Source organism: Ochotona curzoniae, unplaced genomic scaffold (genome assembly GCF_017591425.1).
Source record: "Ochotona curzoniae isolate NIBS_2020 unplaced genomic scaffold, NIBS_Ocur_1.0 contig_291, whole genome shotgun sequence".
Taxonomy (NCBI): Eukaryota; Metazoa; Chordata; class Mammalia; order Lagomorpha; family Ochotonidae; genus Ochotona; species Ochotona curzoniae.
Window position 1 is genome coordinate 11,908,275 of NW_024465649.1, and position 112,639 is coordinate 12,020,913.

A 112,639-nucleotide genomic window follows, 5' to 3' on the forward strand; every position below is an offset into this window, starting at 1 on the left:
CAGCCACAGTGCCCAGATATTTGCTTAAACTTTGTTCTGGGTGTTTCTGTGAGGGTATTTTTAGGGGGTGTAATTAACATTTAAATCCATGGATATGGAGTGAGGGAGACGGCTCCTCTAGTGTGGGCCAGCTTCATTCAGTCTGAATACCAGGAAGGCTGACCTATCCCAAGCAAGAAGGTGTTTGGACTTGAACTGTGACTTTGGTTCTTCCCCAGCTCTCTGCAGACTCTGGCCTTCCAGCCACACCATTATATGAGCCAACTGTTTAAAGCACACAGATCCTTTTATACACACACACAGAAATGTGTGCAAACATACATATACCCATATACGCATACACGCATACACAGACATAAACACACAGTGCACACATACATACACATATACACAAAATGCATACACACATAATGTGCAAATATACAAATGCACATAACAAACTATAACAATACATACCTACAGATGCATGCACATACATGAACACACATAAACATATATACCCACATGTGTGAACACACAAACGTATGCATATATACATGTATACCTACACACGTGAACACATGAACATGTATACATACACACATGAACACATAAATGTATGCATATATACATTTAACATTGAGCATATACACACATGCATTGCATGATACAAAGACACATATGCACACACAGCATATACACAAATACACACATATACACACATTCTATGGTTCTGTTCTCCCAGACAACTAAAAAATACAGACCCTTTGAAATCCTGTCTTACCCAACAGGAGTTGTGGCCACAGCACTCTTTTTTGTGCTTCTAATATGATATAGGAACTAATAGGAAGGAATACGTGTCTCTTGAGTACCTGTTGTGTGTCAGGCACCATACTGATGGCTTGTGCTCATCAAATCATTTATCTACTAGTTAATTCACTCAGTGAATATTTACAAGGTGTCCCGCAATAGTCTGGGCTCACCAGCCATATTTAGCTCTCTTCCCGTTTTTTGAAAGTTTTATGGAAACATAGCCCTGTTCAGTTAACTGCATATGTCTACATCAACTTTTGCTTGACAATGACAGAACTGAATCACTCTGACAAAGACCCTTGTGTCCGACCAAGCCTAAAATATTTACTGTCTGGTCCCACTGGAAACTGCAGTGACAAAAGCAGATGAAAGTCCGCGCCCTTGTGGCGACTGCATTCCACTGAGATGAGCAATGGAGTGCTGAGGATGCGAGGGCAGGGCTGGGTTACTGTGAGAAGACAGGGTGGCAGACAGTGCCATGAACAAAGGAGACACTCAGCACAGACTTGAAAGAGGAGAAGAAGTGAGGAGTTGTGTGGGCTGGGCAGGTATATGCGTATGCTGGGTGGAAGCCACTGGATAGAGAAACTGCAGACACCAGGCCGTTGTGTGGTTCAAACACCAACAAATGTCACATTGAGCACAAGGTGGCAGCGTCCTTCAAGTCTTTTTTAAAAAAGATTTATTTATTTTCTATTAGAAAGTCAGATTTACAGACAAGAGAGACAGAAAGATCTTAGACCCGGGGCAATAGCATAGCAGCTAAAGTTCTCACCTTACACACACCAGGATCCTATATAGGCACTGGTTCTAATCCGGGCGGCCCCACTTCCCATTCAGCTCCCTGCTTGTGGCCTGGGATAGCGATGAAGGACAGCCCAAAGCCTTAGGACCCTGCACCCACGTGGGAGACCCAGGGGAGGCTCTTGGCTCCTGGCTTTGGATCGGCTCAGCTCCAACTGTTGTAGGTGCTTGGGAAGTGAACCAACAGATGGAGGGTCTTCCTCTCTGTCTCTCCTTCTCTCTGCATATATCTGACTTTCCAATACAAAAAAATAAAAAATAAAAAACTTCTCTCTGCTGGTTTGCTTCCCAAATGGCCACAATGGCCAGAGTTGAGACAATCTGAAGCCAGGAACTAGGAGCTTTTCCTGGTTTCTCATGCACAGGTCCCAAGGCTATGGATCATCCTCTGCTTCTTTCCCAGGCCATAAGCAAGGAGCTGGGTGGTACATGGAGCACCTGGGACACAAACTGGCATCCATATGGGATGCTGGCGCTTGGAGGTGGAGGATTAGCCAGTACAGCTATCACACCAGCCCCACCTTTCAAGTCTTTACATACATCCTCTGACATCATTACTTACCAGTGCTTATCTCATTGCACATTTAGTTTTCCAAAGGCATGGTCTAAGAACATTTCTGTCACTTGCATTCATACAGCACTGCCAGCTGACTATTTTTAAAATGTTGTTTGCTTGATCGCTAATACTTTAAGCAAAGGTTGTGTGGCACAACCAAGGGCTAGAGAGGTCTAGTCACATTCTCCAAATCACTTGGCCACTGAGAGCTGGAACTGGTGTGTCTGGATGCAGACAGCTTCGCAAGGTGTGGACTCCATGTCTTATTCATCTCCCCCATGTACACCTGAACCAAATCGTTCACCAGAGGACAAGTTTGTTGGAAAGAACTGAGTTTCCATCAGTCATCCAGCTGATAGCTACTGGGTCGGCTTCTGTAATCACACCCAGAGCAATGCCCTGCACCCTGGCTGTGCCCAGCGCTTTGCAGAGTCAACCCATAGCAGGTGCTGGAAAGGTCATCCTTGGCTGCAAGAGTAACTTCATTACTACAAGGTCATTACTACGAAGTGATGGAATTAGTTACCAATTCATCAACTCAGCAACTTTGTTCTGGAGAGTCACAGCATGCAGAATGCAGCCCCAGAGCTGCACATGTACATGGTTGGCCCTGCCCTCTAAGCGCCCCAGTGTAGTGAGGACAAAGAGGTGATCTTTTGTTGCTTGTATTTGGCGCATGACCTGACCAGCCAGGAACACTATCCTGAATGTCAATACTAATCATAATGGCAATCATCATTGAATCAGCATTACTTGCAAAACACTGTGGGAAGTCTTTTCCATGAACTAGCCCATGTCATCTTTGTCAGTTTTCTGAAACAAATGTTACTACTATTTTAAAGGCATGGGATCTGAAATAATTCAGAGAGACTGAGGATCTCACCCATGAGTATGCAGGAGGTGAGAAATAAAGGGAAGATTTGCACAGAGATCTGTTTGTTCCATCAGAGACACAGCTGTGACAGGAGGGTCCCTGCCAGAGGGAGCTTCAAGGAAAAGCTCCTGAAGAGGTTGCTATTGAGGAGCCAGTGCTACGGTGCAGTGAGTAAAGCCACTACCTGTGATACTGGCATCCCAACTGGGGCTAGACTGGAGGCCCACTCCTCCCAGTGGTCTCAGTGGGGGGATGAAGAGCCAGTACAGCAGGCCCTGCTGCTTCCAGCTGGGCTGTCTCCCCACCTGTGCTTTCATGCTGCCTGGGGGTGCTCTGGGCTCTGGTCAGAACTCTGCCAGCCTTCTTCCTTCTGACCCTCTCACCACAAGTCCTCTCTGTCCTCCTTGCAGCCCTGGGAAGCTCCTCCCTAGCGTTGGAGTCCAAGCCTCCTCCTGGGGATGAACTTGACCTTCCCACACTCTGCTTTTCCCTCTTCACAGCTTCTTGCCATTGAACAGCATGTCCACACATTTGAGAGACAGCCTCTCTGTGAGGCCAGGGAGTGAGTCGTTTGCATATTCACCCCACACTCCTCTGGGAGTCCCTCTAGGGGCCAGGTGATGGGCTCAGGGGCTGGGATGGCTCTGACCTTGGAGGAGCGGGAGGCAGACAAAACCATCGCTCTCGGATTGGCTGATGCAGCAGACCAGAAGCCAAATACAAGGAAGGCCCTTTGCTGAGGCCCAGCATTAAGCCGTGTGTCTTCTGCTCTGGGCTGAGGATACTGGAAGAAGCAGGATCTGGGACAGCCCCAAGGGAGTGCTTAGGCTGGCCCATGGAGACCACCAATGCCTGCTGTGTCCCCAGGACTGTGGACACCAAGATGTGTGGGATCTTTCTTTTTGTTTTCCTTTCCTTTTCTCCAATTCTCTTTTCTTTTTTTCTTTTTTTGTTTCATTCCTTCTTAGATTCACTTATTTGAAAGGCAGAATGAGACAGAGAGAGAGAAAGATCTTTCACCCATTGATTCACTCCCCAAATGTCCACAACAGTCAGAGCTGGGCCCAAAACTACCTGGATATTTCCCAAGTGGGCCCAAGGGCCCCAGCACATGGGCCATTTCCTGCTCCTTTCTCTGGGACATCATCCAGGAAGTAGATTGGAAGCAGGGCCATGATGGGTACCCTGGCTCTCCAACAGGGATGTAGACATCCCAAGTGTTTGTTTTTAGGCACACTTAAGTTTTTACGCAGAGCTAATTTCCCGCAGCCACGTCCTCTTTTCATGATAAGTTTACCGCAAGCCAAAAAGCCAGATGCAGCGAGGTGCTTAGGAGGTCCTTTATTCCAACATGGTAAGAACAGGAGTGAGGGCGGAGGGGGAGAGAACAAGAAGGGAAATGTCTCCTGCCACAGTGGCAGAGCTGCCAGGGCAGGGAAAGGGGCAAAATGGAAGAGCATGTGGGGGAGAGCCAAGTAAAACGGGGAAAACAGCACATGTGGAGGTTCATTTCATACAAACCAGGTGGGCCTGGAAGGCGTTGGGGGCAAGGGGATTGGTTTGGTTGGGAGGGGTTGTGGGCAGGTCCCAGGGATTGGTGACTGAGATTGTCACAGGAGACTAAATTGGCAGGGATTAGGGGAGGGGCCGAGAGATTGGCGGTGGGGTTCATAAGGTTACATCTCATTGGTAGATAATCTGAACTGGGCGAAAGTAATGGTAGAGTCAAAATGACTGAAGCCTTCAGGGCCCATGTTCCAGTCACTCCCCACACCAAGCAATGTACCAAACACCAATTCTCGTTTTCTTCTTGATGGTGAATAAGTGAACGATTGAATTTTTCTGTTATTTGTTTTGTTTTTTGCTTCTCTTTTTTTTTCCTTCCTTCCTTGTTTCCTTCCTTCCTTCCTTCCATCCTTGCTCCCTTCTGTCCTTCCTTCCTTTATTTCTGAGACTCATAGGGACTTAACTCTGTGAATTCAAGCATCTGATCAATTACTGCTTGGTAGAGCCATTGAAAGATTGCACAGGAAGTGGCTAGCAGCCACAGTGCTAGATCCCACACCTTTACAACCCTGGGGTCTCCATCTCCTTGGACATGCTCAATGGGAAGCAAATACACTATGACCATAACTCCTGGATGGGCCTGGGACTCCAGGCTGCAGAGCTTCCTTCCTGCAAACTCACAACAAAATGCAGCCAGGGGTGATTCTTAGCCTCCTCTGGGCCAGGAGCATGAATCAGTTACTGCTAGTAAGGGCTCTGAAGATAAGTGTGCAAACACTGCTAGTCATTAGGTCTGTTCACACCACACTGCCCAGCCACAGCTGAGAAATAATTAACACCTTGGGGGTGCAGGGACACTATCTGGTTTACCCAGGTTGGGAAAGGATTCAATACATGCTCAGGGAACAGGGAGGAAGAAAAATCTATTTTGGCTACATGGGTCCTGGGAATTCGGGAGACTCTGTCCTGGGCCCATAGAGGGTAAGGTAGGTATATTTGCCTGGGGAACCTTCTGGAACTGGCCCCCTGGAGCAAAGCTCTTGCCACCATGCTGGCTATGTGGGACTAGCCAGGCTCTGGAACAGAGGGTTCCACTACTGTTGTCCACCCAAGCTTTGCTCAGATAGGCAGATGCCAACTGCATGCTGTACCCGAGAACAGTATTACCATGTCCTGGAACCATCCTCCCCCGGGTGTCAGGTGCCTTCCCTGGGGCCAGCCACAGAACTCAAGGTGTACATTAGAGTCATTCTAGGAGCCACATCATACACTGAGGCTTGGGCCCAGCTTGGGACCCGGTAAGAACAGGGTGTCCGTGGTAAATCATTGCAGTCAAGGTCAAGAACCCCTAGCCTGGCCTGTGTTAGAAGCTGTAGCAAATGTGGATTTCAGCCCCACCCCCTACCTCCAGACCAACCACTCTGTGTCGCACAGTGACCATTGGTTCCCCAGATCATTCCCTCCCCGAAGTACATTCTTGATCCCATGTCACACCATCTCTCTTATGGATCCTGTCTTTATTTAAGATGCTTTCAATTCTTTTCAGTGCTAACTATCCATATCCATGGGATACCAGGTGATCAATCAATACCCTGTGTATACTGTGTAATGATCAAATCAGATCAGTTAGCATTTCCATGTCCTTTACTTTAAAAAAAATTTTAGATGAATAGTAATCATACATATTGGGGAGGTACAGTATGACTCTGCAATAAATGGGCACCATGTATGGGACAGGCACAGCATTTAAGCCCCTCTTGGATGCCCACACTGCATATTGAGAGCCTGGGTTTGCGTCCCACCTTTGGTCCCCATTCTACCTATCTGATGCACGCCCTGGAAGGCAGCAGGTGATGGCTCAAACTCTTGAGTCTGCATGGCAGACCCAGACAGCCTAGCCCTATTTCAGGCATTTGAAGAGTGAACCAGTGAATGGAAGAGCCCTCTCTGCCCTCCAAATATAACAAAAATGTTATTTGGGATCTGCTGCTCACAGGTTCTTGTCTTTGCACAAGAAACATGTTCAGACAGGGGACAGTGAGGAGTGGTACAAGTGAGACAGTAATGTTTAATGAAGATAACAGAAAGATTGAACCTGGCCCATCCAGTGGGAATCTCAGTAAAGAAACCACAGCCCTGTCCGTGGTCAGACTTTTTTTCTTTTAATAATATTTTTATTTATTTATACTAGAAAGCAGATTTACAGAGAGAGGGAGAGACAGAAAGATCATTAATCTGCTGATTCACTCTCTAAAGGGCCGCAACAGCTAGAGCTGAGCTAATCCAAAGCCAGGAGCTAGGAGCCTCTTCTGGGTCTCCCACGTGGGTGCAGGGTCCCAAGGCTTTGGGCCGTCCTCTGCTGCTTTCCCAGGTCATAGGCATGGAGCTGGACCAGAAGTAGAACAGTTGGGACTAGAACCACACGCATATGGGATGCCTGCATTGCAGGCAGCAGCTTTACCTGCTAAGCCCCAACGCCCTACCCCGAAATAAATCTTAGAATAAGTAATTGTATTACAACAGTATTCATATTGATCATTGAATTCTTTAAACCCCGCCCCACTTAAAGAGTTTACTGGCTGTTTCCTCTCTAGAATGCGATACTGAATGCCACGATTTGTCTTTCTGGTCATTATTCAGTGTCTACAACAGCGATTTATACCTGAAATGCACTCAGCTCAACAAATATTTTGTGAATCAAGTTTGAGTCTTGCTTTAAATATGTCTTGGGCATGGCAAGAAAGTTCTTTTTCCCACATACATCAAAGTGTAGTGAATAAAGCTGTGGCCTGCAGCCATATGAGCACCAGTTCAAGTCCTAGCAGCTCCATTTTCTATTCAGCTCCCTGCTAATGCTCCTGGGAAAGCAGCTGAAGATGGCCCAAGTGCTTCCGCTCCTGTACTCACACAGGAGTCCCTGAAGAAGCTCCTGGCTCCCAGCTTTGGAGAGCTACGGGGCAGACCGTACACGTCCAGAATGGGTACAGTCAATTCAGAATCTGGGGAGTCCTTATTAGCCAGCTGGCAACTGCCCCCATTCAGAACACGTTTGAGGGGGACAGCCATGAGCTGCCAGGGCAATGAGCTTGCCTTTATGCTGGCAAGCTACAGTAAGCAGGTTAGAGCCAAAATGAGCAATTCTATAGTTGTAGTTACAGTTTAACTTCTTGGAAATTGGTTCCATTTTTCATGGGTCTCAGTTGCCAGGACCTGCTTCTCCTTAGAGAAGGGGGGTCAATCTAACCCTACTGGAGACCAGTGGATACACTCACTGTGTAATTTTTCACCCTGACACTGGAGGACCCGCCCCTGGCCTTCGTGGTCATCTGGAAGGAAACCAGTAGACAGAAGACCCCGCTATGTAACTTTTAAAAATAAAATAAATAGGGCCTGGTGCGATAACGTAGCAGTTAAAGTCCTCGCCTTGAACACGCTGGGATCCCAGTGGGTGCTGGTTCTTACCCCGGCAGCCCTGCTTCCCATCCAGCTCCCTGCCTGTGGCCTGGGAAAGCAGTTGAGGATGGCCCAAAGCTTTGGGACCCTGACACCCGTGTGGGAGAACCAGGAGAGCTCCTGGCTCCCGGCTTCGGACTGGTGCAGCACAGGCCGTTGCGGCCACTTGGGGCGTGAATCAGCTGATGGAAGATATTCCTCTCTGTCTCTCCTCCTCTCTGTATATCTGCCTTTCCAATAAAAATAAATAAGTCTAGAAAAAATTTTAAATAAATAAATATTTTAGGCCTTTTTCCAACTATATCACAACTTGAAAGTTGTTTTTACTGGAAGTCTGTAACACTAGAGTGTCCGAGCCCTTCCCCCTCCCGAAGGCTCACCTCCAGAGCGGTCAGCTTTACCACAGAGTTACACCTCCCTGGGTCCTAGAAGGCACTTCCGGAACGGTGACTGGCGCGCTATCTATCTTGGCGAAACTTCCGGAATCCTCTGGGCGGATTTAAAGTGGGGGCGGGCCACAGTGCCCCGCCCACGTCGCTGGGAATGCGGCTTGGGATTGGCGGAAGGGGCAGGGGGTGGGGCTTGGAGGCGCCTGGCGCAGGCGCGCTGGGCCGGTCGCGGCCACCCTTGGTGAGCTGGGTCAACGTGGGTGAGCGTGGGTTCCCCCGAGGCGAACGAGCCGGGCAGGTGGCGGCGGGAAGGGATGCGGCGTTCTAAGGGTGCGGCGGCCGGGGCAGCCCGGTGCGCGTCGCTGGCTTCAGCTGAGCCGAGCTGTCGGCCACTTAAACACTTGCGGAGTATTCGTCTGGTTTCCTGGACTGTACCACGAGGGCAGCCCTTCCGCCTGGCCGACCTGCGGGTGGCTGGGGTCTCGGAGCAGCTAGAGGCGCCGGCCCTGGAAGCGGCCTCGGGATCCGCAGGTGCCGCGGTCCGGAGAGGGACGTGCCTGGACCAGCGTCTGGCAAGCAGCTAGGCCCGAGGGTTCCATTGCTGTCGGACTCTGTGCGGGTCCGGGAGGGGGGACGTGGTTTACAGGTGTGCCACTGCCCGCCTCTTGCCAAAGGTGACTTCACCTGTCAGAGCCGCCCTCTGTGCCTTGGGCATCGTAACACTAGCAAGCAGCTTAAGGCATTTCAGGCGTGGCTTCGTGTGCAGCTTTGCTGGTGGGCCTGAGGGGCACCTGCGAATCAGAGGATCTCGACAAAAACGCTGGGCTTGGAGAGGTGACTGGCTGGCACGGAGTAGGCACTTTTTGTTAGCGATTGGATGTCTTCGAGCCCCTCTGGCAGAGCCTAAAACCCGGGACGCTTTTGTTACTGTGGTAGCTGTGTGTTCTGTGGCCAACGTTGATAAACTGCAGTGATGCTGTTGATGTGTGGGCTGAGGAGACTGGAAACGGGCAGCCATCTGCAGGGGAGAGGGTTTAAAGCTCTTAAATTATTCCAATAATCGTATCATTGGCAGTCATTGATTTTGCTCTTCAGGAAACACACGAATGCCGGTCACAGATATGGTGCCAATTCCTGAAGTGGAACAAATGTGCCAGACTCATAGATGGGTGGAGAGCTTAGAGGGGTGGAGAGCTAAGATGGGAGACAGTCACTCCCAATGCCTGGCACACACACGGTTTTCTACTGTGTCAGGGTTGATCAGAAAACCTGTTCCAGTGCAGGCTGCCTTCAGGGTGTGTGTGTGGTGGGAGTGTGGAGGGACAGCTGTGAGGGGTGGAGAAAGCTGGGAAGAAGGGAAATGTAAGTGGTAAGTTCAGGTGCCTGGTACTGGGGAAGGCTGGCCCATGCCTGCAGTGGGGAGCTGTCTGAGGCTGTGGCAGGATCGGAACATGGAAGAACTGTGTTTGGATCAAAGAATGAATCGTTTTGGTGCTTGGTGGGGCCATTAGTGGAGGATGTGCAGGTCAGTGTTGGAAGCACTGTGCAGCTGGGATACAGAGTGGCAATGAAGGGGCCCTGTCCGGAGCTTAGCCAAAAGTTGTTTCCCGCTTGACTTTTTTTTTTAAAGACTTGTGTATTTATTTTTATTGAGAAGATACACAGAGAGGAAGAGGAGAGAGAAAGATCTTCTATCCACTAATTTACTTCCCAAGTGGCCTACCTGCCAGAACTGAGCTGATCTGAAGCCAGGAGCCAGGAGCTTCTTCCTAGTCTTCCACATGGGTGCAGGGTCCCAAGGCTTTGGGCCATCCTTGACTGCTTTCCCAGGCCACAGGCAGGGAGCTGGCTGGGAAGCGGGGCTGCCACAACACAAACCAGTGCCCAAAGGCATCCATCCATATGGGATCCCAGGGGGTGCAAGGCTAGGAGTTTAGCCATTGTACTACCACAGCCAGCCCTTCCCCCTGATTTTTAGGCAATGAATTTATCTTCATTTTGTATCTAAAGACAGAGAGACAAAGAGTTCTCTCATTCTGGCTCACTCCCCAAATGTCTGCAACAGTTGGATGCTGAGGCAGTCCAAAGCTTGGAGTTCCAAACTCCATCTCAGCCTTCCAGGTAACTGGCAGATGCCTGAGCCATTACCCTGCTGCCCACCCCAAGTTTTTCTGATCACTACAGTAGCAAAGATTGCATGAGTTCAGAGTTAAGTCCCAGGTCATGTTCTAAGAACTTGTCCCCTCTCTTCCAAATTCCCGCAGTAAACCTGGAAGGCAGGAGCCACCTTTGTGACCGTTTTACTCATGTCCTAGACCACTCCGGGGGACAGCCAGAGGGAAGCCTCACTGGAACCCAGGCTGCCTGATTCCAGAGCCTGAGCAGTCACCGCATAATGACATCTCTCCACACTATGCTACGTGTTCTTTCTTTTTAGACTCTATTTGGCAGAGTGATACAGAAGGAAAAGGGAGATCTTCCATCTGCTGGCTTATACTCCGCAAGTGCTCACAGCAGCTGGAGCTTGTCCAGGTTGAAATCAGGATTCAGGAACTCCATTCTGGACCCAAGCACTTGGACCATCTTGTGCTGGTATTCTAGACCCATTCTCAGGCAGTTAAATCAGAAGCAGAGTAACCCATACTTGAACTGGCTCTTCCAGATGGGGTGCAGGCATCCCAGGCAACAGCTTAACATGCTGCACCACAGCGCTCATCCCTTCTTAGATGTTTAATTTTTTAAAAATGTAGTGGGACTGTTGTTGAGGTGTGCAGGTTAAGCTGATGCCTGTGGTGCCAGTATCCGTATTGGCACCAGTTCAAGTCCCAGCTGCCCCACTTCTGATCCAGCTTCCTGCTGGTGCACCTGGGAAAGCAGCAGAAGATAGCCCAAGTACTTGGGCCCCTGCTAACTATGGGAGACCTGGAAGAAGCTGCTGGTTTCCAGTTTTGGCCCAGCCCAAGTCTCAGCCATGATGACCATTTGCAGAGTGACCTGGCAAATGGATGATTCTCTGACTTTCAAATAAAATGAATCTTTTTTTAAAAAGTGTTTTTGTTTGTTTGTTTTTAAGAATTGTGTTTGTTTATTTGAAGATAGACTTGGAGAGAGGGTGGGAAGAAGTCAAAGAGAGGGAGAGAAATTTTCCATCTACTTTTTCAGTTCCCAGTTTGCCAGTTGGCCACAACAGCCAAAGCTGGTCCAGGCATAAGCCAGGGGCTTAGAACTCTATCCATGTCTCCCACATGAGCACAGTGGCCTAAGCACGAGGGCCTTCTTCACCTGCTTTGCTAGGCATGTGAGTGGAGATCTGAGTAAGTGGAGTACCAGGACTTGAACTGGTGGTCATATGAGATACCGGCATCATAGACAACGTATAGCCTAACTGGTTGTGTACATGTTGGCTGCCTGTTAGATTTTTATAATCAGAAAAATACTAAGTTTTGTTTGAAAGGAATTCGGAGGTACTGAGAAGTAAAACTGTGATCTAATAGGATATTGGAAATTGGAAATGGGAACATTTTCATCTGTGAATCAGTAGCTGTGTTGGAAGTGTGCTGGTGGCAACACTGAGCCGACGCCTTCAGGGTGTTGGAAAACAAACTTGCATTTATTTCCACAGGGCTGTTTTGCTCCAGGTGCGGTTCCTCTCCAGCTGAGCTCCCATGGAAGGGCTGCTAGCAAGATGCAGAGCATTGTCCGTCCTCGCTGCCGGCAGCCGCCAGCTGCAGGGACATGTTCCCTGCAGGTCTCACCACAGTGCCCCAGGGAAGGGACAGCGCTTGCTCCTTTCTCGCATCTTCCAGCCACAGAACCTGCGCGAAGACCAGGTGCTCTCCCAGGAGGGCAGATCTGGCGAGCTGACTTGTAAGAGCCACCGGCTGATGCTGCAGGTGGGCCTGATCGCCCCAGCCAGCCCTGGCTGTTACCACCTCCTGCCGTACACCGTCCGTGCCCTGGAGAAGCTTGTGCGGGTGATAGACCAGGAGATGCAGGCCATTGGGGGACAGAAGGTCGACCTGCCCAGCCTCAGCCCGGCGGAGCTCTGGCAAGCTACCCAGCGGTGGGACTTGATGGACAAAGAGCTGCTACGACTTAGAGACAGACATGGCAAGGAGTACTGCCTCGGGCCCACTCATGAGGAAGTCATCACAGCCCTGGTTGCCTCCCAGAAGAATCTGTCCTACAAGCAGCTTCCATTCCTGCTGTACCAGGTGACAAGGAAGTTTCGGGATGAGCCCCGGCCCCGCTTTGGGCTTCTACGGGGCCGGGAGTTCTACATGAAGGATATGTACACCTTTGACTCCTCTGCGGAGGCTGCGCAGCACACCTATGGCCTAGTGTGTGACGCCTACCACAGCCTCTTCCACAGGCTGGGGCTAAGGGTCGTGCAGGCCCAGGCGGACGTAGGCAGCATCGGGGGCACGATGTCACACGAGTTCCAGCTGCTGGTGGACATCGGGGAGGACCGGCTGGTGGTCTGTCCCAGCTGCAGCTTCTCGGCCAACACAGAAACGCTGGACTCTTCCCAGACAAACTGCCCCAAGTGCCAGGGCCCACTAACCAAAACCAAGGGCATTGAGGTGGGGCACACATTTTACCTGGGTACCAAGTATTCCTCTATTTTCCAAGCCCAGTTCACCAATGCTGAGGGCAAGCCATGCCTGGCTGAAATGGGGTGCTACGGCCTGGGTGTGACCAGGATCTTGGCTGCTGCCATTGAAGCTCTAGCTACAGAAGACAGTGTACGCTGGCCCCATCTCCTGGCCCCGTACCAAGTGTGCCTCATCCCACCTAAGAAGGGCAGCAAGGAGGCAGCAGCTGCGGAGCTCACGGGGCACCTGTATAATCGCATTGTGGAGGCAGTGCCCCAGCTCCGCGGTGAGGTCGTGCTGGACGACCGGACCCACCTGACCATCGGAAACAGGCTAAAGGATGCCAACAAGCTGGGCTACCCCTTTGTGGTGATTGCTGGCAAGCGGGCCTTGGAGGAGCCTGCCCGCTTGGAGGTTTGGTGCCAGAATACCGGGGAGTCGCTCTTCCTCTCTGAGGAGGGAGTCTTGGACTTACTGGCCCAAGTGCAGGTTGTCTAGCCACCCACCATGCAGCCCTGACTGCATCACAGCACTGCGTGCTCGCACACTCCTTGCCTGGGCTGGTCTCTCCAGACCTGGGGCCGCTCGTGGACCGTCAGCCCTTGTTGGGGAAGCTGATTTGTAGCCCATTATTATGTCACATCATTTGTATTTAAAGTCCTTAATTCAGTCCCTCTTTCTGGACTGGCCAGGCTGCCATGTCCACTCCTTTTTTAGGCCTCTGCTGAGAGGCTGAGAGCTTCCCAGGTGTTGGATGGCCAGGACTGGTGGCCAAAGGGACACCCCCACACACATACACACAATCTGATCATGGGCTGTCGGCTGTACTGTGTCTGGGGAGCAGACCCTCCAGGGCCCCACTACTGCAAAGCTGAGCTGAGAGTGTAGGGCAGGAAGCAGTGAGGTGACTGCCGCCCTGCCTGGTGACTTGGACGTGGTCCCTCGCCGCCTCAGTTGCCCCATCTGTAGCCTGAGAAAATAACCAGATCTGGTCTTCACATTTGTCACTGGGGACGTCTGGCTATCTGTCACCTGGGCCTCCCACAGGGTTGAAAGTGCTGGCTGCTGTCGCCAAAGCCACCTGCAGAGCCTGACCCTGCTGAGGCAGCACAAGCACTGAGACCATACCCTGCTGAGCCAATAAAGTCAGACAGTGAGAGCGCGCCTGGCATGTTCACTTGCAGCAAGGGTAACGTGACACCTGCTATTTAAAGTTTTCCAGGTGATTCTAGAGTGTGTCAAAATCCAGAGACACTCCTTTTTCTGCTCTGTGCTGCCTTCACCCACCTCTTCCCCCCGCAAAAAAAAAAAAAAAAGAGGGTGATTGGGAAGATGTGTTTTTAAAAGTCTCTTCCCACTGGGAGAGCAGCAGGCTTCTGTAGCTGTGGGATCTGGCCCTGGGTGCATTCAGATCTCAGCCATGATGGGGAGAGTGTTTCCACTCTAGAATCCCATGGAAAACTGGGAGTGGACTGGAGCGACCATGGCAAGCCACCACCCAGTCCCATTGCTCGTCCACAGTCACTTGGGCAGGGCTAGCTTTTCCATCTTTGACCCTGTAAGGTCATTATGTATCCAAGTCTAACAAGAATCTGGCAAGGTCAGACATAAGAACTACCAGCTTCCGGTCACCTGCTCCACAGCCCCAGGGCATGGATTTTCCCTCTGCCTCCCTCCTGGGGTCCCAGTAGGTCCTTGTTTTGTCCATGGGCTGCCCACTGAATGCTGGGCCAGGAGCTTGAGCTGTTTCCTTGTGCACCCTGCTCTCTGGCTGACTCCTGTTAAGCAGCTTCCTGGAGACCTACTATTGTGGATGTAAGCCCACCCCCAAGCACACAGTCATGTTTCCCAATGCAGATTCCTGGGTCCAGGGATCCCCTGCAGTATTGCAGATTTTCAGGCTAGGAGAAGCAGCTGAGAGTGAACCTAGAGTGACAAGGAGAAGGCTCCTCCCCTGGCTACACACTGCACCAGCCTCCCACCCCCTGGTACCTCCATGAGGTCCTGACTAGAGTAGCACAGCCAGGGCACTGGAAGCAGACAGTTCTCTGGGGGACTGCAGAGTGGCTTTCTCCAGGTCTCCTGGAAACTGGGCAGTTGCAGAGGAAATGAACCATGGTCCTGTAATGTGTGGAGGGCCTGCACAGGCCCATGCTATGAGGCACACTTAAATACAGTTTCCAGATCTTGGAACTGAGGCGCCCTTTAAGCAGTTTACTGAAGGACACACAGCTGTTAAGGCTTGGAGCTGGCGGTCAGATTTTTAACTAAGTTCTTGCTCCATAAGCGTGTGTATTTATGGAAGGCCAGCTTAATGGTTCCTGAAGCTGGAATGAGCTGCCCCATGCTAAGTGGGGAACCCTGGTGAGGCCCAGCATCACATCCCCTCAGGAGACTAGCTGCGTCAGACTTTGAGCACATGGGGGGGATGAACTGGAAGAAGACAGCAACTTGCCCAAGGTCACAGAGTCCTGATCACTAACCCAGCGCTGTTTCTACTAGTCAGGGGCGGCATGATGGGGGAGATCAGAGCCACGAAGAGACAGTCCTGGACTCAGCACTTCCCAGGGACATGGCCTGAGACGAACGGCCTGCTCTCTGTGTGGCACATTTGTACCTGCTGAGATGCTCCTGGCACCTGCTTTGCAGGGCAGCCTGTGGTTACTGAGCTCTCATGTAGGACAGGTTTGGCTCTTGGTCTGCATTTGACAAACTCCCCTTGCTGGAGCAACTCAGGACAGCCTGCCATGTGAGCACAGATCCTGCTGTTTGTTATCTCAAGACCTGGATCTTGTTGCCCAGGGAGAATGCTTTAGCTGCCTCCTTGGGGAAAGCCACAAGCAAAATTTGGTGAGGCGTGTGCTGTGTTGTCATTCCTTCGAGAAAAAAACATACATGCATACTGTGTAGCTCCCTTGCTGCTGATCTCACCGCAGGTACCTTTTGCCCTGTAACCTGAAGCATTGAGGATCCTGGCACATCAGCAGGTGCAGGCCATTTTCACTGCTCATCCCTTGGGGAGATGAAGAAGCAGTCTCAGCTGTGAACTGTTTGAAGGAATTAACACTCAGGGACAAAGGCTGGTGTGCAGCAAGACCACAGTATAAATCAGGCTTAGGATATAAATCAAGGCTCCAATAATATTCCATGTTAATGGAGGAAACACCTGAACTATCAATAAAGGAGCTTTACAGAAACCTGCCAAAAATTGCCATTTCCTTAACTGCTTCAATGCCAGGTCTCCAAGGAGTTTCTCCAACATGTTTCCTGCCAAGATGGCAGAGTGCTTTTGGAATGGATTGTTACACAGCCATGACTGCAGATGCCTTTGTTTTAGAGCTGCCAAAAGGACTTAAGAAAAATTCCAGGTAGAAAATGGGGAAACATTTATGGCAAGTTTAAATAACATTAGGAAAGCCAACAAAGTATGTTCCTTAATTTTAAGAGAATGACGGTGACCCAGATGAGATTGGAGTTAGCCTGCCTGGGCCAGTTAACAGCTGCACAATCTTGTGCACCTCAGTGTCCTCGTCTGTGAAATGGGGACCATTGCAGCCAGTCTATAGTAGTGCCTGGGAAGTGGCAGCCATTCATATCCTAAGGGATACTCGACACAGAGGAAAGGCTGGTGTTCTGGGAGCCAGCAGAACGGGGGGCGTCAGTTAGGCTCCATGTTCGTGCAGGTGACCCAAGGTTGCTAATGAGCTGCACTGTTGAAGCTTAATGGTCCTTTACTAATTGACTGTGGGACCAGGAGAAAGAACAGGAGGCACTCAGTAGTTAGAACTGAGGATGCCCGGTGCAAGAGCCGCACTTGGCTGCAAAGACTCACAAAGCCCCTTGGCTGACTGGAAGCCTGAGGGAGTGCGGGGACTCTGTTGGGGTTTGTGCAGGTCGCAGGTCCTTATCACTGGGTTGGGGACATTGCCTGACTCCGTGGGCATCAGGACTTTGCAGGGCTGCAATGGGCAGGGCAAGGGTGCCTGAGTCTGTTGCAGCATCCTCAGAGGCTGGGGCTGGTCTTGCCGTCTCCTGAAGGGTTTAGCAGAGTCCTGAATTCAAGTCCTGACTCTGCTTTCCACTAGCTAGCTCACCATGAGTGGATTACCTAACCTCGCCGCCAAGTGCCCAGCAGTAGAATGCAAGTAGAATGGTGCTGCAGAACCAACTGCTGGGGCTGGGGTTCTGGGGGTGGTGTCATGGGTGAGCCCACCCACATGAAGTCCCAGGGCTTGGCCATGGCCACTGTGGTCACGGCCAGGCCAGCACGCCACACCCCGCGGTATGCATGTGCAAGGCTTCTTCCTCACCGGGCACTTCCTCCCCAGTTCTTTCTTGAATGTCACTACCCCTGGACGTTCAGAATAACCCACTTCTTCGTCTTGCCGCCCACCAATACCTATTGTATACCACCCAGGTGCTGAGCAAGTGTGGTGCTAGGTAGGCCCTGGCAGTATAAGCACACGGCTCAGGGTTCTTGGCTCAGTTGGTACAGAAGTATGGGAGACGTGTCCCATGATGAGAATAGTGATGGTACTGGTGCCAAGGGGAGGCGTAGGGCAAGCAGGAAGGGCTTCCTGGAGGAGGCAGTAGAACTAGATTGAAAAGTAGGTGTTACATAGTGACAGGAAAACATTTGGGAATGGAGAGAGAGCAGAAATTGGGAGGAAGAATGGTCCAGGCAGAAGAAAGAATGTGCAAAGACCCAATGTGACAAGCTGGGAAAAGAAAAACTAAGAGTCATTGATCAAACACTTCGTGTGGGGGATTCCCTTGGTTCACATCACTCACTCCAGCTCCTTGGCAGCTGCAGGGGAAGGCAGTTAGCCTGCTCACACTGCAGGCCAGGAGACAGGCACAGGAGCCTCCACCACGTGCCCAGGGCCTGCGGCTGGTGAGCCGGAGCTGGGGTTGGAGTGCAGGCACTCGGCCACTTTACCCTCCTGCCCCACAGCTGATCACATCCAGGGTGGTTGGCCTCAGTCGGCTGGAGAGGTGGTGAGGGCTCAGGTCCTGAATGACCCTGAATGACACACCCAGGACACAGATGAGGGAAAGGGGCTGTTAGGGCTCAGAGAAGGGCAAGGACATGGTGTGGTTGTTTTCTTGGGAACAGGTCCCATTCAATAATGTGACACTGAAGGCACTGATGGCTGGTCTGTGACAGGTGCAGGATAAATGTTCCCAAGGAAACAGACTAAGGGCACACTAGAGAGGAGGAATGAATGAGGTTCTGGCTCTGACACCCACTAGTGGAGTGACTGTGTGCCCCTACCTTCTGTATAAAATTGAGGTCATGGACTCGAGAGGGTGGCTGCTACATTTAAAGAGCACCCATGTGTGGCGGTGGACACAGTGCCGGGATTCTGAGTGAGTGCTGGCCAGAATCTACCCCTTCCTAGCTTGTGCACCTGCTGGCAGTGGGTTCATAGGGCTTTTTGGTGCCAGTTCTCCAGACAGAAGTTAGGCGGCCCTACCTCCTTCAGGGAGGGGTCCTGAGGGTGGAGGGTGCAGATGCTCTGCCCTCCATCTAGGGGTGTGGATACAGGAGCAGATGTCTTGTCCTCCTTCACCTCCACCACCACAAACGAGGCTTCTCTGGCCTAAGTCCTTGCGCAGGCTACTGGAGCCCAAGACATGGGCACAGTGGGACAAGGGTTAGCCCCACCTCCCATGTAAGAAGCAGGGTCTTGCTGGTCCCCTGCAGTGCACCCAGAGCCCTGGCATGCACTCAGTCCTCTGTCCTGGCTCCTGAAGACCTGCTGCAGCTGCAGGGCCTCTGGGCTGAGGCTCTGGTGCTGTGGACCCGACGAGGCACACTCACTAAGCAGGATGGGCTGGGTACGGCGCAGACTTGGTCCTAGTCAAGTTCTAGTCCTTCCTTCTGCAGGTCAGAGGCTGCAAGGCCCAGCCCTGAGAAAGCTCAGGGTGGAGGGAGGCCTTGCACTCTGAGCATGCAAACACCAGAATGCCAGGTGCACCCTAGCCACCCTGTGCTCCCTCAGCCTCCATGTGCTGGCAACCAGAAAGGACAACAGGATCTAGAGGAGGCAATGCCTGTGGGCCTGGCAGGTGAGCAGCTATCCTGGAAGTGTAGGGTGGCTGTGGGGGGTTTCAGTCTGGGAATGCTGTTGCTGATGCTTGTGTGAGCAAGTGGCGGTCCAGGATCAGGACAGTGCTTTATTCTTCCATTCATTAAATGCTTCATTTGTTCACCCATCCACCCACTCAGTGCACTGGCCAGCACATACACATACACACAACTCCCACTGTGTCAGGTGCTGGGCACTGAGATGAATACCCATTTTACTTGCTGGGGTTTGGGGTGCGCAGACACCTGAGTGCAGGGCAATGCTCCAGGGGCCAGGACAGGTGTCTGGAGGGTGAGGATGGAGCTGGGCATGGGGCAGGGGCCAGCTCAGCTGGCAGCAGGGAAGTTTGCGGCAGGTGCAGTAGGCAGACAGAATTGGGCACAGGCACAGGGACTGCAGCAGTATGGTGTATGAGAACCATGGTCCAGCTGGTGAGGGCAGTGGGGAGGAGGAAGCCAGCAGAGGTCAGGATTGAGTGGAGCCAGCATATATGGGTACACAGGACTGCCCTTCAACTTGAAGGCTGAGGGTTCAGCTTGGCCTCTCCCTGTACCCTTTAAGCACCAGCTGGTACAGACCTCTGGAGAAACTGCCTGAGGGGATGCCAAGGTCATGGGCAGGAGCCCTGGGGCCACCTCAGGGTCCTGCTCCCAGCCTTCCTCGCCTCCCTCTGGGGCATGCACCAGGGCAACATTCATTTCAGGTGTGTCTCAGGAAGGGATGGGATTATCTCATGCCTCTGCTAGGTTCCTAGGGTTGCTGAGTGCTTGGGGTATGCTGGGCAGCAGGTTATGGTATTGACCATCCTGCGTCCCATGGTGCTCCTGATCCCCCAGGTTTGGTGGCGTTTTTGCCTCAACTTAGATGGTCAGATTGGGGCTGAGAGTGGTGACTTGCACACAGCCTTCCATGGCAGAGATAATCCATATTAGTGCCTGTGGGATATCAAGAACGAGGCCGAGTGCTGGCTGAACATGATCTTGCAGGTGGGGACTCACATTTCATGCTGCTTACATAAACAATGCACCTTACAGGGACGTGCTGCTTTCCTAACATATTGTCCCCATTTCTTAGATGGAAAACGTGAGGCCCAGACATGACAGGAACTTGGTAGTAAATTTCCAGGCACTGGGCTTTCTACCCAGGACTCTAAGCCAGGGCTCTTTTCAGGCTGGCTTCATCTCTGGGAGCCAGACAACTCCTGAGGGGTGGGCCTCTGGTGGAGAGGCCCATCCTAGAGCCTGGGAGGTCCCTTAGCCAGGCAGAGGACATCGCTAAAGAGCACGTGCTGGCCACAGACTAGTGCTACCTGAACACTAACCAGTGCCTAGGGCCAGCCCTTTAATCCTCTGAACCCATAATGTTGCTGACACTCCCTATGGATCTGGAAACTGAGGCACAGGAGCTCAAGGGGAGTGCCCAGCATCACACAACTGGTAGGTGGCACAGCTGAGCTTGGAGGCCTGCCGTGCTGGCTCAGAGTCTACATATTTCACCACTTCGCCTGGGCTGCAGGGAGTGTCAGCATCCACAGAGCTTGGATGCAGATGGGCCCTGGGTTACTGCCAGCCTTAGGGCTGCGCCCACCATGTCCAACAGGCCTGGCCACAGTCAGCGCCTCCGGGCTTCACTTGGAATGGCCTCTTCCCTCCCACGTCATGTTACTCTCAGTGCTCCTGCATCCCAGGACTCCTTGCCGTGAAGCTCCAGGGAGAGCACCTCAAGAGGATGTGGCTGCTGGCATCACTAGGTGTCAGGTTTGCTGCGGTGGGCGTCTGGCAAAGCCGGAGGGCCTGGGTTCAGGCTTCAGCTCTGTGCCCAAGCCCAGGTTCCCCTAATGTGCCCCGGCAGGTGGGGTGGCGGGAGGCAGCGAGTACTTGGAAGGCATCCCCAGCTGCAGGCTCCAGCTTGGCCAAGCCCTAGCCCTAGTCAGCCTCCATGGGCATTCAGGAAGTGAGTCAGCAGCTGGGAACTCCTCTTAGAAAAGATGTACTTACTTGAAAGGCAGACAGAGTTATGGGGGTCAGGACAAGGGAGAGAGATCTTCCTTCTGTGGTTCACTGCCAAATGGCCACAATGGCTGGAACTGAGCCAGGCAGAAACCAGAAGCCTGGAACTCCATCCAGGATTCCCACATGAGTGCAGGGGCCCAAGGACTAGGGCCATCCTCCTCTGCTTTCCCAGGTGCATGAGCAGGGAGCTGGGTCAGAAGTGGAGCAGTCAGGACTTGAATCAGTGCTCCAGTATAGGATTCTAGCATCCAGCATTGTAGGCAGTGCCTTAATATGCTCCTTCCTGTGTCCCTCTCAATTAACTAAATAAAAGTTAGGCCCTTTACACAGAGTTCTGACCAATGGGCGAGGAGTCCCTAACCAGGCAATAAGACAGAAAGGTCTAACTGTGGCCAAAAGCAGGCTCAGAGCGGCTGGCCTGGCATGGCCTGTACCTTCAGGCAAGCTGCCTGATTCCCAGTCAATACTCCACAGGCAGTTTCTCTTCCCCAAACAACAGTGCACACAACACAAACCTGCTAATTAGCCCATCTTGAGGCCAGCAGCTGGTTTGAGTTTAATGATGTATTAGTCAGATTTGCTATAGAGACAAACAACCCTCAAATCTCAGTGCTTATTAAGATCTCTTTTGTAGAATAATCAGGGGGCTGCAGGCCAGCTGCTGCGGCTCAGCTCCACTGGGCACCCGAGTGGAGGAGGAGCCCTTCGCGGGAAATGTGTTCTCACTGCAGAGGGAAAGGAGCGTACGCCCACCATAACAGCCCTTAAGCTGGTGTGGAAGAGGCTTCCCCCTGGTGGAGGGAGTGGGCACTGCAGGGAGCCCTCTGCTGCTACAGGAAGTAAAATCCCCCAGTTATGGAGGTATAATAGCTGCAGATGGAAACGCAACCATGCCCCACAGGCAAAAGGAGAAAGGGATTATAGCTGAAAAAACAAAATCATAAACAGTAAAAACTGAATGGGAACTCAGAGGCCAATGCCTGACCGAGTCTGTCCCAGTTCTCAGTGCAAAGGTGAGGGGAATCAACAAACTTTCCAGTACCAAATGTCCCAGTCTAAAACTCCAGAAATGCACAGATGGTGTGGCCCCATCTCAGCCCAAGGCTTCCACAGGGCCTCTAAACAGTGCCCTCCCACCGTACCCCAGTGCTCAGGAAACGCTGGAGTCAGGGCTCGCAGCCGCTAGGTCTCAGTGAGAACAGTTCCTGCTGCGTGCACTCGAGGGGTGGCAGCCCTGTGGCGTCATGGCACCTGAGCACTGAATCCCGAGGCAGCCTCTGCAGCTGGCAGATTATGGGCTGGCTGCTGGGACCCCGCTGTGGAGCCCCCTCAGAGATGGCGTCCATGGACGCCAGGACAAGGCACAGAGGTCTGTCAGTTTGTAAGCAGTTGGGCCAGAGAAACTGTGGCTCAGAGAAGCCTGCAGCTCGTCTCCTCATGATGCCTCAGGCCGTGTGTCCAGCAGGTTCCAGGTAGAGGCAGGTGAGGGACAAGATCCAGTGGGGCCTGGCTCCCATTGCCAGGCTGCGTCACTTCACCTGATGTACCTTCTTGCCCCGGAGGTAATTCTTGCAAAACGGAGAGGATCCGACACACACCAGAAATGCTGGGGTCAGGGCTTTGATGAAGTACCTGTGGACGCAACACAAGAGAGGGGCTTGTCTGTGTTACAACCTTCACCATCCACGGCTCCCACAACACTCAAGGTGGGCTGCTGGACGCGAGTGGCCATTTAAAGGCAGGTGCAGCAGGTTTGGCTGCTTATAAACCTGGCAAATGAGCATGACCTGCTCCCTGACAACTTAGCCAGTTCCCCGAGGAAGGCTTCCAGCACAGGGTGTGTTTGTGGCCACACCCAAACCTGCTTTCACTTGCTCATTCAGCATTCAGTGAGTGCTCAGGACAAGCCATGCTCTAACCTGAAAACACGGAGACTAAAACAAAACATGAGAACCACTGCCCTTGCTCTCAAGGAAAATAGGGCAGGAAAATAGACAGCCAGGGAAGGACAGCAAGGCACAGCTGCTCCGCCCCACCCCTCTGCGGGGAAGGGAATCAGGAAAGCACTTCTGGAAGATGCCAGCTCTGCACTGGGCTTTCACTTGGAGGAGGGGGAGGGGGGCTAAAGCCAAGAGATGCAGTTTGCTGCTGCCATAGTAAGGCAGAAGGGCCGCGGCCTCCAGGAGCGCCCAGTGGGCCTGTTTGCTGACTCCATTCTGTTTAGGGTCTACAGCCACCAGGAACTGGCCCTGGAGAGCCTGTCTGGGTTAGTAACTTAAAGGCAAGTGATCATTTCTGTCCGCCGGCTTTCTGTTTAGATTTCTCTTTTAGTTTTGGAGATGGGGTAGAATGAACCTCAGGTCTTGATAGGATTCCTAGTACTTTGCTTACAATGGAGAAAGTGAACAGCTAAAAGAAATGACCATAAACTAGGGGAAGGAAGATGAAGAACCAGAGAAAAATGCCACCTAGGGAGGTACTGATTGGATCTGAGAAATCTCCTTTGGTTGCCTACTGAGCAGGACACCCCGCAAGTCCTGGTGCCTCACCTGTCCCAGCCACACTGTCCTGCCCCTCTGACTTCAGGCTTGCTGTGAGCTTCTGATCCCCACACTATTCTGCACGTTTGACCTTAGCCCCCTGTGACCCCACATAGGCCTGTGAGGATGAGTTTCGAGTTCCTGTGCTCTCAAACAGGGAGAAGCAGGTGGGCCAGAGCCATCAGCACCAGCCCTAGCCCCGCAGGCCTGCCCACCAGCGCCAACACCCTTGCATTCTTCACCCTAAGGGCACAAAGCTACAAGGAGGAAGGGGGACACATCCAGCTGTCTCAGACACAAAGCCAGGCAGCTCTTCTCTCCATTCACTTTGCCTGGTGGTGGCTGGGGGTAGCTGGGCTGTCATCAAGCTGCAGCCTGGCTACCCAATGGCCCAGATGTGTCTCTCTGGTTGCTGTCTGTCCCAGGGCAGAAGGGAGGGCACACAGGACATAATGAGGAGCTGGTAGATGCCTGGGATGGAGCCTGAGCATCTTCTTGGGTCTCCCCAGCCCCGAGGTCACTCACCTGGGATGCTGCAGCACCTGCAGCAGGGTACTAGTGGGAGGTACCCGGTAGAGCTCTGCCCTGTCTTCATCCTCAAAGTAGATCTGCAAGATGAGCACAGGAGCATGAATAACACAGCCAGGGGCTTCAGCAGCCAAGGGTCCTTCAAACAGCTGCATGTGTGTGAGCCGAATGCCCTTCGCACAGCCCCCTGCTGTGCATGCAGTCCCTCCCAGGACACTATAAGAAGGATGCCATCCACTCTCAGAGGAGAGCTGAGGTGGCGCGAAGAGGGTCTGTGCATGCCAGAGGGTCTCTGTGCACGGGGCTGTGAGGAGCAGGGATTGTCGGCACAGCAACAGCACAGCACACCAGCCAGTGCTGGGAGTGGCCAGCCCAAGCAGTGTGAGAGCCCAAGAAGGATGATGAGGCTAATCATGCCTGGGGAACAGCCAGGATGGGGGTCCAAACCCCACTCAACTGAGAAGGCAACAGGGTGAGGATGTTCCTATTGGGTGGCTGAGCGGTGCGGGATGCCGGAGTCAGCTAGGCTGAGGAAGGCACAAGGCTAGGCCGTCCTAATGTGGGGAACCAGAGTGCAAAAGGGGTGAGGGAGGTGCCAGGGGAGGCGCTACTGAGCAAGCACACAGAGATATCAAGAATCAAGGCACTGTTACAGATAAAGAGTGACAAAAAACCCTACACTATTAGATTAAAATCAGAGATGCTGGGGTGGGCATCTGTTCTAACAGTTATAATACCAGTCGGGTCACCCGCTTTGCATATCACTGCCTGGGTTTGAGTCCTGGTTCTGCTCTCCATTCCAGTTTCCTGCTAATGCAGGTGACAGCTCAAGTCGTTGGGACCTTGCCATCCATACAGGAGACCTAGACTGAGCTCCTGGCCGCAGCCGTGGCTGTTGCTGACGCCTGGGCCATGAACCAGTGGAGAGGTGATCTCTCCCAGGCTGTCTCTCCTGGGCTGTCAGACGCATTTTTTTTAAAAAAGAACTGGAGATGACAGTGAGACCCCAGGTGTTTACACACACACTCATCCTCACTGTCTCTACCCCTGAGCTGCCGGCACTGGGAAGGCATTCGAGCAGTCACAAATTCTGAAAGGGAAGGAGCCCCAACATTGTGCAGCTTGACAGCCCCGCCACCCTGGGTGGCCAGAGTGCTATCACCATTATGGGACACATGGAAATCCTGCACCACCTGACTCTCTGTGGTATTCCAGCCAAACACAGACCTAATCAGTCACACGGAGACGAGAGGTCAGTCCACAGTCAATCGGCTGCAGCCTTCAAAGGGGAGTTGAGGAGCGTGAGGAACTCTTCCACACCAAAGGTGCCCAGAGGGCCGTGGTCACTCACACTATGAGCCATTCTGAGTGGGTTCTTTTGCAACAGGATCATTTCTGAAATCTTACTGGAGTCTGAGGCCTTAAGGGTTAGAGTATCAGTGTTTCCTATCCGTAAGGGCCATTTGAGGATGATGAAGGAAAATGCCCTTGCTATAAGGATACAGGATGAAGTATTCAGGGATGATGGGCATCAGCTAGCATCCTACTCCCCAGTGACTACAGAACGACAAGTGCTTTATACTGTGAGTTATGCAGAGGTGTTTTGCATTCTAACAGGGAAACAGCATTTCACTTTAGAAAGAAAATCTAGGACCCAGCGCGGTGGTCTAGTGGCTAAAGTTCTCGCCTTGAACACACCAGCATCCCATATGGGTGGCCAGTTATAATCCCAGCAGCTCCACTTCCCTTCCAGCTCTTTGCTTGTGGCCTGGGAAAGCAGTCAAGGATGGCTCAAAGCCTTGGGACCCTGCACCCACATGGGAGACTCAGAAGAGCTCCTGGCTTCGGATTGACTCAGCTCCAGCCATTGTAGCTGCTCTGGGAGTGAATCATCAGATGGAAGATCTTCCTCTCTGTCTCTCCGACTTTCCAATAAAAATAAAATAAATAAAAAAGAAAGAAAGAAAATCTAAGCACACTACAGTATATGTGAACCTTGAAGACCCTACGATAAGTAAACAAATCAAACAAAAAGACAAATACTGCCTGGTTCTACTCTTACAAGGATGGGACCTTGAAGAATCAAATTCAGGGTGACAGAAAGTGACGGCTACCATGGTGGCCGGAGAAGGGCGGAGTGTCTTCCTCCAACTAAACCTGGAACGGATGGTGGAATTCTGGCAGGCCCCTCAGGCAGTGAGACCACCGTTCACCAAAGAGGGGCACAGACCCATATCCCTCTCCCACACCAATAAGGGCCAAAGTGACCCCGTCTCAGCTTCCGTGTCAAGGAGAGTATAAAAAGCCCCTTCCCCATCTCTTCCTCGCTCTTCTTCCTCTGCAGCCCAATCCTTCACGTCTGTCTTTCTGCTGCACGGGGAAGAGAAGCCCGTGACTGTGGTTCCCTGAAATAAAGGCCATCTAAATTCTTTTTATATATTTGGCTGAACTATTCTTTCGTTGGTGGCCGACGAATCTAACAGAAAGCAGAACACTGGTTGGCAAGACTGGGTTGGGGAAGCTAAGGAGCTTCTGTTGTTGTTTTTTTTTTAAAGATTTATTTTTATTGGAAAGGCATATGTACAGAGAGAAGGAGACACAGAAAGATCTTGCATTCATTGGTTCACTCCCCAAATGGCCACAATGGCTAGAGATCAACTGACCTGAAGCCGGGAGCCTGAATCTCCTCTGGTTCTCCCACGTGAATGCAGGGTCCCAAGGCTTTGGGCCATCCTCTACTGCTTTCCCAGGCCACAAACAGGGAGCTGGATGGGAGGCAGAGCGGCCGGGACACAAACCAGCATCTAAATGGGATGCCAGCACTTGCAGGTGAAGGATTAGCCTGTTGAGCCAGTGTACCAACCCCAGATTTTCTGTTTTATGAGCACAAAGTTCTAGTTCAGAAAGATGACTTACCTCCAAATTATCAGGGCGGTATTTTTGCTCCGAGTCCCAAGAGGGAGTCTCACCAAACATCACCATCAGATGATCAATAAACCTAAGAATACAAAAGGTTTCAATGACTCACCATCTGTTTTCCCACATCAGTACCCAGACAGCAATTCACAAAGAAGACAAGAACATGCAACGTGACATGCAGGCTTCACCTCTTCTGACAGCAGTGCCCAAGGAAGTACCTGGTGTCCTCGTGGAAAGCTGAGATGAAGTCTGACTGGGCGTACTCGGGGTACAGGAGGAGCACAGGCCAGCTCAACCTGCCCTGGTCATCCAGACTCAGTCGGGCTCCGCAGATGTTATCAGAGCTGAGTCCATGCAGGAAAAGCTCCCCACCACCTGCTGGGGCCAAGTCCTCATCCTGGTTCACAGCGTCAGAAACAAGCCTAATGTTCCTAGCCTGGGTTAAAGACAAACACATACATACCCCGTATATATGAGGGTACTGCAAACTCATTGCTGAAACTGGGAAAGTCAAACAACGTGAGCTCCCCGGGGCCAGCTCTATACACGGTTCCCCCTCGTTATCCCTGAGGCCAGGCACACAGGAGGCACCACTTGTTTAACTCACCCACACCAAGATGTCTACCTTGCACCAGACCCTGTGTCACAGAGATGAACTGTGTGCCCACCCTCAAGCCCCCAGGCAGCCACACTAATGGGAATGACAGCTATGGAAATAATTATGTAAAGCAAGGAGTTAAACTGCAGAGCTGCGGACAATAGAATATTTAGTTCAACCTGGGGGCTGGGGGTAACTGGAAAATGCTAGACCTTGAACAAAGACCTTAACAAAGCAGAGAGCTGGGAGGGTCATGCAGAGCATTCTACCACAAGCTGCAGCACGTGCAAGGGCACCGAGGACATCAAGAGCATGGCTATGCAGAAATGCTAGACGTTTCAATTCAGCTCAGACATGGAATATCACATTGATTTAAGTCTGAATGTCTTACAAAAATGAGATAAACCAAAGATCTGACGAGCAGGGTCACCTTTTCCGTGTGAGCATGGGACTTCCTAAGGTAACACATGAAGGGGAATCATGAACCACAATTACCTCTGAGCAGGTCCCTCAATCACGGACAGGCAAATGTTTCCTAAAGACAGGCCAAATGGTCTGTTGAAATTAACTAATTAACTCTGCCACAGTTGTGTGAAAACAACAACAGGGAAGACATAAATAGACAAGGCTGTGTTGACAAGGTTTGCTATCTGTGTCTTCACTCATCAGCAAAAACACAGCTTGCATGTATGGCTTAGTACACTGTTGACAGAAATCCTAACGTAAAGTTTAAGATGAAGGGTTGGATTCAAGGAGAGAACTAAAAACTAACAATAGTAAATAATAATAAAAAATTAAGTCTATATGCAAATGTCTGGGCATTCCAATATTCTTAAGAAAATCACCAAATCCCTCACAGTGAATGAGGATTAGAGGGAAGTCTGCAGTCCTGTGCTGTTCAAGTTCTTGCTACAGGGTTCAGGTTAAGACTGTGCATCCTGGGGAAGGGCTAATGGAGCCTCTTTCATTACTGTTTAGTCCTCAGAGTCAACAAGTGACTTAAATGGGTGCATAATTTCACTGAACAAAGTGAAATCAAACACTTACTGCACAACCTCCTGGCAGGTATTAGCCCACTGTGAAGAGCAGCCAAGTTAAATGGGTGACTTGCTCAGCTCAAGGTTATAGCAGGCCTTGGGTCAGATCACAATCATTTCAAACTACAGGGAAGAGAGGGAAGGGAGAGTGGGGTTTTGATGTCACAGTCTGAAGAGCCACTTCGTCAAAATCTCACACTCTCAGGAGTAACAGAGCGTGGTGAGGAGCAAGGACCTAGGCTGACACACATTGGCGGCAGGGTGCTTCCTCACTTCTCAGATCCTAAAGCATCATCTAGGAGGGCAGGAGCAAGACCTCGCTCAGGCAGCTGCACCACACGTAATAAGGTAAGGCTTCCCTCAGAGCAAGCTTTCAGGATGTTCCTGAGACGGCAAATGCGCACAGTGGAGGAGGCCACTGACCTCGGGGGGGTACGACACTGGGCCTTTGTCACTCTGCTGCATGGAAGTAGGAGGACAACAGACACATCCCCTAAGGGAACGCATCCCAGCAGAGCTTCCCAACAGGCTTGGTAGGAGTTGCAGAAGGGTCCACATGACAATGAGGGGCTCAAGGATTGAGAACTCACCTTGACAGCCTCCAGTAGAGCCTCATTCTGATTCTGCTCCTTCTGTTCTTTCAGCTTGGCTTTCCTCAGATCCCTTTGTTGAGTGCGCTGAAAGAGATTCAACCTATCAGCTCCAGGGAACAGACTTCCTCTTGGTACCCCCACCTGTTCCCAGCTTACTACCTCTGGTCTCCAGCCAACCCACGCTACTATGTCAAGGGATGCCAATGGCCAGAGTCAGCTCAACAAACATTTACAAAGCACACCCTAGATATCAGGTCTGGAGGCAGTGAGAATTTATACCTAGTCCTTGGAGCCAAGGAGCTCCGAAATCTACTGAGGGTTATAGACAAGTGAAGAGGTGTGTCCCATGCTGCTTTGCCGGTGTGAACAGAGTGCAGGTCACAGAGCAACAGCATGCCCCTGGGAGGTTTGTCTCCAGGGTACATGAGCACCCTATGGTGAACCACAACTTCTCTGGCTGGAGCTAGACAATGACAATGCACTGCAAAACCCAGAGGCTCGGCCTTTTGTGCAATGATGATCCCTGAGAGAGAGGGACCATCCATCTACTCAACCTGTCAGAAATGCAACTGATCCTGCTCTTACTCTCAGAATGGTAGGTTAAGAGGAATCAGCAAACATTTTCTTCTACATAGGGTTAGATCATAAATATTTTAGGCTTTTTGGGTTGCATATAGTCTTTGTGGCAGGTTATCTGGTTGTGCCTGTTTGCAATCCTTTTATAAGTGTGAAAAACATATCTAGCTCACGGAATGTATAAAAACAGCTGGATTTAGTTGGTGGCCCCATTCTTGACACTTGCTCTAACAAATGGCCTGAATTATCCCTTGTTTTCTCCCCAAGAGCCAACAGAGCTCCTTTACTGTAAGTCTACGCTTTCAGGAACACAAGTTAATAATCCTTGGCCACTCCCTCTCCGGCCTCGTCTGCCAAGGGAGAGCTGTGCAAATCCTCCCAAGGCCAGGGAGTTTGATCACACTGCTGAGGGTGGCTCTCTGTAAGAACCTTGTACGTCTATGTCCAATTCTGCCTCCCAGTTGGACCAGACCTGCCCACAGTGTCTGCTCTACATCAGAGAATGATTCAGACAGGTCTGGACTCTGTGTCAGGTTGTTTTCACTCTGATGAATAGGGTGCAAGGGAGGGTGCAAAGCAGGATGTAAGGCTGCCTGGTGTAAGGCTCACCTGAAATGTGGGATCCTGGCAGGCCCCATAGAAGGGGATGCCTACTGGTTATAAGGAACCCAAACTTGGGTATACTGCTTTTCCTTTTAAAACAACTTTGTTGAGGTATAATTTGCAGAACAATTTTAAGCACACACTTGCATGCGATCATTTATACTTCAGTCTCCAACATGGCAATGATGACAGAGAACACGCTGCCCTAGAAACTCTCCTCATGCTTCTTCACAATAATTCCTCCTCCCATCACTGACAAATTTCTTTATGTGGCCAAGTAGTATTTCATGGCATGATTACATCACAATCTGTTGATTCAATATCCTGTTACTGGACATAAAAGCTGTTTCTGAGCTGTGGTACACAGAACAGGCTACCTTCTTATACAAGTCTTCTGTGAACATGTCTTATTCTCCTTTAGGTAGATACCTAGAACTGAAATAGTGAGGTCACAGGATAGGCATACAAAACTGCCATCAGATTTCCAGAGCGGTTTTGCCATTTTCTGTCCCACTGGCAAAGTATGAGAGTTCCAGCTGCTATATATCTTCATTAATACAGTCTAAAACTTTAATCATTTTGGGTCTGATGTGATATCGTAGCGGTTAAAGTCCTCGCCTTGAACGTGTTAGGCGCCGGTTCTAATCCTAGTGGCCCTGTTTTCCATCCAGCTCCCTGCTTGTGGCCTGGGAAACAACCTTTAAAAAAAAAACAACTTTAATAATTTCCAGGAATTGTGAATTCCTACTATGTTGTATATCTTCTTGTGACTTCACTGTAAGTCTTCATTGAGTGCAGGGTCCCAAGGCTTTGGGCGGTCCTTTACTGCTTTCCAAGACCAGAAGCAGGGAACTGGACGGGAAGTGGAGTAGCCAGAATATGAACTGACATCCATATGGGATCCCAGCACAAGGACTTTAGCCACTAGGCAACTGCATGGCCCTAGAAATATTTGCATATTTTGCCACAAAATTTTCTAAATTTTGGTCTGTCCTTTTTGCATGGAAGTGATCCTTTATGCATTCTGGAGATAAAATTCTTTTAGATACATATTACAATTACTTTCACCCATTCAGTGTCTTATATTTTGTAAACCAGAATATTTTAATTTTTTTTTACTAAATCTCATCTATGATAATCTTGTCTTTTTTTGGCTAGCTTATTTGAATTCTTAATTAAAGTGAAATTCATGTAACATAAAATTTACTGTTAACCATGCTGACGTGTATAATTCAGTAGTACTTAGCACATTTCCTATATTGTGCAATCATTAGCTCGACCTAGTTCCATAATATTTTCAATACTCCAAAAGGTAACCCCAAACTCCCACCCACCCTGGAAACCTGCTGTCTCTATAGATTTAACTGCTTTGGATGTATCACAGAAATGGGATCATACACTATATGGCCTTTTATTGGCTTCTTCCATGTCATACGGTGTTCTTGAGGTCCATGCACACTCCAGCATGTGTCAGCAACTCTTATTTTTTGGTTAGGAAAGAATACATTCAGGACTGGTGCTAATGCACAGTGAGCAAAGCCACTGTTCTTGGGCCCTGCATTGTAGGCTATTGGCTAAATCCTCGCCTTGCACCTCCTGGGATCCCATATGAGCGCCAGTTTGCGTCCTGGCCACTCCACTTCTCATCTAGCTCCCTGCTGTGGCTTGGGAAAGCAGTTGAGGATGGTCTAAAGCCTTGGGACACTGCACATGGGAGACCTGGAAGAAGCTCTTGGTTTCAGATTAGCTCAGTTCCAGCTGTTGCGGCCACTGGGGGAATGAACCAGCAGACGGAACACCTTTTGATCTCTCCTCCTGTCTCTGTAAATCTACCTTTCCAATAAAAATAAATGAATCTTAAAAAAAAAAAAAAAAAAAGGCAAGGCACGGTTTCACTTCTGTATCTTAAAAAAAAAAAAGCCACTGTTCTTGGTGCCTGCATTCCACATGGGCACCAGTTCGAGCCTCAGTTAATCCACTTCAAATTCAGCTTCTTGTTAACGCACCTGGGAAAGCAGTAGAAGATGCCGTAAGTCCAGGGGCCCTTGCACCCATACGGGAGACCTGGAAGAAGCTCCTGGTGTCTAGCTTTGGACTGGCCCAGCTCTGGCCGTTGCAGCCATTTGGGGCATGAACTCTCCCTCTCTCTGTAACTCTGCCTCTCAAGTAAAATAAATAAATCTTAAAAAGATTTTTAAAAACCCTGTTTTTGATAGGTACATCACATATCATTACCTATTCATCAGCTGTTGGACATTTAGATGGTTTCAACCTTCTGGCTACTGTGTGAACAGTGCTGTTGGGAACAGTCACACACAAGTACTTGCTTGAATACCTGTGTTCAATCCTTTGGGTGTACAGGTAGCAGCATCAAGGCTGAATCATAAGGTAACCTAGGTTTAACATTTCAGGAATTTCCAAACTGTTTTCCAAAATAACTGCACCATTTTACATTCCTACCCACAACATATAAGGGTTCCAATCTCTACATTCTTGCAACATTTTCTCTTGTAAAAAACAAACAAACAAAAACAAAATAAAAATCTATAGCCGTAGGGCCTATTGCAAGGACTCAGTGGCTAAATCTCACCTTTCAAGTGCCGGGATCCCATTTGGGCACTGGTTTGTGCTCTGGCTGCTCCACTCTACATTTAGCTCTCTGCTTGCAGTCTGTGAAAGTAACAGAGGATGGCCCAAAGCCTTGGAACCCTGCACCCACATGAAAGACCTGGAAGAAGCTCCTGGCTTCAGATTGGCACAGCTCCAGCCGTTGAAGCCACTTGGGAAATGAACCAGCAGACAGAAGATCTTTGTCTTTCCTCTCTAAAAATCTGCCTTTATAAAAATAAAATAAATCTTAAAAAAAAAAAAAACAACTATCCATCCTAGTGGCCTTGACATGGTATCACACTGTGGTTTTGATTTGCATTTCTTAATTAACTACTGCGGTCAAGAACTGTTTCCATTCTTGCTGGCCATTTGTGTGTAACCTTTGGGAAAATGCTCAGATCCTTTGCTCATTTTTATTTTTTTAAAAGATTTATTTATTTTTATTGGAAAGGCGGATATACAGAGAGGAGGAGAGACAGAGAGGAAGATCTTCTGTCCGATGGTTCACTCCCTAAGTGAGCGCAATGGCTGGAGTTGAGCCAATCCAAAGATAGGAGCCAAGAGCTCTTCCGGGTCTCCCACATGGGTGCAGGGTCCCAAAGCTTTGGGCCATCCTCAAGTGCTTTCCCAGGCCACAAGCAGGGAGCTGGATGGGAAGCAGGGCCACTGGGATTAGAACCAACAACTATATGGGATCCCAGGGTGCGCAAGACAAGGACGTTAACCACTGCGCCACCGTGCTGGGCCCCTTTGCTCATTTTTATTATTGAGAAATTAAAATCTCTTTTTATGATTTACAAGTATTTTCCCACATACTGTGGGCTGTCCTTTCACTTTTGAAATAGTACCATCTAAAGCAAAAAGCGTTTACATTCAGTAATGTTAGATGTGTCTACTTTTCTTGTTAGTACCTGTGACACTAGTAGCACACTGCCTTGGTAACTATACCTTTGCCACAAGTTTTAAAATTAGAAAGTGTTTTCCATGATTGTTTGGCCACTCCCTGGATTTCTACACAAAGATTCTGATCAGCCTGTCAATTTTTGCAATGTAGCCATTTGGAGTTTTGATGCTGTTTGCATGGACTGGATATGTCAATTTGGGAAATGGTATCATTTTAAGATCCAACCCATGAGTCTGTGTATTTTCCCATTTATTTAGGTCTTCTTTTCAATGTTTTACATTCTTGTCAGTTTTATTCTACTGTTGTTACATTTATTTCTAAGGATTTCTCTCATTTTGTTGAAGTCTTTTACATGTGAAGAGCAATTTCTCTCCGGCTGCTTTTAAGATTTTCTTTCAACAGTTGAATTCTTCTGTGCCTTTGTGTAGATTGCTTTAAGATAACGGCACTTGGGATTTATGATAGCTGTTGGGTGCAGAGATTACTGGTTTTCCATCAAATCTGGGAAAAGTGGAGCCACTGTTTCTTCAACTTTCTTTTGCCCCCATCTCTTTCTCCCCTCCTTCTAAGATCTCCATTTGTGCCTGTGCTGAAACGCTTGGCAGCATCCAGAGGCCTCGGTGTTCCTTCACCTTTATTCTCTCTTCTTTCTACATTCCGTTCACGCCAATCTCATATGAACAACCTGATTTTTTTTCTGTGTGCTAAGGACTGTATTAATTTCTGTCTAGTAAATTTTTAAATGTCGTACTTTTTAACTACAGAACTTCTATTACGTTTTTAAAAATAATTTCTTCTTATTGATATTTTCTATTTAGTCAAACATTCAGGTTAGCTATCTAGACACTTCCCTTTCTTTTCTTTTTCTTTTTTCTTTTTTCTTTTTTTTTTGCTGACAGAAAAGTTTATTTGTGAAGGAAGGACCAGGTACACAGGGAAGGGAGAGGGAAGGGGAAGCACCTCTATAGAGAAAGCCGGGAGGTGGGGTGCCTCTTGAAAGAGGAGGGAGAAAGAGACACCCAGTTCCCTTTCATTCTTAGAACATATATTAACATTTTACATATTTACTTTCATTTGGGAGATGACAGAGAGTTTTCATCCTGTTGGTTCACTCCCCAAATGTCTGCAACAGCCCAAGGAGGGTCAGACCAAGCCCAGAAGTCAGAAACTCCATCCAGGATGCCCACATGGGTAGCAGGGGCCCGTCTCTTGAGCTGTCACCACTGCCTCCCAGGATACACACTTGTAGGAAGTGGGAATTTGAAACGGAGCCAGGATTTCAGCCCAAACACTCCTACTGTAGGATACAGGCATTCCAAGCAGATATAAACCACTTCTCCAAATGCTGTCCCAAAACATAACTAAATCAGCTGGCTTGAAGCCTCTGTTTTATGTCTTGGCTGTCTTAAGGATGGATTTACTGATTGCTTTTTCACCCAGAACACAGGCCATACTTTTTTGTTTCTTTGCAAGCCTTATGATTTTTACTGAAAACAGTACTAGAAATAATGTGGTAATCCTGAAAAAAATCAGATTCTCTCAATTCTCATTGTATGTGTTGTTGCTGTTGTTTGTTTAGTGATTTTCTGAATTAATTCTGTGCTGTCTGTATTCTTTCTTAATCCACTGAAATCTCTACTAGAAAGTTTTAACTAGTGACTGGGCAGATTTGCTTAAATGCCTGGAGACAGTAGGTTTTCCATCCAGTCTTTGCCAAAGGCTCTGTGCACATCTTGCAGCATATCTTCACATTCTCCCCAGAAGGCTGCAGATCTTCCACTTCAGTCTTCACTTCCATCCAGGACTCACACTGGTGCCCATACAGACAGAGGCTTAACCCACTACTCCATGGCACCAATTCCTACCTTCTACTTGCACAGAGCTTCCAGGTCAACAAAAGCTAAAACCTGGTTGGTTTTCTCAGGTCTTTTCTGAGCTTATACATGGTCCTGGGTGCTCACCTCACCTTCCAGATGCCCAAGGATACTGGAACTTTTCAAAGTCATTGCAACAATGCCATTTCCCAGCAGTTCCTTTCAAGCTTTCTAGTAAGCCTACTGTTTTCCCCAAACTTCTATCTACTATCTCAGGGAGCTGCATTTTCAAAACAACCCTGCTCCCTAAATCCCCTTTCTCTTTCAGCCTATGTGAACAAGTTTTTCATGTCGGATGAGCTCCAAATCAGATTCTAAAAAGACAATCTCTGAGTAGGACTTCCAGGAATCCAGCAGATGATCAAAGCAAAATAGTTTATAACACCTGTAAAACACAACCTGGAGGGGCCCAGCATGATAGCATAGCAGTTAAAGTCCTCGCCTTGAATGCACCAGCATCCCATATGGACGCCAGTTCTAATCCCAGCAGCCCCGCTTCCCATCCAGCTCCCTGCTTGTGGCCTGGGAAAGCGGTCGAAGACGACCCAAAGCCTTGGGATCCTGCACCCGCGTGGGAGACCCAGAAGAAGATCCTGGCTCCTAGCTTCAAATTGGCTCAACTCCAGCCATTGCGGCTGCTTGGGGAGTGAACCATCAGACAGAAGATTTTCCTCTCTGTCTCTCCTCCTCTCTGTATATCCGCCTTTCCAATAAAAATGAATAAATCTTAAAAACAACAACAACAACACACAACCTGGAGAAGGCTAATTAAAATGCTAATTAGTACCAACCTTCAGCTTGTCTGCTTTAGCTCTCAATTCCAGAAGCTTCTTCTCTTTAGCATCAATCTGCAGCCCTTCATCGCACCAGTTCACAGCCTCAGCAAAGTGTTTCAGTTCTAGATGGCACAAGGCACCTGCAGAACCCAACATCCTTAGGATACAGGAACAATACACAAAGAAAAATCCTGCCTTGAGCAATACTTTCCAGTCCTATGATCTACTAGCTGTCAGCCTGAGGGGAAAACAGAAGATAAAGCCCCTGTGCCATGGTCCTTGAATGAAGAGTAATTTGGTTTTCAATAGTAGATCAAAATAACACATGTAGTCATCCAGCTCTAGACTCTTACAGAATTGTCCCTGGCATTAAGGACTCTTAAAGCAGTGATGGCTGTAGTGAAGTTCATGGGTCAGTGGCAAACAGTTCAAGCTTTGGAGTCAGATCTGGGCTGGCAATTGGCCCTCCTATTCACCAGCTAAACCTTAAACAAAAGACCAAATATTCCAGAACTCAGGAGCAAAGTGCTCAAGTAGCAAAAGTAAAGCCAGCCTCAGATAATTTTTAAAGGAGAAACAGCAGAGGGGCTGCAGTCATGGCATTGTAGGCTAGGATCCTGCCTCACCACTGACATCCCATATAGGCACCAGCAGTTCAAATCCCAGCTACTCCATTTCCCATCCAGCTCCCTGCTTATGGCCTGGGAGAGCAGTGGAGGATGGCTTATGTCTTTGGGTCCCTGCATCACATGAGACACCAAGAAAAAGCTCCTCGCTCCTGGCTTTGGATCAGTTCAGACATTTGAAGAGGGAACCAACAGTTCAAAGATTCTCTGTGTATGTGTGTGTGTATATATAACTGTTTCTTCCTCTCTTATTTTCTAACTCTACCTTTCAATTAAAAATAAAACACAAATCTTTAAAAAAAAAAAAAAAAGAGAGAGCGAGCGAGCGCGAATGAGAGAGACAGATAGCAGAATTTGCCTTAGCCAATCATGAGAGCAGCAGCCAAAGTCTACCTTGATGCTGCTCTTCATGGCTACCAATTTTAGTCACCCTCCTTCCTATTAGGGTATATTTTTCTACACTTAGCCTCTTTGCACTTTCCATAAAATCCAAAATATCAAAATTTTAAGGACTTAAGATAGAAGGAGAATCTGCCCCATCTTTCAGAGATGAATAAACTAGGACTGGACATCTTATCAAGATCACATGGAGAAGTCAAACTGACCCTGAATCAAGGGTTATAGCCCTGCAGCCCAAGAATCCCACAGGGTCACACTGAACATATCTGCCATGCTCAATCTGCACCTTCCTTCCCTTCAGTGAGGGCCACGCACCCCCTTAGCATTCCCTCACCATGACTAAAAAGGCTTAACTGCAATAAAGCCTTTGAAGCTGGTCCACGGAGATATAAGGAAGATTAATATGTGATGAATAAATTAAAGTTTGCAAAGCATCTCTGAGCACCTCAAAGAAAAGGTGAAGTATAAAAGTAATAACAGCACTATTATTACATAGAAAGGTCAGACTATGAGAGGAAAAAAATAATCAGAGAACATCTCAACATTAGAGTTACCAGCAAAGGTCCCATAATTTATCTTTTAATTAATATTAACATGGCATTTGAAGATCTTGTCTTTCAATCAGCTGATTTGGAAAAAAATACCAGAATGTGGCTTTTGGAGCTGCTTTGTTTTAATTAATTTTATTCCTTGTTAATTCAGAATGAGGAATTTCAATTTTTCTACACAGTCTTAAAATATGAACGGTTAGGTCACTATCTAAGGAATTCTTTTTAAAGTGGTGTGTACTATTGATAAAGAACAGGAAGTTAACATCAGTGCAAATACAAGGCAACTTCATTAGTCTCCTGACATCTTAATAGCAGCTTAAATGTCAACTTTTGGCACACTGACAATCACATTTCCTCTGTGTTCCGTGATACTTACCTCTTACTATTGCTTTGAGGTGGCAGGGTTTCAGCTTTCTGGCAGCAGTCACATCATTGAGAGCAGACCGAAAATTGCCTGCCAAAAACACCATTTAGAAAAAGAGATAACACGTTTTAAGATCAAATGCTTCCACAAGCTTGCCTGTGGTGACAAAGATACTCTTGTACAATTTGGAAAAACAGAAATCACGCTTTAGAAAAAACAGAGTTGTATTCATCAAGAGCCTCTGAGATATTTACAAGCTCAGGCAATCCAACGAGCTGTAACCGGCTAGTAGCACATGGAAAGCTGTTCACTATCGCTAGGTTCAGCACATTCAGGTGACTAACATAAAACTTCAGCCACTACCCAGTGATGAAATGGGAGAAGGGCACTCAGGGTAAATTAACATGCTTTTTTGTGCATACACAGTGACTCAATTTTCTTCTTGGAAATTATCCTCAAAAACACCTGCTCAGATATGCAAGAATATAGAAGCACATTAACTCAGCATCAATTTTCACTGTGGAAAGCTAGATATAACTCAAATATCTTCAATTTTATAAAAATGAAAAAAAAAACCTGTGATAAATGCATACTATTCAATACTTTGCAACCATTAAAAAGAATGAGTAGATGATAGCATGTCCGTGCTGTACTGTTTTGATTGAGAATTCCATGCACATAGCAGGAGTCTATTTTTTTAAAACAACAAACAAAACCAGATATACAGATACACACAGAAGTACATTTTTAAGTGATTTCTCTCTCTCTCTCTCACACACACACAAAATCTAAGCTGGGAGGAGGGCATGGTACCTCTACTAATTTCCGCTTTCCTCTATAATGATGATTTAGAGGTTTTTTTTTTTTTTTTTTAACCAATCTCATTTCCAAAATTTTAGCCCATTTTTTTTCTATAAAACCTTTTTTCTATATAAAGAGCCAGAGAGTAAACATTTCAGGTTTTGCAGGCCACATGTACTCTACTGCACACTCTTATTTTAGTTAATTTGTCTGTTTATTTTATGAGGCAAAGACAGAGGCAGGTAGGCATGCACAGAGAGAGAGATCTTCCAATATTTGGTCTCTCCTCAAATGCCCATGATAGTTGGGACTGGGCCAGGTAAAACCCAAGAGCCAGAAATTCAGCCTGAGCCTTTGATACGGGTGGCATAGACCAAAGTACTGAGCCAACACCTGCTGTATCCCAAAGTGGACATTAGCAAGAAATCAGAATCGGAAGTGGAGTTAGGATTTGAACCCCGGTACTCAGATGTGAGCATTCCAAGCAGTGTACTAGCTACTGGGGCAAGCATGTGTTTCTCTCTCCTTTAAAAAAGTAAAAGTAGGGCCCAGCGTGGTGGCGCAAGTGGTTGGGGTCCTCGCCTAGCACGCCCGGGATCCCATATGGGCGCCGGTTCTATCCCAGCAGCCCCGCTTCCCATCTAGCTCCCTGCCTGTGGCCCGGGAGAGCACTGGAGGACGGCCCAGAGCTTTGGGACTCTGCACCCGCGTGGGAGACCCAGAAGAGGCTCCTGGCTTCATATCGGCATAGCATCGGCCGTTGCGCTCACTTGGGAGTGAATCATCGGATGGAAGATCTTCCTCTCTGTCTCTCCTCTCTGTATATCGCCTTTCCAATGAAAAAATAATAAAAATAAATCTTTAAAAAAAAAAAAAAAAGTAAAAGTATTTTCCATTTACAGCAAGCCAGGGGCCAGACATGGCTGCAAGCCACAGTTTTCCAAATCCTGTTCTCAACGAAGCAGAATTACTAGGGAAACTTCATGAAATTTGTTCATTTTTACATTATTCACAAACACTAAAAGCAGCCTATATACTCGAGTTTCAGAAAATCTGCTCTTAATTCCTCCCTACTCAGGGAGCTAAAGAAATGTGTTCCACCAAAACAACAAAGTCTACTGGGAAGGACAGAACTGTAGGATCCAGGGCACTCAGATCAAACATGAGCAAGAAGCAACCAGAATCCCCAGATGAAGGTGAAGGGTGACTCCAGGACAACAGACATCCAGTTCAAAACAGACTAGACCAGTTGAAAAGGCTCCCAAGAGATATCACCAAAATGGCACAGTGGAGAGAAACCCTGATAAGGAAGAGAATGAGAAAACGGGGGAAAAGCCTCAGGTTGGATCAGTGACTAGCACAATGAAAGCAATAAACATCATCAAGACAGTGACTGACTCAAGAAATACAGTTTTGTTTAAAAAAAGAAAATGGTGAAAACAGTCAACGTGGCTTAGCTGTGAATAACATTTACAGTCATAATAATAAAAGCACTCTGGACTGGAATGTGGTACATCAGGTTAAGCCACCATCTGGGACATCAGCATCCCAGACAGGCACCAGTTTGAGTCTGCTTCTGATCTAGCTCCCTGACAACGCACCTTCAAAAGAAGCGTTAGACCAAATGCTTTGGTCTCTACATCCACAAGGAAGACCCAAATGAAGGTCTGAGTCCCTGGCATCAGCCACTGGGGTTATTTGGAGAACCAGCCAATGGAAGAGCTCTGTGTGTGTCCCTTTCCCTCTGTAATTATGCCTTACAACTAAATATATAAAATCTTAAATAACAACTAAAAACCATTCAAGATCTGCTAACCCATAGCATACATATATGCAAGGGCAGGGTGGAGTGGTGAGTGTGCAGCTGTGGTGGTCGTGGTGAGAGAGCAATCTTTCTATATTTTTCATAGTTGTTACAATAAACATAATTTTTCTAAGTTTTCATTTATTTATTTTTATTTTTTAAAAAAGTAGAAAAACAGATACCCTATCTGCTGGTTCACTCCCTAAATGCCCACAGTAGCCAGAGCTGAGCAGGCTGGAAGCCAGGAACCTGGGATTCAACCCCATCACACAGGTAAGTGGTAGGGACCTGAGTATTGAGCCAACACCTGCTGCTTCCCAGGCTGAGCACCAGCAGGAAGCTGGATTGGAAGCAGAGGAGATAGGGCTAGAGGCATGCACTCTAAATGGAAGGTGGGCATCCCAAGCAGCAGCATCCTGGCTAAACTGAAAGGCCATTTATATATCACTTTTTCTTCCTTCAAAAAATTTTATTATTGGAAAGGCAGATTTACAGAGAAAAGGAGAAATAGAAAGAAAGATCTCCCATCTGCTGATTGACTTCCAAGTGGCCACAATGGCTGGAGCTGAGCCAATCCAAAGCCAGGAACAAAGTTTCTTTCAGGTCTCCTACGTGGGTGCAGGGTCCCAAGACCCTGAGCTTTCCTCTACTGCTTTGCCAGGCCACAAGCAGGGAGCTGGAAGGGAAGTGGAGCAGCAGGACACAAACTGGTGCCCATATGGGATCCTGGCACATTCAAGACAAGGACTTTAGCTGAACCATTGTGCTGGGCCTGTGTATTTTTCCAATAAAAATTCCAAGATGTGCATATGTCTAACTCAACAACTATTTTAGATTTTTTTTAAACTTTTTTTCTTTTAATTTAAAAGGCAGAGAGATAGAAAAATAGACAGAGTTCCTCATTCTATGGGTTCACTCCTCAAAGCCTGCAATAGCTGGCCCTGGGCTGCTGTAGGCCCAGGAACTCAACATAGCTCTCCCAAACGCATGGCATGAGCCCAAATTCTTGAGCAATCACCTGCTGCTTCCCCAGATACACATTAGCAAGGAGCTGGAACAGGAAGTAGAGGTGGGATTGGAACGCAAGTATCCCAAGCAGTATCTTAGCAGCTGCACCAAACACTCACCCGACAGCGCTGTATTTTAACAGGATATGAAGCCCTGCACTCTGTGCAGTGAAGAGCAGAATTTTGTTCACAACAGTAGACAAGCCTGCCTACTGTGCAATTTATTTATTTTTTATTTTTTGTTTTTAAAGATTTATGTATCTTTATTGTAAAGGCAGATATACAGAGAGGAAAGACAGAGAGGAAGACCTTGCATCTGATGATTCACTCCCCAAGTGGCCGCAATGGCTGGAGCTGAGCCAATCCAAAGACAGGAGCCAGGATCTTCTTCTGGGTCTCCCAGGTGAGTGCAGGGTCCCAAGGATTTGGGCCATCCGCCACTGCTTTCCCAGGCAACAAGCAGGGAGCTGGATGGGAAGCAGAGCTACCAGGATTAGAACTGGTGCCCATATGGGATCCAGGCATGTTCAAGACAAGGACTTTTGCTGCTAGGCTATTGCACCAGGCCTCCCCATGAATGTTTTATGGAAATACTCACAATGGCCTCCTGGAATAGGAAACCATTTGGTCATTCTCTCTGTTGTAGTGACTTTTCCTCGAAACTGAATTTTTAGACACCTGTGATACAGTATTTTCTAGGTTACCTCATGTTTTGCTGAGCAATCTCTCTTCTTGGCCACTTCATCCACAACTTCCTCACTGGTGATTCGTCAGTTTACTCAGCCACTCTTTTATATTGCTGCACATTTTCCCTGGGAGATTTCTGTCATTCCTTCCTGCTGATGACTATGACCACAAACCACACCAACTCTTTCCCTAAGTTTCTACCAATCCATCCACAGGTATCTCCAACCAAACATATCCAAAGAAAACTCACTATTATCACTCATCCTACCTTAACTTCCTAAAAGCTGCTCCCTCCAGAGTCCCTCTCTGGTGGTGGTGCTACTATTTTGCAGTTAGAAACCAGCAAGTCCTTCCAATCCCTCCCTAACTCAACATGCCAACTGCACTGACCAATGTCATTTCTCGAGTCCACTTCTTCTCTGCATCCTCACTGCCATTGCCTTCTCAGTTTCCCTCTCCAACTCCGTCCTTCCTATAAACCGATAAAGTGATCCTTCTGCAGAACCACAGAAATGCAAGCTAACTGCCTGCACAAGACCTTTGATGGCTCATCGCATCCAAGCTCCTCCTCATGCCGACCAGTCCCCGTGACCCAGCCATCTCTCCAGCTTATCTCACCATCTCCTCTGCCTCATTCTTCCATTTGAAACACTGATTTTCCCAGATTTATCTAAGCCCCATTCTCTTCCCAGGTGGAATGTCCTCACCATCTGCTTCTACATCACACCTACTGTTCCTTATAGCTTCAGTTCAGATGCCCCTTTCTCCAGCAGCTTGAATCAGTACACCTCGTCCACTCTCTAAAAATGTTCTTCGTATTTCTCCATCTCTATTCTAACTCTCACTGACAACCTTGACTGCATCCTAACCCCAGCACCACATACACTTAGATGATTCATTGTACCACTCAAAACTTAATTCATCTGTTAAGGATAAGACACTAACCTCACTTATCTCAGACACTGAAGCTATGAGGTCACGAAAATGAACATCAAAGTGCTAGGCCAGCTGCAGCAGAGACACATCACTTAGAGACTGGAGTGAGAATCACACATCTGCTCCTCTGGAGTCACACACACAATTCTTTCCTTATGAGGCACTTCCAGGCTCCTTAACCTAAGAACCACATTCTTGGGCCTGGCGCAATGGCGCAGTGGTTAAGGTCCTCACCTTGCATGCCCGGGATCCCATATGGGTGCCGGTTCTAATCCCGGCAGCCCTGCTTTCCATCCCCCTGCCTGTGGCCCGGGAAAGCACTTAAGGATGGCCCAAGGCTTTGGGACCCTGCACCCGCATGGGAGACCCAGAAGAGGCTCCTGGCTTCATATCGGCATAGCATCGGCCGTTGCACTCACTTGGGGAGTGAATCATTGGACGGAAGATCTTCCTCTGTCTCTCCTCTCTGTATATCTGCCTTTCCAATAAAAACAAAATAAATCTTTAAAAAAAAAAAGAACCACATTCTTAAACCCCTTACTATCGGGAACCACGTAGCTCTTGTTATGGGGTAATATCTAACAGGAAGTCAACGCTTCATTCACAGCTACTGCTGCTTGAATAAATAAAAGAACGAACCTGCTTCACGCACAGGTCAGGGCTCACTCATCTCTCAGATGCCAGGGCGTCTTGAACAATGTTACAGCTCTCCACAGAAGGAAGATGTACTCTCCCAGCAGGGAGGACACTAAGTTTCTGGAACTCATCAGAACCCTTCCTGGGCTGATGCAAAACTTTGTTAGCAGGCCCCAGTAGGCTCCAAGGTCCCAACCACTCTGACTTAGAATGAAACAGACCACATCGTGCAGACAAGTGGCTGGGGAGAAACTACTCAGATAGGATGAGTCCCAACAGACTCACTCTGTCTACACTGCAGGCACTGTTCCCCACCATCCTCTCAAAAACGCCTCATGTCACCCCAAGGTCCTCTCTACATTGTGCATAAGAAACACAATTCTAACACAACCAAGTCTAGTCAACAACACCTAAACTACTCAAATAGTCAGCATTCCCCAAAGTCATGGACTGAAGCCTGGTGTTAGAAGCCTGTCAGTTAGAGCTGACAGAAATCAGGAAACCCAATCCCTCTGAGGTGTGAATGCGCGCTTAACACCCACAAAAGAGCACCACTGCCCAGACCACCTCACAGAAGAAAAATGTTTTACTTCAGGGGGCCCACAAAAAACTTATTGAGAAATTCTCCCTTTCATTATACAGTGCTCTCACCCAAAGATCTCTATGGCCTTAATCATAGCAACCTTGAGAGAATCCAGGAAAAAAAAATTAGGGCCCAGTGCAATGGCTCAATTGGCTAATCCTCTCACTTGCAAGTGGTGGGATCCCATACAGATGCCAGTTCATATCCTGGCTGCTCTACTTCCCATCTAGCTCCCTGCCTGGGAAAGAAGAGGATGATGGTCCAGGGCCTTGGAACCCTGCACCTGCATGGGAAACTTAGAAGAAACTACTGGCTCCTGTTTTCAGATCAGCTAAGCTCTAGCTGTTGCAGCCATTTGGGGAGTGAACCAGCAAATGGAAGATCTTTGTCTCTCCTTCTCTCTGTAAATCAGTCTTTCCAATCAAAATAAATAAACATTTAAAATATTTTTTTGAGAGCATGCAAACTTAAGTTCAAAAATCTCAAATTCCACTGATTCATGAATCAAATAACTTCAGTGAATGACTGCATTCCTTTTCTGTGGTCAAGCAGTAAGAATCATATACTCCATCCCATTGCCCTTGTTACCATCTTTATCTGGAAGATCGGAGCAGAATGAGAATAAGCGACCTTTAGTGTAGGTTTCTGGGATTCAGAAACCCCTCTTTCTGACACTCCAGTGCTTCCCTTTAGCCATCATAGAGGCTTCAACCAGAAGTTAACTCTTCAGATCATTCATCAATGAAATCAATTACCCAGATAGTACTGTGCTGCTGCCCGGTTGGTATAGAGGATGGTGTTCAGATCAGGATCTGCACATTTCTTCTTCAAACCTTCCGTGTACGAAATCACTGCTTTCTTGTAGTCTTTCTCTTTAAAGTAATCATTGCCCTCATCTTTGTAAGTCTTGGCCTGTTCTGCAAAGAGAAGGAGAAATAATCACTACCTTCCACTTTAGAAAAATAAATAAAAGCAGTTCTAAATCATGTAATAATGTAACAGAGGACAACTCTGAAGAAACCAAAATTAACCAAAATTAATGACACAATAAAAATGTAAATTAACATCAAGATGCAAAGTCATGCGAACTCAAACATCTGGCAGGGAAAATGACTACGTGTTTATCTCCCCAGCCTAAAAAAAAAAAAAAAAAAAAAAAGCTTAACGGGAGAATCAGATCATTGCTTTCGCTTTTTCTCTGTAGTACAAATTTTGTGTGTTCCCTCTGTACCGCCCCCTTCCAGTAAGAGCTTAAACATTTGTTAAGCCTCAGCTCAGCTGCTCTGGACCTTCAGCGTTCCCACAGCCCTCACTAGAACAGCAATCTACAGCGGTGTATAGGCACCAAGCACACACACCTGTCCCGATTCCGCAGGACAACTTGGCCCTTCGAGGGCAGCAGCTACGTCTTACTTGTCCCCAACTCCCAATGTCCAGTAGGCACGCGAGCGGAATGGGGAGTGAGTGACAAGGCAGCTCAGGCGCCTGGTCGACCTCCATCACGCCTTCTGACCCACACCCCATTCGCACAAACAGGATACCTTCTGGAGATCGCTCCTCATCAAAAATCATCGACTGAAGACAGGCCAAGTCCGGGTTCTCCTCGGGATCAATTTCTGTGGGTGCTTTCTTCATGAACAGGGGGATCTTTTCAAATTCCTGGAGAACGCAAAGAGCAGAGTGAAGGAAATGCACATTGGGTAGCTGCAGCTCCACTCACTCAGCATGATTTGCAGCTCATCGTAATCAGCTGTATCGCCTCTACAGGTCTCGGTTTCCCTTTTGTAACACTCTTTTGTGGGGAGTAATCTCACAACTCCTTCAGGTGGCACACTGTAAGTGGGTCAGTGGTTCCCACTCACTGGGGGCTCTGACGTTCCTGACAATCCACACACCACCTCATCTCTGCCCTAAGTCCACGTGATTGGTGTTTCTATGGGGGGAGAGGGAAAGGACGGGATCAGAGCAGGCAAGTAACTGACTATCAGCGCAGCAAGTGGAAGAGTCGCAGCCCTGACCCCTAACCCGGGACTCTGACACGTCCCCACGGATTGAGACTTACCTCACGGCCTCCAGGCCCGTTTTTAACACTCAGTTACAAACCACCCCTCCGCCCGCGACAACTGGGATCTGGGCCTGAGTCACCCCGAGTCAGGCAGTCCCCGGCGTCCGGGCGAGCACCCCATACACGTGCAGAAGCCCGGGTCTCCCACCTCCTCCCACCGGTCCTCGCGGAAGCCGCCGCGGTAAGGCTGGCTCTGGAACTTATCCAGGAACGAGTCCATGGCGTTGTCGTCGGCGGCGTCTGGCTCAGAGCGCTCCATGACAGCTCCTGGCTTCTCACGCGGCAGCCCAGAAACCGGGACGCGCGCGGTTCCTTCCGGCAGCACGGGACGCCCTCCCCTCAATCCTCCGGGTGGCTCCAACGCGCGCGTCCAAGGTTCCGGCAGCCTGGGCGGGCACGGCCGAGGCCCGCACGTCGCTTCCGCCCCTTCCTGGACCAGCACCTCCGGGGTCCTGGCCGCAGCCTGCACCCCGCCCCAAGACCCCGCCTTGGCTCCATTCACTCAGTTGTTGTCAGGCAACAGTAGGTGCAGCGCCTGTGGTGTTTCCGGCGGCTAGACTCCGGAGGTGAAAACAGCAAGGCTTGCCGGCTGGACGTTGCTAAGGTGATGTGAGGAAGCGGTCAGTGGATGTGGGATCCCGGGTGAAAGCCAGAGTCCTTGGAGGAAAGTTCCCCAGGGCGTAGGCACAGGCAGGCTCAGCAAGGCCGAGGCCCACGAGAGTGCAAGGCTTTCCCCGCAGAGGGCACAAGTAGGGCTGCGGAGGTGAGGGATTGGGGGAAGAGAGCAGAAGAGGTACAGAGGCAGTGGTCCCCAGGCCTTGGCGTATATCAGGATGGCACTTCCTGCAGGGTTTTTTGGGAAGACGTGTCTGTTCCTGAACTTGACCCTTCCTACCACTCAGCTTGAGATGGAAGCAAGAACTCCAGCCCAGGTGAGGAAGCTGGACCGTCCATCCATCCATTGCAGCTGCGGTCAAGGGCTGATACAGCCCTAAGCAGCGCCTGAGCTGCACTAGAATGACAGGCAAGCTGCAGACCCAGCTAGACCAGCCAAAGGCCCAGGGGAACGAGGGTCAGGAAGGGTTCCCATCCGAAGGTATTTCAAAATGGAATTAAAAGATAGGTAATTTTTTAGTACGTGTGTCTGAACTGGGCTTCCTCAGTTGTTAAGGCAATGCAGTGGACGGCATGCCCAGATGCACATGGGGGATACGGCAGCCCACTGGGGTCCTGTAGGGGACATCTAATACCACAGCAGAGGATGGAAAGCAGACCGACAACTCTCCCAGCCAAACATTGACAGCAAGTTATCTGGGTGAATGGAAACTCTGAGATGGACTGTGTCAGCCAATGGACCTTGGAAGGATTTCCTCATCCTTATAGCAACAAAATCAACAGCAACTCGGAGTTGTCAACACCACCTGAGCAGAACCCTTGGAGCAGGCTCCACATTGGGGACTCTAGGATGACACGGGGTGCCCATTCCCCATCCCCAGGTACTGATGCGGTTAGATGGAGGGTGCAACTTCTCCCCTTCTTCTCTCATTCCCCCAACTATAGGAAGAAGAAAAAGAAAATTAGAAACAAGAATCTCATCCACTTTTCCCTAGTTCTTGACCCTTCCCACCCTAATTAGTGATCCACATGGGCCTGCATCCTTCTCAACTATGTAACATCACTGAAAATAAATCTTTAATAAAAAAGACAAAAAGAAAGAAAAAGGTTGGGGCCAGCATGAACGCTCAATTGGCTAATCCTTCACCTTGCAAGCACCGGGATCATATGGGCACCAGTTCATATCCTGACTGCTCCACTCCCCTTCCAGGTCCCTGCTTGTGGCCTGGCAAAGCAGTAGAGGACGGCCTAAAGCCTTGAAACTGCACCTATGAGGGAGACCCAGAAGAAGTTCCTAGCTTCAGATTGGCTCAGCTCTGACAATTGCAACAATTTGGAGAGTGAATCAGCAGATGGAACATTGCTCTGTTTCACCATCTCTCTGTAAATTTGCCTTTCCAATAAAATAAATCTTTTCTAAAATGGAGGTTTTTTTTAAAAAAAAATCAATAGTTTTTCCATAATATGCATTTTCATAAGCTTTTTGAATACTCTTCAACCAAATATGATACTTTTGTTGCTCCAAAATGAATTTATCTTTTGTTTTCTACATTTTTAAAAGATTTGTTTTTATTACAAAGTCATATATACAGAGAGGAGGAGAAACAGAGAGGAAGATCTTCTGTGTGATGATACACTCCTCAAGTGAGCACAAAGGCCAGAGCTGAGCCGATCCAAAGCCAGGAGCCAGGAACTTCCTCCAGGTTTCCCACGCAGGTGCAGGGTCTAAGGCTTTGGGCTGTCCTCAACTGCTTTCCCAGGCCACAAGCAGGGAGCTGAATGGGAAGTGGAGCTGCCGGGATTAGAACTGGTGCCCATATGGGGTCCTGAAGTATGCAAGGCGAGGACTTTAGCCACTAGGCCACCGTGCCGGGCCCTGTTTTCTACATTTTTTTTAACTACAAAGTAATACTGAGCTAAGAGCAGAGAGGAGGTCTCTGCTGATAGGCTGGGCACTGGGTGAGGAAGTCAAATATTGGGAGAAGCTATAGCCCATGTGCCAAGAGGCATGGAGGGCACCAGCACTCAGCACGCTGAATATTGTGAGCATGAAGAGCTAGGAGGTGGGCAGGGTGAGCAGGGCCAGGGGGCCTAAGTGTCACACTGGCCTTTATCTTGCAAGAGGGTAGGGAGTGATTGACAAGACTGAGAGGAGGGAAGAAGGGAGTGGGGGACATGAGCTAGTTCACCTTCAAAAAGTCTGGGCTGCCCAGTGAAGTTTGGGTGAAATTTTGACAAGGAGGCTGCTGGCAAGAGACCAAGGGCGAAGCAGATCTGGTAGTCTGGGTCATTATTTGCTGTGGGAGTGTGAGGGATGCTGGAATGAGGGGATGCAAGCCCTGTGGGTTTGCTGAGGCCAGGGCTGTGTCTTCCCACTTCTGATGTTCCTCTGTCCATAGGACACTTGGTCCAAATACTCCATTTCCAAATCCAAGCCTCGTTTTATGCACTTAGTCCTCCAACCCTATTGCCTAGCCCTTCCTTCCTCATTCTCTCCATGTCACCTTCCACTTCCTGTGTACAAATCCTACTGAATCTATCGCTTGTGTTTTTTTTTTTTTAAAGATTTATTTTTATTAGAAAGGTGGATATACAGAGAGGAAAGACAGAGAGGAAGATCTTCCGTCCGATGATTCACTCCCCAAGTGAGCGCAACAGCCGATGCTGTGCCGATCTGAAGCCAGGAGCCTCTTCTGGGTCTCCCACGCGGGTGCAGGGTCCCAAAGCTTTGGGCCGTCCTCGACTGCTTTCCCAGGCCACAGGCAGGGAGCTGGAAGGGAAGCGGGGCTGCCGGGATTAGAACCGGTACCCATATGGGATCCCGGGTGTGCAAGGTGAGGACCTTAACCACTGCACCACCGCGCCGGGCCCTTATGTTTTTATTAACTTTTTGTTGAAAAGGCAGATAGACAGAGAGAAGGAGAGATAGAAACATATTCCATCTGATAGTTCACTCCCCCAAGCAGCTGCAACAGGAGCCAGGAACTTCTTCCAGGTTTCCCACGCAGGTGCAGGGTCCCAAGGCTTTGGACCATCCTCGACGACTCTCCCAGGCCACAAGCAGGGAGCTGGATGGGAAGCAGGGCTGCCGGGATTAGAACTGGTGCCCATCTGGGGTCCTGAAGTGTGCAAGGTGAGGACTTTAGTCACTAGGCTATTGTGCCAGGCCCTGCTTGCATTTTCTTATTCAATCCCTACATAGGAAAAGGAGGTAGAAGCCCATTTTACAGATAACCAAAAGGGAGACTCATAAAAGGGAAGGAGCTTGTCCAGTACTGTTAGAACTTTCTGAATGGAGGCTGCTGAGAGGGCCCTGGCCAGTGTGTGAGGCAGTCAGCTTCAGCTGTGCTCCCAGGCCACCCCCACCTGGAATAGAGCAGCTGTCAGTTGACAGGAACACCCTAGGCCTGGGCTCTGTTCACAGAAAATGGCAGTGTCTCTGGATGGAAGGTCTTGGGTGTGGGACATGGGAGATCTTTGCACCCTGCACTTCTGTTGGTTCCCTTGTGTCACCCTGAGCAAGGCCCACCCTGCCTTTCCCCGTGTTAAGTTGTGTCCTTGTCTATAGAAAGCAGGCAAGAATTCCCATGATTAACCAGGCTATGGTGAGACACCGTGGGTCTCGTTGACAACAGGAAGGATTGTGGGAATGAACCACTCTGTTTTTTTACTCCATCAGGTACAGAATCCCAATGGCCGTGACCAACTATTTATTGTAGGATGGTTATGGGATCAATGTCATGGGGTCCTCATGCTTGGCAGGGACTTACATGAGGCGTTTCTCAGGGCAAGATTTTTAAAATTTGGAAGTCAGTTACAGAGGCAGAAGAGAAGAGATCTTCTGTCTGCTGGTTCACTCCCTAAAACCATGGGTGCAACGACCAGAGTTGGCCAGGTTGAAGCTAAGAGCCAGGAGTTTTATCTAGCTCTCCCACATGGGTGGAGGGGCCCAAACACTTGGGCCATCTTCCATTGCTCTCCCAGGCATCCTAACAGAGCGCTGGATCAGAAGTAGAGCAGCTAGGACATGAACCAGCACTCCTATGGGATGCTAATGTCTAGGTGGTGGCTTTGCCCATTATACCACAATGCTCACAGTCACCGTCCCCACCACCCTATCCCACAGAGATATCTTCCACAGCCCACGCCACTGCACACACGCACAGGCAAATTCCCAATCTGTCTCTATCCTAGTCCTCTCCACCAGCCTCTACCCCTGCAGCTGTCTTAAGTCTATTCAGTATACTGTCACAGAAAACCTTAGACTTTATGGTTTATAAACAGCATTTATTCCTTACAGTTCTGGAGAGATATGCAAAATCCAGCATTGGCAAATTGGGTGTCTGCTGAGGGCTCATTTCCTGCCTTTTCCCTGTGTCCTCACATGACATACGCCTCTCTGGAGTCTCTTAAGGGCCAAGATACCACTCATTAACCCCTGATCACCTGGCTAAGGGACCCCGCTGGCTAATACCATCATACTCAGCATTAGGACTGCAACATCAGAACCTTCCGGGACGCAGCAAGCAGTCGACAGCAACAGTCAGCCACCTCGCAGACGCCACCTAGTATGCCACACAAGTCCCTTCCTCTCACTGTGTCCACGCCAGACTCTTACACTGCCCTCTGCTCTCACCAAGCCTGCTCCTGGTCCAGAGTCTATGCCTCCATGTGGGAGCGCCATAGCTCAGTCACCCATCCAGAAACCCACATGCCATCCTTGACACTGCCTTTTCCCTCCTCCCTCCTGTCAGCCTGGAGCTGCTCTTCCCCCAAGCCTCCCCAGACCTTGTTACCCCTCTACCACCATCACTAGTCCCTGACAGAGTCCAAGTCATTACGTGGCAGTGTGTGGCTGGGCCTGTCCTTGCCCTTGTCCACTCATCATCCCCAGCCCTTTCTCGCCACTGTTGGGGCACACCGCTTTTTCACAGGCTTGCTTTATACCCCAGAGCCCTCCTCCATGCTGCCTCGTACCCTCATCAGTATTCTGTTTGAATGCACTTGCCAAATATGAAGAAGCCCTTTGTGGAGACACGTCCCCTAGACTCCTCATCCTGCACCAGGCCTTACATCCTGTCCACGGTGACAACTGTATCCCACCTTGCTGCTTCTGACTGCTGCATGGGATCCCCCAGCATCCACTCCCCAAGGACGGGTTCCCAAGCTGCCTCCACCCCAGAGCACCATAAAGAATGAATAGACGACCTCATTTTGTCACTCTGCCTTTCAGATAAATAGAAATAAAGAAGGAAGGAAGGAGAGAGCACGAAAAAAATGAATGAAAGAAAGAAAGAAAGAAAAGAAAAGAAAAGAAAAGAAAAGAAAAGAAAAGAAAAGAAAAGAAAAGAAAAAGAAAAGAAAAAGAAACAGACATCTCTCCCAGTCTCTCCAGGTTAGCAGCCTACATGCCTCCTTGCTACTTTCTGGCTATGATCTGTGTCACCCAGATGGCACCACCTCCAAGGCGGCCATGGCCTTGCCCTTGCCCTTCTCACCCCCTTACCCTAGACCCCATCTTCCTTCCACACATGCTCATCACTGGGTATCTTTCCTAAACCTGTGGAGAAGGGGTGGGGATGGAAAACAAGGGCTCTTCCCTGATAGGCCATCTCTACCCGGCCCCCTCCCGGTCTGTGTACCTTTCTCTGGACTCCATGGCCCCCATACCTCCCTATCCTGCTCATGGTATCTTCAACAAAATCAACCACAAGTGTCTGCCTCGGCCCTCTTGCCATTAGGACCATCTGGTTCTTGGCTGCAGGGGCTGTGCTGTGCCTTGCAGCACCTCTGGTCTCTGCCCTCTTGACATTGGTAGCATCCCATAGTGTCAAGGCAGATATGATTAAACCTCACTAGGGACTGAGTTGCCACTGGTGGAGAGTCCCTGGGCTGGTCTTGCTCGTATCCACATCCCTGGTGCTCAGGGCAGGTGGCCCAGGCCAGGAATTCTGGGACCCAGTCAGTGAAGGCCATCAGCCATGGTTGTACACAGGTCAAGTTCTAGGGTGTGCTGATGTCAGTGAAGGGAAGTCATCTCTCTCCCTTTCCTTCCCTTTCCCTATGGGCCCCCCCCCCAAATTAGCATCCCTGTTTGTGTCCGTAGGTGGGAAGGGGGAACTAGACCATCAGGCATGCTGGCACTGTGGCCCTGTCCAAGCCACTTGTCCTCGCTGAGCCGCAGTTTCCCTGGGGTGGACATCTCTGTTGCCTAAGCCATCTAAGGAAGGCCCTGCTCCTCCCTGATTGGCCACATGCCTGGGGAGGAACAGGGCGGCTGCTACAGAGCCCATGGTACCCCTTAGAGGACACGCTCCAGCTCCAGCAGCAGAGGTAAGCCCCACAGCATTTATAGAGGGTAAGGCTAGGCCTGGGGTGGTCACTGTTTCAGGGATATTTTCCAGGAGCCCAGGGCCTGCATGATCCAGGAGCGCCGCTGGTGGGAAGTGGGCAGGTTCTCACAGCTGGGGCTCCAGCGGTGCGTGGTGGCCGGGTCGCACACCCATGCATCCCCATGCGGCAGTGGCCAGGAGTTCCTCCAGCAGCTGGCCAGGATGTGTTCTTGGGCCTGGGCTGCGTAGATGCACACCGACGCTTCCGGGTCATGCCTCAGGTTTTCCAGTGCTGCCTCGCAGGAGAAGAGGACAGGTCACCTGTTCAGACCCCCCCGCAGGGGTCTCCCCCCACCTCATTCTTCCTTTCCACCACTAGGCCTTGGCTTAGGCATCCTCTGCCCAGCATCCTCTCATCTAGTCTCCCTCTCCTGCCTTCAAATTGTTTACATCCTTCAAAGGCCTGAAGCCAAAAACCTGCCTGGATCTCCAGGAAGCCTTCCTGGATTCCCACCCTACTTATTGCATGCTCTCACCAGCTTCTCCAGTTATACCCTGGAGAATCTGAAATATTACCCCATCTTCCTGTCCCCACTCCACTTAATGGGGGTCTTATTTGGAGCCTCATGTCCTTAATGACACTGTAAAGACTGTAAGGATCATAGCGTGGGTGACATGTTCTGTCTTTTATAACCCTGGGATAGCTCACATTGTCCTCACTGTGTGTGAATACCCTGGGTGACTTAGCTGAGCTAAAGACCTTGGTCTGGTTGGTTCCTCCCCTCACTTCCCCTACCCATCCTCCCTTCCCCATCCCCTCTCCCACAGCAGTAGCCAGATGCACTCACCTGACTTCACCTCCTTCAGGCGCTCTTCCGTCATTATGTCCTCCATGCAGGGGACCAAGGACCCTGAGCACAACCCAAGAGATGAATGTATCCCCACTAGCCCCCCTCAGACCAAACTCCCCAGAGAAACTGCCCCCCACTGGCACTTTCTTCAGCCTTACAAGTGAGGATACAACAGGCATAGTCCCCAAGAGGGGTTCTATAGGCAGAGCTGGCATCAGAACATGGGCAGGATCCGGTCAGCAGCTGACTCTGATGGTGTGGCCCTGGGGCTGGGCTCTCAGCCATGGTATGGGAAGGTGCTGCCTCGGCTGCCCACTTCTCCAGGGAGTTAGAGCAGCCACTGCTTGGGAGGACCCAGGGCACCTGTTCCACCTGCCAGGCAAGGCTTCCAGTGATACTCCTGGAGGGGCTGACCCTCAGCTGGGCTGCTTGCAGAATCTGCCACCTGTGAGCCTTCAGCCACACTGCTCAGCCTTGCCTGCTCCAGCCTGTGCTCTGGCTATTGGTACCCATAGGGCCTAAATAGATCTCCCAGAGTTCCTGCCCTCACTTCTCCTGGCCATTTCCTTTTTGTCCTCAAATGCTCAGTGTACTGAGTGGCTCCAGGGGAAAGTCCTTCCTGTCCCTACCCTGGGCTAGGTTAGGTGTCGCTCTGGGTTCCTGGAACATCTATGAGTTTTTCTCTGTTTAGCCTGTGTTGTATATTACTTGTGATTTATGAATCTTTGTTTCTCATTTTAACCTTGGAGCCACTGAGGATGAGCTTGGGAGGGGCAGACTCTGAGGGCCCAAAAGCAGCATGGGAAATTGTTGGCATGGACACATTTCCCACTGGAGGTTTCACATTCTCTTCAAAGTCTCACAAGAGAGCTAAGACCCAAATAAGGTGGAAGTCAGTGCACTGTGCTAGAAGCTGTCTGTGGGCAGCCCTGGCTCTGCCCAGCTCTGCTGCCTCAGCCCTAACCCCAGCCCTGGCACAGAGATGGACCAGGGTACATGATACTACATTTTGAAGAGTTATGAACTTGAAGAGAAAGTTAAGGAAGTCAGCCCCAGGACCAACATTATGATGCAGTGGAATAAGCCTCTGCCTGAAATGCTAGCATCCCTTATGGGCACCCGGTCAAGACCTGGCTGCTCCACCTCTGATCCAGCTTACTGCTAATGCAACCTTGGAAAGCAACAAAAGATGGCCTAATTGCTTGGGCCTCTGCACTGATGCAGGAGACCTGGAAGAAGCTTCAGGCTCCTGACTTTGGCCTGGCCCAACTGGGCATTGTGGCCACTTGGCAAACCAGCAAATACAAGACTCTCTCTCTCTCTCTCTCTCTCTCTCTCTCTCTCTCTCTCTCAACTCTGCCTTTCAAATAAATTTAAAAATAGATTTTTAAACAGAAAAATTTCAGCTTCTTAGGAAATAGACACTGCTCCCTGGAGACAGCCGCCTCTGAGCAGGCACCAATCATGAGGCTGGATCCCAGTGCTGGTCCTAGCACCAGCCTCCCTCCTGCCTGGCCCTATCAGTATCACCTACTGGTTTTGTTTTGATATCCCCACACAGAGTATGGATCAGCCAGTGTCTTCAAAGCCAATGGACAGCTGGATGGGTGACCAAGGGCATGGAATAGCAGATGAGTTGGAGAGAGGTACTAATAGTCGCTGCTCTTGGTAACAAGGCCTCAGGGCCCTGGTGAAGGGCACTTGGCTCTAGGGGGAGATGGGTAACTGGGAGGACAGGAAGTGCTGGGGGGTGGGATTCCCACCCCACTGCTCGACCCCAGCCACCACAGTCCATGAAACAGATGCCAAGCACCTGCTGTCCTCCAGAGCAAGCAACTGTTCTATACAGTTGCCAAGGCTGTGAACTGCACAAGGGCTTCAAGCTGAGCATAGCCTGTGGCTGGCTTCCTAAACTGTGATCTTAGAGATGGCCAACCTATTCAGGGCACCATGATTGTCCCTTGCCAAGCTCTGCACCATGGGGGAGACAGTCCCATAGATCCTGGCAGGGTTGGCAGCCTGCGAGGAAACACACTGAGGAATAGGAATTGTCCTGGCGGCACTGAATCTGTGAGGTTACCTATGAACATGACTGAGGACTTGCGGAGGGAGGCCCGCGGGTTCTTGGCATACTCCAGGCTCTGGCTGAGGAACGTAAAGGCACTGTCTCGGTAGCTGTTCACCTGGGGCAAAGAGACCTCACATCATTTGGCCCCACAGGGATTAAACCACCCAGCCACCCTTCCTGAGGCCAGAAACAGTGACCCGGCCAGGAATCAGGCCCTGGCCCTGCCTTCTACACCTCTCTGTGGCCCTTCCCTCAGCCTTAGCAGCTGTTGATGGTCAGTGCTATTGCCTTCCTGCCTCAGATGCCTCCTTATCCATGCCCCTGCAGCAGCTGGAGGGAGAGTGTGCAACTGGAAACCCAGCCCGAGCTGGGAAAGGAAGGGACATGTGAGGGACACAGCAGGTAAAGGGTTCAGGGCTGACTGGGGTCAAAGATCCCATTGAGCAATGGGGAACAAACTGGCTAGTTGGGGATCTTTAAAGACCTTGACAACCAGACAGGAAAGGGGCTTGGAAAATCATAGGCAGCATTCATTCTTGACAAGGCAGTGGCAAAGCAGGGCTTGGGGCATCCCAGTTGAAAACAAGCAGTAACAAGCAGTAAGGGTAGTTTGGAAGCAGGTGTCTAGCTCAGATCGGAGGCCGTGGATGAAGATGAAGAGAAATCCAACCTGAACCAACCCCTGCATGTCAAATTCTCAACTCCCAGGCCTGGGCTGCAAGGTCATCACGGTCGTAATCCACCACCCTGAACAGAACCCATTGCACTGCCCACAGCAGGCATGTCCCTGGTCATGATGCCTGGAACATGTGCTGTGACTATGACACCATCTCTTCCACTGCATAGGAAGCTTCTGTGAGAGAGGGGACTGCCTCACTCAGCTAACCCCAGGCAGCTCCTGTCTTGCTTGGAGCAGGCACAAAGAAAGTGTCCGATGACTGAACAAGTGAACGAACAGTTTACTGACTCCTTCTGAAAACTAAGGCTGGACGTTGACCTCCAGATGAGCAAAGCCACCATAGCCTGGAGAGCAAAGAAAGAACTGAGAACCTGGAGGGGTCTAACACAGCAGTCACAGTGGCAGCCATGGGCCACATCACCTGCGGAGCAGTGACCAGCACGGCATTTTAAACAAGCTACACTCATTTCTAATTAAGTCATAAGAATGCAGGTTCTAATTATTCTGGTGGAGCTGGTGGGCCTGGCTGGTGCAGGCTGCATGCTCCCTCCCACTGCCATCCACGTCACCCATGTTCCCTATCTGTGTGGCAGAGCACAGACCACTGCATGTATGTGAATTAGCCACCCAAGCCTGGCATGCCCTCTGATATTCTTTTCTTCTGTAAAGTGATGATAAATTACAGGCAGGCTAAGATACCCTGCTCGGGACACGTGCATCCCATATCAGTGCCTGAGTTTCAGTGCTGATTCCAGCTTCCTGCTAATGTGTTCCCTGGGAGGTTGTAGGTGACACTGGTAGCCATGAGGGAGACACAGCTTGAGTTCCTCCTCTCAGCCCCAGCTATTGTACTTTCTAGAAGATGAAAGCTGGGCCCGGTGGGATGGCAGGATCCCATATGGATGCCAGTTCATGTCCAGCTGCTCCATTTCCTTTCCAGCTCCCTGCTTGTGGCCTAGGAAAGCAGTGGAGGATGACTAAATGCCTTGGGACCCTGAACCCACGTGGGAGACCCAGAAGAAGCTCCTGGCTCTTAGCTTCAGATAGGCTCAACTCCGGCCATCACAGCCACTGGGATGAACCAGCAGATGGAAGATTCTTCTTCCTGTCTCTCCTTTTTCTGTAAATCTGATCTGCCTTTCCAATAAAAATAAATCTCTTAAAAAAAGATGAGATATCTCTCCCCCTACCCATTTCTTCTATTTTTGTCTCTCTACCTTTCAAAGAAGTAAATTAGATTCTTGAAGAGTCTGTGAAATCCCCTGGCAGGCTGGATGTTGGAGGCAGGGCCCACTGAGAGATATCCCTGGCCAGAAGTCAGACTGATTGCCCATTCTGAAGATTGGGGTCAGGGTGGTTTAGGATCGTGAAGATGAATGACACACAGAGAAGAAGGAATCTGGGGTGATTCTGGATTTCTGCTTTGGGAGTAGAGAAGAGTAGAACTATCAGGCACGTGTTTGACATAAGCAGTCACAACATGACAAGGGACACCTGCATTCCTTGGAGGAGCACCTGGGTTGACTCTCAGCTCTGGTCCTGATTACAGCTTTCTGCATGCTGGCAGGTACTCAAGTAATGGGTCCCTGTCACACATGTGACCCAGACTGATTTCCAGACTCCTGGCTTTGGCCTGGCCGAGATCAGGTTGATGCAAGCATTTAAGGACTGAAGTAGAGAATGTTCTCCTCTCTCTCTCTCTCTCTCTCTCTCTCTCTCTCTCTCTCTCTCTCTCTCTCTCTCTCTCTCTCCTATCTATCTATCTTTGCCTTTCAACTAAAATTATAAGAAGTCAATATTTTTAAAGAAATCAGGGTTGGTATTGCAGCACAATAAGTTAAGCTGCTGCTTGCAGTGCCAGCATCCCATATGGATGCCGGTTCGTGTCTCATCTGTTCCACTTCTAAAGCAGCTCCCTGCATGTGGCCTACGAAAGCAGTGGAGGATGGCCCAAGTCCTTGGGCCCTGCTCCCATGTGAGAGAACTGGATGCAGCTCCTGGATCCTAACTTTAGTCTGGCCCAGCCCCCACCACTGTGGACATTTGTTGGAGAGCAAATTAGCATCTCTAAGACCTCTCTCTCCCTCTCCTTTCCCCCTTCTTTTTCTCTGTAATTCTGCCTTTCAAATAAAATAAAAATCTTTTAAAAAAAATTAAAAATGGAGGCTGCATTCTGGTAAGAGGTGTTGGTCTCGGCCGGCCAGCTAGCTGGTCAGCCAGTTGCTTTTCCTCTCATTTATAATAAAACTTTGTAATAAATAAATAAATAAATAAGGGGGAAAGGAGGGCCCTGAGTTTGGGAGACAGTGCTGCCTGGGGAAGACAGTGGGCCATCAGGGGCAAGTCACCTGAGCCTCCAGAGCAAGGCCTGGCTCTGGGAGAGGAGTCAGGGTGGAGACAGTTGCGTTAAAGCCCGAACTGCAATGTGGGAGCCAAGGAAGCAGGCACAACAGATGTAAAGAGTAGGCAGAGAGGACAACAGCGACCCTTCACATGGCCAAGGCCTCCCCAGGGGGCCACTCACAAGGTACTTGCAGATTTTGGCCACAGCCTGTTGCTGGTGGTCCCAGGGCTTCCGGCTGTAAGCTCTTTTTGGCAGATCCCACGCCATGAGGCACGAGCAGCGGAACAGGGTCTTCACGCATTTCTAGGGGCGGCAGTAAGAAGAGAACACCAGAGCCCTGCAGTTCCAGGTGTCAGGAAGATGTCCCAGGAAAAGAATGGTGGGAGTTACCACAGCAAAGGGCTGTGCCTAGAACATTAACCCACTGCCCAAGATCACACCTCCCTCGACATCCCATATGAGTGCCAGTTCAAGTTCCGGCTGCTCCACTTAGAACCCAGCTCCCTGTGAACGTACCTGGGAAAGCAGTGGAGGATGACCCTGTAGGAGAGCTAGATGGAGTTTTGGCTCCTGATTTTGACCTGGCCTTGTGGCCATTTGGGGAGTGAACCAGCAAATAAAAACAATTTATCTCTCTCTCCCTCCCGCATCCCTTCTTTTGTGTGTGTCAATCTGCCTTTCAAATAAATAACTTTTGAAGGAAAGAAAACTGAGTTGGGTAAACCCAATTCCACTTCTAAAGTAAACAAGATCAGCCTTTGGAGGAGGACTCCTGCCCTGTGGCCCTCAGGAAACACATGACCCAACAGAAGTCACTGCCCTGCTGTTTTGCTCTCTACAAGGTGGCAGAGTGGAGCCTCATCCCCAGCCATTCCACCCCTCACTCACCTGGGCCACCTTGGCATTGCCCTCCTGCATGATGAGCAGCAGAGGCACCAAGGTACTGATCAGCTGCTGCTCCACAGCATGCACACGTGGCGAGCGCAGCTTCTGGACCACCTTGCCATACAGGTTGATGCAGGAAGAGCGCACGTCCTCTCTCGCCTGGGGCAGAGGGTGGGCTCAGGGCTGCCCCTCCTTCCGGACACCCTTATTCTGCAGGGCCCTCCAGACTCCAGAGACCCACAGGTGAAGAACAGCCGAGACCACCAGTAGGGCTGATTGGGACCCTGGTTCCCCTCACCCCAAAGTTCGGTCTGGAGCTTTGGTCTCTCTACCCAGCCAAGCACCCTAGTACCAGCAGAAAAATGCCTCCTCCTGCTGAGACCAGTGAAAATATGTGTGCTCCCTTGTGGAAACCCATCACCATGAGACCATCTTCTCTGGGGAGCCTCAATTTCCAACAAGAACTCCCTCTATGAGAAGCAGCTAAACAAGGAAGCTTCTCTATGCAAACTTGATTACAAAGGACATGGACCTGTCAGACCCTCCCCTGAGCTGACCCAGCCTGTCCAGCACCTGGTAGGTGTGGCATCTGTTCCTGCCCCCAATGTCCCAGCCACATGCCACTGTGTCAATCCCTGCTGTCCCCTCCCCCATGGGACTCCTTACGTCACTGAAGTGGGGCAGTAGGACCTGTAGCATCTCCACATAGACAGAGCTGTCAGTCTGCTTCCGGTCCTGCCCCTTGAAGATGACTTTGAGGTTGTGGACTGCCTCCACCACCAGTAGCCCATCCATGCTCTTCAGCCCCTTCACCATGGAGGGCAGGAGGGCCTGCACCTTGGCCATCTGTGGGCCAGGAGCATTTGAGAGATGTATTGCCTACCTGGGCTGGCAGGTGGCAGCCTCACATCCACACAGATGAATTTAATGGCCTAATTCCCACCCCACCCCACCCCCAGGCCTTGCCTATGCTATCCCCCTACCTGAATGCCCTCTCGCAAGCTCCCAAAGCCAGAGGGCCTCCCAGACTCCCCCTGGCCTTAGTCACTGAGATCCTTTGTTGTCTTGTTCCCTCCCTGACACTAGGCAGATCATGCCTTACCTTGTTAGCTCCCCACTTCCTGTCCCTGCATCCTACCACCTCATGAGCTGCAGACAGTGCCTGGGTACCAATGATGCACCATCTGCACTTCCGTTTCTTAATTTGTAAAGTGGGAGTAACTACTACCACCCTATGTTCTTCCTATCCTCAACACCTTTTGGGTTGCTAAGAAAAATCTGAAATACCAATGCTTTAACAAAGAAGAAAATATTTAGGGGTTATTGAACCATACCTATCTTACACACGGAACAACTGAAGTTGGGACAGAAATGGGCTCTAATTTCAGGCACCAGGCTCAGAGATGGGGGTGACCAACATTCTCCATCCTTCATTTCCTCCCTCCAGTCCGGGCTGGCCTTTCTCCATGCTGCCTCCTCACCTTCTCAGTCCTGCGGGCCAGGATTGTCAGGCCTCGGATGCACAGCACCTTCATGATGGGGTCGCGGTGGCCCAGGCCCTCAGTCATCCGCCCTAGGGAGTACTCCTCTGGGATCCGCCTTACTTGGTCCAGCTGTAGGAGCTAAGGGAGGAGACAGTAAGAACCACCTGCATGTGACAACCATGAGTTCACAAAAAAGCAGGCTAGTATGGTGATGAAGGAGAGTGCTTCAATGTCCATCAGCAGGTGAACGGCCATATGGCGTGTCTGTACACTGGAACACTGCTCAGCCTGAATATAGCAGTTCCAATACATGCTACAGTGTGAGAAATCTCAGAAGTATGTGAAGTGACACAGCCAGACACAGAAAAGGACAATTGGTGTCTGATTCCACGTCTGTGAGGGGTCAAGGACAGGCAAGGTCATAGAGACAGGAAATAGAATGCAAGTGACAGGTAGAGGAAGAGGGGAATGGGGAGGGAATGTTCGGGGGCACTGAGTCATAGTTGGGGAAGGTGAACATGTTGAGATGGAGGGAGATGATGGCTGTATGACACTGAGCTGCATACTGTAGAGTGGTTACAATGGCAAGCTTTATATTGGGCCTATTTGACCACAATTTCTTAAAACACTAGGAGACTGAAGGGCCAGTGCTGTGGTGCAGCAAGTTAAGTGGCCACCTGGGATGCCAAAGCCAACATCTCATATTAGATGGAGAGTTGGTTAGAGTACCAGCTGCTCCACTTCTGATCCAGCTCCCTGCTGAAGCACCTAGAGCACACAACACCAGATGGCTTGGGCCTCTACTAATACATGGGACACTTAAATGGCTTCATCCCAGGCTCCTGACTTTGGCCTGGCTCAACCCCAGTTGTTGCAGCCATTTGAGGCGTGAACCTGCATGTGGAAGATCTCTCCCCCCTCTCTCTGTAACTTTGTCTTTCAAGTCAATAAATGGCTAAAAAGAGGAGGAGGAAAGCAGAGGGAGAGAAAGAAGAAGCAGATGGAGAGTTCAGAGCTCAGGTGTCACAGTTCAGATCCCGAGTGTGCACCTCAGCTTCCTCCTGTAACCCAGAGCAGGGCATCTGAGCGGCAGTGTGAGAGTGAGAAGGAAAGGAGTCAGGGCTCAGGGAGTTCAGGCCAGTGCTCAGAGCTAGGGCAGCACTCAGTAACCAGCAACGATATCACCCCTCGGTGAAACTCCCCTCCATGGGGCTATCCCTGCCAATTTCCCTCTGCTCGCCTCTGCCCGGCACCCACGCCATCCATGGGGTGGCCTCAGTGTCCCCTGCCACACTAAGGATTCCTCCAGGCAGGGTGGCATCGAAGTCAAGCTTGTAGCTCTGGTGCCTAGCACACAGAGGCACCTGACAAAAGTGGTGCTTGCCTGAGGTGCCAGGGGTAACCTGGGGCAAAAACAAAACAAGACAAGACAAGACAAAAAAAAAAAAAAAACAGAATAGGATGGAAGGGTGCATGGAGAGAGGAAGGAAGGAAAGGACTCATGGGTCTCCATGTGCACAGACAAGGTTCCAGGAAAGGCTCTGTGCCACCTGCACAGGGGAGCAGCCAGTGACATGGGTGGAAGCCCTGAGCAGAAGCCCCACCCTGAGCCTGGAGCCTGGTGGGTACCTCCACGAAGAAGGCTGTGGCTGTGATCTTGTGCTTCTCATCACCGCGCTCCAGAAGTGGGATGAGCAGGTAGAGGATGCGGCACAGCTCCTGGCAGGAATAGTGCACCATGGCCCTGGGGTGGCACAGGGGGAGTGGTCACTCAGGCTCTGCAGCCCTGGCAGGAGTTTCGGGGGAGGCAGTGGGAAGGCTGCTGAATGGGCATCTAGCTGTGACATTGGAAACCTTAGGCAAGGGTTTGCATGGCCGGGGAAGCGCTCCAGAGGGTCATTTCCCAGCTCTGCTGCTTCCTGGCAGCTTGACCTGGGGACTCCAATCATAGCACCTAAGGACCATGGCATGTGAGCCACCTCTCTGAGGGCCCTGGACTCACCTTGCCAGTAGCGACACTCCACGGTGGTGATTCTCCGCCTGCCCCATCAGCTCCCAGCCACCTTGGTCCTCCAGAAAGGTGGCCTCATAAGAGCAGCCCATCTTCAGTAGCAGCGTTTTCACCACTTTCACCACCCAGCTGTGGGGACAAGAGTGAGAGGCCCTTCAGGTGCCCCAGGCCCAGCTCCTCTCACAGTGACCACTGCCAGGCTCATGAGACAGGGTAGTCAAGTGTGTCCCCCCAGGGAGGCCTTTTACACCTGGCACTTGGCTTTGAAGACCAGAGAGGAAACAGAAGCAGAGCTACTTACCCTCCCCTCCCACGTCCTGCCTCCCTTCCCTCCACAGCTGGGTGGGCCGAGCGGTTCTCTCCGCTGCTTTGGACGCGTGGAAGCTCAGATCCTTGGACAGTCCCAAGGTCAGGATGCAGGAGGTGTGACTCTTAAACCAGACACCCCTCAGAAGTCCCTTGGGAGTTCTGCACCCTGCAGACTGACTGGGGCTCAGTGCTTCCCTGACTCCCACATGAGCTCAAGAAGCACTGCCCAAGGGCACTGCCGTTATTGACCTCCTACTGCATGCCTGGTGAGGCACTTAGTGTTCACACATGTGAGACAAGTATATACCAGAGAGAGCTTTGTAAACCTATATTCAGCTAAAGATGGCAATATGTGAAAGTAAGCTTACATTTCAGCATAGTTTTCCAGAAGCCTCAACATTTGGCTTCAAGCATTGACAATGCACCTGCATGGAAATGCAAATGCATCCAGTGGACAGGAGGAGTCTCATGATTCCAGATAAAAGAGCAAATTTGGAAAATGGTCAGTCCTCAGGAACTGCTCCTCATGTTCCTGCTTTTGTTTTTTGAATGGCTGGGATCCTGTGTGGCCTATGGGCCAGGGCTTGGGCAAGCTTGCAGCATCTGTGCTGATTCTTGGATGTGTGTGCTGTTAGGGACAGTCCCTACAGCAGCAACGCCTCTCAGTTACACACAAAGGCAGGAAGAGGGTGGCAGGCCCAGGGGGCCTCCCCATCCTCCATCTACCTCCAGCGCCAACTTGACTGAGTGGCTCGGCTGAGGCGTCAGGTTGGTTTCTGCCTGGAGCAGAAAGGTGGCTCTCTTCCACAGCCAGTGTCGGCTCCCTCAGCACAGGCACATGAGGCACCTGTACACGCTCTTCTTGTGACTTGATGGTGCAGGGTCAGTCAGCAGTGTGGGGATAGCCCAGAGCTCATAGGGAATGGTTTGCTCAGAGGTTCCAGGTGGCAGAGCCTGGGCAGTCCTGAGGCCCTCGGACTTGTAGCCGGGGACAGCACACATGCAGATCAGGGGCTGCTCTGAAGAGCTGATGCTTCGGGGAGGAAGCCTGTAGTGGTGGGATGTTAGCTCCCAGACTCCTACACTGCAGGTTTCACCCTCATGGGAGGTTTTCTCAGGGGTCCAGGGCAGGGTACACCTTGAACATGCGTTGTTCTTATGGACAGGGCTCGGGGATCCAGGTTGTGTTTAATCAGGGGCATCATGGGTCTCAGGGCTGGTGTGTACAGAACTAACATCACCTTCACTGCCATAGCCTATCCCCGTGTGCACCAACACCCTCCCCAGCTCCTCGCTTCCTCATCCTCCCAATGCATCTTCACATCCTGCCCCGTCATGTCTGCATCTCTTCTCAACCGATGTGCACACCTGCTATTGGATGCATGCCTGGCTGGTTCATCTAGCATGCTCTTACCCAGGATCCTTAATAAACACCTGCAAAGACCTTTTCTCCAAATAAGACCACAGTTCCAGGTAGACGGATCTTTGAGGAGCACCACTTAGTCCACTACACCGTAGCACTGTCTGTGGCTTCTCTGGTCACCTCAGTCCATTACTTGCCCACCTCAGATTTTTCTACCTCACACATGTTTACAGGACACAGAGCTGAGATGGACACGCCGGTTCTCTCCTGGCTCCTGCTGTGCTTCTGGCTAAGCAAAGCCCTTTGTGCTGGATACCATGGCCTGCCTCATTCCATCCTGTCCACGATGTGCCCGCCACTTGCCTGACCCACCCTGTCTTTGTGTTTGCTCTCCCACAACACCCACCTCCTGCCCCACTTTATTGGTCAAGGGCTTTCTAGCCAGCACCTACAGGCATGAGGGGACTTGGAACCAGAACACATGACCAACACATAGCATTGCACTGGGATGCTGAACTATCTGGTTCTCATGATGCACCTATGGGGGAAGGAATCACTCATTTTAGAGGCAAGGAAACCAGCTGCCAAGGGGTGAACTCAACTTACACAAGTGCAAAGGACCAAGTGATGGATTTGAATCCAAGACTTTCCGAAGTCAGGCCCAGTTTGCTTGTCCTCAGCCATCCTAGACACTGCTGTGTGAGCCTTACACACACCAGGAATCGGAAAGGAAAAGACTGAGAAATTTAGCTGTGTAAAAGCATCTGAACTTTTGAAGGGCTGAGGACCACACAATAAGTACGGGTTAAGTGATGGACAAGTAAAAACAACTGAGTCATTTCCTTCATATGTAATGAACTCTTACACAGTGATAAAAGACACCCCCAGCTGTCCTATATGAAACTGGGCAACTGGCAAGAATCCATGGTTCACAGAAATGGAACACCAACGTCATCTAAGCCCCCACCTCACTCAGAAGAGAAATCAGCAAACAATAACTACAGCAAAATTCTGCTGTTTTCAACTCTCAATCCACTGTGCTGGCCACTGTAGGGAAACAGACACCCCGAGCCCCTGGAGGTGAAGGTGGCCATTGGCGTGCTAGGAACTTTAGGAATTGCTTCATCTTAGTCACTCAATGCAGAGGAACCTCTCTAGCAGGCGCTTGCATGCCACCTTCACATTTAGCACAGCAGCCTTTTTGCTGTGCCCATTCTGCCTTTCTCCTCCACCCATAGCAGCCTGTGTGCCTGTGTGCAGCAAGCAGACTTACTCACTGCTGCACTGTTACAAATACTAGAGGGAGCCTGATAGTATATATTGTGGCACACTGTAGGTAGGACTGCTGTGCACCTGCTACAGAAAAGCAAGGAGGTTCAGCATGTAACTAGCTGAAAGACACCCTGTGTGATAGACACAACAATGCAAGGGATGCTGCCTCTGGTGTAAAAATAGAGACTATCAGCAGTTCATTGGCTAATCTTCACACAGGCTTCTTCTGGAAAAGCATGGAAGCAGCACAGCTTGGGGAAACCCATGGTGTGGGTTAAAGTGTGGGACAGGAGGGATGATGAGGAGGAGGGGGTCGGTAGATTAGGTATGAAGGGAGAGTGTCTCTGCCGATTCCTGTGTTGAAACTTGGCCACCATTGTGGGGTATTAGAAGGATGGGCATTTACTCCATGTTCTGAGGTGACCAAGATTAGATACAGTTATCAGGGTGAGATCCCGTGACCAGATTCTGCTGGTTTTGTAAGAGAGACCAGGGGAGACACATACATGCACTGCTTTACCTGCCAGGTGACGCCTGTGCCATCTTGGGTCTCTGCCAGCAGGAAGGCCATCGCAAAACACAGACCCTTGTCCTTGGACCAGAACAGTAAACCCAAACCAACCCCTTTGCTTTGTAAAGTGATTCATCAGAGTTGAGAAAGACTACTACAAGGCTGGAGAATGGCTCCTGAGTTTCCACCCAGGGGTATATATTGCCTATTTCACCTAATCATGAAGGAGAAAATGGTGGCCCTGGACCTGCACCTGCTATAAACAGCACCATGGGCAGGCTTTGTAGTGCAGTGAGTTAAGGGGCTGCTCGGGGCACCCACCATATCAGATGTCATTTTGAATCCCGGCTAATTCCTTGTATGATTTAGCTCCCGGTTCCTGTGCCTGGAAAGGCAAGATGATGATGATCCAAGGGCTCGGGCCCTTCCACCCACATAGGGGACCTGGTTGGCATTCCTGGCTCCTGATTTCAGCCCTGGCTTTTCTGGGTATTTGGGGAGTGAACCAGTGAACGGAAAACCTCTCTCTTTTTCTCCCTTCCTCTCCCACTCTCTCCATCAGCCTGCCTTTCAAATAAATAAAATATATATTTTAAAAATACTATCTTTGGGGAGTGAGGATGAAAACTTCTATGGTGGGGGAGGCCTGTTCTGTCCTGGCATCCACAAGGTGTCCACAAACAGCTCAGCTCTTACATGTTGTGCTACTGTGTGCTTCTGTTTTCTCTTCTGGCCCCAAAGCTAGTATCTAGTGATTGGTTGCCTTAAGCACATATGAGGTAGGGAACCCCTTGCTGGTGTCCCCTGTCCTTGCCAGAGCCAGCAGAGGGCAGGGTTGGGGGGCAGGGGGGTGAAGAGAAGGACCAGAACCTACCGCACAGGGACGAAGACCGGAGGCTGGGCTTCGTTCTTGGCGCACTTGGCGTCCTTGCGGGGAGCCACGCGGCTCGGCAGGTTGAGGCCAATGTGGTAATGCACCTGAATGAGCAGGGCCAGGAGCAGCTGCGGGTAGATCCGCCTCACCCGGCCCATGCAGCTGTTGACTGACAGGAGCTCACACAGGCCGCTGGCCGCCTGGGGGAAGAGGGGAGGCTGCTGGAGTGACTAAGGACCCCCACCCACACCCCGCTACTTCTCCGGGGTTGGGCTTGCGGTCAGCCTGGATGTCCAGCCCACGGCCCAGGCTGTGGCTCTCTGGGTACGTCTTGTTCTTGAGCAGCTTCATCCCATGGCCTTGAGCTTAGAATCCCTGGAGGAGTCTGCATAGAGGGCCCCTCCTCGCCTGCAGAGAGGTTAAAGGCTTGATCTCATTTTACCTGTGACAAGCTAGGCACAGAGGGGAGCTGACTGCCCAGGGTCACCCAGACCCTTGGGGACAGAGCTGAAACTTGAACTCTGGTGGGTCCCCTTGGAGACAAGTGACTTGTTGGGGGCTGAATAAGAATGAAATCTGACAGCGGAGCTGTGGCTTACAGGGGCAGAAGCCTTCCCACAGGTGTGTGCTATCTCAGCCAGTGGGACCGGCCAGGCAGGGCTCATCACCCGCTCGGTTTGCAGAGGGAAACCTGTGCTCACAGCGGGAGGTGTTGACAGAGCTAAGACCAGCTTCATAGACTCAGTGCCCTTACACACTTCCGTAGCCCTAAGCAAAGGACTGAATCCAGAGCAAAGCATCTAGGTGTGCTCAAAAGTCCCCAGGTATTGTATATAGAGCTCTAGGCGCCACCTTGCCCAAACCATCTATCAGGACACACAATAAAAGCGAGTCCAGGCTACTTGCATGTTCAGTGTGCTTGTGGGACACCATCAGTGGTGGGGTCCACACTATTCTACTTCCAGGTGTAAAGACTGAGCCTTGCGGGGGGTGAAGGGACTCACCCAGTAGCACAGCAAAACCAGAGTTTAGTCTGCTGCTGCTGGACCACTCTGTGTCCACTGTCCCAGGCTGCCGCTATCAACCGCAAGAGGGCGCTAATGCTCCTGTCCACTCCAGCAAGAGCCTGAAGGCAGACACCTGGCCAAGGCCACGCACTTGGGGGCCCAGGAAGCCAGGCATGCGGAGCCCAGTCAAGGAAGGGATGGGGGAGGACGGACAGGTGCAGAGGCAGTGATGGGAGCAGGTAGCTGGTCCTCACCGCCAGGGGCACGATGGAGGCCCTGCCCTTTTTGGTGACGGGCTTCTCCTTCAGGCTGGTCAGCAGCAGGTCCAGGAGGTCACGGACATCACAGCTGGGCTTGCGCAGGATCAGCTGCCGCCACATCTCTGCCCCGTTGCTGCCAAGGGTTGTGGGGAGAGAGTTAACCCAATTAGCCCCACGTGGTTCCTCAAGGGACAAGGTACAAAGTCCGTGCAGGAGCACCCGTGGGCACATGCTGGCAAGAAATGAGCAGGCTCAGAGAGGTCTGAGGAGCTGCAGGTCAAGGCGTGACCAGATCTACCAAGGAGCAAGAATCCTCTGGGGCCTGAGTATCACCCTTATTGCCATCTTTAGATGGCGACTACCCACCCCTGGCCCTCAGAAGGCAGACCCCAGATGGGGACAGCACATGGCTTGCCAAATGCCAGCCTGCAGCACTCCCATCACAGCAAGCAGAGAAGACTGATGAGTGCATAAACTAAAGGGTTAAAAACTCATTTCCCTCCAGCAGCAGGGCTGAACCTTCCATCCATTGCCCAGCTCTGTTCCCCTAGAAACCTGAGAAAGAGCATGCTAACTACGTTGCTAGGCAACATTGCTTAGGGCAGCAAAGCAAGGAGGTAAATCTGTACATTGTATCAGGACAGGGAGACACTAGACACTAACTCTAGGAAGTTTCAGCAGTCAGGGCCTAGCTGGATTTGTCGTTGTGGGTACATGGAAGCAACTGTGGGGAGCATAGCACCCACACCTGCCCTATGAATCACTTTCTCTCACTTGGGAGGCCAGAAAGGGAGATACCAGCTTCTAGACTCAATGTCAACACCAGGGGTGAGGAAAGTGACTCAGACAGGGTGCACACTTTAAGGAGGCCCTTGCTTTGGGGCTGGTGCCAGTGCATGTGTGTCCTCTAGGAGGAGAGTGCCACCTTAAATGACAGGCCCTGTGGAACTGGCTGGCCTTGCTCCTTGGCCAGCTCTGGGACCACTGCTGGGAGGAGCTCCTGTGACCCCGAGTATACCCAGGGCAGCTTGTAAGTCTGAGTGTTTAGTGGCTGCAAGAGGCGAACCCCAGACAGGCGGCAGAGTCAGAAACTATGATGTTCTTGAAGGTGAGAGGATGGAGTGGGTCCTCAGGGCTGTCTCCACCTTGAGTGACCTTGTTTTCCACACAGGACACCACTGTCCCTCCCAGAGCACTCTGTGTGTGTGCAGTTCTGCATGGTGATTTTCCAGTGACGCTCAACAAGCCAATGCGTTTCCTGACCTGGGAGGCTGAGGCCAGCCACATGGGTCACCATCAGCCTCCATCCCCTCTGCCCACTGCATCCTCAAGGCAGTGGGTGTGGAGGGCTCCCCTACATGGATCCAGGCCCATGTGTGCACCTTACTCAGCTGGCTGCACTACTTTGCCATGGCCACTGCCTGGCGAAGGAAAACAGAAGTTATTTTCTCCTTTGGTCTATGAGAGAAAACAGAAGCCCCGAGTAGGCAAGCAGGCTACTTGGAGCAGGGTCGGGACACACACTCAGGTCTCCTCCCTAGAGCAGCACTGAGCAGGCTCTGGGCCTGGAGTCCATCAGCTCCAGGGCAGGCCCTTGTTCTGCTGCTTGCTCAACAAGCGTTCAAAGCAAGAAACTTCCCCTGCACCTTGGTTTCCTCATCTCCAGAATGGGGCTGAGGTGAGAATGTAGAAGCCACGCTAACTCCCAGCACTGACACCCAACAGCGTTCCTGGGTGCGGAGTGGGCACCTGAAGCCCAATGATCACAGAAGGAGCTGTCTGGAAGGGCAAGGGGCTTCTCTGGGCAGGAGGAGGTTTCCCAGTCCAGGGTGGGGCTGATGAGTAGTGGCTGATGACCCCTTCTCACGTGGTACCTGTCCAGCGGGAGGGGACACATCAGGAGGGCCACCACGACCTCGGTCATAAAGGAGCTGGCCAGGAGGGAGACGGGCAGCAGGGCCACCTCACGGGCCCGGGGCTCCTGGATGTGGCTCAGCTGCATGTAGATTCCTTGCATGATTTCCGGGATCTGGGGCAGAGCAGGGGTGGGAGGTGGGGGGACAGCTGTGAGCAGGCAGGAGGGAAGAGTGGGGGAGGGGCAGTGGGGAGGAGGGAGGAAGAAGGAAGAAAGCAAGGAGGGATGGATAGGATGGGGGCCCCTTTTCCTGCTCCAGCCACTCCAGGAGTAGTAAGGGACAGGCCTGCCATGTGGGAGGCCCAGCCCGGCCCAGCCCAGCCCAGCCCAGCCCTTCCCTGGTGCTCGGGGTAAGAGACCCACACCTCCACCATAGTGCACGTTGTCAGGCAGGCTGTCCCAAGGAACGGCACATGCCTGGTATGTGTGTGTGTGTGTGTGTGTGCACTCTCGTGAGTATGTATGTGTGTGTATGTGTGTGTGTGTGTGTGTTTCAGACCCCAGTGACATTCCAGAACCTGCACTCCACCCCCAGGTCTTACCACCTCCAGCGCCCTGTGGCGGTACCACTCCAGGACCGAGCTGAGGGTAACCTCCGAGGCCAGCTGTACCATCTCCCCGGAGTCCTTCCCCGGGGTCTCTGGGCTGCCTTTGAGCCCCTCCAGGGCTGCCAGCAGCAGGTCCTTTACCTGCTGGGGCCCCAGGAAGTCTCCGAACTCCTGAAACACAGGCACATGGGACGAGGGAGCCTGACGAGGGGGCCACGCACATTCAGGTGTTAGATCTGAGTGTTGGATCCTTTGGGGGAACAGCCACACAATTTGGGGTGTCAAGGGCGACTAGGACAGTGACATGAATCATGGAATAAAAGGCCACAGGTCATGGACCATGGCAATGACCAGAGGAATGAGAGGAAGCGGCACTTAGGATGGACTCCCATGCTGGTGTGGTTGGGGAAGGCTAGCAGCCAAGAGACCTTACTTAACCTGCCCTGCAAACAGGAAGGCAAAGAGCAGGCATTTGGGACCCAAGGCCATTCCCTTCTTGCCTCCCTGCCCCCGCAAGGGCTCTGGGGTGCTGGGTAGGGGTGGCCAGTCACCGCGATCACACGCAGAATGTTCTGACAGGGGCTGACGGGGTTGTAGGGCCCCAGGAAGCGCTTGTTGCTCTCATACAACTCCTTCTTGTTGGTTTCCTCTTTATCTCTGGCTCCTGCAGGGAGAGACCTTCTCAGTGAGGCCTGAACACCTGGCTTTATTATTATTATTATTATTATTATTATTATTATTAAACCCAAGAATTCAAATCTTAAGGAACCAGACTGATCCGTTCTTACAGACCATCCCCATGTGGCCGGCACCAGGTGAGCAAACAGAGCTGATTCAGCAACCCAGAAGCCCCTCCTGAATGTCCTTGCCAGTCACTGTCTTCCTCCCACACCTAGAACCATCGTTATCCTGATTGTTCAGCCAATACTTAAGAGTTCCACTGAGTATTTCGGGATTCAAGAACAATGTTCTCAGGCCCAGCGTCATAGCCTAGTAAAGTCCTCGCCTTGCATGTACCAGAATCCCATATGAGTTCGTATCCCGGCTGCTCCATTTCCCCTCCATCTCCCTGCTTGTGACCTGGGAAAGCAATAAAGGATGGCCCAAAGCCTTGGGAACCTGCACCCATGTGGGAAACTCAGAAGAAGCTCCTGGATCCTGACTTCGGATCGGCTCAGCTCCAGCTTTTGCAGCCACTTGGGGAGTGAACCAGCAGATGGTAGATCTTCCTCTATATCTCTCCTTCTGTTTGTAAATCTAACTTTACATAAATAAATAAATAAATAAATAAATAAATAAAATTTTAAAAACTATGCCTTTTGGGTCTGGATCCTCTGCACAAAACATGCTAGGGAGTGTGACTGGTCTACCCTGGGAAACAAGTGCCAGTTCTTGCACTCATTCCCAAAGCTAGATCATTTTCCAGGGTCTGAGCACTCCCAGCGTACACAGCCTGCCTGCTGTGCTGGACCGGAGGCTGTGAGCAGCCACTCCGCCTGGTGCTGCTGTCTCTCCGCATGTGCTAGCTAGCCCTAGGAGTGGAGATGTCAGGCCACAGGGCAGCCCTCAGGCTCAGCTTTCCATGTGGCTGAGCCATTCACTTGGGGCACCCATGGCGTTCCCACCGGCAGTGTATGAGGGACCCATTGTGCCACATCTTGCCCACACGTGGTTCTGCCTCATTTTTAATCCTCCTGGTGGATGAGACTATCGTTAAATTAACTAGGATTGGGTCAATCAATCAGGCCCCAGTCAGATGCTGGGAAGTGAATCTGGGTCTTCCCATATGGGTACCAGTTCAAGTCCCAGTGGCTCCACTTCCAATCTGGCTCTCTGCTCATGGCCTGGGAAAGTAGCAGAAATTGCTGCAAGTGTTTGAGCCCCTAAACCCACGCGGAAGAGCTGAAAGAAGCTCCAGGCTCCTGGTTTCGGATCAGCTCAATTCTGGCTGTTGCAGTCATTTGAGGAGTGAATCAAAGAATCTGATACCATGGAAAGGTAATAGTGACAATCACGGGTTAAACTTAAAAGGGTAAGGAAAAGTCTAGATAGAAGGGTTGTTTACATCAAGACAGGCTTGTTGGAGGCCCCTATCCCGTGGTTCTGCAGGGACCACAGCTTCACACCAGTTTCCACTGTCCCCACTGAACCCTACGCCAGTATCCTCCGTCGGCCCCTGCCTTTGGCCAACCAAGGCTGCAGCTGATTCCCAAGCAAGTCACTGCCGGGAGTGGACCAGAGGGCTTACGTTTTTGGAGTTCCAGGATCGTGTAGAGGATGATGATGCCATCCAGAGCCTCCCGGCCAATCTCCTCATCAGGGTCTCCAATGCGAAGGATGAGCCTCCCCAGGAGAAGACCCAGCGCCGGGAACCCTGAGGACATCTGTTGGAGTCGTAATCTTAGGGCCTGAGGCATGTGGACTCGGTAATGCTATACAGTCAACAGCAAGCTGAGCTGGACAGTCTGACCCTGGCAGAACCCTGAGCGGAGAGGACTCTGCTTAGAAGTGTTCACCCCTCCCAGGAAGCACTCACAAAGAAGGGCAGGGTCAGAAGCGTGTGGTTCAACACAGAGACATTGCTGTTCACAGCCCGTGCTCGCTCGTGCGCCTTCCCAGAGTTCATCCAGGGGCCCAGAGGCTGTGGAATAGGACAAGACTCAGAACTGCTGCCAGGGGACGAAGGAGCTCAAGCCAGCTTGTACCAGAGGAGTAGGGACAGCTGAAGCTGTGTGAGGGACAGTGAGCATGATGGGGTGAGAATCCCGCAGGCCCAAGAGAACACCCTGAAGTCAAATCACTCCTGTGGGTCCAGTCCTACCCTGCTCCCCCTTCAGTTCCTGCTCATTTCTTGCCTCTGCCTTTTCTCCCCCTCCCTTCTCTACCCCAACCTCACACCTCTCCCCCACCCCCCGCACCTCCAAGATGCTCTTCAGCCCGGCCGGAGTGGGGTCCTCAATGAAGAGGGCATTGAGCAGCTTCTGCAGAGCATCCAGGGTCTGATGGTAGAGGGTCTGTGGACAGGAAAGGGCCAGGCTGCGAGGGGCTCGCTGGAGTTGATGCCAGCCCCAGGCAACCTCTGTGTGCAGCCAAGAGAAGCGGCACTGCTTTCTGGTCCCAGCTCTGAAGGCAAGCTGAGATCTGATGTTAGCTGCTTCTTCTTCTTCTTCTTCTTCTTCTTCTTCTTCTTCTTCTTCTTTTTTTTAAATAATCTTACTTAGTTGATTAGGGTACAAAGGGTCAAGGGCTACAGGTAACTGGGTAATACCATTGTTTCCACACTAATATCATCATTTTTCCCTGTATCTGAGGTAAGGGGAGAAAAAAAGGGAAAAGCCCCACCCAGGCTCCCACCCATCCCAGGTCCCCGATGTGAGGCATGCTCTGAGGGTTCTGTTCAAGCAGTTTTGATAGTTCAACAGTTCTGAACTGCTGCCAGTCTCACCATTCCAATGAGCTGATGGATGATGTGAGACAAATGGCTTCCCTCCCACGGGTTGCAGTCGGTCCATCAGTAACTGACAAATGAGGCATCCACATCCTGCTCCTCTCACCTTAGGGTGCCACCATACACTGAGACTGTCCCAGGGGACACACAGTGCATGCTGCCTGTAAATGGTGCCACATTACTTGGGTCTCACGTTCTTTTTATCCTTTTGCAAATGAGGGGTTATCTGTCCCAGGTCATGCCACAAAGGGATTTTCAACGTAATGAACAGTCTAGGGGATGGATAGGCACACGTTCTAGCCAAAGAAGAGGGTCTCATCCTCGCTTGCGTTATCTCTAATTCTCTGTTGTGCTGCCACTCCTAGACCCAGAGAGATTTCCCAACTTGTCCCTTAATGGAGCCATCCCTCCTCTCTGTTCACAGTCTTCACCTCTGGGCTACTCCACAGTCCTGACCGCAGGCAATACACATATATTAAACTGAGCAATGGGTTTCAGGTTCTATAGGAAGACCCTACCTCTCTTGTCACTCCAGTCTGTCTCATCAGTTATCACTGACCAGCCTTCCAGGGTCAGCACACCCTTCAGAGCCGTAGTCCTTAGGGTGACAGCACCCACACCACGTAAGCCTCACTGCCTACCTGGTGGGCCACCAGTTGCTGACTACTGTGCATCACTCCCCTCTGCTGGTCATCTCTGGAACTGCAGCAGAGAGGCCCCGCTGCCCCAAGGCACCCTTGATTTTCTTGAGACTCTGTGCATGCGCTGCAAGACCTAGCTCCCTCATGTGTAACCTGGTCCACTCTCCCTCTCCCAGAAGTCTTGCCTGATGCTTGAACGAGGACACCAAGCAGCCCCTGTCCACAGGTCTCTCTGTCTGCTCCTGCTGCCAACCCCTCCAGCTAACAAGCTCTTTGATCTTTCAGCTCTGCCAACGAGACCCCTGACACCACCTGGGCCATGCCTCCATTCCAGGATCTGTGCAGTATGGAGCACTGGGCTGGCCTGGGACATGTGGCAGAGAAGGGAGGGGAGCTGCCTGAGGCTGCAGCTGCTCAAGCAGGCACCAACCCAGGGCAGCTCTCACACCCAGAGCCTCTGATGTCCCCGGCCAGCCTCGCCCCTCATTCCAGCAATACTGATGCCTTCCCCTACCCTCCACAGTGCCCTGCCTCACCTGAATGGCCTCGGCCTTGGCCTCATCCTTCTCTTGCATGGCCTGCACAGAGGGCAGGGAGAACACGCTTTGCACACATGTGTTGACCAGCTCCGACCGCTCCCGCACGCCCAGGCTGGGCTGGGTGTGACTGGGAGGGAGAAACCATAAGGGTGCCAGGTCAGGGATGGGGCCTTGGGCTAAGGGCGCAGGGCTGGGGTGATGAGGTCGCTGGGTCCAGGCAGGGGAATGGGAGGGGAGGTTTAGACGACACATAGCGGGGGATATCAGCAGAAAGGGCAGGGACTGGGTATGGGGCCAGTAAAAGGCCCAAGGGAGTGATGGGAGTGCAACACAGAGACAGATGGGGCCCCGGGAAGAGGGAAGAAGAGTCGGGGGGGGGGGTACCTCAGCTGTGTCAGGGTCTCCATGGCCTGCCGCCGGACGGAGCTCGAGAGCGAATCCCGCGGCTCCTCCTGGATCTGCCTCTGGACAGGGGATTACAGAGGGGTCCGTGAGGGCGTGGAGCTGCTGCAGCCCACCCAGACAAAACCATCCTGCTATCATGGATGACAGCAGAAGGTGCCCACCAGCGTGGGCTGAACTCCCTGTCAGCCTTGCGTCCTGCCTGGCCTCCCTCCAAGGGGCCTGAGACCCTTTCTGAGCCCGCACACAGAGCATCACAGCCCTGGCCAGCCACAGGCCCACATGGCATGGGCAGGGTCCTGCAAAGCAGTGTCTCCCATGGCATCATGACGGAAGCATAGTCAGAGCCCACACTGGCCTTAAGCGGGGGCCACCAGGCACCAATTTTGGAAACTGCTTGAATATCTTGAAAAACGTCCTCACCCTCACCTACACACAGTAGGTGCTCAGATATGAGGAGATGGGACAAGAATTCTTTTTGCTTTCTCTCTCTCTGAGACACACTAAGCCAGGTGTAAATTTGGAAAGCTCAGTGTTCATTTCTGGCTGGTCTCCATGTGGATGGCTTAACGAGAGGAGACTTTTTGCAGAAATGGGGAGAGGAAGGAAGACTTTCTGAGGGGGGAAGGGAATGTATTACAAAATGAAAACTCAGGCTCAGGTGCCCAAGGGTTAGCAACAGAACAGTCATTGGGCTATGTTCTCCCAACTACACAGGCATGCCACACCCCTTTCCCAGATGGGAAGAGTGAGGCTCAGGGAAGAGAAACAAGTCATCCCAGCTCCCTAAGAGCAAGTGGAGAGCAGACAGAGGCAGGGCTGTGACTCCGGTCCCCAGTCCTGGCTCCCCATCATTCTTCCCCCCCCCCCCCGGCTCCAGGTCCCATCAGCAGTTGAACTGGAGAGCTGTCACTCTTGGTCCCCCACCAATGCCACAGACCCGCATATGGCTCCCGCACCATCATCTTCTTCATCATGGTCTTCTTCTCTCCTGCTTCCAGAAGATCCTGTTTCTCCTGGTGGGTGCTCATCTTGTCCGCCTTGAGGGGGCAATGGAAGGCAAAAACCACAGGATGAAACCCCGCACCCCCAGTCCTTGGAGCCGCCCACATAGTACCTCTTAAAATGATCTGGTATCCCATAGGCAAATCAGCCTTAGCTGTCAGCCCTAATGTCACCAGAAGAACCTGAGGGTGGGGTACGGACTGGGACAACTCAGGGTCGGGGGGAATCCTGGAAGCCAGCATTTGGAGGAGGGCTGCAAAGCACCTTGTTCTTTCCAGTCACCTTCAGGGAAGGACAGAAAGGGTCCCACCCTCTAGTCTTGAAACTCCACTTCCGAAAGATCAGACCACAGCATTTTGTCCTTGAGCAAGGGGACACATTAATCCATGCACAGTTAGTCTGTTAGTTCCCACCAGCTTACAGCAAAAGGACAAAAGAGAACCAGAAAAATTAACTTCATTTAGTGGAGAAAGCAGAGCGGGCTAAAGCCATGGAGAGTGTGATGGGCTAAAGACAGCCGTGAGATCCTCTCAGGCCTCCCACAAAGCAGACAGGTTCCCTTACAACCAGCAGTGGCCAGTGGAAGCGCTGCAGAGGCTATGCTGAGCCAGGTACTGGCCCGCTCTAACACTCTGGACTTCAGCTTGCTCATGTTGCAAGGCAGCCCAAGGAAGGAAGAATGAGAGATGATGTGGAAAGAGGTCCTGGAAGGTGAGGGGTCGTGGCAGCTGCTCCAGCCTCACCCTTCCCCTCAAGTTCATCTCACTCCACACCACAGAGAGCTGAGTACACCCTAGAGGCTGAGGACACGGCTGTGATTAGGGCAGACTGGGGTAGGGAGCTGGTGCAGGCAACAGACAAGAAGGTGGAGGCATGAGGATGGCGCACAGGGCCACAGGCAGCGAGGGACACGTGGGAGGGAAGAGCAGGTGGGTGAAGGTGCGAGGAACTGCAGAGCCGCAGGGCTGGACAGGAGGCAAGCCCTCCCACTACCAACCTCTCTCTTGTCCGGCCCCTTTGTCAGGCGTGAAGTCACTTCACTGAAGGCTCCTGGTCCGAGGAGAAGAGGGCAGAGAAAGGGAAGCAGATGGTGTGCCCAGGGTTCCAGAGTCCCATCTGCCCTCCCCCACCAGACCACCCTGACATGTTCCTTCCTGCCACAGCTACAATGTGCACATCAGCTCGGTCCCCTGCCCTCTCTGACATTCTTCCAGGGTGCCCCGCTTCATGCAGCATGGAACACACATCACTGCCGGGGCCTTCACGGTCAGCCCTCCCTTGTCATCTCTCTTCTCTGTCCCCCTGCCCAGCCTCACCCCTTTCTCATCATGTCTGGCCTCCTTGCAGCTGCCACCCCACACTCCCACCCCAGGAGCCTCTTCAGGGCCTTTGTACAAATGCTTTCCCCTACCTGGGCATCCCTCCTCCAGGTCTCTGCCTGCCTGCCACCCCTCAGAGAAGCCTCTGCTGACCACCAGACTACACGAGGATCCACTGCACCCTCCCATCATGCCCTCTTGCCCTCTCTCAGCAGTTACCCCAATTTCTAACTTAACCCCTACTAGGTATAGGGCTGTTTGTCAAGTTCACCCTCCCCTCCTGTTAGTGAAAGAGCCCCTGTCTCCACAGGGGCTCATTCTGTGGATTCTCATTCTGTGTGATTGGCAAGGCTGGATGCTGCAAGCTCCACCCATCAGCCCTTCTTCCAACTGGGGGGCCTGAACTCCAGCTGGGTCAGAGTGCCCAGGCCCCAGCCATAGTAATTGGCCCAGGGGCAAACAAGAGAGGCCTTCATGAGGGCATTGAGGGGAAGCCCCAAGAAGAGCAGGGTCTTCCCTTGGAGGTCAAGTTCATGAGGACCTATGAGAGCCTGGAACTTCATCAACATCTGGGCCACTAGACACAGCCTGGAAGATGGAGCCCAAAGGAAGAGGGGAACATAGCTAGAGCCAAGATCTTGGTTTCCAAACACCATTCTCCACTGAAATGAACAAGACTCCTTGGAGAAACGGTCATTTCTGGGAAGCTCTTGGGCATGGAAAGCCCAGGATGAGCCCGACACCGCTGGCACTAAAGTCAAGGGAGAGGGCTCCTAGAATGATAAGACTCATGTTGAAGGGATGCCATGAGAGATGGGGCTTGGAGTGAAACTGATCAGGCAGCTGCTTCCACTACTGTGGGTTGCCTGGTGCAGGAGACACAATGAATCTGTCACTGAATTAGCAGGTACACACACGAGTTAAATCCCAGTCACAGGAAAGATCACAAGATATGTGGGCTGGGGCCCAGCACGGTAGCCTAGCACCTAAAGTCCTTGCCTTGAATGCACAGGGATCCCATATGGGTGCTGGTTCTAATCCCGGTGACCCTGCTTCCCATCCATCTCCCTGCTTGTGGCCTGGGAAAGCAGTCAGTGGAAGCCCAGGGCTTTGGGACCCTGCACCCTCTTGTGGGAGACCCAGAAGAGGCTCCTGGCTTTGGATCGGCTCAGCTCCGGCCATTGTGGCTGCTTAGAGAATGAATCAGTGGATGGAAGATCTTCCTCTCCGTCTTCTCCTTTCTGTAAATCTGACTTTCCAATAAAAATAAAATAAATCTTTTAAAAAGAAAAGATATGAGGTCTGACCTTGGAGTGCGTGTGTTTGGACTGTGCCTCCTCGGTAACTGATGCCTGTGCAGTGGACAGCACATCCAGAAGCACACGGGGACATGACAGCCAGTTTTTCTGGGCCCAAGAATGCCAAGTGCCTTGTCAGAAAATGGAGAGCAGAACAGGCTGTACCACTCTCCTGGCCAAACTTTGCAACCTGTTTCTGGGCCTGTAGATGCACTAAGGTGGACTTGGTCAGCCAATTGACCTTGGAAAGATTTCCTCAACTCTGGAGCAACAAAGCCAACAGCACCTCAGAACAATCAAAGCCATTCAAATGACACCCTCAAAACATTCTTCCCACAGTAGGGACTCTAAGGCGTCATCAAATATCTGCCCCCGTCTCCAAGTGCTGATACAGTTTGACAGCAAGGAGTGGCTCTCTCTCCTTTCACTGCAGATGCAGGAGAAAAAAAAAAAATAAAACATTTGTCTCACCCACCATCCTCCAGATCTCCACCTCAATTGGAGACCCACATGGGCATGCATCCCTCCCAACTATGTAAACAGTATTAAAAAGAAAGTTAAAAAGAAAAAGGGAAGGTGTTCCCCTGGTCAGTTGGAGGGAAAGTATAATAGCCAGAGCTGGCTGCTGAGTGAAGCCTGAAATTGTGTGCAGGTGAATGAATGGAACTCGGGATGAGCAACGGGGCATCTCACCAGGGCAGGACAGGGACCTCCAGGGGGGGAGCCAGGAAAATTAGCAGCAGGCCAGACTAGCGCCATGGCGTGGCTCCTCGCCAGCACCTGCACACTGACCAAACCAAGATGGAGGCCCCACTATCACCTCTCAGCCATAATAGGGCCTGAGGTTTCCATGATAGGATCTGGGCTTCCATAAAAGCAAGCTGGGAAAGACTGCGCCCAGTTCCCCCAGTAACTAACACACCAGCACTACCTTTGCTCCTTGCAGATACAACGTGGTAAAGACGCACAAATACCCCAAAATGCTGAGCCCCTGAGACTTGGTCAGTTTCTGCCAGCCCCTCCCATCAATTTGTTCTGAGCTTCTTTTTCTTACTTAAATAAAATTCCATTCTTTCTACACTCAATTTCTACTGTCCAAAACCACCACAACATGACCCCTGACTCACCCCAGTGGCTTTCTAGCAACACTGTGGCAGTACCAAGGGCTCAAGCAATGAGTCCACCCCACAAATTCTGTGCTATTAGGATCTGACACGATAGCGTAGTGGTTAAAATCCTCACCTTGCATGCACTGGGATCCCATATGATCGCCGGCTCTAATCGTGGCGACCCTGCTTCCCACCCAGCTCCCTGCTTGTGGCCTGGGAAAGCAGTCGAGCATGTCCCAAAGCTTTGGGACCCTGCACCCACGGGGGAGACCCGGAAGAGCTCCTGGCTTCAGATTGGCTCAGCTCCAGCCGTTGCGGTCACTTGGAGAGTGAACCATCGGATGGAAGATCTTCCTCTCTGTCTCTCTTCCTCTCTGTATATCTGACTTTGTAATAAAAAATAAATAAATCTTAAAAAAAAAAGAAAATGTACTAGATCTTTATGGAAAATTTCTTAATAAAGTGCACATCCTACATAAGGAACATTTAAATAAATGGATAAATTAATAACATTCTCATATATAAAAAGCTAAGTTTTTTTGGGGGGGGAAGACCTAGATATTCTAAAAGGTATATGGAAAAACACAACTCTAATAGCTAAGTCAGTTTTGAGAATTGGAAATGGAATTCTCACTTCAGCAGATGGGAATGCATAAGGTCGTGGTCATCGTTTTTAATCACAGTCTGGTATCGATGCAAGCACAGCGCCTGACCACTGGCCCAGGACATTTGCAGCATCGCAAGCTGACAGGTGGACTTACAGGATTCCTGCATGCCAGGAGCAAGGCACAGGCTCCAGGCCTGATTGTACCGGGAGAGATCTGCCACCTGGGGACTTCCCCACAGCGCTGAACCTAGCCTGGAGCCTGCCTGAGCCACTGAGCAAGCTTGGGCCAGAAACACCAGAACGAAAGAAAAGGGTGCATTTGGAATGGAAGGCTTATAATTTGGAGAGAGTAGAAGTATTATCACGCGGTGACAGCACAGTTAAGGAAATGAAGGCTCAGGGAGGTTTAGTGGCTTGCCCTAGGTCACACAGTTAGCAGAGGCGGTGTGCCAGTCCCTTCTTATCTCCTCTATGTTCCCCTCCCTACCCTACAGACCCAAACGCAGACTTCCATGGTTGCTGCCCGTCCACGCCTAACTCACCTTCAGGGATGTTGCGGAAGGCCAAGTTGTCCCTGTCCCCAGTGTTGGCAGTGGGGAGCCCTAGTGGGAAGCGGCCCACCTCCATACTGGCCTTCTCGCCCCAGTTCTCCAGAGTGTCCTCAAGGGGCACAGTGCGGATACTGTTGTCTTCAGAGTAGTCCTGTTGGCTGCTCAGGGTCAAGGTCGAGGTGTCACTGAACATGAGGCTGGAGCCCACACTGAGGGTCTCGTTGGAGCCTAGGATCAGAGTCATGCACGAGGGCGGAGAGCGGGTGGTGAGGGGTCCGTGGGTGCCTGAGTGCAGACTGATCCCATCGCTGGAGCCAGGAATCAGGGTCACACTCGAGGCCTGAGTGAGAGTCATGTTCAAGTCAGATCTGGAAGGGCTGTTGGAGGTCAAATTGGTGGTGCCTTTGGAGCTGGATCTCCAGATTGTCCCAAAGGATCCTCTGGAAATAGACCCAGAGAGGTTATGCGCAGCCAAAGGGACTGTTTCGCTGGCAGCCAGGGCTACATTCACTTCCACTTTGGAGATGTTTCTCGAGGCCACGCTGAGTCGCTGAGTGGAGTTGGGAGCAAGAGAAGTATTGGAGGCTGGGAGAAGGAGTGCTTTGGAGCCTGGCCTGGAGATGCAGTGGCCCAAGACCAGGGCTTCTCTTGAATGGGACCTTATGAATGGGTTTGTTTCAGGTCTGGATGGATTAGAGTTACTCTGCCCTAAATCAAAACCCCTGCTGGATAGAATCTGGAAGGCCTCCTCTGAATTTGGTCCCGAGGGGATCCCTGAGCTCTGGCCAGTGGCCTCGGGGGAGCCGGCACTCAGGGCAGGGCTGGAGGCAGAACACTGGGCCCCCTGGGAGCTGGACTGTGAGACATGATTCAAGTCCAGCTCCAGGGCTTCATCAGGAAAGGCAGTGGCATTCTGGAGAGAGGCCAAAGCCACAGCTCTGTTATCGGTTGCTCTGGGGTTGTGATCTGACTCCGGGCCCAGGGCCTTCATGGAGCCAGGAGTCAGGGTGGAGTTGAGGTCTGGAGTGAGAGCCATGGGAGGACTGGGAGGTGGGTTCAAGGTGGGAATGAGGGCCATGTCCACGTTGTACCCGGGATCAGCGCCGGAGTCCACACCCAGGGCCCCACAAGGATGGAGACCTGGCGGCATTGCTGGGTCTTCCTGAAGCTCCAGACCTGCCTCTGGGTTCAGGGCCATGGCCACTCCGGAGCTCTCAATGCTGCTGCCCCTTTCTCTCCAGTGGCCAACTGCTGTACTTCCTGCAGTGCTCCTGAGAGGGAGAGAAAGAAAGGACACATAGCCAGGTTCTCCCACCTGCTGGAACCTTGCCACAGCCCCCCACTTCCCTTGGTCCCAGGACTGTGACAACCACCTGTGTGTGACCATGTCCAGCCTCATCTCACGCCATCCCCCTCAGGGCTCCCAGGCTCCCATCCATATCCCTTGCGCTTCTCTCACTTGGCCAGTCCGCTGCCTCTCAGCTGGTGGCCCTTGGTTTGACCTCTCCTCCAACTACCGTTTGCCAAGTCTTGGCTCTCTGTAGCATCAAAAACTATGTCTGTGGCTGCATCCCTGCAGCATCCCCAGGTCACAGCACAGTGGCCAGGACACAGTTGGGAGACAAAAAAAAAAAAAAAAAAAGCCACATAAGGCAGAAAAGGAGAAGGAATAACCTCGTGTGTTGCCTCATTTCTGGCCAGCCACGTGTGACTTGGTGACCTAAGGTCACCAACAGGTATCCCTGAGCCTTGGGCAGTGAAGGCTCTCCAAGCCAGAGCCAAACCACCCTGGGTTGCTAGAATTACTCTGCAAGTAACACTGGCACTAGATTCTCAAGGCCATGTGCAGAGCTGCTTGTAGCCCTTAATTGGTTATCCGCCCCAGGTGGGGCAGGCTACATGGAGAACACTGGGCAGTTCGAAAAAAACACCCTGCTTCAATCTAGCACTCTAACTATATGAACTCCCTAACCCTCCCATCATCCCCTGCACTCGCTACAGAACCTGTAGCAGCAGCTCACCTGCATGCATGGTGCCCTTAAGCAGGACTAGGGCCCTGGGGGAGGAGATACAGAGGAAATTGAGTCAGAGGAAGAACAACTACAGGCCAGATATACCCACCTGTTAGCCAACTCCCATCTGCACACACACAAACACACACACACATGCACAATCTATAGCCCAGGTCTACACACCTGTTAGCCAACTCCCACACACAAAATATACACAACCACCTGCCCCACAGTATTCACAAGGAAGTGTACGTCAAGCAGCAGGTCAGGTCAGGCCCAGCACAATAGCCTAGCGGTTAAAGTCCTCACCTTGCATGCACAGGGATCCCATATGGACTCCAGTTCTAATCCCAGTGACCCCACTTCCCAGCCAGCTCCCTGTTTGTGGCCTGGGAAAGCAGTGGAGGACGGCCCAAAGCCTTGGGACCCTGTACCACGTGAGAGACCCAGAAGAGGCTCTGGGCTCCTGGTCTCAGATAGGCACAGCTCCAGCTGTTACGGCCACTTGGGGAGTGAATCATGGGACGGAATATCTTCCTCTCTTTCTTCCTCTCTATCTGACTTTCACAATAAAAATTTAAAATATATCTTAAAAAATAAAAAGGAGGGAAGGCCACACACTCTGCCAGCCCTCTGGGCAGCCAAGATCCCCTCCATGCCCCTTCTGATTTCTTCATGCACTGGCTCATTCACTACATCATTTAGGCTACCCACTGTGATGTGCATCTTAGTAGCTTAGTTATCAGAAAGATTTGGAGACTAAAGACATCTTGTCCTGAGTTCAGCTCTCACCACATCCTCTCACTAGCTCAGTGAATGTGGACCAGAGGGTCTCCTGCCCTGGCCTTGACCTCCTCATCTCTGCCCTAGAAGTCCACCCAAGGTGCCGTGTTGTAGCATCTGGTGCAGAGCATGTGGCCCATGGGAGGCCCTAGCTAAATGACACTGTCTGTCAGGCACCGTGCGCTGCCAGAAGTCGGACACACAGCAAGTGGCTCACACACAGCATGCCATCTGCCGGGAGCTAACAAGTGTTCCCTCACCATCAGCACGTGATTTCACCTGGAAACTAAAGAAGTACAAACTTCCACGTGTCTGATTTCACAGTCCTTTTCCAAAACCCTAGATGTCATTTTGTGCTCATATATTGTTTTACTTCTTTTACATAAAAAGAGCCTGGGTTCTCCCATGTTCATCTGCACCACTCATGAAAACAAGTGGGCATGCGCACACACACACACTCTCTCAGATGGGCCATCATTACCTATGGTAGGTATGTTCAATCTAGATGGCCCAGTACAATGGCTCAACTGGCTAATCCTCCCCTTGCAACTGGTGGGATCTTACATAGGCACCAATTCATGTCCCAGCTGTTCCACTTCCCAACCACCTCCCTGCTTATGACTTGGGAAAGCAATGGAGGATGGCCCAAAGCCTTGGGACCCTGTACCCACAAGGGAGACCCGGAAGAAGCTCCTGGATCCTGGCTTTGGATTGACTCAGCTCTGGCCATTGGTGCTATTGGGCAGTGAACCAGCAGATGGAAGATCTTTCTTTATTTTGCTCTCTGTAAATCTGCCTTTCCAATAAATAATTAAAAAAAGATGGCTAAATGTAGCCTATGAGACAGTGAGTATGACCTTGGGAAATCTAACTGATCTGAGCTGGGGAAGACAAAAATAGGGGCAACCCTCAGGATGGACCAGGTAAATATCAGGCTGCTGGGAGGAATGCTGCAGGTCTCAACCCAGGCTCACCCTCCCTATTCTCCAATGATCAGATCTCCCTCCCCACTTCCTTCTGTTCTCTTACTGTTGTGTAACCAGCAGGGAAGCCCTCAGTGCTGCATGAGTGACAGCAAATGGACAGTGACAACCATAGCTGCCAACTGGTTCAAGTCTAAGCTGTTCTGCTTCCAATTCCTCTCCCTGCTAATGTGCCTGGAACAGCAGTGGAAGATAGCCCAAGTGTTTGGGCCCCTGCCATCCACGTGGCAGACCTAAATGAAGTTCCTAGCTCCAGGCTTCGGTGTGACCCGGTGCTGTCCATTATAGCCATTTGGAGAGTGAAGCAGCAGATGAAACATTCTCTCTCTCTTTTTCTCTCTCCCAGTCTCTAAGTCTACCATTCAAAAATATTTTTGAAAAAAGCCTTTGAGGGAAAAAAGAATGCTATCCAACGTGACTATCACATCCTTCAGTAGTATGCAATTAGTGGAACTAGAGGAAAGCATCTGATGAGGGGGAAAGAACAGTCAATGGGGAAAGATTGTTAACAATCACCGTATGATCCAAGAAGTCTACTTGGAGGTGTGTATCCAAAAACACTGGCCACATATCCCAAGACAAACCTGACCACACATGTGGATAACGGCAGTCTTCCCAAGGGCCAAGGCTGACACATCCAACCAACAGATGAACATGACACACACGTACACTAGGAAGGATTCAGCCATGAAAGGAATGAAGTACTTGTACGTGCTAAGCACGGATGAACTTTGAAAACCTGATGCTGAGTGAAAGCACTCGGCCGCAGCCTTAGAGGGTTCCATTTCTATGAAATCTCCAGGATGGTCAAATCTACAGAGACAGAAAGCAGATAAAAAACAGAAAGAAATGGGGCCCGGCGCGGTGGCGCAAGTGGTTAAAGGTCCTCGCCTAGCACGCCCGGGATCCCATATGGGCACCGGTTCTAATCCCGGCAGCCCCGCTTCCCTTCCAGCTCCCTGCCTGTGGCCTGGGAAAGCAGTCGAGGACGGCCCAAAAGCTTTGGGAGCCTGCACCCGCATGGGAGACCCGGAAGAGGCTCCTGGCTTCGGATTGGCATAGTATCGGCCCGTTGCGCTCACTTGGGGAGTGAATCATCGGACGGAAGATCTTCCTCTCTGTCTCTCCTCTCTCTGTATATCCGCCTTTCCAATGAAAAAATAATAAAAATAAATCTTTAAAAAAAAAAGCAGAAAGAAAAAGATTAGCAGTGGTGTGGACAAGGGCAGATCAGAAAATGACTGCCAAGGGTCCAGGGTTTCCTTGTGAAGTGACAAGAGTGTCCTGGAAGTGGGTGGTGGTGACTGCACGATGTTATGACTGTCCCGAATGTGCAGCAATGTCATGCTATGTCTTTTGTGACATGGTCTGTAATGTATATGGTCGTTAAGAGAGGGTAGGCTCACTTTTCTCTGCTCCTCGCTTCTGAAAACAGCCAAATGGTTCAGCAGTGGCTGAAGTCCGTGCTTGGCGAGCTCCAGGATCCCATATAGACGCTAGTTTGCAGTCACTTGGGGAGTGAACCAGCGAATGAAAAATCTGTCTCTCCTTCGCTCTGTAAATTTGACTTCCCAAGGAAAAAAAAAATTTTTAAGTGTTCAGGTGAGAACAGCAATGTTTTGTTTTAAGATTTATTTATTTATTGGAAAGTCAGATATACAGAGAGGAGGAGAGACAGAGAGGAAGATCTTCCGTCCAATGATTCACTCCCCAAGTGAGTGCAAAAGCCAATGCAATGCCAATTCGAAGCCAGGAGCCAGGAACTTCTTCCAGGCATCCCACATGAGTGCAGGGTCCCAAAGCTTTGGGCCGTCCTCAGCTGCTTTCCCAGGCCACAGCAGGGAGCTGGATGGGAAGTGGAGCTGCCAGGATATGAACTGAACCTCATATGGGATCCTGGCGCATTCAAGGCAAGGACTTTAACTGCTAGGCCACGCTACCGCCCCCCCCCCCACCAAAAAATTTATTTTTAATGAAATAAGATAAAAAGCCTGCTCTCTCCAGGCATGGGACCAGGGGAAGTCCAACCAACAGGGAGCCCCAGTGGGGTGCCCTAAGCCCTACCCCTTCTCTGGAGCAACACAGAACAATCTATTCATAGAAGCTGTGTCTGAGGAGCCCTGTATCCCTGGGCCCTACATTCAGTGGCAGAAAACTTAACAGACTCCACAGCTCTCAGTTTACCGGTACTAGGAGGCGACCCAGGAAGATGCCTTCTGTTGCAATGGGCAGTACCAGCAGGCGTGAACACAAGCCCTGGTCACAGCAGAAAGGTGAAGCAAACCAAGACTCCAACAGCTGCCACTGGACTGCAGCTGTCACAGGTAGACCAGTAACTGCACACTACCCTCAGCAGACTGACGGTAAAGAGATTTAAGCAGGAACAAGAATATCTTAATATAACATTCAAAATGGCAAGCATGCAGCAAAAGTCACTCATTAAAAGTTAGAAGACTTTCATCTTGGGAAAAGATCACCAACATTGGCACAGATGAATGTGGGAATTTGTGATCAAGATTTTCAAACTGGGCCCAGCACAATAGCCTAGCAGCTAAAATCTTCATCTTGCACACGCTGGAATCCCATATGGGCGCCTGTTCTAATCCTGGCAGCCCTGCTTCCCATCCAGCTCCCTGTTTGTGGCCTCGGAAAGAAGTTGAGGACGGCCCAAAGCCTTGGTGCCCTGCACCTGCATGGGAGACCTAGAAGAGGCTCCAGGCTCCTGGCTTGGGATCGGCTCAGCTCCGGCCGTTGTGGCCGCTTAAGGAGTGAATCTTGGGACGAAGATCTTCCTCTCTGTCTCTCCTCCTCTTTGTATATCTGACTTTCACAATAAAAATAAAATAAATCTTTAAAAATATTTTTCAAACTGTCTTCATGAATAGCAATTGCAAATCCTGTTGAAACCAGTGGGAAAAAAGTAGAAAATCTGAACAAAGAAATAAGCTCTTCAAAAGACCATTAATTGAAATTAAAATCAAAGTTATTTAGAATGCAATAACTGAACTTTCCAGCTTTCTTGAAGGATAATTGATATACCAAGAGATTGTTCATGTTGAATGTATTCTACATTCTAGTGGAGTTTAGGCAAATGCATGCAAGCCGCCATCATCACAGCTAAGGAACTAATCATGTCACCCCTAGAATGTTCTAGTGTTCTTTTGTGTTAGCTGTGTGCCCGGGTGTTCAGAATACTTAACACAAGACCTAGGCTCTGAACATACTTTAAAATGCCCAATATCATCTGTTAACTCTGGGCACCATGTTTAGGTCTCTGAAACTTACACTTCCAATGTAGCTGGAACTTTATACCCATTGAACAGCAATCCCTTCTCTCATCCATCACCCTAACAACTGACTTTAAAAAGCCTTGATGGAAAAAAAAAAAAAAAGGTTTGATGGATGGCTTCAATAGTGGAGACAAAAGAAGATAGAATCCTTAAAAATGACTAAATGTAAGCAACAGTAAGAAACTCTGAGATCCATGGGACAGTAGCAAAATATTTAAATTCTTAACATTAGAGATCCTAAAGAAGAGAAAGTGTTAAAACACATTCAAGCCAGCACTGGCTGAAAACCTCCAATTCAGTGAGAGATTTAAGCAGACTGAGGAAAATGAGCAAAAAAAAAAAAAAAAAAAAAACACAGGTCAAGAAATTCAACCCCCAACACTTCACAGTGAGTGGAAAACACACATCCCTTCAAAGCAGCCAGAGAGCATTACCTCGGTGGGAACACCGATTCGGATGAAACAGACTTCTCAGCAGAGTCTGGCGGTCAGAAGGAAGAAGCACCCATTGCTCAGGTGCTCAGAGAAGAGGGCTGGCACCTACATGTCCTAGATCTGGCACCTGGGGAGTTAGGGGCTGTAAGGGTATCCTCGGAGAAAGGCCAAGTCACCCAGATCTAACCATGACACCCCTCTTCCAAGCCCTCTGTGACATCTCACAAATTCTCAGACTGCGAGGCGTGGGCGCTTCTTGTGTTTCTTTTAAAAAAACAGATTTCCAGGCCTCACATTCAGGGCTTTCCTTTTGTGTCTCTTTTAGCAAGCTCTTTTCTCACCCGCTGTCTCCCACAGGATTACCCTGCAGCTGGTGGTAGGCCACCGGTGCAGGAACTTCTGATCCAGTCTGACATCTGCAGTGCTTTCGCATGGGTCCTCGGCCCATAGGCCTGGCCCCCCACCAGCTCCCCAGCTATATCCATTCCCCTCCCTGCCCTTCACCCACCCCATGATTAACCCACTCTCAACCTCTCCCAGTGCCTCAAGAACATTGGCAGCTCTATTGCCTTGCGACCTTTGCGAACCCCCTCTCCCAGACCTGTAGGCTTCTCTAAGACCTCCCACTTGGATTTCAAGCTGTGTCTTTGGTTAACATACAATTCATTCATTTTAACACTAGTTTAGCTGTGTCTTCTTGGAGCCTCCAAATCAGTACAAGGCCTGGCAAACAAGGAAGGTCAGAAAACATTCCTGCGGTAAGGCAATGAATGAATGAATGAAAACACAAGACAAGTGTCGTTATCCTCCTGTACTATGTGTTCATTCAGAATGTTTAAGGGTCTAACGTTCCTTGAGTTTTAAAAAGTCCTCGGCAAGTGGCAATGGGATTCAAACCCACAGCCTCCCCCACAAGACCACAGAGAGGGCCAGGCACAAGTCTCCCAGTGGATGTGTATCTTTCTCATCCTCCACTTGCTCTGCCGTCTCAGGCCTCTTCTGTAGAGAAAACATTCAGAAATGTTCACTGGGAATAAGACAGCTGTCCTGATGCAGAGCTAGGGTGCCAACCCCCCAGGCTGGCCAGTCAGGCAAGCCTTAAAACTGACACCTGTTCAGACTCTCAGCGGCCACCACGTAGACGTGCCAGGCAGCCCCACAGCTCTGAGCATCCATGTCCATATCTCACCAGGTGGAGGAGGTCAAAGCCGCACTGGGCCCATAGCAACCTCCACAAGCACCCCTCCCCACCTCTCCTGCCTCCCTCTTGGTGAGGAAGAAGGACCTGAGAGAAAGACAAAGTCTGGTTTCCAGGCTCCCTGCCATCTCATTGCCCTAGTGCCTGGTACTACCTCCCTGGGCCTTCGCATTCTCCTCCCTCTCAGCTGCCCACAAGCACCACCCACCAAACTCTCACGCCTTGCCCGTAAAGGTCAATGTGTTACCTCCACCAGGGACATCCACCTGGAAACAGAATTCAGCTTTAAGCCAAAGGTAGAAAGCTCTAACTGTGGGCTTACAGCCAGAGGGAGGAGAGACTTTCACCCCGAGGGGTGGGGTCAAGGTGGTAATAGGCTGTGGAGGCTGCCCCCACCCCTGGGACTTTTCAAGAGCCGCCTCTCAGCTTACCTAGGCCCCCCACCCCACCCCCGCTGCCAGGTTGGTGTTGTATTCTTTATGAAGTCACCATGAGCTCCAGGTCCCAGCCAATGAGGCCTCTCCTGCTCTGCCTGCGCAGGTGGACGCTACCTTGGGTTCTTTCTACCTCCCTGCAAAGGTCGCCTCTGAAATGCAGACAGACTTCCTCTCCTCCTGGCAGGCAGACTCCCCCCAAAAGCTCCTTGTACCTTGAACCTCTATTTATCCTGAGGTGACAAGAGCTTTGGAACTAGGCAGTCCGTGATGAGGAAGACAGACCCCCAGAGGGAGACTGTTGGCTGAAGGTCATGAGGCAGCAGGACTATCTCTGCATGCCCATGTCCTCGGCCAGCTCCACCCTGCCTACTTATCCAGGCTCAGATAAGAGTGAGTGTGAGGATGGGGGATGGAGGGCTGTGTGATAAGAAAAGTACTTGGAGCATGGCTTTCACCATGAGCAATGACTAAGTTAATTATGAACACCAGGGGCTGGATGGGAACACTTCCCAGGGCGTCACTGACACGAGAGTGGTGCTGTCCACTCTCCCAGGTCAGTGACTCGGGATAGTCTAAACCAGCCTTATCAGAGGCAGTCCCCTGCCCTGGCGCCCAGTAGTACATGGCAGAGACTTCACATGATCAGGGGACGCAACTCACAGGAACTCTATTGAAACCCTTCCTGTCCATGTCAGCTTCCCTGTCCTCCACCCCTTCTGCCCACCCCTTTCCTGCCCGTTCGTGGTCCCTGAAACTCAACTCCTCCTGCCGTGCCAGGATCCTTGTGGCATCCACAGCCCTCTCGATTGCTTCCTTCCTGTGCTCTACAAATGTGGCCAAGTTTCCTCTGGCCCAGCAAAAACCCTGCCCTTAAACTTGCTCCTTTCTCCCCTGCCCCATTCTTTAGTGACCATGACAAGTCTCTTCCAAGGACCCTTTCTGGCCCCTCCCTCTCCGTCTCCAGCCTCCTGCAGGTAATTAGCCACTCACGACACCCTCCAATCTTTATTTAAAAGGCAGGTTACAAAGAGCAAGAAAGATCTTTCATTTGCTGGTTCACGCCCCAAACGGCCACAACAGCTAGAGTTGGGCCAATCCAAAAGCCAGGAGCCAGGCGCTTCTTCTGGGTCTCCCACGTGGGTGCAAGGACCCAAGGACTTAAGCATTCTTTTGTTGCATTTCCAGGCATATTATCAGGGAGCTGGCTAGGAAGTAGAACTGCCAGATCTGGAATTGGTGCCCATATTGGGGTGGGGAAAGGTTGGTTTAATCTACTATGCCATGGCATCAGCCCCATGACCTTTCAACTTTGCCTCCAAATCTGCCCTGCCCTTTCAACCCCGCACTCTCAGTCATAACTCAAGCCCTCATCAGATTTTGGTCCAGTTTTCAGCATAGTGTCCACAGAACAGGTGCTGTCTGCTGCTAGTCTCCTGCCTCCCCTGACAAGAGAGCCCACCCCCACCACTTACTGGATTCCAACACTTCAGTGTCTCCCCCTAGATTGTGAAAGGTGCACATATCATGCCACGTTGGGTGAGTTTTCATGAAGTGGGCACTCCCACATCTAAAGAGACAATAGCAGGAGCTCTCTGTGGACCCTTCCCCAGTCTCACCATCCCCCTGCAGGTAACTCCTATGCTGACTTCCTGTTAGAAGTGATTTAGATTTGCCTGCTTTTGTTCTGAACCTAAATGGAATTCCATCACATAGCAGTTGTGTGCCTGACGGTCCCAGTTCAACATCAGTCTGTGAGATGTCATTTCTTCTACGCTGTCCTTCTGCTGACTGTTGGCTCCCCATGCTTGCTTCCTGCTTTTACATCATGGTGAGAAATTAAACTGGTCCTTCTCAAACCCAGAATCCCTCCTTTCTCATATTCATTTCTCTCAGTTCCTACCTCCTTTTGGATGATTGGCCTTTTGAGCAGTCACATAATCTATGTGTATTTGTTAGGGCTTATCTAATCATTTTAATATTCAAGTAATGTATTTTATAGCAAAGGCTAAAATGAATGGTGTAATCCTCCCTCATAAAACAAGCAACAAATGGACAGCATGAGCATCTTACACGACTATGTCCAATCAGCTCTCAACTCTAGGTGACGGGCATCTTACATGACTGTGTCCAATCAGCCAGCTCTTCACTCAAGGTGGCTGTTTTTCCTTATTTTAATCCTCTTGTATTTTATAAAAACCACCATTCACTATCATGATTTTTTGGGGGGATTGGTGTTAATTTCAATTTAACACTAGGCTTTCATGTATTTTCATCAGTAAGGTAGATTTACAGGGAGAAAGAGATGACAGTGGAAACGATCTTTTATCTGCTAGTACCCTTTGCAAATGGCTGCAATGGCTGGAGCTGAGCAGATTCAAAGCCAGGAGCCAGGAGCTTCTTCCAAGTCTCCCATGTGGATGCAGGGACCCAAGGACTTGGGCCATCCTCTACTGCTTTTCCAGGCTATAAGCAGGGAGTTGGAAGGGAAGTGGAGCAGCCAGGACATGAAATCAGGTCCATATGGGATGCTGGAGGTAACAAGTTGAGCCATCACACCTGCCCCTCATCAATATCTTGACTGAATATTTTTTAAAATTCAAATCTCAGTCTTTCCAACTGGAATCAATCTCCTTCTGCCTAAAATGTCACATTTATCATTTCCTTAACTGTAAACTCCCAACTGCTTCATTTTTTATTTAGTTACCTATTAATGCACCTAGAAGAGCAGCAGAAGATGGCCCAAGTGCTTGGAAGAGTCTCCCAGCTTCAGCTTAGCTAAGCCCTGGACATTGCAGCTATCAGGGGAGTGAAACAACAGATGGAACTTACCTCTTTACCCCTTCCAACTCTTCCTTTCTCTGTATTCTTACACTTCAAATTAATAAATATCTTTTTTAAAGCTCATATGTCACTGCCTGCTGACCTCCCCCAGCTCTGTTAAGAAACCAGTATGCCAGACCCAGCACAATAGCCTAGTGGCTACAGTCCTCGACTCACACCCGCCGGGATCCATACAGATGCTGGTTCATGTTCCGACTGCTCCACTTCCCTTCCAGCTCACTGCTTGTGGCCTGGGAACGCAGTCGAGGATGGTCCAAAGTCCTGGGACCTGTGTGGGAGACCAAGAAGAAACTCCTGGCTCTTGGCTTTGGATCAGCTCAGCTCTGGCTATTGCGGTCATTGGGTAGTGAACCAGTGGACGGTAGATCTTTCTCTCTGTAAATCTGACTTTCTAATAAAAAAGAAGAAGAAGAAACCAGTCTGCCACAATTGGTAATCAGACTGTCCTCTCTGACAACTTCTAAGGCCGTTCTCTTGGTGGCCTGTGATGTCATTCTGTTTATAGAAGCATGGGTGTTATTGTAGTTCTCCTACTTGGGATTCATTATGGTTCCCAAGGTGTTGGTCAACAGTTTGTAGCTTCTATTTTTTTTTTTTTTTTAGAGCTATTGGAGAATGTCTTACCCTGCTTTTTCTGCTCTCCAGTAGTGCCTGTGAAATTGTGCTAGTCCTTTCTGTCCACTGTCTTGTCGCTTATTTCTCTCTTATTTTTTGGCACCTCTAAGTTAGCTTCTAAATATCATTTTTTTTTTATCTTATCTAATTCTCTAATTACCACTCTATCTAGTACTGAACCCTGTTACTGAGTTTTTATTTTTCATTTCTGGAAATTATTTTCAGTTCTCTCTCAAATCTGTGTGACCATTCAATATAGTTGGTTCACATTTTCAAACTTTCATTTTGGATCATATTTTCTTTTTTAAAAAAAAACATTCATTTATTTTTAGTGGAAATTTACAGAGAGAAGGGGCGACAGAGAGAAAGTTCTTCCATCTGATGGTTGACTTCCCAAGTGGCTGCGATGGCTAGAGCTGAGCCAATCTAAAGCCAATCTAAAGCCAGGAACTAGGATCTTCTTCCAGGTCTCCCACACAGGTGCAGGGTCCCAAGGCTTTGGGCTGTCCTCAGCTGCCCTCCCAGGCCACAAGCAGGGAGCTGGAAGGGAGGTAGAGCAGCCAGGATATGAACTGAACCCCACATGGGATCCCGGTGCGTTCAAGATGAGGACTTAACCCCTAAGCTACCATGCCAGGCCCAGGTCATATTTTCACTTTTAAAATTTTTCATTGGCTATATTATTCTATATCTAATAATTTGAATTTTATAAAAGAGTTTATCTGAAAGGCAGTGAGAGGAAGAAACAGAAAAATATCTTGCAAATAACGCTCACCACAGCCAGAGTGAGGTCAAACCAAAACCAAGAACCAGGAACACCATCCAGGTCTCTCACGTTGGTGACAGGTACCCAAAGACTTGGGTCATCAGCAGGGAGCTGGGTCAGAAGCAGAGTAGCCAGGACTTGAACTTGGTGGGGAATGCAGCCATCTCAACAGTCACCAACACCTGTTCCGTCTTGAATCTTACAGGCTGAGGACCTAATCTGCTGCGTACACTCCCTGTCTGCATCCGCGTGCACTGTCTTTAGGAGTTCTAAGACTGCTGACTCACTCATTTTCCTTAAAACCTTGTCTCCGATCTCTTTTAAAATAAAGATTTGCTTATTTCACAAAGCAAGAGAAACAGAGAGAGAGAGAGAGAGAGAATCTTCCAACCACAGGCTCATTCCCTACATGGCCCCAAAAGCCAGAGCTGAGCCAAGCTGAAACCAAGAGCTTCTTGCCTGTCTCCCACAGAGATGCAAGAGCCAAGCTCTTGGATCATCTGCTGCTGCTGTCCCAGGTTCATTAGCAGTGAGCTGGATCAGAAGTGTATAGCTAAAAAAAAAAAAAAAAATGTGTATAGCTAGAACATGAACCACATCACAGGCAGTGGCATTACCCACTACATCACAACGCCGGCCCCTCGGAATTCATACATGTCTCTTTATTTTTATTATAAAGGCAGATTTATAGAGAGAAGGAGAGACAGGAAGATCTTTCACCCACTGGTTCACTCTCCAAGTGGCCTCAACAGCTGGAGCTGAGCTGATCTGAAGCCAGGAGCTTCTTCTGGGTCTCCCACACGGGTGCAGGTCCCAAGGCTTTGGGCCGTCCTTGACTGCTTTCCCAGGCCACAAGCAGGAAGCTGGATGGGAAGTGGAGTTGCTGGAACGTGAATCTCTGCCCATTTGGTAAAGGTAGATTAGTATATTGAGTCAGTGCAACCGCCCTGCTATGTTCCTCTTGATGAAACTTGATTTTGCAGTGCTCCTGCTAGTCACCTGTATGAGATCATTTTAAATTAAATTGCACCATTTAGAGCTTTTGGACCATAGAAACAGTGTAAAATTAGAGCAAATATCTATGTGGCCGACAACTTTTGTTTAATAATTTTTATTTTTAAATTTTAAGGCAGAGTGTCAGACATGGAAAAAGAGAATGAGAGTTAGTTCTTCCATCTGCCATTCACTCTTCCCAAATTCCCACAATTGTCAGGGATGAGCCAGGAAGAAGCCAGGAGTCAGGGACTCCCTCTGGATCTCCCATGTGCATGACAGGTCCGCATATTGGGTCATCACTGGCTCGACTGGAAGTGGAGACAGGACTCGTTCCCAGTCACCTCCCAAGCAACGGCCTGCTGCACGCAAACCGTCACCCCTTATTAACAATGTTTATAGGGATGGTTTCAAATCCCACCAGGATTCAAAGTCAAAACTGGCCAATGGGTCTCCTTTTAAACTCTTAGCAGAACAGTATCCCCTCTGTGAAGGCCTATGCTATTGAGGTCCCTGCACTGAGAGCACTCCCAGACTTCATTCCCTCGCCCTCTGACCTGTGTGGCCGTCTGCTGGGGCCCAGGGCTCGAGGTGGGCACAGTTTCTTGTGACAGACATCAGTCTAGCGCATGGCTTCCCTCTCAGGGCTCCTGCTTTCACTTTCACAAAACACTTTTCACAAAAACTGTTCTTTTTTTTTTCATTTTTTATTTTGACAATCTTTACATAGTTAATTAGGTAAAAAGGTTCAAGGGCTATAGGAAAGTGGGTAATACTATTCTTTTCGTATTGTTTCCTTCATGTATCTGAGGTGAAGGGGGATATTGAGGGAGAAGCCCCACCCAATTTCCCACCCTCCCCAGGTTCCAGATGTGGGGCATGCTCTGAGATACTTGCTCAAGTGGTTTTGATTGTTCACCAGTTATGAATTGCTGCCAATCTCGCCACTCCAAGCACAATGAGGTCTTTGAAGAAACCACTGATTGATATAGTCCATCTTAGAGTCTCCGTTTGCCCAGTATTTCGCTGCCAACACATAGCTGAGGTGGTTGTTCTGTCTTCTGTCTTTTCTTGGTTAGGGTTCTGAGTCCGGCATTTCGATTGGGAAGATCTCAAAAGAAACTTTGTCTGAGGTGTTCCCAGTCCAGATTCTTGTATGTACTAGCAAGTACAGGGCCCGGCACAGTCCATGGCCACAATCAGCTGGTGGTTGCAATTGCCGGGTTGGTTCTGTTTTCAGCCCTGACTTCCACTGGAATTAATGGGTGTTGCAGTCCAGCATGGTTCTGCCTAGCACATACTTGGCCCTCACATAAACCAGTGGGAGCTGCAGCCTAGTTGGAACGACCCACAATAACTCCCACCAGGCCCGCCCCCTACCCTGGTTTGCCAGTATGTGTAGCAGACTAGTCCAGTCTGTCCCACATCCCATTTGGCTCTCGTACATGTCGATGGGTATTAAAGCCTAGTTCCATCTAACCAGCTCAACTATCCAGCCCTCACGGATGTTGTTGAGTGCCTCTATGTCTAGCCACCCCAGTCCCTGTCCTAGTTTTCATGCCCTCCTGTGGTAGTGGCAACCCAAGAGGGAGGGGCCCTCTATTTCCCTCCCAGGTCTCTCTCACTCCTGGATTATGCACTCTCCAGGTGGTTCTGTGGTTTGACTTGACAGAACTAGCCCCCAGTGCCAGCTGATGCTACGGCTAAGCCCAAACAACCCTCACCCACTCTAATTTTGTTTGCACCAGTAGGAATAATCCGCCCAGCCTGGCTATTCCCTGATCTAGTCCACATGAGGCACACAGGTGTTGTAGCCCTGCTTAATCTGGTCTGTCCCCATCCCAGCTCACGCTCTTCAGTGGGCAGTGGGAGTAGCTGTCCAGCAAGGGAACCCCGCTTATTTCCCCTGCCAGTTCTGTCCCCTCCCTTCCTGGTTCTCATGCGTGCTGGTTGGGTGCTGCAGCAGTCACATCTGATACAGGCAACCTCACCTTGGCATTCCGTATTGTGGACTGGTTTTTGTTGCAACCAAACCTGGCCCGACCCATACTCTGTTCTGATGCTCGGATTTGCCAGTAGATGACGTGAACTGATTCAGTCTGGTCTGTCCCCAATCCATGCCAAATGTATGCCAGTGGAAAACTTTCCATGGCCTTTTCTGGGCTGTTTCCTTTAATGCTTCTTGTGCTTACCTGCAGGGTCTGTGTCCTGCCAGAGGAGTTGCCCAGGCTCCTCCATCAGAACCTCTCCCAATGCCAGATTTTGCACATTCCAGTGGGTCCATGAGCCAGCCCTACTCAGATTACCTCCTATCCTAGCAGGAACTGTGGCTTTTCCTGACTGGCCTTCAACCCAATCTGGTTCTTACTGTTGGATGTTTCAGCCCAGCCATGGTGTGTCCATACCCAAATACACTTCACACATGGTTCAGTAGGGGCTGAGACCTAGCCTATTCTGTCCCACATCTACCCTGGTCCTCCAGGAACACCAGACAGTGTTGGGGTCTGGCTCAGCTTGGTGTGTCCAGTCCCAGTCCACACTTGTGCCAAGGGAGACTACAACGGTTTCCTGATCAGAACACAGCCCCCATTCCAGCCCAGGCGCCCCTTAGTGGGAATCTCAACCCAGTTAGCGTATGCTCTTAGCTCCCCAACCAGGCCTGTTTCCAGCCATAGATCATGTGCATGCCAGTGGCTGCTCTGACTCAGCTTGGCTCAGCCCCTCACCTGTCCCGGCCTCTGCCTTAGACCCTGTGGCTTAGCATCCCTGACTCACGCAGACCAATAGGTGTAAGAGCCTAGCTCAGCATGACCTGTGCTCCATCGTGGTTTCTAGTTTCACTTATAGGCTAAGGTTTGCTCAGTCCTGCCCAGTACATCCCGTTCCGTTACCAATTCACACATTAGCCAGCTGTTGGAGCTACTTTGCCAGGCTTGTCCGACCCCCAGGTCTGGACCACATGTTCACCAGTGGGAGCTATGACTTACCAGGGGAGTTTCCCAAGTTCCTCCACTTGTCTCACTCCCAGACCCAGTTCTCATACATGCCATTGGGCTTTAGGCCAGTGCCTGGCACAGTCTGGCCTCCCATTTGGCCCTGTATGAGCTGGTGAACGTTGCAGCCCAGCCCACCCCACACCCTATTCAGGATGCACATTCAGGTGCTGCTGCCTTGACCAGTCCAGACTGTTGTGGGTTCCTTTACCTCTGATTGATGGCAAGCTCCTTGGTCACACCTAGCTTAGTCCATCACCACCCCAACTCTTGAGCTAATCAGTGGAGCTAGAATTTCGGAACACAGGATTTGGCCCGCACACCCCTCACAGAATCTACCCACGGATATGGTTCTTGAATGCTAGTTAATGTTATGGCCCTGCCTAATGTGACCCCCTGCTGATCCATCAGCATGTCAGGTAATAGGATATCCTGCTGGACAAGCCCCGAGCCTTAGCTTTTGCATGAACTGATGTTCGGGGCTCAGCATTGTTAAATAATTACAAGTTCTTCAGAGGAAGAGCTACTGTCATTGAGAATCTTTAGGATTGATTCACATCCCAGAAGCACTATGGGTTCAACCTGGAGCTAGCAAAGCGGCGATTCAAAGAACAAAAACCCCAGAGCTTCCTGGCCGGGCGGCCAGCAGGCGGAGCCGTGCTCCAAATGGCGCACTGGCCGCCCGGGAACAGCTTACCATGTGAACGTGGTGGCTGGCATCCAGGATCCGGGCATGAGACACCCAGTCCTGAGACCCACCCACAGCCGAGAGGCTGCAGTAAGTTTAAACCCCCAACCCAAGGTCGTGCCCCTCCCCAATCCTGTCCACTGCTCATGAGCGTGGCAGGTAAACCCTGGGTCCCGGCCCAGGTCTCAAGCCTGCCCAGCCCAGACCCGGAGACTTCCCCCTTGGTGTACTTACCCTGAAGGGAGCAGCCCCTGGAGCTCAGGCAGGCCCGGGAACAGCTCACCATTTGCATGTGGTGGCTGGCGTCCGGGATCTGGACATGAGATGCCCTGTCCTGAAACCCATCCCTTTTCTGTTTGTTTTGTTTTTTTATTCTTGACTAAATGCAGCTTTTTTTTTTTTTTTATGTTGTATTTTTTTTTTTTTTATTGTTGCTTACACTGTATTGTGTAGTACAGTTTTATAGGCGCTGGGGATTCCCCCCACCCCTCCCCATACCCCTCCCCCCATGGTGGATTCCTCCACCTTGCTGCTTAACCATAGTTCAAGTTCAGTTGAGATTCATTGCTTGCAAACACATGCCTAGCATAAAGTTCAGCGTCTTATTGTCCAGATAAGTTCAGTGGCCTCCTGGGGAGACCTTCTATGGTCTGAAGATAGGTCTAACAGAGTAAAGATCCGGTCGGTTAAAAGCCCCAACAAGGCCTCAGTATCAATATACAACATTATGGAATTAATTGACATAGTATTGGGTAAACAATATGTTAAAAATAATGCAAGTTCCATTCTTCGAAACATCTGGGTTGAGACAGCATCAACGACACGTTCAAAAAATAACAAACAACCAAACAATAAATTACAGGTTAAATCAAGGCGAACATGTGGTATCTAATCTTTTGGGATTCACTCATTTCCCTTAGCATTATAGTTTCCAGTTGTGCCCATTTAGCCACAAAGAACTGCATTTTGTTTTTTTTAACAGCTGAGTAGTATTCCATGGAGTAGATGAACCAAAGCTTTCTTATCCAATCTTCTATTGATGGGCATTTCGGTTGCTTCCATGTTTTTGCAATTACTGATTGTGCTGCAATGAACATGGGGATGCATGTTGGTTTGTCGTAAAACAGGTGTTTTGGATATATTCCTAGGAGTGCTATTGCTGGGTCATATGGCATGCAGATTCCGAGTTGTTTGAGTGTTCTCCAGACTGATTTCCATAAAGGCTGTACCAATTTGCAGCTCCACCAGCAGTGGAGTAGGGTTCCCTTTTCCCCGCATCCTCGCCAGCAAGCGTCGTTGGTGTTCTTGTTTATGTGGGCCAATCTTACTGGTGTTAGGTGGTACCTCATCGATGTTTTAATTTGGATTTCCCTTATTGCTAGGGAGCTGGAACATTTTTTCATATGTTTGTTTGCCATTTGGACTTGCTCCTTTGTGAAATGTTTGCCCATTTCCCTTGCCCATTTCTTGAGTGGCTTGTTTGTTTTGGTTTTTTGGTTGTTTTGAAGTTCTTTGTATATCCTGGAAATTAGCCCCCTATCGCCTATATCGTGTGCAAAGATCTTCTCCCACTCTGTGGGTTGCTTTTTTACTTTGTTGATTGTTTCCCTTGCTGTACAGAAGCTTCTTAGTTTGATGAGGTCCCATTTGTTTATTCTGTTCTCAACTGCTATTGCTTTTGGTGTCCTTCTTAGAAAGTCGGAACCTACTCCTAGGTCTTGCAGTGTATTTCCTACATTTTCTTGCAAGAGTTTGAAGGTTTCTGGATGTAGGTTTAGGTCTTTTATCCATGTAGATTGGATCTTAGTGTATGGTGATAGATGTGGGTCTATCCTTTTGTTTCTACAGGCTATCAGCCAGTTGTCCCAACAACATTTACTAAAGAGGCCTTCCCACTTGCTTGAGCTATCATTGGTCTTTTTGTCAAAGATTAATTGGCTGTATTTGTGTGGGTTCCCTTTTGGTGCTTCTATTCTATTCCATTGATCTTCTTTTCTGTCTTTGTGCCAGTACCAGGCTGTTTTGATAACCACTGCTCTATAGTATGTCCAGAGGTCCGGGATTGTGATTCCCCCTGCTAATCTCTTATTTTTCAGGATGGTTCTAGCTATTCGTGGTTTTTTGTGTTTCCAGATGAACTTTTGAATCATTGTATCCAGTTCCGTGAAGAATGTTTTGGGCAATTTGACTGGAATTGCGTTGAAAATGTATATTGCTTGTGGTAGTATAGACATTTTAATGATATTGATTTTGCCTATCCAGGAGCACGGGATGTTATTCCATCTTTTGAGGTCTTGTTCAATTTCCTTTTTAAATAGTTTGTAGTTTTCTTCGAATAGGTCTCCTACGCTTTTGGTTAGATTTATTCCCAAATACTTCATACTTCTCTCTGCTATTTTGAATGGTATCCTGTTGGTTAGATCTTCTTCCATCTTGGTGTTATTTGCGTACACTATGGCTGTTGATTTTCGTTCGTTAATTTTGTACCCCGCCACTCTGCCAAACTCTCGTATAAGTTCTAGCAGTTTCTGTATTGATTCTCCTGGTTTTTCTATGTATAGGATTATGTCATCTGCATATAGTGAAAGCTTGACTTCTTCGTTTCCTATACGTATGCCTTTGATTTCTTTTTCTTGTCTTATGGCCTCTGCAAGTACCTCTAGGACTATGTTGAATAGCAGTGGTGATAGCGGGCACCCTTGTCTTGTTCCAGATCTCAGTGGGAAGGGTTCTAGCTTTTCTCCATTCAGTATGATACTGGCGTTGGGTTTTTCATAAATTGCTTTAATTATGTTGTGGATTTTCCCATCTATGCCTACTTTGGCTAGAGTTTTTAGCATGAAGAGGTGTTGGATTTTGTCGAAAGCTTTTTCTGCATCTATTGAAACTATTATGTGGTTCTTGTTTTGCAGTTTTTGGATATGGTTTATAACATTTATGGATTTCCGAATGTTGAACCATCCCTGCATTCCAGGGATGAATCCTACTTGATCCGGATGAATGATCTGTCTGATGATTTTTTGAATTCTATTGGCTAGGATTTTGTTGAGAATTTTAGCATCAATGTTCATCAGAGAGATAGGTCTGTAGTTTTCCTTCTCTGATGGTTCTCTGTCCGGTTTTGGGATTAAGGTGATGTTGGCTTCATAGAATGAGTTTGGGAGGGTTGCTTCCTCCTCTATTGTTTTGAAGAGCTTGTAGAGGATTGGGGTTAGTTCTGTTCGGAATGTTTTGTAGAATTCTGTAGTGAAGCCGTCTGGGCCTGGGCTTTTTTTCGTTGGGAGATCCTTGATGACTGTTTCAATCTCTACCTCGGTTATGGGTTTATTTAATTCTGCAGTTGCCTCCGGACTGAGTTTTGGTAAGTGGTGGGAGTCCAGGAACTTTTCTATTTCTTGGTGGTCCTCAAATTTGTGGGAGTACAGTTCTTTGTAGTAATTTCTAATTATTTTCTTAATGATTGCAGTGTCTGTTGTTATGTTGCCTTTTTCATCTTTAATGCTATTGATTCTCACTTTCTCTTGTTTTTTTTTGGTCAATCGGGCCAGTGGAGTGTCTATTTTGTTTATTTTCTCAAAAAACCAACTTTTTGATTTGTTGATTTTATGTATAGTTTTTTTGATTTCTATTTGGTTTATCTCCTCCCTTGTTTTGATGATTTCTTGTTTCCTATTGTGCGTGGGACTCTTCTGCTGCTGTTTTTCCAGATCCTGGAGGTGTGTGGTTAGTTCCTGTATTTGGCGTCTTTCTTGGGCCTTGACATGCGCTCCGATTGCAATGAATCTACCTCTTAGCACTGCTTTGGCGGTGTCCCACAAGTTTTGGAATGTTGTATCAGAGTTTTCGTTGGTTTCCATGAATTTTTTGATCTCATCTTTAATTTCTTCTCTGACCCATTGTTCGTTTAATAGCATATTGTTCAATTTCCAAGAGTGCCTATACTTCCTGGGGAGTTTTGAGTTGTTGATTTCCAGTTTCATCCCATGGTGGTCTGAGAGGGTACATGGTATGATACTAATGTTTTGGAAGTTGTTTAGATTCGCTTTATGTCCTATCATGTGATCGATTCTGGAGAAGGTGCCATGCACCGCTGAGAAGAATGTATAGTCTGTGGCCTTAGGATAAAAAGTTCTATATATGTCTACTAAGTCTAGTTGTTCTATTGTTTGTGTGAGCTCTGTTGTTTCTTTGTTGAGTTTTTGTTTCGTGGACCGGTCCATTGTTGTTAGAGGTGTGTTGAGATCGCCTACAAGAATTGTGCGGGTGTCTATGTCTTCCTTTAAGTCTGTAAGTAATTGCTTTACGTAACTAGGTGCATTAAGATTCGGTGCATAAACATTAATGATGGTGATTGCTTCTTGATGGATCATTCCTTTCACCAGTATAAAATGGCCTTCCCTGTCTCTTTTGATATTAGTTAGAATGAAATCTATTTCATCTGAAATTAGGATAGCTACCCCAGCTTTTTTTTCTCGTCTATTGGCGTGAAATATCTTTTTCCATCCCTTCACTTTCAGTTTCTTTGCATCCTTTCTGGTTAGATGCGTTTCTTGTAGGCAACAGATGGTTGGGTCTTGTTTGATGATCCATTCTATTAATCTCTGTCTTTTGATTGGTGAATTTAGACCATTTGTGTTGAGAGTTAAAATTGAGAGTTTGCAATTTTGCCCTGCCATGTGATTGTGTTGTGTGTGTGTTGTTGCCAATGTAGTTGTCTTGTTTGTGCAGCTTTTAGTTTGGAGACCTTCTTATTTGCCAGCTTTGTTTGTGATTTGCCTCCTTTTTGTCCGGGACTAGTGCATTTCTAAGGAGACTTTGCAGAGCTGGTTTTGTGTAGACATATTCTTCTAGTTTTTCTTTGCTATTGAAGTATCTGATTTCGTTCTCATATACAAATGAGATCTTTGCTGGGTAGATTATTTTTGGTTGACAGTTGTTTTGTTTCAGGACTTGGAAGATCTTTGTCCATTCTCTCCTTGCTTGTAGGGTCTCTTCGGAGAAGTCAGCAGTGATTCTGATGGGTTTTCCCCTGTATGTGATCTTTTCTCTACTTCGTGCTTGTCTCAGGATTCCTTCTTTGTCTTCATTGGAGTAGAACCTGAGCACCGTGTGTCTGGGTGAGGATCTCTTTGGATCATGTCTGTTGGGAGTTCTCTGTCCATCCTGTATGCGGGGTGGATTCGTGTTCCAAGTGTTTTGGAAGTTTTCCTGTATAATTTCATCAAGCACTGCTTGCATCCCAGATTCTCTTTCTACTCCCTCAGGGAGGCCGATGATCCGAATATTCAGTTTTCTAAGGTAATCCTTCATCTCTTGCATCATTTTATTAGTTTTGCTGAGGTTTGTCTCCAGCTGTTTAATTCGCTGGGCACTTTCATTTTGTGTGTCTTCTGTTTCAGAGATCCTTTCCTCTGCCGCATTTATTCTGTTGATGAGGCTTTCAATCTTATTCTCTTGGGCATCCAGTTTGGTTTTGATTTGTTGTATTTCGGTGATTATGCGGTTCTGGTAGTCTTCCAGCTTTGTGTCCACGTCTCTGAGAAATTTTAGCATTATTTTCATCAATTCCTTTGCTGGTAACACGTCCATGTCTTCATCTCGCATCGCCGATATTGATAATGGCTTTTGGCCCATGTTTGGTGGGGTGCTGGCTCTTTCATCTGGAGCACAGCTCTTTCTGGTGGTTTTTCCCATTGCGTTGGTGTATTCTGGTGGGGCAAATGAACCCGTGTGTTGAGGGGCTGTCAGGTGCTTTCCTGTAGAGATTGGAGCCTGCAGGCGTGGTGTTGCCGGGCGTGGTAATTTTCAAGGCACCGTTGGTGCGTTCTCAGGGCCCGGGGCTGAAGAGCACCACCTTGGGGGCCCAGTGGATTCCAGGCACACTCTGGGCACCTCTTCAACAGGTGTGACACCCCAGGGCGTGGAGGGATGGAGGCGCTCTCTGGGTGTGCCCCCTGCACGGGAATCCACAGGACTTAGAAGGTTTTATGTGCTTTCTCCCTGCGTTCTCCGTGTCAGGGACTGCAAGGTTTTTCAGAGCCCACCTGGTGCGTCTCCCACACACGGGACTGTGGGTGAGGCACTTTCCAGGCGTGGCTCTTGTGCAGTGAATCCACCACTCGTGGTGTGTGGGTGTTCAGAGCCCCTGCTCCTGTGTGGCTCTCTCACACCGGCCCTTAGCGGGGGAGTGGCCCAGGCGCCCTGTTATTATTTCACGGCAGGTTCGCACCGTGTCAGTGTGATGCAGGAGTTTTCAGAGCTCTCCTGGTGGGTCGCCCACGCTCAGAACTGCGGGGTGGGAGGCGAGGGGTGAGCAGTTCACCCTATGGGAGTGGTACCTGCGTGTCGGGGACACACAGCGCTACACTTCCCAAGTCTCAAAGCTCCCCTGACATCTGACACCTGCGCTGTGGAGGCGGCTGCTGCAGGCGGGGCCGCCTAGTCTGCTCGGCTGCTGCAGGCGGGGCCGCCTAATCCGCTCGGCTGCTGCAGGCGGGGCCGCCTAATCCGCTCGGCTGCTGCAGGCGGGGCCGCCTAGTCCGCTCGGCGCAGCGACCAGGGTCTTCCCGATGTTATCGCGCTTCCACCAGGCAGGATGTGGAGGACTCCAGATCCTCACCAGCAGCCTCTGCGCACTGAGACGCACTGGCCCTCTCAGTGTAGGAACATCCGAGGCGCCTTCCTGGTGCCCCCTCAGCCACCAACACCACTGTGCGTAGTTCCCAAGGCATAAACCCGACAGCTTCAGTCTCTCTGCCCCGCGTTCTCAGAGGCTGGACCCTCAGTAGGGGGTCAAGGAATGCGGAGGCTACCACGTCAACCCCCCGGCTCACCAAACGTCCGGCCGCTGCAGTCTGCCTCCGCCTCCCGCCGGTGACGGTCCGCCCGATCTCCCCGCCTCCGGGCTGTCCGCGTCTCCCGTCAGGCCGCTTTCTCTACCTTTGCCCTGCTCCGTTCTCGCTGTTCTTCCGAGTTGTGTGGATCTTTTTGGCTCCACACTGTCCCAGGGAGCCTCACGGACCTCTCCCTGCGATTCCCTGCTGTTCCACTTTGCTGCTTCTGTAACTTTCTATCCCTCTTTCACTGGACTCTCTCTCACAGCCTTCCTCCTACGTCGGCCATCTTCCTCACTCTCTAAATGCAGCTTTTAAAAGTATGTGTTTCTGGGCCCGGTACAGTAGCCAAGTAACTAAAGTCCTCGCCTTGCATGCATTAGGATCCCATATGAGCACTGATTCACATCCCAGCTGCTCCACTTCCCTCCCAGCTTGTGGCCTGGGAAAGCATTGGAGGATGGCTCAAAGCCTTGAGACTCTGCATTCACTTGGGAGATCCAGAAGAAGCTCCTGGATCCTGGCTTTGGATCAGCTCAGCAGTGGTCATTGTGGCCACTTGAGGAGTGAACCAGTGGGTGGAAGAGCTTTCTCTCTGTCTCTCCTTCTCTCTGTAAATCTGACCTTCCAGTTAAAATAATTAAAATAAAATAAGAGTGCACGGTTCTTTGCATTTGCTTTATTGGGAGTTTTGTTCATAGGAGTTCATTACACTGCAGAATTTGATCCCTCTTTGCATTGCCTGTCATTGTCTCCTGCATGATTTCCATTTCTGGACAATTTGGCCTACGTTTCTACGGCCTTTGTGCCTTTCCTGTGGGCGAGGTCCCTTCCATTCAGAAGGCTCTTCCCCTCCCATCTTTCTGATATCGCATAAAAAAACTCTTATTCAGGGCCCGGCGGCATGGCCTAGCAGTTAAAGTCCTCGCTTTGAATGCACCGGGATCCCGTATGGGCACCGGTTCTAATCCCAGCAGCTCCACTTCCCATTCAGCTCCCTGCTTGTGGTCTGGGAAAGCAGCCGAGGATGGCCCAAAGCCTTGGGATCCTACACCCATGTGGGAGACCAGGAAGAAGTTCCCGGATCCTGGCCGCCGTTGCGTTCACTTGGGGAGAGATTCAATGGACGGAAGACCTTCCTCTCTGTCTCTCCTCCTCTCTGTATATCTGACTTTCCAATAAATAAATAAATGTCAAAAAAAAAAAAACACCCAACTCCTATTCATCCATCACAACCGAGCAGGTATCATATCTGGGAAGCCCTTCATGATCCCGTCCCCCACGATCACATTGAGACTTCCTCCTCTGCTCCTGCAGCACCTGGCAGAGGTCAGGTCATCTTCACCTTCACATGGCACATACCCTCTGTGAAGGCAGCTAGGTCGATATGAGCCCGTGTCTGTAAGAGGGTTCAAAAAGAGAGAGAGAGAGAGAGAGAGAGAGAAGTTTTCAAGAAAGTCAGTTTATGGGCAATGCAACGAGAAAACAGGTCCTGAATGCAAGGCCGGCCTAATGCCTGTCTCCCCCAAGCCCAGGTGTCCTTGCCCGTCTTCTATCAAAAGGAATGCATTGATTTGGTGTAGGAATCCAGTGGACTAGGTTCTCAGACTGGGCGGCTTCTCTGTAGATAAGATGGCAGTTTCAGTGGGAGGATGTTTTAGGGGAGTTGGATGCCTGAAATGATTAACCCTGGCAACCAGGTTCCGTCCCTCTGCCTCAGGGCAGCTTAGGAGCATCTCATCTGCCCTTCTGCCTCAGGGACTGCTGAGGCTTGCTGGGAGAGAACCCATATCCAGAGATGTAGTATCCCCGGGCTGAGGGTGTACGGGTGAGAAGAAAGCCCAGTGTGAGTGCAGGCGGGGTTCTCAGTCCTACCCGAGACACCTGCCTGGTCCAGTAGGTACAGGAGTTTCTGTCCCTGAACTTCTTTCAGTAAAATTCTTGCCTAAACACCTTCTTATCTCCTTGCACACTCAGGTCACCTACTCCCATCTGCTCCCTGTAAAACCTGTTGTTCCTCCCAGCTCCCTGCTTCCCTTCATCTTGCTTCCTGCATTTTGGGAACCTGCAAGGCCTCTTGACGCTGCCTTATCCTTCCCCCACCTCCCATATGCCGTCTGTTTCTAGATCCTAACGTGTCTTACCGAAAAACACCCGCCCTGGTGCCCTCTTTGCATTTTTCATGCTGGCAGCCAACTCCAGTTGCCTCCTCCTTTGCATGGGAGGAATTGTAGCAAGAGATGCTTCAATGGGCCCCATGTCCTTCCCAATAGATTTGAGCTCCTAGACACAGCCCCACAATGCCACTCACTTCTATACAATCTACCGATCAGGAATTAGCATGTGACCAAGCAAGCTGAGCCACATCCCATATTGCACAACACCTGGGTCCAAGTTCCAGGTCCAGCTTCCTGCACCTTGGAAGGCAGCAGGTGGTGGCTCAAGTAGTTTTGTCCTTGCCAGCTGCTGGCTTCAGCTTCACCCAGCTACAGATGTTGCAGGCATTTGGGGAGTGAAATAGCAGGTGGCAGAGCTTTCTCTCTCTCCTCTCTCTTTCCCTTGCTTTCAAATAAATAAAATTTTTATAATGATTTTCTTATTGGAAAGGAAGATACACAAAGAGAAGGAGAGACAGAGAAAGATCTTCCGTCTGCTGGCTCATTCTCCATGTGGCTGCGACATCTGAAGCCAAGCCGATCTGAAGCCAGGAGTCAAGAGTCCGGGTCTCCCACACAAGTACAGGGTCCCAAGGCTTTGGGCTATCCTCAACTGCTTTCCCAGGCCACAAGTAGGAAGTTGGATGGGAAGTGGGGCAGCTTGGGACACAAACCAGTCCATGTGAGATGCTGGCAATGGCAGGCAGAGGATTAGCCAACTGAACAATCGCATCTCCCCTCTCTACTTTACTCCTCCACCTGCTCCCTTTTGTATACAGCACAGCCCTAACTGCTTGGAAAAGACAGAAAGCAATCCCAGCTAGGTAGAAAGAACAATGGCAACCAGACAGGCCCAGTCCTGGGGGCCTGTGGCACCAAGAGGAATCAGGACGTTGGTTCTCTAGCTGACTTGGGGATGAGAGCACCCAGGTGGGTGGGCTCAGCCTAATCAGAGTCTGTTTTTGTGAAAACAGGAGCAGAAGAGAGCAAGAGGGCCTTGTGAAAGGGGCTGGGTATTACCTCATCTGGCTTATGAATTTAGGAATGCAGGCTGGGCATTTGGAATAATAGTTAATACACCTGCTGGCCAGCCCGCAACCCGTAAGGGAGTCGCCGGATGCCAGTCCCAGGTGTGCTCTGCTCTCCTAATTCCAGCCACCTACTAGTGCACGCCAGGAGATAGCAGTGATGGCTCAAGCAGTCAGGGGTTGATTTTCTGACTGATTGATTTCTGATTGACTTTTCTGATTGATTTTCCAGGTATTTGGAGAGTAAACCATCAAATGGGAGCTCTGTCTCTACATCTCTCTCTCTACCTTTCAATTAAAAAAAATCAGGGCTTAAAAATGTAAGAGTAGGGCCTGGCGTGGTGGCCTAGCAGCTAAAGTCCTCACCTTGAACACACAGGGATTCCATATGGGCACCGGTTCTAATCCCGGCAGCTCCGCTTCCCACCTAGCTCCCTTCTTGTGTCCTGGAAAAGTAGTGGAGGATGGCCCAAACTCTTTTTTTTTTTTTCCCAAGATTTATTTAGGGCCTGGTGTGGTGGCCTAGTGGCTTAAGTCCTCACCTTGAACACACAGGGATCCATATGGGCACTGGTTCTAATCTTGGCAGCTCCACTTCCCATCCAGCTCCCTGCTTGTGGCCTGGGAAGGCAGTCAAGGACACTCAAAGCCTCGGGACCCTGCACCCACGTGGGAGACCTGGAAGAGCTCCTGGCTCCTGGCTTCAGATCGGTGCAGCACCAGCCGTGACGGTCACTTGGGGAGTGAATCAATGGATGGAAGATCTTTCTCTCTTCTCTCCTTTTCTCTGTATACCTGATTTTGCAATAAAAATAAATAAATCTTCTAAAGAAATGTAAGAATAAAGGGTGGGTATTTAGCACAGCACTTAAAATCTTGCCTAGATGCCCACATTCTATGTCAGGGTGCCTGGGCTCCAGTCCTGCCACCAGCTCCCTCCTCAGGCACAGTCCAAGAGACAGTAGGTGATGGCTCAGGTACTCAGCTGCCTGGCTCCCAGGTGGGAGACCCAGAGTGAACCAGTAGAGAGAAACTCTCTCTGCCTCTTACAAATAAGAAACACATTATTTTTTTTTTAAAAAAAGATTTATTTATTTTTATTGGAAAGACAGGTATACAGAGAGAAGGAGAGACAAAGATCTTCCATTTGATGATTCACTCCCCAAGTGGCCACAATGGTCATAGCTGAGCTGAGCTGAAGCCAGGAGCCTGGAGCTTCTTCTGGGTTTCTCATGCAGGTGCAGGGTCCCAA

General features: G+C 50.0%; 3 protein-coding genes across 4 annotated transcripts; 1 reads left to right on the plus strand and 2 right to left on the minus strand.

Annotated features, from left to right (window-relative positions):
* Positions 1-11,600: 11,600 nt before the first annotated feature.
* On the plus strand, positions 11,601-13,969 carry PARS2 (prolyl-tRNA synthetase 2, mitochondrial). The gene has a single exon (XM_040978490.1). It carries the CDS (start codon positions 12,040-12,042, stop codon positions 13,465-13,467), a length of 1,428 nt encoding a protein of 475 aa, XP_040834424.1. The 5' UTR covers positions 11,601-12,039; the 3' UTR covers positions 13,468-13,969.
* Positions 13,970-21,855: 7,886 nt separating this feature from the next.
* Positions 21,856-47,378, minus strand: TTC4 (tetratricopeptide repeat domain 4). Of its 2 annotated transcripts, XM_040978491.1 has the most exons (10): positions 47,239-47,378; positions 46,567-46,684; positions 45,781-45,942; positions 38,584-38,661; positions 36,647-36,771; positions 29,286-29,372; positions 27,279-27,496; positions 27,058-27,139; positions 24,139-24,221; positions 21,856-22,705 (listed from the first exon to the last, which is right to left on the minus strand). In XM_040978491.1, the coding sequence occupies exons 1-10, from the start codon at positions 47,347-47,349 to the stop codon at positions 22,603-22,605; spliced, it is 1,167 nt and encodes a 388-aa protein (XP_040834425.1). In that variant the 5' UTR covers positions 47,350-47,378; the 3' UTR covers positions 21,856-22,602. The 2 variants fall into 2 exon arrangements, with proteins under 2 accessions (XP_040834425.1, XP_040834426.1); XM_040978492.1 differs by lacking the exons at positions 27,058-27,139; positions 27,279-27,496.
* Positions 47,379-54,084: 6,706 nt separating this feature from the next.
* MROH7 (maestro heat like repeat family member 7) lies at positions 54,085-84,535 on the minus strand. The gene is made up of 22 exons (XM_040978608.1): positions 83,329-84,535; positions 79,451-79,503; positions 78,408-78,488; positions 77,431-77,510; positions 77,044-77,173; positions 75,337-75,432; positions 74,955-75,059; positions 74,667-74,802; positions 72,970-73,082; positions 72,413-72,589; positions 71,830-71,984; positions 69,950-70,088; positions 68,689-68,888; positions 64,351-64,488; positions 63,978-64,092; positions 62,346-62,486; positions 61,531-61,710; positions 60,868-61,023; positions 60,160-60,282; positions 56,969-57,071; positions 54,886-54,948; positions 54,085-54,329 (listed from the first exon to the last, which is right to left on the minus strand). The coding sequence occupies exons 1-22, from the start codon at positions 84,533-84,535 to the stop codon at positions 54,085-54,087; spliced, it is 3,936 nt and encodes a 1,311-aa protein (XP_040834542.1).
* Positions 84,536-112,639: the final 28,104 nt, after the last annotated feature.

Coding starts and splice junctions, on each gene's coding strand:
- MROH7 (XM_040978608.1), bottom strand. CDS start 84,535: ATGGCCCTGAACCCAGAGGCAGGTCTGGAGCTTCAGGAAGACCCAGCA. Junction 74,803..74,954: donor TTCTGACCCTGCCCTTCTTT/GTGAGTGCTTCC, acceptor CGACTCCAACAG/ATGTCCTCAGGGTTCCCGGC. Junction 54,330..54,885: donor CCTGAAGGAGGTGAAGTCAG/GTGAGTGCATCT, acceptor CCTGCGAGGCAG/CACTGGAAAACCTGAGGCAT.
- PARS2 (XM_040978490.1), top strand. CDS start 12,040: ATGGAAGGGCTGCTAGCAAGATGCAGAGCATTGTCCGTCCTCGCTGCC.
- TTC4 (XM_040978491.1), bottom strand. CDS start 47,349: ATGGAGCGCTCTGAGCCAGACGCCGCCGACGACAACGCCATGGACTCG. Junction 45,943..46,566: donor TGAGGAGCGATCTCCAGAAG/GTATCCTGTTTG, acceptor TTCTCTTTGCAG/AACAGGCCAAGACTTACAAA. Junction 27,497..29,285: donor CTCTACTGGAGGCTGTCAAG/GTGAGTTCTCAA, acceptor TCTTTAACCCAG/GCTAGGAACATTAGGCTTGT.